The sequence below is a fragment of the Capricornis sumatraensis genome, chromosome 2 (assembly GCF_032405125.1).
Source record: "Capricornis sumatraensis isolate serow.1 chromosome 2, serow.2, whole genome shotgun sequence".
Taxonomy (NCBI): Eukaryota; Metazoa; Chordata; class Mammalia; order Artiodactyla; family Bovidae; genus Capricornis; species Capricornis sumatraensis.
This window is the reverse complement of record NC_091070.1, coordinates 220,442,122-220,564,017: the sequence shown is the minus strand read 5'-3', so window position 1 is coordinate 220,564,017 and position 121,896 is coordinate 220,442,122. Positions and strand designations below refer to the sequence as shown.

Below are 121,896 nucleotides of genomic sequence, written 5' to 3'. Positions count from 1 at the left end.
AGAGAAAAAAAAAATTCTTTTTTCCAGGTGCTAAAAATATTATCAGGAAATACTTTTTAGCAATGTGCTGTTTCAGGTTCCCCTCTGGACTCAAGGGTGCCTTTGTCTTTGCCACAGAAAGTCCACATTTATCAAAACCAAAATCGTTTTATCAAGCAGGCTCATGTTTTGCGACGGGGAAACCTGAGCCTCCCCAATAGGCCTGTGACACTTTAATTTAGGGCCTGAGTGTGTGTGCAGTTTAGATGGGGAGCCCCAAGCTGGACTTGGGACACCCCAGGACCCCGTGCCAGCCAAGGTGGGGCGTGTTCCCCCGCTGGAAGCTGGCCAGGCAGGCCGGTCCCTGCAGGGTGGGGGCAGGGGCTCCAGCAGGGCTGTTAGTGGCAGCAGCTGGCTGGCTGCATCCCCAACTCTCTCTCCTTCTCCCCAGAGCCATGGGGCTTCCACACGGGTGACACCCCAGGGAGACCCTTTCCTGCTCCAAGAATGAGGTCAGCAGGTCACAGAGCCTGGAGGGCAGGTGGGGTCCCACTCCTGGGGAGCCCGCCGGGTGTGGTCACGACACTGAGAGGCTGGCTGGGGCAGCTGGTGCATGGAGCGGAGGGGGGCCTGGGTCCCGGGCCCATGGCCATCTGCACAGGGCACGGTGACCATCAGACTTTCACACAGAAGCTACGCACTCAGCACTGGAGATGTTTAAGAAAACAGTTTACTTCCATTAGAAAAATCCTTTAACCTAAACATACAACTTTATATTGAACAAGTAAAAATAGTGTCTCCTCCACTGGTTGAACTTTCACTGAAATATGACAAATCCTAGAGGGTCCCAGGCATGAAAGGTCTCCCGGGAGCAGCCAGGCAAGGAGGGTCCGGGAATCACCAGGAGAACGTTGGTCCCAGCGCAGGTGGCTAGCAGGTCAGTGCTGGGAGGTCTCTCCGACCCCTCCTGCATCTGGCTCTGTTCCTCTTTCATCTGTGGGCACCCACTGAGCACCTCCTCTGCGCTGGGAGCTTCGGTCCAGACATGCGACCCGGAGAGGCCAGGCCCGCAGAGAGGAGAGCGTCAACGCCAACTCATCTCCGGCTGCGCTTGTCTCCGTGCTCTCCACCCGCCGCCCTCGGGGTCCCTCCTCCACAGGGAGCGGACTGCCGGGTCCCTGGGCCGCCAGGCCGGGGAGGGAGGGAAGAGGTCCTGAGAGTCACACGCTGTCTCACGGCCTTCCCCTCCCATCTGTGCGATGCTCTCCAGTGGTGGCCTGGGGGGCGGTGTCTCTGGGTTGCTCTTTGCTCTCTAACCGGCCGCTGCAGTGGGTGACTGTCTGGCGTCTACCACCACCAACGCCTCCTTTGCCCGGAGCATCAATGCTAATGGGTCACCACACTCTCCACCGCACTCTGGGAGTTGGTGATGGACAGGGAAGCCTGGCGTGCTGCAGTCCATGGGGTTGCAAAGAGTGGGACACGACTGAGTGACTGAACTGAACTGAACACTCTTCCGCTCTGAGCCTGGGTCGAACTTCAGAATCCTTCTCAACACAGCCGCCAGTAATTGGACAGGCTTGACAGGCAGAATGCAGAGTGTTTGGCCACCTCTCTCTAGACACCGCTTTGCACAGCCTACGACATACGGTCACCCCATGACTAAGCTCCATCCAGGAGGGGCTCTGGCAGGACAGCCTGGGGTACAGGCTGGGTCCATGTTGCAGCAGACAGGTGGCTGCTGTCACGCTTGGGCCGCAGCTCACATGACGGGGGTGGGGAGCTCTGCCAGCTTCAGCCCTCTCACCCCCCAGGAGCCCGGTGGGCTGCAGCTGGCACCTGTGCTCGAGGAATGTCCTGGGCTGGCTGGAGCCCACAGATGTTGTCAACACGTCACTGACGAAACCAGAGGCCGTTTGGAGCGGAACCAGATCGCCCTGACCCGTGTTCATGGGAAAAGAGGGAAAAACGCTGACAGGTGAACTGCCCGGCCTGAGATGGCTGCCTTGGTCTCTGTGGCAGCCAGGGCTGGATTCCTGCAGGAATCTCCGAGCGCTTATGGGCTGGATTCCTGCAGCAATTCCCAGCGCTTATGGGCTGAGAAATCGGGTGGTCCTCTAACAGCTCTAACGTCTACACCCCAGGGCCTCTCGCAGCCAGTGAGTCACGGGGACCGGACTCTGAGTCACTTCCAGCCACCTGCCACCGTGACGGCCCCGCAGTTCCTGGAGACGGAGTCGGGCCGCCTCGGGGCGTGGGGAGGTGGCGGCTGGGCCTTGCAGGACATTATGTTTTTGGCTCCAGTTGGTGGAAATGTTCTCCACGTGTTTCCCTGTGTTTACAGAGCTGAGGGCACGGAATGCAGCCCGCAGTGCGGAAGTCGGCCTGCCGGGACCTGGCCCGGTCAGCACGCCCGCCTGGTGCCAGGTCGGACGCGGGCCGCAGGGAGGCCCCGTGCAGCCGGGGGTTGAGGGGCGCCTCACAGAGCAGGGCCCAGAGCTCGGTCCTCGCCTGCCAGAGCCCGGGGTCCTGAGGGCCGGGGCAGCTTGGCGGTCAAGGGTCAGAGGGCGCCGCTGACTCCAGGGCGCCCCTTGAGCTCGAGTCCCTGCTGAGCGGCGGTTCTGCTGCCTGCTGGTCGGGGCTGGGGCGGCCTGGCCACCTGGGCTCGGGAGCCGCCTTCACTTCTTGGCCCGGAAGGCCTGGTGGAGGAAGGCTTGCCGCCACTGCACGTCCTGGTCCAGCGGCTGCCTCCGGCTGGCCACCTGGGGACGGGCAGGAGTTCAGGAGGGCGGGCGGGCCCCATGGCTGAGCACCATGACCGGAAGGACTGGGAGGCCTCAGTCCCCGGCTCCCGAGGGGGGTGTGCCTGCGGAGAAGCTCCAGGCAGACGGGCAGACGCACCAGCAGCAACGGGCTGTTTGGTCCTACCTGTGTGCAAGGTCACCACCACCACGTCCTAGGCACCGAGGCGACCACCCACCCCACTGGTTGGACCCCTTCCGCTCAGCCACGATGAGGACAAAGAGCTCCTTGGCGGGTGAACCGAGCCCATGCGGCCTGGAGGGACACTGCTCAGGGGGAGCCGGCTTCACTACGTGTCCCGGCCTCAGGTTCCTCGTCCAGGAAATGGGGGTTTTGACCAACCGGCTCCCTGGTGTCTGAGCGCTCAGAGCACACGGGGCAGCCCTGACCAGCATGTGTGTGTTTGCGTGCATGTGCACACACAGGCATGAGTGTGCACACATGTGTGTGCGTGTATGCATGTGCACACACGTGCATGCATGTGTGCATGTATGTGCGTGCATGTGAGGGGGCAGAGTGCGTGTGTGCATGTATGTGCATGCATGTGTGTGTGCGTGCATCTGAGGGGGGAGAGTTACATGCTCAAAGCGCTGTTCTGCTTTGTGCCCACCCCGTCACCCCCCACACTGCTGACCTGTCCCCGACTCTGGAGCCACCACGGTGCAGTGTGCCAGGCGCGTCTGGACACTTCACACCCAGCGACCTCTGACTGCGGGACTGTCCCCACCCCTCTTGATGGGGGACAATGGCGGCATGGAGAGGGTGGTGACTTGCCTCTGCCCCTCAGTGACTGTGGGGTGACGGGAGGACACGTAGGGGCCCTGGGGTGGCCTGGAGGAGCTCAGGCTGAGGCCAGGCAGGCACAGGACCCCCTCCCTGTGCACCCCTGCCAGCCCACCTGCCCCTCCCGCACCTTCGCCTGCCGCTGCTGGGCCCTCTCTCGGGACACCGGTGCCTGTGCAGCCTGTGGTCGGGCCCCGTGCAGGCACTCGGTCTCGGCAGCCTGGAGTCGCTGGTGCCGGGCGAGCAGCTCCTGGAGCCGCTGGGTGTGGGCCTGCTCCAGCTCCGCCGTCTGGACCTGGGGGAAACCCCAGGCGCATCACTGCCCACCCCGGGCTGGGCTGCGCAGAGGCCCAGGGTGTCCAGGTGGCCCCCTCCTGGACCGGCAGGTGGGCTCGGGGTTTTGTACACACATTCGACCTCTGGGCCTTGTCTGGGCTGGAATCCTGCCCACAGGCCTCCAAAATGAGCCTTGCGTCTGTTTTAATGGTGTCCTCCTCTCCACTTGGCTGGACTGGGGGTCCCACAGGCATCACGAGCTGAGGCTTGCCCCTCCCCTACTTGCCGATCCCCTGTCTGGTGACAGAGGGGCTGCCCGTGGGGGAATGGCAGGCACCCCCGCACACACGGAGCACCCCCAGCACCTGCAGGCCCACCTGAGCCTGCGCCTCCCACGCCGCCCCTCTTCTGGCCCATGCATTGGCTTACAGGTGCTTGACTGTTCCCCCAGCGCCCGCAGGGCCATGGATCCCTGAGACCTGAGGGGTCTCCCTGGTGGACCCCTCGCTGCCCGCGGCTTTGTCTCTGCACTGTTCTGCACCAGAGAGGTCCAGCCTGTCTGTCCCATGTGTGAGCTCATGCTCATTGGACAGACCCAGCTTCCGGGACCCACACCCACCTAGACCCCCCAGCCCCTGAGCCCTCTGTGCCCACATTCTGCCTGCCTGGGGACTGCCCTGCTTGGGCACAGACCTTCCTGGCCCCATGGCCGCCATGCCCTGCAAAGGGCATGGGAGAGCTGGGGTAGATGCTCGGCCACTGGCCACTGAAGGAACACATGGTCTTTGGGGGAAGGTTTAGGGGCTCCTCTTGCCCCCATGGGGATGGTCCCTTTGGAGGAAGCAGCTGACACACAGGGCGGACCTGGCCTGGCTGTCAGTCACCGGGGCAGGACGGGAACCTGGGCCCCGACCAAGACCCATCTCCACTACGCCAGCTCTGGGCCGGGTGGGGCAGTGGTCAGGGGCCACCTGGCCGGTCCCTGCTTCTGAGCCCCCTAGACCTGCCCCCCTGCCCTCTGGATGGGCCTGGCCTCTGGGGGCCCTGGGACGAGGCAGGCGGGTCTGGAGGGCAGAGGGCCAGGGGCCATACCACAGCAGCAAAGGGTCCTTTCTTCTTCAGGACTGAGGGAAGGCAAGAGCCCCCCTCCACTGCAAAAGGAAGTCCTGTTTCTTTAAAAATCCAGTTACACTCCTGGATGCGCATGTTAAAAAGAGGAGAGAAAAGTGAAATCCAAAATAAATAAACGGCTGCATCCGGGTTTCCCCTCCTGAGACACCAGTAAAGGGTTTATGGGCTTCGGGCCCCTCACAGCTGACCTCCTGGAACTCATTAGCTGCTCCTCCCCTCCCCCTGGGCTCCAGGGCTGCTGCCCGAGGCAGTGCCATCTGGGCCCCCCGGCCCCCCCAGGCCCCCCACCCTGAGTGGCCACGGAGCCCTCGACTTCCCCAGCTCAGCACAGGGTCCTGCTGACCGGGCCCAGCCGGCCAACCCTCCTCTCAGGAGGGCAAGAGGCCTTGTGTGGACAGGCTGGCTGCTGGCTTTCAGTGACCATCCTGATCTGCTGGCCCCTGAGCCTCCGTCCCAACCCCAATTCTGTCCCCAGGGTCCTTGCCTCCCACTGCCACCCCACTGAGCCAGCCACTTCCCTCCGGAATGCCCTCTTGTCCCTGAGCCCACCTCAGCTGGACAGCGTGCCCCAGGTGGTGCCCTGCCGGTGGGGCCTCGCTGTCCTGCCTTGGGGCTTGAGGGTCAGTCTGCTCCGGAGCCCACCCTCCTCGTCATCACCAGCGGTGGCACAGGCAGTCATCAGCCCCTGCGGGGACCCCGCTGCCCCGGTTCTGCTCACGGGCACCCTATCCTGCCCTGCTGTGGCGGTGGCCTCTGCCTCTCCTCTCGACCTGAGCCAGCCCTCCTCATTCCGTGTTCCTATTCACAGGGCCCCCACCCCATCTTTGTCCTTCCAAGTCCGAGAGCCCCGGGCACGGTCAGCTTTTCACTCATCCCAGCAGCCATGACTACGTGCTGATACGGCCAAGCCTGGCCTCTGTGTGCCTGGGTCCTTCTGCCCTTGGCCCAGGATACCCAGACAAGCCCCACCCCACCGTGGAACTAGTCTGTGCAGGACCCCACGGGGCAAGCGACCCCTGACAAGCTCAGGAATCCACCGGCCCCCGCAAAGTCCAGGGGTTAAGCCGTGTAACACTGGACCCTGTGCCCCTGTCTGAGAGGCCCTTGCTGGGCACCATCACCTGGACCTTCATGACGGACAAACCCTCCCTTCTCTGCCCAGGGCCAGCGCAGACCTGGTCCTCTGTGCCCACACTTCCGGGCACCAGGGCGGCAGGACACACCCTCCAGGGGACTCGGGTTCCAGGGGTGGGTGGCCGCGTGCTAGGGCCACACAGCTCCAGGCAGCACTGGCTCACGCCGCAGGAACCACGTGGGATGGGAGGTGATTGCCATGACTGGGAGCTTCCCCGGGGACAGCAAAGGTAGGGCTGGGGTCACACTGCGGAGGGGCAGGTAGGTCCACGGGGGGCCTGCCACCCCTAGGCTGATGCTGAGCTTGGCGGCAGGGGGACAGGCCCAGGTCAGGCGGAGCCCCCACTCGCAGGTTGAGACAGAGAAGCCCCTCCAAGCCCGTGCCTCCCCTGACCCAGCCCCTGCACGCCTCATTCCCTGTCTCCCCACCCCCACCTCTGCAGAGACCACCCCGTCCATCCCGAGTCCCGCGGCCTCGCCCGGTGCACCGCGAGCTCCCCCTGCAGGCGGGCCATCCGGGGAGCAGCGCGGCCGCCCCTCCCGCAGGACGCGCCCCTCCCGCAGGACGCGCCCCTCCCGCAGGACGCGCCCCTCCCGCAGGACGCGCCCCTCCCGCAGGACGCGCCCCTCCCGCAGGACGCGCCTCTCCGCGCAGTGCGGCGCGCGCTCCCTGCTGCCGGGCCCAGCGCCTGGACGGAGCGCGGGCGGCTCGTGGACCAGGCGCTCCGGCCTGAGGCTGGGCTCCTGGCCCGGCTCATGACCCTCCCTGGAGGCGCATGTCCACTGTCCACCCGCTGTCCTCGTCGGGGCACCCGCAGTGGAGCAGCCAACCTCAGGCCCCCGACTCCCCTCCCGCCCCTCCCGCCTGGGTTTCCCCCGCTGGGGGCTGGATGCCTGACGCCAGCCCCTAGCGTCTCCCTGGATGTCCCGTTACACACCGAGGGACTAATTCCGAAGGAAGGCAGGACCGTGCCCCCCGGGGCCCACCCCCTGCCGCAGGGGCTCCCGAGTGCCCTCAGGCTTGCGGCCCTTGCGCTCCAGGCGGGCCAGCAGCTCCAGAGGCCCGCCCCGCCGCCGGGGCCCTGGCTGCGCCCCCAGCTCCCATCCAGGCCCAGCCGCAGCGTCTGGCAGCTCTGGGGGAGGCAGACTCAGGCGGTCCTGGGGGCACAGCCCAGGTATGCTCCAGAGGACGCAGCGCCGGGCGTCTGCCTGGATCACGTGCAGGGCGGGCGTGTAAAGAAGCAAGAACGGTCGAGTACAGTGGGCACCCCTCACAGTTTTAGAAGCAGGGCTTGTTGGCCTGGTGTGGGCAAAGGCACCTCCCCACTGTGGTCAGAGCGGCCTCGGAAGACAAGCCTGTCGTCCCTGCCTCGCTCCTGGCCCTTGGAATAAAGACCCTGATAGTCCTCAGAAGCTCGCATGGCCTGTGGGGCTCGGCCCCATGCCCACCACGTGTGGCCTGCTTCCTCTGGGCTGGCTGCAGTGCTCCCGGGACGCTGGGGCTTCCTCCTCAGCCCGAGCCTGTTGCTGCCCACTGCCTTCCTAGCCTGACAGCCCAGGGCCACGAGCCTGCCGGCCCCCTGCCCCGCTCAGAGCCTCGGTGAGAGGCGAAGGCGCCCTGTGTCTGCGGCTGGAGCCGGCACAGTGGGCCCGGGCCTCTGGGAATGCATGTTGTCCTATTGTGGGCGGCTGAGTGGGAAAGCAGAGGTGAGGGGGCGAGGGAGGCGAACTGGGGTCCCCGAGATTGTCCTCAGGGAGCCCGCGGCGGCTCGGGCTGGGAGAGGGCAGCAAATGGACTTTCGAGCAGAGGGAAGAGGAGACACAGCCCCGGGAGGCTCGGCGAGCTGGCGCAGCTCGGGAGGGACGGGGGGCCCTTGTGCGGGATGCTCCAGAGGCCGGAGAATCAGGCCCCAAAGGACCCTCTGGACGGGACCAGGGTGCTGGTGGTCTCTGTGTGTGAGGCGGCGGGGTTGGGGTGCTGAGGTCTGGGGACAGGAGGCGGGCATCCCTTCCAGAAGCCTGGCTGGGGGAGGGGAGACGGGACAGCAGTGAGGGGAGGGGTGTGGGTTGTGCGGGGCACAGAGCCAGAGAGGGGACCTGAAGGCAGGGACCCCGGTGGCCCATCAGGCTCAGCCCTCGGGCTACAGGCTCAGGCAGCACACGTGTGGCTCACAAGGAGCGGGATGCCTAAGGGGCCGTCACAGCCTTTCCCGGCCAGTTTTCACTGGATGCAGGAGGAGGACGGGCTCAGGGGAGGCAGGGCCGTGACTGGGGTCCTGTCCCAGGCTGGGTGAGGAAGGGGCAGGCAGAGTGACCCTGCATTGGTGTTTGGGGTTCTGACTATTCAGGACTTTAAAGGAAGGAGTGCAACGCTTGCACCTAAAATTGAAGTTTCAGCCTTCTTTGTAATTTTGGAAATGACAGTTTTCTGTTTGTATACATTTTCCAGTGGAAAACCAGAAGTTTCCCTCAAATATGGCTTAACCATTTCACAGGCTTTTAAGGAGGCCCAGGCGCTCCTGTGGAGCATCGCGCTACTCCTGTGCTGATGCGGCTCGTACGGGACTCTGTAACTGGAATGATCGCAGCAGGAACGGCGTGGCCGCCCTTCATGAACATCACCCTGTGCCCCACTGGGTCGGTCTCCTCCTTGGGTGCCTTTGGTTCTGAGCCCTGATCCTGAGACAGGTGGGGGCTGGCCGAGCCAGCGTCACCAGCCCACAGTGCTCAGAGTGGGGTGCAGCTGCAGGTGGCATGCCGCCCAGCCCTCCTGCCCAGGCTTGACGGTCTGCTCCGGCAGCTCCTGGGTTTGAGGAAGGGGCTGGGGCTCCTTGTGTACCCTTGGACCAGCGCTCAGCCTGGGTTTCCCTTCTGTGAACGGGCGTGATGAGATCTCATGGGGTTCCTGTCAGGACCAAGAGAAGGATGGGAGAACTGTGGGGACCCCCCCTCGCATGAGGGCTGCCGGAATGTGGGGGTCACAGAGGCGGAAATGCCTCAGGCACCAGTGCTGCAGGCAGGGGTGCCGCTCATCACCCGGCCTGTTGCACAGGAGCAGAGCCCAGCACGTCCCTCTGAGCTCTTGGACTTAGGGCCTCAACCTTCTCATCCACTGGTGACTTGGACCAGTCTGTTCATTGGTTGGCCAGCGGCCGGTGTGGGTGGGCATGGGCGGCAGGTACCCTCTTGCAGGTGGCCCTTTGCTCCTCTTGCAGGCGGCCCTTTGCGCCTGGTCCTGCCCTCTGGGAGCCCGGAGCCCTCTGGCCAGTCCTGGGACAGAACCGTCACTGGGAAGTGCTCATGTGTAAGGGGCAGAGCCCTTCTGTTTACACAGTGGGCCTCAGCGGCCCCGACAGGAGGCCTGCTCTGTGGTGGGTTCCTGGCAGCTGGAAGCTTCCGGACTCTGCCCTGCTCACCTCTTCGCCCGCCCTCACGCCAACCTCTGCCACTTTCACCGCACAACTGTTACAGTCAGTTTTCTTATTCTCTTTCAAAATCCCTTGGAAAATCTCAAACTCCTCTTCTCTGTAAACTGCTATCGACTTGTCCAGTTTCCCTCCAGATGTACCACAAACAAGTAGAGAAACTGAACCAAGAAACAACAACCAAAATCAACAACCAAGACGGCAGGTGCACGTGCAAAGGGACACCTGCAAGAGGGGCAAAGGGCCGCCTGCAAGAGGGCAGGCGCGCGAGCAAAGGGCCACCTGCAAGCCGGCCGAAAGCTCTGACCGCCCAGAGCCGCTGGCTCCCAGTAAGACAAGTGACAGAAAGAGACACAAGCTTTGATTATCCTTCCATTAATAAATGACCTTTGAATGAAAGAAGACATAAAGACAGAAACTCCTAGAAAACTGGTTAAAAGAAAGGGAGGGGGGAAGAATTCATATTGAAAAGCATGATGAAGGAAAGTGTGCTAATATTGAAAAATTCACTATTGGAAGAATAAGCCTAAACATAAAGACATCACTTATATAATCAGAGAGATCAGAAATGTTACAGCAACAAAAAGGACGTTATTAGGGATAAAAATGGAAACGAATGAACTAGACAAAAAGGAGAAAAGAGATAAAAGTTAATTCTTTGAAAAGGCCAATAAAACAGATGAACTGTTGGCAAGTTAAAGAGAAACAGAAATCTCTTAACATAACTACCAGTCCATCCTAAAGGAGATCGACTCTGAGTGTTCATTGGAAAGACTGATGCTGAAGTTAAAGCTCCAGTGCTCTGGCCACCTGATGCGAAGAGCTGACTCATTGGAAAAGACCCTGATGCTGGGAAAGATTGAAGGTGGGAGGAGAAGGGGGCGACAGAGGATGAGATGGTTGGATGGCATCACCAACGCGACGGACATGGTGTGAGCAAGCTCCAGGAGATGGTGATGGACAGGAGGCCTGCCGCGGTGCAGCCTATGGGTTCGCAAAGAGTCGGACACGACTTAGTGAATGAACAGCGGCAACAACACGTGTAAATAATGGTTAAATATGCGAGTGGCTCCCTGGTGCTGCATTAAAACCATGAGATGAGTGATTTCCAAATGTCAAAAACTGACCCCAGAAGAGATGGAAAACGGAAACAGACCAGTGGGGGAAAAGTTGGGAGAGGGAATTCAGATGGTTATCTGAGAAGACAGGCATGGCAGGGAGCTTGCAGGCGAGCTCAACACGACCTTTCAAGAAAGCTTAGCTCTGAGGCTATTTAGACTCTTGCAGGTGATAGAAAGAGATGGGAAGCTCATCAATTCATTTTATGAAAATAGAATACATGTAACACATTAAAGAACTTGGGGAAGTATGGCACCCTAAAGGAACACAGACATTCCTGATCAAATGCTAGGAATCCACTCCAGCCATAGCGTGGGCCAGCGCCTCCGGCCTGGGAGGCCGAGCCGCTCCCCGCGTTGCTTCTAGAACCTGGATGGAAGCCTGATTCAGGCCCTGGAGGCGAGCTCTCTGTGGAAGAGCGGAGGGTGTGGAGGGCGTGTGGCAAGCTGGTGGACGTGGCATGCCTGGGTGCCAGGAGGCCGCAGTTAGCCCTCTGAGCCATTGAGGCCGTGACCTGGCTCTGGGCCGAGGACAGCCTCGGGCGGCCTCTCCCAGTGGGCGGGTGCCAGGACCCCCACCGTGCCTCCCGCTGGCTGGGCCACCAGCGGCCTACGGGCCCCCTGGGGGCCTGTGTTCGCGCGTGTCCTAACCTCAGGGCTCGGGTCTGCGTTGTTGATCTATTGAATTCCCAGGGTAGCCCTGGAAACGGCAAAGAGCGGGGGGTGGTTTGTTCTCAAACAAGAATCTTACTGTTTGCATAGCACAGCCTACCATTTAATTAGAAAAATATGTTTTTAATTAACTTTCTCTTGACAAACACATTGGCTTATGTGAAACAGGGGAAAAATCCAGTCCGTGAAAGTGAAAGATGTTGTAAACGGCAGGCCTCGCTCTAGCTCATGCTGGCAGCCTGGCCACCTGGCCTGGACGCGCTGTGCGCAGCGGGGTGTGTGGCCGTGAGTACTGAGTGCCCAGGGAAACCCTGCAGCTCAGGTTCCCTGGGAGTTGGGCGCCGGGGGCCTCTGCTGACTTAGGGGCGCCTGAAACCCCTCCCCGGCGCCCACCGAAACGGCCAGTGGGTCACAGAAACTGGGAAACTTTCCTCAGAGCTGGAGACAGGGACTATGAGGGTTCCCGAACGATGGAGAGCAGAGGAAGCCAACTGGCCTAAAAATAGGAGAATTGATAATTGCCAGGATTCTTAGAAAAATTGGACATAATTTGGATAGATTTTAGCACACACGCTCTGCTAAACACTTGGCCAAACAGAAAAATGAATGTGGGCAGAGAGATGTAAACAATACCCCAAAGATGCTGTCAGCACCCGAGGGGGGCCCATGTAGGACCCCCATGTAGGACCCCCCATGTGGAAACCCATGTAGGGACCTCAGAAGTCAGGCTGAAAGAGGTGCAGGGGGTGGGGGTTGGCCTCCAGGGACCAAGGTCATGGGGTTGAGTCACCAGGAAGGGCCCCAGCTGTGCTCAGAGGTCAGGCCTCACTTTTTGTATTCCTGGAACAGAAAAGTTCTGGGGGACTCAGCAACGTCTCTGGTGCCACTCCCCCACATCTCCTCATATCTCCGCACATCTCCACACATGTCCCCACATCTCCCCACGACTCTCTCCCCTCCCCATGGCCCCTATATCTCCCCGCCTCTCCCCATGGCTCCCCACACCTCCTCACAACTCCACACATCTCCCCATATCTCCTCACATCTCCTCATATCTCCACGCATCTCCCCACATCTCCCCACATCTCCCCACATCTCCTCACATTTCGTCACATCTCCACACGTCTCCTCACATCTCGTCACGTCTCCTCATGTCTCCACACGTCTCCTCACGTCTCCACACGTCTCCCCACGTCTCCCCACATCTCCCCACATCTCCCCACATCTCCTCACGTCTCCTCACGTCTCCCCACATCTCCCCACGTCTCCTCACGTCTCCTCACGTCTCCGCACGTCTCCTCACATCTCCCCACATCTCCCCACATCTCCTCACATCTCCTCACATCTCCACACATATCCACACATCTCCCCACATCTCCTCACATCTCCCCGTATCCACATATCTCCCCATATCTGCACACATCTCCTCGCGTCTCCTCACATCTCCCCACATCTCCTCACATCTCCACACATCTCCACACATATCCACACATCTCCCCACATCTCCTCGCGTCTCCTCACATCTCCTCACATCTCCACACGTCTCCTCACGTCTCCACACATCATCTCCTCACATCTCCACACATCTCCCCACATCTCCTCACATCTCCCCGTATCCACACATCTCCCCATATCGGCACACATCTCCCCATGTCTTCTCACATTTCCTCACATCTCCTCACATCTCCTCACATCTCCACACATCTCCTCACATCTCCCCATATCTGCACACATCTCCTCACGTCTCCTCACATCTCCTCACATCTCCTCACGTCTCCTCATGTCTCCACACGTCTCCACACGTCTCCACACGTCTCCACACATCTCACATCTCCCCACATCTCCTCACATCTCCTCACATCTCCCCGTATCCACACATCTCCCCATATCTGCACACATCTCCTCATGTCTCCTCACATCTCCTCACATCTCCACACATCTCCTCACGTCTCCCCACGTCTCCACACATCTCCTCACGTCTCCTCACGTCTCCTCACGTCTCCTCACATCTCCTCACATCTCCCCGTATCCACGCATCTCCCCATATCTGCACACATCTCCTCACGTCTCCTCACATCTCCTCACATCTCCACACATCTCCTCACGTCTCCCCACGTCTCCTCACGTCTCCTCACGTCTCCACATGTCTCCTCACATCTCCCCACATCTCCCCACATCTCCTCACATCTCCTCACATCTCCACACATCTCCTCACATCTCCCCGTATCCACACATCTCCCCATATCTGCACACATCTCCTCAAGTCTCCTCACATCTCCTCACATCTCCACACGTCTCCTCACATCTCCACACGTCTCCTCACGTCTCCCCACATCATCTCCTCACATCTCCACACATCTCCACACATCTCCCCACATCTCCTCACATCTCCTCACGTCTCCCCATGTCTCCACACGTCTCCTCACGTCTCCACACGTCTCCTCACGTCTCCTCAAGTCTCCTCACATCTCCTCACATCTCCCCGTATCCACACATCTCCACACATCTCCTCACATGTCCCCACATCTCCACACATCTCCTCACATCTCCTCACATCTCCTCACATGTCCCCACATCTCCACACATCTCCTCACATCTCCCCACATCTCCTCACATCTCCTCACATCTCCCCGTATCCACACATCTCCCCATATCTGCACACGTCTCCTCACGTCTCCTCACGTCTCCACACGTCTCCACACGTCTCCTCACGTCTCCTCACGTCTCCACACGTCTCCTCACGTCTCCACACGTCTCCTCACGTCTCCTCACGTCTCCACACGTCTCCACACGTCTCCTCACGTCTCCACATGTCTCCACACGTCTCCTCATGTCTCCACACGTCTCCACACATGTCCCCACATCTCCCCACGACTCTCTCCCCTCCCCATGGCCCCTATATCTCCCTGCCTCTCCCCATGGCTCCCCACACCTCCTCACAACTCCACACATCTCCCCATATCTCCTCATATCTCCCCACATCTCCTCACATCTCCACACATCTCCACACATCTCCTCATGTCTCCACACATCTCTGCACATCTCCCCATGACTCTCTCCCTTCCCCATGGGCCCTATATCTTCCTGCCTCTCCCCGTGGCTCCCCCACACCTCCGCATGGCGGTCTCGTGTCTCCCCACGGCCTCCATGGATCCCCTTGGAATCTGGCTCTCTGCCTTTCCTTTGAGCCTGAAATTTCTGGGCAGAGACACTTGAAGTTCCTGATGGGTTCCTCTGTACCCCAGCTTGGAACAAGACCAGACCCCTTTCTTGAAAGAAGGAAAAAGAACTAGCAAGTAGGTTGCTGTCAACTATGGTTCAGGAGAGCAGCCAGTTCCCAGAGTTTGATCTGAGGGTCTTGAATTGAAAAGTGAGAAATGCAAATCTTGTCAGAAAATGGTGACTGACTTTCTCAAGAAGGTGAGTCCAGAGCTGGAGCCAGAGAGTGAACCATCCTCAGTGAAAACATGAGGGCTTGCCCAGGGCTGTGGGGAGGCAGGGAGAGCAGCCAGGGCGGCTGAGCTGTCTCAGACCCTGAGTCCCCAAGCTTGGTGGGAGCCGTGACAGGAAGGTGAAGTTCAAGGTCAGCAAGGAGGGCCGGGCCCAGAATGGAGGGCTGGCTGCAGCGAGGTTTCAGTGGGAACCGCCCAGAGCAGAGCAGGCTCTCTAAGCCCAGAGGCACAGGTGTGCACCCGGGGTCCAGCCAAAGGGTCCCTGAGCTCAGGAGATGCGCACATTCTCTTCACGCTTAACTCTGAACAGCAGGGAAAGTGCTTCAGTTACAGTGCCACCCTGCCCCAGAGGCGACCAGGAAGGGGAGGAGCTGTGATGCCAAGTGCAGACGCTGGAGGGAAGGGGAGCGGGGAAACACACACATACGGCCCCCCAGCAAAAGGACAGAAAGGGGGTGTTACAGCAGTGAGCGTCCTGTCAGCGATGGAAGGAAAGCAGAGTGCAGTCAGCACACAGCTTTAATTTCTTCAAGGGGTGGGAACATGGGAACACCTGACCTGCCTCCCGAGAAACTGCAGGCGGAGAAGCAACAGTCAGAACTGGACATGAACAACAGACGGGTTCCAAATCGGGGAAGAAGCACATCAGGGCTGTACACTGTCACCCTGCTTGTTTAACTTCTATGCAGAGTGCATCATGAGAAACGCTGGGCTGGAAGAAGCACACGCTGGAATCAAGGTTGCCCGGATAAACATCAATCACCTCAGATATGCAGATGACACAACACTTAATGGCAGAAATTGAGGAAGAACTAAAGAGCCTCTTGACGAAAGTGAAAGGGGAGAGTGAAAAACTTGCCTTGAAATTCAATATTCAAAAAACGAAGATTGTGGCATCTGGTCCCATCAGTTCATGGCAAATAGATGGGAAACAATGGAAACAGCGAGAAACTTTATTTTGGGGGGCTCCAAAATCACTGCAGATGGTGACTGCAGCCATGAAATTAAAAGACACTTGTTCCTTGGAAGAAAAGCTATGACCAAGCTAAAGAGCATATTAAAAAGCAGAGACATTACTTTGCCAACAAAGGTCCATCTAGTCAAAGCTATGGTTTTTCCAGTGGTCATGTATGGGTGTGAGAGTTGGACTATAAGGAAAGCTGAGTGCTGAAGAACCGATGCTTTTGAACTGTGGTGTTGGAGAAGACTCTTGAGAGTCCCTTGGACTGCAAGGAGATCAAACCAGTCCATCCTAAAGGAAATCAGTCCTGAGTGTTCATTGGAAGGACTGATGCTGAAGCTGAAACTCCAGTACTTTGGCCACTTCATGCGAAGAGTTGACTCTTTGGAAAAGACCCTGATGCTGGGAGGGATTGGGGGCAGGAGGAGAAGGGGACAACAGAGGATGAGATCGCTGGATGGCATCACAGATTCAACGGACATGAGTCTCAGTGAACTCCGGGAGTTGGTGATGGACAGGGAGGCCTGGCGTGCTGCAGTCCACAGGGTGGCAAAGAGTCAGACACGACTGAGCAACTGAGCTGAACTGAAGGGAGGCTGACGAAGTGATGGCCAAATACACACAGAGTCAAGTGCAGAGTCCAGGGTCGGGGTGGTGGGGTGGGGCGGCACTGCCAGCACTGAGCAGGGTAGATTCAAGGCAAGTAGCGCGGGACAGGGCACAGGAGCTTGCAGGTCACGTTAGACAGAGCGCGTCACAGAAACCAGAAATTAAAGACTGTGAGAAATAAGAGGAGACACCGCCTCCCGGTAACTGTAGTGGGAAAAGTCAACACGTGATTCTTAGCTCTGATAAACTCAGGAGACAGAATGGCGACGCAGTATGTGAAAGGTGCATTTGTGAGGTTAATTTAATAGAGACATTTTGAAAACTGTAACCTGCAAACAGGAAATTGCTTCTAAGTGTGCATGGAGCAGACACACGTGAACATGTATGTGAGACGGAACACAGCCTGGGCCCTTCCCCTGCTCTCTCAGCCCCTCCCCCAGTGCCTGGGCACCTCACGAGCTCCCAGCCAGGACCTGGTCCCACGGCGGGTAAACCTGGCCCCTGACCCCGCACACTCGGAGAGCGCCTAGGCTGGCCCGGTGTCACCCCTCCCTGCCCTGAAAGCACAGATCTGGGCGGGTGTGGTCTGTCCTGCCCCTGCCCCTTGCTCGCTGTGCCGTGGGGGCCAAGTTGCTCCCTGCTCAGGACTCAGTTTCCCCAGTCTGTAAAGTAAGGGCTGGACTACCTCAAAGATGCTCTGCCCGGGTCAACCCTGAGGAGTCAGCTCCTCGGGGCCCAGTGTACCTGGGAGCCATCTGCTTCAGCCAGCTCAGCGGCCTCTGACCACGGGCAGCTGAAACCTCTCCTTCCTCAGCAGCCCTCTTGGCCTCCCCGTCCCCCCACTGCCCTGGGGTGTGGGTGTTCCCCACCGGCAGCCTCCACCTCTCGTGGCCCGCCACATGTGCTGGGCGCCCTGCCTGCAGCCTCGGGAGCGCCTCCTCCTGCAGAGCCCGCGGGGCCTGTGCACTGCTCAGCTTGCCCTCCACCTGGTGCCAGCCTCGGGGGCAGGCGGGACCACTCGCCTGGCTCCCAGGTTCGGGGGGTACCTGCACGGCCCAGGAGACCGAGGCCCCGTGGGTCTAGGTGGCCGACAGCCAGCTGGTGGAGAGGCCTCCGTCTGATCGTCCCCTGCTCTACTTGTCCTGCCTGGAAGCTCAAGGTCTCTAGAGGAGGTGACCCTTTCCCACCCAGCCTTCTCTCCTTCTGGCTTTGCCCCTGGAAGCCTCTCCCTCGGACACTGTGCCAGGCCCTGGTCTGCCTCCTGAGCAGACCCAGTGTGGAGGGGGTACAGAAATGAGGTGGGGTGCCCAGCAGGGCAGCGGCCCTTTCTCTGAGGGGGTGACACAGGGCAGGGACCTAGCGGGGGAAGGGCCACGTGACTGCAGACGAGCTGGGCACTGTGGCGGGGAGGCTCTGGAGGTCTCTGGACTAGACTCTCTTGCGATGCAGAAACACACCTGAGAAAGACCACCGGCTGCCAAGTGCAGAATGCCCTCGGTGGGTGTGTGCTCTGAGGGCTGGCCCCGGGGCCCAAGCCTGGCATTTCCCAGGACGACCCGCGCCATGGTGCCCAGGGCAGGGCAGAGGCTGGAGCTCCCCTTCTCTGCCACGGCCAGCGCCCTCTGCAGCTGCTCCATGCGGCTGAGGGCCCAGGTGGGCTCGCTCTTGGCCTCGCCCCGCCGGGCGCTCAGGACCCCCGTCTGGGAGTGCCAGACGTCCTGGGGAGGGACCGAGGTTGGGGGCAGGCCGTGGGTGGGCGGACAGTCCATGTGCCCCGCTGGTAGCTGGCGGTGGGCAGCTCAGGGCTGCTCGGGGCAGGGCTCACGGGGGTCCTCAGGGCAGCAGGGTGGGGGTTTGGTTCCCAGAGAGCAGGTCACCGGAGCACTCTGGGGTGACCTGGCCAGCCCCTGGGATGGGTCCTCGGAGGATGGGCCCTGCTGCTGGCCGAGCACAGAGGCAGCCAGACAAGGGGGAAGCTGGGCTTCCAGTGGCTTGAGTGTTTAGTGGTGTTTCTCCCACCGGGTCCCACCAGGGTCTCAGCAGAGCCAGGGGGGACAGACCCGAAGCCCGAGTGAGAGGCTCCTCCCTGTCCCCCTCGGCTCCCCGGCGTGTCCTAGCCACTCCCCTTACCCCTCCCGCTGGGGATCCCTCAGCTTCTGCGTCAGGTCCCTCCGGGCGTCCCTCATGGAGGCTCGGGCCCCTCTGCCCTGCGGTCTCCAGGGCCGGGCGAGGGCCACCAGAGCGGCGAGCGGGACCGGCCCTCAGCCTGAGGACAGAGGGGACCGCTGGGCCCTGGTGGGGGTGCGGTGGGGCGCAGTGGGGGGGCTGTGGGGGCACGCTGGGGTGTGCTGGGGGCGTGGTGGGGGCGGACACAGACGCACAGGTGCCCCGCCCCCTCACGCTGCTGGCCCCACTCTCGGGGAGCGAGGCATCGGGGGAGAGCCCCGAGGGGGCTGGGGCGCCCCAGGAGGGTGACGGGGTGGGCGCGGAGGGCACTGACCTCTGGTGGGGGAGGCGGCCGGCTCAGGAGAGGCCGCGGGGCTCCGTCCGTGGAGCCCCATGCCAGGGTGGAGCGTGGACCACAGCTGGCCCCGCTGGCCCTCTGCCTCCCGCCAGGTGCCCTCGGCCCGGGCCAGCTCCTGTTCGAGGCCATGGGCCCAGTGGCAGGCCCCGTCCGGGTGAACCTGGAGGCTGTCGGCCGTGCCGTTGGCCTGCTGCAGCTTCTGGGTGACGCCACGCAGCTCGGCCCAGAGGGCCCACTCGGACCCCCGGCTCTCGCAGAGCTGCCGCTCCAGGTCCTTCTCCCGGGTCTTGGCCCGGGCCTCCACCTCTGCCAGCATCCGCTGCAGCCTCCGGACCTGTGGGACGAGTGTGGAGGCTCCAGACTCTCCAAGACTCCCCAGGCATCTCGGCCTCACCCCCTCCTTGGGGTGTCACAGCTGGGGGACCCTGGACTTGCCTCCCAATGCATGTCTGGCAGCGGGGACCCACCCCTGAGCCCAGGGGCGGGGAGCACCCCAGGACCATCGAGCAGGTCCCGGCAGGCAGCAGAGAGCCTGGCTGGCAGCCACACGACCCTCGCCAGAGAGGGCAATGGCCAAAGGCCGCCCGCTCCGGGGCCTGTGTGGGGCCAGCCCCAGGCCAGTCTGCCACGGCTCACCCGCTGTCGTCCTGAGTCCACAGCCCCCGCCATGGGCTTCCAAAGGGGTAAACGGGACCAGCGGAATGCCGTCCTGTCAGCATACGCAGGCCAGAGGCCAGGCCACACCTCCTCCCGCTCACTTCACTCCCGTCCCCCCAGACCCCTGCCCCCGACCAGGACCTGTGCCCACGGACCTCCTGCTGGGCCACCGTCCTCTCCTTCCTCTTGGTGGTGCAGCCCCAGGGCGGACGGGCCCTCCCTGACCCAACCGCGCCTCTGCAGCATCCGCCCTGTCCCTCCCGATGCGGACACCCTGTCTGCTGCCGCAGACCCTGCCCACAGCCTGAGCTGTGCTCCAGCCCCCAGGGCGCCCCTCTGCAGTCGGGTGAGGGGCCTGAGCAAATGGGGAATAAATGCAGCCGCCCCCACCCCTCGGGAGGTGCCCAGGCCCCCGCGCACGGTCCCGCTCCAGCCAGACGGAATCCCCGGGTGCTGGGCGCCCACCTCCCTCTGCGCGTCCTCGCGGGCGGCCTCCGCCTCAGCCACCAGCGTCTGCAGCGCCAGGGCCTCCTGCCGGCTCGGCTCCTGGGCGCCCCGGGTCTGCAGCCGCACCAGCTCCCGGCTCTTTCTCTGGTTCTCTACCTCCAGTGTCATCACCTGGACGTGGAGGGGCCACTGTGACGGGGCCGCCTGGGGTAGTTGGCGAGCTGTGCTGACCCCCGCCCCTGCTCATATGTTCTGGGGAGAGGCCCCCCCTCTCAGGCAGCGACGGAATGCGGGGGGGGGGGTGGTGAGTCATGCCCCACTCAGCGCTGCGGTCTGTTCTGCGCCCCTGGGAGAGCAGGCCCTAGCAGCTGACCGCTTTAGCCACTCCCCAGCCTCTGCTGGTGCCGCCCGTCTTGGGGCTGGGACCCTGAGGAGCCCAGGGATGTGAATGATGCCTGGTGTACAGGCCACATGAGCAAGGAGTGTGCTTGTGCCTGGCCCTACAGTAGGCGTTTCACCAACCGCCGTGTCTGTAGAAAGCTGGAAAAAGTGTGTGCGCGCGCGTGGCAGGCCTCCCACACGAGGGGGGCTCTAGGACCCCCCTGGGGTGAGCTTGAGACCAAGGTCGTTGTGTCAGTGGCCGCAGCCTCAGAAGCCAAGGGTGGCGAATGAAGTGGTGCCCATCTGTTCACCCTGAGATCGGAGGCGGCATGATGGGAGTAGCCCAGGCCACCTGGGGGTGTGGGCACCGCCTGGCTGAACCCCCACAGCCAGCCTCAGGCACCGGGTGCGGGGAAGGTGTGTTGGGAGAACCCCACTGTCTGTCCCCCTGCCCCGTGTGGCCGGATCTCCTCAGTGTGGTCCTTGCGGAGCAGAGCTGTGCTGACCCCTGGCTGGATTCCTGGCTCCCAGGCTCCATGGGCGTCAGGGAGATTGTTTTAAGCCAGGGAGTTTGGGGCGTGCCCGTGTGTCTTGCTGGCAGGCCCAACCTGGGCCCCGTGGGTGTGAGCAGCGCACTGCAGCTGCGGCTCCCAGCCTGGAGACAGTGCCCTGGGGGCCTGGAGGCGGGGATGGGGCTGCTCCTGGGGCGGGGGCCCAGGGCAGCACCCTCACCTGTCTGCGTAGCTCCTGGAGCTGCTGCTGGGTGTCCACGGCCGCCCGGTCCGCCTCCCGCAGGCCTGCCCGCAGCTCGCCGGCCTGCTTCTGGGCCGCTGCCCAGGCCTCCTCCAGGACCAGGACCTTCTTCTCCCTCTCCTCCGTGGAGCGCTTGAAGCTGAGAGGAGGGGTGCAGGCGGGCTCAGGCTGGGGAGCGCGGGGGCCTCCGGTACCCCCAGGGGACCATCCTGGAGACCAGCAGGCCACCATCTCCCCACCGGTGATCCTAGCCTCCCGAAGCCCAGCCTCCGAGGGCATGTGCTGTCTGGGTCAGACTCTGGGATGGCCAGGGTGCTCGCCATGGCCGTGTCTCAGCCCCCTCCCTGGGTCTCAGACCCCCCTCAGGTCTCAGCTCCCCCCACCCAGGTCTCATCCCCCCAGGTCTCAGCCCCCTTCTCTGATCTCAGTCCCCCTTCCCCAGGTCTCACCCCCGCCCCGGGTCTCAGCCTCCCTCCCCAGGTTACACCTTCTCCTCGGGTCTCACCCCCCCTCTCCAGGTCTCAGCATCCCCTCCCCGGGTCTCAGCACCCCCCTTCCTGGGTCTCAGCTTCCCCCCTCCCCAGGTCTCACCCCCTGCCCCGGCTCTCACCCCCCATCCCCGGGCCTTAGACCCCCTCCCCAGGTTACACCCCCTTCCCGGGTCTCAGCCCTCCTCCCTGGGTCTCAGCCCCCCTCCCCAGGTTACACGCCCTCCCTGGGTCTCAGCCCCCTCCCCGGGTCTCAGCACTCCTCCCTGGGTCTCAGCCCCCCTCCCCAGGTTACACCCCCTCCTCGGGTCTCACCCCCCTCCCCAGGTCTCAGCATCCCCTCCCCGGGTCTCAGCACCCCCCCTTCCCAGGTCTCAGCACCCCCTCCCCAGGTCTCAGCCCTCCTCCCCGGGTCTCAGCCCCCTCCCTGGGTCTCAGCCCCCTCCCCGGATCTCAGCCCCCCTCCCCAGGTTACACCCCCTCCTCGGGTCTCAGCCCTCTTTCCCTGGTCTCAGCCACCCCTCTCCCCAGGTCTCAGCCCCCTCCCCATTGCCCCTCTGAGGCTCCCCGTGAAGGCCGCAGCACTCGAAGGCCGTCCTGCCCCTGGGAGGCCTCCTTCGCTCCCCAGCCCTTGGCCGTCTCCTTCTGGCCGCTCAGGGACTGTCTCGCCTACTGGACGGAACTTCTCGAGGATGCAGACGGGCCCGGGATGTCCCAGCCTCCCCATCCCAGGCCTGCACTGCGGACTGTCTGGGTGGGCAGCTGACACCGCAGGCCTGCCTGGTGGGCCCTCTGCACCATTGTCAGGCCCCGCCCTATAGGATACCCTGTGTCCCACCGCCCTGCCCCTGGGGCCTAACCAGGCTGGGCTGGCGGGAGCTGCTCCTGGGCGCCGCCCTACCTGGCCTTCTCCTGCTCAGCCCGGCGGAGGGCGGCCCGCAGCTCAGTGTTGGAATCCCGCAGCGCGTCCTTCTCGCGGGCTGCGTCGGCCAGCGCCCTGCGAGCGTCCCGAGCCTCCCCTTGCAGGCCCTCCTGGGTCTCCTCGCTGCCTTGCAGCTCCCGGCGCAGCGCGGCCAGCGCCTCGTGGGCCTCGTCCAGCTGTGCCCGCAGCGTCTCGGCCTGAGGGGGAGCGGGTGGCTCTAGGGGCGGTGGAGGGCCATGAGCCGGGCTCTGGCCTCAGCAGTGTCCCTGGCCTCGGGTCCTCCAGCCTTGAAGAAGCAGGAGGCCTGGCTTTGCCTGGCCCACTGAGGCTGCAAGGCAGCTCCTGGGGGCCCATCCCAGACCCCAACAGGGAACACCCCGACCCCTTCTGATCCTGGAGTGCCACTGGGCACCCTCCCCGCACGCCTGGGACGTGGTCACTGGCCAGCAAGGCCTGTGAGGGGCATAGCTCTGCCCACCATCTGCATTGTCCCCACCTGCTGTCCCTCAGGCCCACTCTTGTCCTTCAGTGAGGATGTGGGGTCCTGGCCTGCCCACCTCGGTGTGGACAGACATCTCATGCCCTAGACTCCGGAACCCTGTCCCCTGTCTGTGGCCTCAGCTCCCAGCTGGTGAAGGGAAAGTGGAGAGACAGGGCGTGGAGAGACGGGACCATGGAGAGATGGTGGAGTGGGAGACATGGGGAGTGGAGGGACAGGTCAGTGGAGGGATGGGGCGTAGGGAGGGCCGTCTCCAGGCAGGCTCCCTGACGTTCTCCGGCTGCAGCAGAGCCGCTGGGGCCAGGCTGTCGCTGTCACAGGAGCAGGGGTCGGGGCCCGCCCCAGCATGGAGGGGCAGACTCCAGGGCAGGCTGTGGAGCAAGTGGGGGCCTCAGGCTGCTCTGGGCCTCCATGTGCTGAGCAAGTTGGGAGATGGGGCGGGTGTGTCCTTGTCCCCTGCCAGACCTGTGTTGGCCCCGGAGAAGGGCACTCGCCACACCGGAACTGGGCTCTGTGTCACCCCACAACTGGGGCCTCCTCACCCACAGCTTCCAGGCAGGGCCTGGGGAGTCAGTGGTTTTGTGAGTCTGAGAGCTCAGCTGAACTGCAGGTGGGGGGTCAGTGGTCCAAACTGCCCTGGGACACAGGTTGCCTGCAGACCCTGGGCTCAGCCCCTGCTGGGGGGCTCTGGAGGGGAGTGCAGACCCCAGGAAGGGGCAGACCATCCTGGAAGCAGGGACTATGGGGTGGGGGCTCGCTGAGGCTTGGCCAGGACCTCGGGTCTCCCCTCTGACCAGGGAACCCTGGAGAAGGCATGTCCCCCCATCCCTGCAGGAAGAGATGGAGGAAGCCTCCAGGGGAGCCACACAAACTGAGTGGTGTCCGGTGCTGGCTTGCTAGGAGCGAGCCCCACACTGTGGCTGCTGCAGTGGGGCACTCTCCGGGTCTCTGGCCCGCTGGCTCCCGCGTCCGCCCACGGTTCTTGTTGTTCTGTTTTTGGAAAGGGCCGCTCTCCGCTCCCCTCCCACCCCCCACATGTGGGAGCCACAACCGTGAGCAGTGTTTTCCGCCGAGCTCAGCAGAAATCCACCCTGAAGGTCAAGGACCAGCGAGAGGGCCTATCCATCATAAAAAGCTGTTTTCATTTCCCAGGGCTGAGGAGATGAAAACAAGCAAAACAAACGCGGGGGACCCCCCTCCCCCCGCCTCGTGAGAACAACCATCCCTTTTACAGGAATTTTACAGCCAAATCGCTTAATGTGATTATAATAATTATTTCTTTACTAGAAATTGTATAAACAGCCTCTTTTGAAATCTCCTGCAGGGAGGTGACCCGAGGGCTCTGCATGGAGGCGGGAAAGCAGGGCAGAGGCTGTGCGGGCCCCAGGCCTGCATGTGAGCACATGTGTGTGTGTGCACGTAGCATGTGCAAGCATGTGGCATGTGCATCCACACACATCTATGTGCAGACGTGTGCTCGTGTTCACCCACATGCATGCTCATATTCACCCACATGTGTGATGCATGTGCACGTGAAAGTGCATGGAGTCGTGTGTGCCGCCTATATGTGTTTGCATGTGTGAATGCATGTGTGTGTGCACTCACTGTGTTCCTCTGCATGGGAGTGTGGTCTTTACATGCATGGAGGTGTCTGCACTGCATATGAGCTGGGTGGTGGGTGCATGCACACACACACATGCACACACATGCACACACACAGACACACACACATGCACACACATGCACACACACCCACACATGCACACCCACATGCATGCACACACATGCACACATGCCCACACATGCAACACACCCACACATGCATGCAGACACACGTGTACACGCACACACCCACACATGCACACACATGCATGCACACACGCACCCACCCACACATGCACACACACATGCACACACACATATGCATACACACACATGCACACACACCCACACATGTACACACCCACACATGCATGCACACACAGACACACACACCCACACATGCACACACACACATGCACGCACCCACACCCACACATGCACACACACATGCATGCACACACATCCACACATGCATGCAGACACACGTGTACACACGCACACACGTGTGGACTCAGGCAGTGCTGCCCGAGGCCTGGATGTCCCTCCAGTTAAAAGGCTGTGAAATGTTGTGGTTTCCACGGCGACTCTGGGCCAGCCTGGCGCCTGGGAGGGCTCTCTGGGCTCCCTCTCTCTGCCATTGTTCCCCTTGCCCCCCTTACCTACTTCAGCCTCCCCATCACCCCAGCTGCTTCCTGGGGCCCCTCTCCTTTCTGGGGGCGGCGATCGAGGAACCCAAACTTCCCACGAGGCCGTGCTCGCCCCCTTTACCCCCAGCACGGATGTGCCCAGCCTCCCTGGCTCCTCCCCCTGTTGCCCACTGTGTTAAAGCCTCCCTCTGCTTCCCCGTGTGGTCGCTGACCAGGCCTGACTTCGAAATCTGTTGAAAAGAGACCTTTCTCTTTGGGGCCAAAGTAAACATGCTGTCATGTTAAATCACGCTCTCTTCCTCTGGCGGCCCCGCTCGGGGTGCCGGGGGCGGGCCCAGCCCCTCTCCTCACTCGCTGCGCCCCTGCCAGCCCTGGCACCCGGCCCAGGAGTGCAGGAGGTCGCGGGCCCCGCAGCCCCTCCCCACCCCGTGCCCTCCTGCCCTCCCCCCTCCAGGCGTCCCCGGGCCTGTCAGAGCCCCTTCGTCAACACCTCCCCGATCTGCCTGCTGAGCCCTCTCACCCACCCGCTCGCCTGCCTGGGGCCTCTCCTGGCCAGGCCCCCCAAGGACACCTCACCTGGCTCCTAGAGCCTGTAGCTGGCCTCAGGGGCCTGGTGGGGTGGCGCACGGCTGACCCCAAGCACACCTCTAACCCCGACCCTGGGGCTGTGTCTGGGGTGGCCAGCGCCCCTCGCCCAGGGTCTGTCCACTGCTGTCCTGGTGCCCGTGGGAGCCCCCCGTGCCGCCCCTCACCTCTCTCCCTGTGCTGCTCTGCTGGGCCGCCAGCTCCCGGAGCGTCTTGCGCAGGGCCCTGGACTCCGTCTGGTGGGCAGAGATGGCGTCCTCAAACTGGGCCTGCAGGGCCTTCAGCTCTGCGGCCATGGCACTGACGGTGGCCTGAGGGGCGCAGCAAGCGGCGTGGGTTCAAGGGGCCGCCCCAGGTGGGGGCAGCGGGCAGTCCGCTCGGGCTCCCACACACTGTCCTGGGCCAGCTGGAGGGCTCACTCAGGTGCCGTGAGGCAGGCTTGCCGCTCTGGCTGACCCGGTGCTGGGTCCTGAGGGGTCACAGTGGTGAAGGGCGCGGGGGCACCGGGGGTGGGCAGAGGCCCCATGTGGATCCCACGGAAGAGCTGACCGCTCCGAACTTCCAAGCAGGCTGTGGCATGGGGGACGCCCAGCGTCTACCCGGCTCTCAGTGCATAAGCACCCGCGACACGCCTGGGAAGGGTTGGGGGCTCTGCCTGCAGCCCTTAAGCAGGGTTGTCCTGGTTCAGACCCCATGGCCAGGCCCCGAGCTCGGACACCCTTTGGGAAGGGCCCAGCTTGGCCTGACTTTGCTTTCCTGGGGTCCCAGCCCGAGGTGCTCCCTCTGCTGAGCAAGAGCGCCCCGCTGCTTGAAGCCCCTACTGTCATGCATGGGACGTCGCCTGCTCGCCCTGAGCCCAGGCCCAGTCCAGCCTCCCCCGTCTGGGGCCCTGCTGCCGCCACCACTGGGGCTCGGGGGGTGACCCCTAGGACCCCTGGGTCCGCAGGCCGCTCTGGCAGGGGGCACTCCACCAGGCCGTGCCCCCGCTCTCGGGGAAGGAGCCCTGCCGGTGCCGCCTGCACCCCGGTGGCCCCTCTGCTGCGAGAAGTGCACCTTGGACGGTCAGGGCTGGCTGTGCCCCAGGGTGGCCCCAGGGAGGCTGCAGCGAGCACTCGGCGTTGCCCGGTAGGGAGGGTGACCCCTGCGGTGCTGGGCCGCAGGGCGTGGCCGGGAGCCTCTCCACGAGTGGGACCTGCTCACAGGTCACCAACAACTGGTGTCCCCTGGCTGCCTCTTCCTCCCACCCTTCCCCTCCAGTGGGTTTTAATTTCCAGGCCGAGGTGGCGAAACAACCTTTAATGAGCTCCCAGAAGAGTTGGGTTGGCAGGCACCCCCACCCCAGTCAGCTCGAGGGAAGGCTCCCGGGGGACCCTGCCAGCCGGGGCTTCAGCTCCTGGGTCTTGGGGGTCTTTCCTGGCCCCCTGACCACAGGGTGGGCTGAAGGAGCAGCTGGGCAGAGGTCGGGGAAACAAGCCCCCAACCCCAGGGGGCTTCTACAGCCCCCCCAGCTGTGCCCACGGAAGGGCCATCTGGCCTCGGGGGTGGGACCGAGCAGGGCGGGGGCTCCTGGGAGAGACGCTCTTAGGCAAGACTTTCCCGGGTGCCAGGAGCTGCTCTGCTCAGTGACCCGGGGATCCGGGTCCCACGTCAGGCAGCAGGGGGTGAAGAAACACCCTGGCAGCCAACTCTTGATTGCAACACTCCTCCTCCCAGCCCAGTGCCCCTCTCCCCTCCACCCAGCAGGCCCCCTGCACGCACACCTCCCAGCCTAGCGCCCCTCCCCCGCTCAATACCCCTCCCCCATACAGTGCCCCTCCCCCGCCAAGTGCCACTCCCTGCCCAGTGCCCCCATCCAGTGCCCCTCCCCCACCCAGTGCTCCCTCCCAGTGCCCCTCCCCCATCCAGTGCCGCCCCCCCCCCCCGCTCAGTGCCCCTCCCCCCATTGCCTGGTGGGTTGGAAAAAACTGCATGGCCTCCCCAGGTTCTGTCTTCCGGGCTGCCAGCCCTCGGTCGGGAGGCATGTCGGCTCGGCCTCTTGTGGGCAGGCCCCGAGCACAGCCCTGCTCGTAGGGTTAGCTCTGGGCTTGACCCTGCAGCCCACGGGCCATCCACTCACTCATTTCTGGATTCGCTGAGTCGTTCACCAACAGAGGAGCATCTAACCCTGCGCCCCTGGGGCTGGGGACACACTGGGCACCAGTGGGGAAGGCAGGTGGCCAGGCCGGGAGGACAGAGGCAGGAGGCAGCGGGGACAGGGTGCTGGCCCGGCTGCACCAAGTGAGTGCCTTGAGGGGAGCGTGACCAGCCTTGACCCCTGCAGGGGCTCTGTCCCCCACCCCCGCCCCTCCTTTCTGCTCCCCGCCAGCCCCCCGGTGGTCCTGCCTGACCACACCAGCTGCCCCGAGCCCTTCCCTGGGTCCTGCCACCCTGCTCTGACCCCTCATCCAGAGCAGCCCTGGGGTCTGCAGCACCCACCCTCCATAAATGGGCCCGCGGGCTGGGGGCATAGGGCCCAGGGGCCCACCCCGCTCCCTGGAGTCTTGGTTGCTGTTGCCTGCCCCACCCCCAGACGTGGACTCCTGAGGAGGACTTGGGGCCCCGGGTGGCCAGCTGGATGCCCGCAGTGGCCTCCACGCCCTGTGGGCCTCCGTCTGCTGGCCCAGGTGTGCGGCTGCCTGCTGGTGTCTCCTGGCCCCTTGGATGACCCCTCCCGCCCTGCTCGGAATTCTCTGCTGGGTCTTTTCTGGGCAGTCTCTGCCTCAGGTCCAACGCGGCCTCCCCAGCTGCGCTTCTCCTCTGGGAGGGGACTCTCCAGAGAGTCAGCCGAGGCCTCTGAGCCTCTGGCAGCCGTGCCTCAGCACGCCAGGGGGCTGGCGGCACAGACCTGGGCTTTGTCCCCCCTCTTGCTGGTGTCAGGCCCTCCCCTCTGTGGCTTCTGCAAGGGCGTGGGGCCTGCCCATCCTCCCCCCCGGTCCACCCTGTGCTCCCCACCCCATCCCACTCCGTCGCCTTTTTGTGCCATGGAGACACTGTCCCCCCGAGCAGGGAGCCTGAGTCATCTGGGGGAAACTGAGGTTCAGGTGGCGGGGGTGGGGTGGAGGGGAGAACCCCCGGGACCAGGCAGGGAGCGGGTGCCTCTGGGGTCCGCTGCACCTGCTGGGCCATGTGGGTGGCCAGGCCAGGCGTTCGGCTCTGGCCTGGAGGGGCTCACCTCAGCTTGCTCCTGCTGGCCCTGGGCCTCCCACCGTGCCAGCTGCAGCTCCCCCCGCAGCCGGCTCAGCTCCGCATCTCGTAGAAGCAGGGCCTGTGTGACAGGGGTGGGGCGCTCCTGAGCAGGCTGGGGGCTCTGACGGGGGGCTCAGCGGGGTGCTGAGAGCTATGGTCCCAACACCAGGACAATGGGCTCTAGGAGCAGGGAGCCCCTCGGAGGCAGCTGAGTCCCGAGGGGCGGGTCCCGCCTGTGTTCCCCTCGTTCTCGCCCAGGGTGTCCCCCCTCCACCGGCACCTGCCCGGTACCTGCTCTTCCCCAGCGTAGGTCAGGGGGCTTCATGGACCACCTCCTCCCGGGAGCCCCCCACCCACCCCAAGCACAGAGCCGGAACTACGGGCAGGTCTTCACCTCCCCAGACGCTCTGCGTCGCTGAGGGTGAGGGGTGTGCAAGGGCCCCCCAGGGGTGCCGCGTCGCACCCATTGGCCCCAGGGTGGAAGGGCCCTGCTCTGTCGCCAGGCTGGGGGGGCTTGGCGTGACCTGCAGTCAGTCACAGACATGCTTACCCACACGCCAGACCCATCGGGACCCCTGAGAGTCCTGTCACAGAGCGGTGAGCCACGTGTAGGTGTTTACTTGTCTTCCGGTCACTCAACAGTGTGCGCTTCAGGATGGCACGGGAGGGCAGCCTGAGGTGTGTGTGTGCGAGCGTGGGTGGGATGCCCTGCTCTCGGGGTCTCCAGTGATTATTTTTCTAGCATTACTGATAAGAGCCGCAGAACTCCCACCAAAGGGAGGCCAGCAGAAGGAAGGGAGGGGTCCCTTGCCCCCCGGGGTGTCATCAGCTGTGGAAAAGGTCCATCTGGTGGGAGGGGGTCTGGGGGGAACGGATACATGTATATGTGTGACGGGGCCCCTGTGCTATTCACTGGAACTACAACACCGATAACGGCTGCATCCCAATACTAAGTGCTTTTGGTGTTAAAAAAAAAAGACCACGTGGCTCTGAGCTCAGTGTGGAAGGACCCATCTTGTTGGTGATCCCGCAAAGAGAAAGGCCAGGTGTGCTGCCTGTGCCGCAGAAGTGGGCACAGCGGTGTCGGCGCCCACCTGCTGGTTGGTGCACAGCTGGGGGAGCCTGAAAACCCCTGAGTGTCTCCAGCAAGGGGTGTCCATTTTGGACCCACCCTGAGCTTGTGATTGGGGAGCCACGGAGAGGCTCCTGCCCAGTTCAGGGAGGAGGCTGATCACACCCACGCAAGGCAACCCCAACAGAACCCTGAACTTGTGGGTTTAAACATCCTGATTTGCCAGCAGGTGACCTGCCCTGACTGCGGAGAGATGGCCCTTCCCTGGGTCTCTGCACCAGACTCGTCCTGACCTACGTCCTTTACAGCAAAGCGTAACTGCGAGAGTCGTGCTTCCTGGATTTCTGTGGGCCACTCGGGGGCAGCAGAAGCTGAGGGGTTTGCCCAGAGTCTCACGCCGTCCCTGGATGTTCGTAGGATGCCTCCAGGTCCTCCTTGCCCCCCACCCTTGAAATGCCGCCACCCTGCAAATGCTTGCTTCCTCCCTCCCCGGATGCAGGAGAGCGGAACAGCGGAGGACACGGGCCTTGGTGCCCAGCAGGTGCGTGGAGCCAGTCCGGGCAAGTTATTCACCGTCTGCGAGTCTGCTTCCCACCAGTCGAGGGGACCCTGAAACAGGGTGTCCCTCTCGGTGTTGTGAGGTGCAGCCAGTGATGCAGGAGAGCCTGGCAGCGAACCTCGGGCCCTCCTGCCACCGGAACTCTTCCATTGTGGTCCGTAGTCTCTACCAACATCTGAGAGTCCTGTCACAGTGCGATGAGCCACGTGTAGGTGTTTACTTGTCTATTCCACCCACTCAGCAGTGCGTGCTTCAGGCTGGCCCAGAATACTGGAAGAGCCTGGTCTCAGCGGGTAGCCTTCACATGCCCAGTGTCTGCTTAGAGGCTGGTTGGATGAACACACTGACGGATGACTGGCTGGCTGATCAGACAGATTGAAGGCTAACCATATGCACGGAGGGACAGCGGATGTGGATGGGCAGCTGAGAGTGCGGACAGAGGGAAGCGTCTGCAAGTGGCTGATGGATGAGGGGTCAAGTGAGTGAGTGCCTGGGAGGCTGAATGAGCGGATGGATAGTCCAGACAGCCATGTGTGTGGATAGCTGGATGGGCATTTAAGCAAACTGATGGATAGACTCATGGTCAAGTGTGTGGGTGGACAATGGGGCATGTTAACAGATGGCCAGACATGTGGGTAGGCGGCTGGCTGTGTGAGTAAAGGATGAGCATTCAAGTGGATAGATGGGTGAGGGACAAGTGGATGGGAACAGTGCAACAGTGCGTGCACAAGTGTGCAAATGTTACTGTTGTTCAGTCACTAAGTCTTGTCCGACTCCTTGCGGCCCCATGAACTGTAGCCCGCCAGGCTTCCCTGTCGTTCACTGTCTCCTGGACTTTGCTCAACTCATGTCCATCAGTCAGTAATGCCATCTAACCATCTCATCCTCTGTTGCCCTCTTCTGCCCCTGCCTTCAACCTTTCCCAGCATCAGGGTCTTTTCCAATGAGTTGCCTCTTCGCATCAGGTGGCCAAAATACTGGAACTTCAGCTTCAGCATCAGTCCTTCCAGTGAATATTCAGGGTTGATTTCCTTTAAGATGGACTGGTTGGATCCCCTTGTAGTCCAAGGGATTCTCAAGAGTCTTCTCCAGAACCACAGTTCAAAAGCATCAGTTATTTGGCACTCAGCCTTCCTTATGGCCCAACTCTCACATCCGAGCTTGACCGCTGGAAAAAACATAGCTTTGACTGGGTGGACTTTTGTTGCCAAAGTGATGTCTCTGCTTTTTAATATGCTGTCTAGGTTTGTCATAACTTTTTCCAAGAAGGAAGTGTCTTTGAATTTCATGGCTGCAGTCACATCAGCAGTGACTTTGGAGCCCAAGAAAATAAAGTCTGACACTGTTTCCAGTTTTTCTCCATCTATTTGCCATGAAGTGATGGGACCGGATGCTATGATCTTCGTCTTTTGAATATTGAGCTTTAAGCCAGCTTCTTCATGCTCCTCTTTCACCTGTATCAAGAGGCTCTTTAGTTCCTCTTCGCTTTCTGCCATAAGGGTGGTGTCATCTGCATATCTGAGGTTATTGATATTTCTCCCGGCAATCTTGATTCCAGCTTGTGCTTCATCCATTTCTCATGACGTACTCTGCATATACATTAAATAAGCAGGGTGACAATATACAGCCTTGACGTACCCCTTTCTCAATTTTGACCCAGTCTGTTGTTCCATGTCCGGTTTGAACTGTTGCTTCTTGACCTGCATACAGGTTTCTCAGGAGGCAGGTAAGGTGCTCTGGTATTCCCATCTTTTGAAGAATTTTCCACAGTGGTTGTGATCCATAGTCAAAGGCTTTAGCAAAGTCAATGGAGCAGAAGTAGATGTTTCTCTGGAATTCTGTTGCTTTTTTCTAAGATCCAACGAATGTTGGAAATTTGATCTCTGTTTCCTCTACCTTTTCTAAATCCAGCTTGTACACCTGAAAGTTCTTGGTTCACGTACTATTAAAGCCTGGCTTGAAGGATTTTGAGCATTACCTTGAGACAATGTGAAATGAGTGCAATTGTGAGGTAGTTTGAACATTCCTTGGCAGTGTCCTTCCTTGGGATTGGAATGGAAACTGACCTATCATAATGTGTATAGGTGTATGTGTGTGTATAGCTATGTGTGTGTGTATAGATGTGTGTGTGTGTATAGGTGTGTGCGTGTGTATAGCTGTGTGTGTGTATAGCCGTGTGTGTGGTATAGCTGTGTGTGTGTATAGCTGTGTGTGTGTGTAGATGTGTGTGTATAGCTGTGTGTGTATAGCTGTATGTGTGTGTATAGGTGAGTGTGTATAGATGTATGTGTGTGTATAGCTGTGTGTGTGTATAGCTGTGTGTGTGTATAGCTGTGTGTGTGTATAGCTGTGTGTGTGTGTATAGCTGTGTGTGTGTATAGCTGTGTGTGTGTATAGCTGTGTGTGTGTATAGCTGTGTGTGTGTATAGCTGTCTGTGTGTATAGCTGTGTGTGTATAGCTGTGTGTGTGTATAGCTGTGTGTGTGTATAGATGTGTGTGTATAGATGTGTGTGTATAGCTGTGTGTGTGTATAGCTGTGTGTGTGTATAGCTGTGTGTGTGTATAGCTGTGTGTGTATAGCTGTGTGTGTGTATAGCTGTGTGTGTGTATAGCTGTGTGTGTGTATAGCTGTGTGTGTGTATAGCTGTGTGTGTATAGCTGTGTGTGTGTGTATAGCTGTGTGTGTGTATAGCTGTGTGTGTGTATAGATGTGTGTGTATAGATGTGTGTGTATAGCTGTGTGTGTGTATAGCTGTGTGTGTGTATAGCTGTGTGTGTGTATAGCTGTGTGTGTATAGCTGTGTGTGTGTATAGCTGTGTGTGTGTATAGCTGTGTGTGTGTATAGCTGTGTGTGTATAGCTGTGTGTGTGTGTATAGCTGTGTGTGTGTATAGCTGTGTGTGTGTATAGCTGTGTGTGTGTATAGATGTGTGTGTATAGATGTGTGTGTATAGCTGTGTGTGTGTATAGATGTGTGTGTATAGCTGTGTGTGTGTATAGATGTGTGTGTATAGCTGTGTGTGTGTGTATAGCTGTGTGTGTGTATAGCTGTGTGTGTGTATAGCTGTGTGTGTGTATAGCTGTGTGTGTGTATAGATGTGTGTGTATAGCTGTGTGTGTGTATAGCTGTGTGTGTGTATAGATGTGTGTGTGTATAGCTGTGTGTGTGTATAGATGTGTGTGTGTATAGCTGTGTGTGTGTGTATAGCTGTGTGTGTGTATAGCTGTGTGTGTGTATAGCTGTGTGTGTGTATAGATGTGTGTGTATAGCTGTGTGTGTGTATAGATGTGTGTGTATAGATGTGTGTGTATAGATGTGTGTGTATAGCTGTGTGTGTGTGTATAGCTGTGTGTGTGTATAGCTGTGTGTGTGTATAGCTGTGTGTGTGTATAGCTGTGTGTGTGTATAGATGTGTGTGTATAGCTGTGTGTGTGTATAGATGTGTGTGTATAGCTGTGTGTGTGTATAGCTGTGTGTGTGTATAGCTGTGTGTGTGTATAGCTGTGTGTGTGTGTATAGCTGTGTGTGTGTATAGCTGTGTGTGTGTATAGCTGTGTGTGTATAGCTGTGTGTGTGTATAGCTGTGTGTGTGTATAGCTGTGTGTGTGTGTATAGCTGTGTGTGTGTATAGCTGTGTGTGTGTATAGCTGTGTGTGTATAGCTGTGTGTGTGTATAGCTGTGTGTGTGTATAGATGTGTGTGTATAGCTGTGTGTGTGTATAGCTGTGTGTGTATAGATGTGTGTGTATAGCTGTGTGTGTGTATAGCTGTGTGTGTGTATAGCTGTGTGTGTGTATAGCTGTGTGTGTGTGTATAGCTGTGTGTGTGTATAGCTGTGTGTGTGTATAGCTGTGTGTGTGTATAGATGTGTGTGTATAGATGTGTGTGTATAGCTGTGTGTGTGTATAGATGTGTGTGTATAGCTGTGTGTGTGTATAGCTGTGTGTGTGTGTATAGCTGTGTGTGTGTATAGCTGTGTGTGTGTGTATAGCTGTGTGTGTGTGTATAGCTGTGTGTGTGTATAGCTGTGTGTGTGTATAGCTGTGTGTGTGTATAGCTGTGTGTGTGTATAGATGTGTGTGTATAGCTGTGTGTGTGTATAGCTGTGTGTGTGTATAGCTGTGTGTGTGTGTATAGCTGTGTGTGTGTATAGCTGTGTGTGTGTGTATAGCTGTGTGTGTGTATAGCTGTGTGTGTGTATAGCTGTGTGTGTATAGCTGTGTGTGTGTATAGCTGTGTGTGTGTATAGATGTGTGTGTATAGCTCTGTGTGTGTGTATAGCTGTGTGTGTGTGTATAGCTGTGTGTGTGTATAGCTGTGTGTGTGTATAGCTGTGTGTGTGTATAGATGTGTGTGTATAGCTGTGTGTGTGTATAGCTGTGTGTGTGTATAGCTGTGTGTGTGTGTATAGCTGTGTGTGTGTATAGCTGTGTGTGTGTATAGCTGTGTGTGTGTGTATAGCTGTGTGTGTGTATAGCTGTGTGTGTGTATAGCTGTGTGTGTATAGCTGTGTGTGTGTATAGCTGTGTGTGTGTATAGCTGTGTGTGTGTATAGCTGTGTGTGTATAGCTGTGTGTGTGTATAGCTGTGTGTGTGTATAGCTGTGTGTGTGTGTATAGCTGTGTGTGTGTATAGCTGTGTGTGTGTATAGCTGTGTGTGTGTGTATAGCTGTGTGTGTGTATAGCTGTGTGTGTATAGCTGTGTGTGTGTATAGCTGTGTGTGTGTATAGCTGTGTGTGTGTATAGCTGTGTGTGTATAGCTGTGTGTGTATAGCTGTGTGTGTGTATAGCTGTGTGTGTGTATAGCTGTGTGTGTGTATAGCTGTGTGTGTATAGCTGTGTGTGTGTATAGCTGTGTGTGTGTATAGCTGTGTGTGTGTATAGCTGTGTGTGTGTATAGATGTGTGTGTATAGCTGTGTGTGTGTATAGCTGTGTGTGTGTATAGCTGTGTGTGTGTGTATAGCTGTGTGTGTGTATAGCTGTGTGTGTGTATAGCTGTGTGTGTGTGTATAGCTGTGTGTGTGTATAGCTGTGTGTGTGTATAGCTGTGTGTGTATAGCTGTGTGTGTGTATAGCTGTGTGTGTATAGCTGTGTGTGTGTATAGCTGTGTGTGTATAGATGTGTGTGTATAGCTGTGTGTGTGTATAGCTGTGTGTGTGTATAGCTGTGTGTGTGTATAGCTGTGTGTGTGTATAGCTGTGTGTGTATAGCTGTGTGTGTGTATAGCTGTGTGTGTGTATAGCTGTGTGTGTGTATAGCTGTGTGTGTATAGCTGTGTGTGTGTGTATAGCTGTGTGTGTGTATAGCTGTGTGTGTGTATAGCTGTGTGTGTGTGTATAGCTGTGTGTGTGTATAGCTGTGTGTGTGTATAGCTGTGTGTGTATAGCTGTGTGTGTGTATAGCTGTGTGTGTGTATAGATGTGTGTGTATAGCTGTGTGTGTGTATAGCTGTGTGTGTGTATAGATGTGTGTGTATAGATGTGTGTGTATAGCTGTGTGTGTGTATAGCTGTGTGTGTGTATAGCTGTGTGTGTGTATAGCTGTGTGTGTATAGCTGTGTGTGTGTATAGCTGTGTGTGTGTATAGCTGTGTGTGTGTATAGATGTGTGTGTATAGATGTGTGTGTATAGCTGTGTGTGTGTGTATAGCTGTGTGTGTGTATAGCTGTGTGTGTGTATAGCTGTGTGTGTGTATAGCTGTGTGTGTGTATAGATGTGTGTGTATAGATGTGTGTGTATAGCTGTGTGTGTGTGTATAGCTGTGTGTGTGTATAGCTGTGTGTGTGTATAGCTGTGTGTGTGTATAGCTGTGTGTGTGTATAGCTGTGTGTGTGTATAGATGTGTGTGTGTATAGCTGTGTGTGTGTATAGATGTGTGTGTATAGCTGTGTGTGTGTGTATAGCTGTGTGTGTGTATAGCTGTGTGTGTGTATAGCTGTGTGTGTGTATAGCTGTGTGTGTGTATAGCTGTGTGTGTGTGTATAGCTGTGTGTGTGTATAGATGTGTGTGTATAGCTGTGTGTGTGTATAGCTGTGTGTGTATAGATGTGTCTGTGTATAGATGTGTGTGTGTAGCGGTCTGTGTGTATTTGTCAGTGGGCAGGGGGACTGATGGGCGGATGGGTGAGTGTTTGGGTACACAGACGGGTGGCTGGACAGGTAGACGGATGGACAGATGGGTGGCTGGACAGGTAGACGGATGGACAGATGGTGGCTGGACAGGTAGACGGATGGACAGATGGTGGGTGGAGAGATGGATGCAGGGACTGAATGGAGGGTGATCTGGGAGGGTGGAGGACTGTGGTGGGAGCACCAGGCCGCGAGTGCAGCGGCTCACACAGCCCACTCCCGGGGTCGGAGCAGGCCCAGCGAGTGCCCGGGGCCCCGCCTCGCGGCCCCCGTCACCTGCTGCTTCTCGAGCTGCAGCTGCAGGCGACCCTCGTCTCGCTCACGCCTCAGGCTCTGCACTCGCTCCTTCAGCGCCTCCCTCCTGCTTGCGTTCTTCGCCACCAGCTCCTTCTCCTGCTTCAGCCGGCGTGCTGCTGCTCCCTTTTCCTCCATCAGAGACAGACTCAGGGCCTCCTGGGCCGAAGGAGAGGGCAGGTGTGAAGACGGACGGGTCAGAGCTCGCACGAGCAGCAGGCCTCCGCGCTCCTGAGAGCAGGATCGTGGGCGCCGGGGCGGGACAGCTGCCCGGGGACCGTCCTGGCCAGCTGGCTGCAGGCCCTGTCTCCCGCAGTGACAGGAGCTGTGGAGGGCTCTGGGCCCCCACATCCGCCACCCCACGGCCCAGTCACAGCTCAGAGCTGTGGAGCTCTGGGAGCATTCTTGAGCTCAGGGAGCACCAGGCACCCTGGCAGCAGGGTGTGTGAGGACTTGCCATGCGGGGCCTGCCCGCTGGGACCAGCGGACGGCTCAGAGGGCACGGAGCTCCCTGCGAATATGGGCCTCAGACCGCGGCAGGCCAGCCGACGCCCGGGGGCGCCTCCTCTGTGAGGGACAGAGCATCCAGGCGCGCTGTGAGCGGTCCTTGGCCTGCCTGCCGCCCGCTGGTCTCCTGGCCCACCGCCCCTGTGGACACAGCAGACCCCTGGGCAGTGACTGGGCAGCTGGGGCGGGGGTCCCGGGAAGGCAGACCTTCTCCCTCTGGAGCCGGGCGAGGTCCTCGTGGTGGGCCAGTGCTTGGCTCTCCAGGGCCAGCTGCACGTCCCGCTCCTGCTGAGCCGCCTGCTGCCGGAGCCTTGTCTCCTGGGCCTCCCGGACGCTCTGCAGCTGCTCCAGCTCCACTGCCGAGAGACAGGCCCATCCAGACTCGCGGGGAGGCCCGGCCCCCAACACCCTGCCGCCCGTGGGCCTCTGGCTCTGGGGAGGCTGCAAGCTGGTGGGACAGAGCCCCCTAACCACTCAGTAGGCGTATGTCTTGATGGCAGCCCGCATGGCTGGGTGGGCTGAGCAGAGGCAGGGGCATGGTGTTGGGCAGGGGCTGCCACGTGGACCTGTGGCAGAGCCCATCCTGAGCCTTGGGCCGGCACCAGGCGCCAGTCGCAGACGGCAGTGGCAGGAGCTCTTGGCTGACTTCAGACGTGAGCTCCCTGCTGTGTTCAGGCTCCGTTGGGGAGCAGTGACTGGGAGCCGCCCATCAGGGGACAAGCTCAGGGAAGGAGGGGCAGAGGGAGCCCATCGGAGCAGCACCTTGCAGGGCCTGCTGGGCCAGCCGTGCACTCCGGGCCTCTCCCTCCAGCTGCTCCTGCTGCGCCTGCAGCTGCGACGCCAGCTGTCGGGCCTCAAAGAGGCTGCTCTCCAGGGCGTCCCTCTCGGCCCTGCGGAGAGTCATCATGCCACAGGCGAGTCACCCACACCGGCAGACGACCCTGCTGGACGAGGGGCAGCACAGAGCCCATTTGCTAGGATGGTGTCCTCCAAGGCTGGGCTACCAATCCGAAGGCAAGCAGAGGACAGCTCATTCATTTTAAATCTCTAAGAACAGATTGGCGCCCACACAGAAAACAGGTGGGCTAACAAGTTAAATACGAAACTGAAACAGGTAACAGCTAAGCAACTCTAACTCTGAACTGTAAAAACCATAGACAAAAGTACAGAAGGATATTTTATAATCTTAAGCAAGGCACAAAAATCAGAAGACAAAAATAAGGAGGCCAACAGTTCTGAATACATTTAAAGAGAGGGAGACAGAGTTTTGTGCAGAAAAGATTTCACAAATCAAGTCAAAAGATGGGGGACAGACTCGGAGACGATGTTTGCACTAAATATGCTGTAGTTAATATCCATCGTATATAAAGAGCTCCTACCAATCAATGACAGAAAGTGGTTTATCCTACAGGAAAATGAGAATAATGCCTGTTATTCACAAAGAAAACAAGATGGTGAACAAACATATGAAACTCACTAGTCCTCAAGGGCGTTCAGATTTCACCTGTGCTGTTTCACCCGTCATGCGTCACATTAGCAAAGCTGGAAATAGCGACCATACGGCTTGTTGGCAGCGGTGCAAGGGCCACTTTGGCAGAGGGGGACTAGGAAATTTTAAAGCATAAACCGTGTACATCTTTCTTTGGACTCCCAATTCGAGCTCTAGGGTCAGCGCTTTAGAAATACACGTGAACCGATGGCGCAGCCCAGGACTCTGCCCAAAGCCTCACACAGGGCCTGAATCAGACTCAGCGTCAATGCAAGAATGTTTCAGAAACCCCAGTGCATCTCGTCTGCTGCTAACGACGGTGAGGAAACTCTGCCCGCTCTGAGAAGCAGCCTCCAGCGCAGAACACGTGCAGCACCATCTCCAGTGTGAAGCTGCCTCTGCGCCTGGGCGCAGACACGGCCAGTCAGAAAATGCCTGGGATGAGCATGGCGACTCAGCAGCTCCCGCTTCTGGGGAGGGTGATGGCAGGACCCGCCTCTCCGGCAGCGAGTCCATCAGTCACCAGCCAGACAGTGAGCACGTGTTCGTATTAATGGTTATGTGCCGTGTCCTGCCCTGATGCATGGTGAAAAAAATCCACTGACCAAACAGCGAGGACACACCACAAACACTCAGCACAGACGCCACGTGAAGACGGCCCATGCCCAGCCCCAAACAGGCCGGCGGGTCGGGGAGACCTGCGGGCCGCAGAGGGCCTGGCCTAGTCTGCCCATCCGGCCCCCACAGCTGCCCTCGGGCCCTGCACAGGGCTGCTCTAGCGTTGGGGTGGGGCGTGTCAGCACCTCCCAGGGCGCCCTGATGTCTGCACAGCCCAGGAGCCTCGCTCCTCTGACACCGCCCCCCGGCCCCCACCCTCTAAGCTCCCACGTGGTCTCCACTCCCCACGTCCGTGTGCCTGTGTCCTCTGCCTGGAGGGCTGTCCGCCTCACACCCACTTTCTCTCAAGGGCCCGCCTGATCCCCTCTGGGGTCGTGGCCTGTGTGGGTCAGACACCGAATGGTCACCCAGAGGGAGAGACTCTGAGAACCAGTCCAGTCTCTCCCTCATCTCACCTCCTGGAAGGGAGCTGGCACCACCAGCAAGGGTGTGGGGGTGCAGGTGAGGACCCAGTCCATCTCACTGAAGCCTGAGAACCAAGTGGGGTCCCTGGCGCTGCAGCCTTGTCAGGGTCTGGGACTGGGGGCTGGATGACCTCAAAACCCAGGGTCCTCACTCATTAGGAGAAGCAAGTCACGTCCTGAGCACTTTGTCAGCAGAGGCTCAGACTGGTCCGTGGGAAACGCTGTTTAGTGGGCATGTGATTCTGTCTGGGGTCTGCAGGACCACCACGTGCAGAGACCCGGGCCCAGTGGTCACGGGTGAGTCACAGGAAGATCCTCTGACCAGGGCCTGTGAGCTGGGCAGTAAATGATGGCGGGAGGAAAGAGGCCCCCTACCCCTGCCCTGAGTGCCAGTGGGGCCTGGGAGGGGGCAGGGGCAGAGCCTGGGACCCTCTGCTGCCGCCCACCCACAGAGACCTCGCCAGGCTTCCTGCTGCAGTCTGTGCCCACAGTTGCATTGGGAGGGGAGACTTCCCTTTTTCTTCCATGGCGAAGTTTGAGGACCATGGGCTCTAAGTTTCCTTATAACCTCTAGTTCTGGAATTCTGGGAGGAACTCTTTCTACAAAAATACTTGGATGTTTCTTAGACGGGCACAAGGTGCAGAAAGCCATGAGCCTGTGGATGTCGCCAGAGGTCACAGGCCAGCTCAGTTCACCAGGCAGCAGTCTGCAGGGCACCGCTTCTTGCCTATGAGTGTCCTGGAAGTGGCCCCGACGGTTTCAGGGTTTCCCACCACTCCACTCCCCCCAGCCTCGTGGCTCCCTCGAGCTGCCACCACCCAGGCTCCAGGAATAAGCACAGGGCCCCAGACTGCCCATCTGAGCCCTGTGGCTCTCAGGACCAACTCAAGGACATCAAATGGTTCAAGACGGCTGTGGGCAGCAGCTCTCAGGACTCATGGGGAGAAGGGTGCTCTGTGTCTGCTGGCCATCTTGCCCGCTTTCACCTTGAGCCTTCCCAAGAATGACAGCGGAGAGGCAGGGAGTTGAGGGCACCATGGGAGCGCCTGGATCCATTGCCTGAAGCCATGAATACCTGGTGCTGCTCAGTGAGCAAGACTTTCCCCATCTTCCTGCTGCTCTGAGATGGGTTTCTGCTGGTCTGAGATGGGTTTCTGCGGCCTGCCACCTGGCCAGTGCAGCCCCCTCTCTCGGGAAGGCTGTCCTAGGCACATATACCCCTTTCAGGGGCTCCTTGAGCCCTCAGGCACTGCGTTCGCCCCTCACTTATAGTCTTTCTCCCTTGTACACACACTTGCCTTGCCCCACAGTCACTGAGAGACCGCCCATCCTCACTACGTGGGCTCCTGGAGGTCAAGGCCACATGAACACTTGCTGGTAGGTCCCCAGGTACCTGAGATCGGCTGCCTCCTTGGCCATGAGCTGACCTTGCTTCTCCAGGGCCTCCTGCTTGGCCAGCAGCTGGACTCGCTCTTCAGACAAAGCCTCCTTCTCCTGCAGGGCCCTCTGGAGAGCGGCCATCTGGGCCTCCTGGTCCTGCAGGCTTTGGGCCAGCTGCTTCTCCAGGGCCTGTTTCTTGCATGTGACCTAGAGGAGGAGGAGGGGAAAGTCCAGGAGAGAGAGTGGGAGGGTTACAAGGGGCCTCTCGAGGGAAAAGAAGGACTTCGGAAAAAGTGTTTCCTTCAGAATAGTAACAGAGGAAAGAGGAGGAGGAGCGTGGCCAGGAGACGTAGAGGACCCCCTGCGCATGTGTGTTTTCACAGCAGAGGGGCCTCCAGTCCTGAAACCGTGATGCAGAAACGACTGGCCTGAGCACCGCCAGGGGGGACCCAGCTGTCAATCTAAACAGCAACCTTGGTTGGGCCACACGTTTCCGGGGTCGGGAGACACTCCACAGAAATGCGAAGAAGGTGACAGAAGGCCAGATTGCTGCAGACGAACACCTCCCCCAAGGACATCGCAGAGATCCGGACAGAGCCTATCATAGGAGTCCGAATAGAGCTCAGAGAGCCGCCCAGGCGGCCGAGACCGAAGGAGCCAAAATCCCAGAGGGAAGCGAGGCAGCGGAGTGAGGCCACCACTCGGCATCTCCTCTCCCCTTGGAGCATGTGCTGACTTAAGTCTGGGCTGGGGAGCTGAGAAGCCAGGGAGGGCATCCAGCAGTCCTGTCTTTAGGAGTATAAGAACTCGAGCTGACAGACCTCAGGGCAGAGGGTCCTGACAAGCATCCAAGTTTCCAGTTGTAATCACAGGAGGGCTTCATCCTCGTAGCGGTGGTGAAGCCGAATAGACACCCCCCCCAAACCCGGCTTTCCTGGTGGCTCAGATGGTAAAAGATCTGCCTGCAATGCAGGAGACCTGGGTTCCATCCCCAGGCTGGGAAAGTCCCCTGGAGAAGGGAATGACCACCCACTCCAGTATCCTTGCCTGGAGAGTTCCATGGACAGAGGAGCCTGGCGGGCTACAATCCATGGGGTTGCAAAGAGTCAGACAAGGCCGAGCCACTAACACGTTCACTCTTCTAACTTTCCAGAACAGGAAGATCAGGCTTGAATCATCTCAGTCACGAACTACAGTGATCTACCCTCCCTGCCTGCCAGAACCAAAAGTGAGTCTTCTCTAGAAGAACAGCGTCATCGAGATCCTCAAATTATTCCTACCGTTTTTTATATTTAATACGTGGCTTTTATTCAACACAACCAGGCATGTCAGAGGTATAATCACATGGCCAAAAGCCGCACGTAACATGAAATAGACACACATGCCTCCCTGCCCATCTGGCTGTCCAGATATTGAAGTTATCAAACACGGACTTTAACATAGCTGTGATTAACATGTTCAAGAAGATGGATGGCAAAACGTAGAGTTTCGCAATAGAACTGGATGCTTCACAGAATAAGAACGACATGATCATCTTAACAGACTCAGGGAACACATTTAATGGAATTCAAAACCCATTCATAGTTTTAAAAAAATCTCAGCATGCCAGGAATAAAAGAAAACTTCCTCAATCTGATAAGAGGCATCCATGAAAAACCTATATATTGCATCATACTTAATGGTGAAATTCTCTCCCCACAGGTGAGTTTGCTATTAACAGAAAGATGGCCAGTCTCACTGCTTTTTCTCAACTTTGTTCTGTAGGTTTTTAGCCAGTGAATTAAGAGAAGGGACGAAAGTCACTGAGATCAGATACCCAGTGACTCCACAGTTCGCTCTTAGGTATTTACTCAAGAGAAACGAGATATCCGTATAGATTTGTACACGCATGCCTGTAGCAGTCTCGTCCACCTTGTCTACTGGAAACCTAAAAATCCAGCAGTGGGTAAATGGGTAGAAGATGTAATTTGGCCACACGACGGAATGTTACCATGCTGTCAAAACCAGGACCTGCTGACACACCTAACGGCAGAGAGGACCCTCACAGATGCCACGCTGAGGGCGAGAAGCCGGGCTCCAGAGTGTCTGCAGCCCACGACTCCATACGCAAAGCATCTAGAGCTGGGGAAGCCAGTCCACAGTGGCGAGGTCAGGGCAGAGGACGCCTGGGTGGCCACGCCACCGGGGAGCTTGCTGGGCTGGTGCAGACGCCCTGCATCCTGACCAGGTGGGGGCCACACCAGGCTCACCTGAGCTGCGCACCGGCTTCACTGAAGGTGACGATGCGGCAGCCACACAGGAAAAGGACAGGACAGGGTCTGAGAAACAGGAAGAGGCTAGCCCGAGTCCCGAAGGTGACCGGCCATGAAGTCTGAATGCCACCTGGGACCCAGGACTCTGCAGGGACGGGTCTCCACATGCACCTCCAAGGGAGAAAGCAAACGTGCTGCGGTGTCTTGTGCTACGGAGCGTGACCACCGCTACGGAAGATCCACGCCGGCAGATTTGGGAATGGGTGCACAGATGCGGCTGTGAGCGTGTGACTGGGCAGCCCTGTTGTGTGGATGTGGCCCAGGGAGGAGACAGACAAAACGACGGAGGGACAGGGGAGCCTTTCCCTCGAGCGTGTGAGTGTCGCTGGGCCCGAGGCCTTCGACCCTCTGACCAGGGGGGACCCGGCCCCTGGCTGCTGGGGACAGGCCCGACATAGACGTCCTTTTTGGGTGCTGCTGCCCCATCCCCTACCTCCCACACCGGGAAGGCGGCTTCGAATCAGCCAAGTCGGGCAGCCTGAGGTTAGAAAGCACCGGCGCTGACGTCCGAGGGCCAGTGTGGCTTCTAAGTCCGTGTGTGCCCGTCCACCCCAGAGGCAGGGGCGACCCTGCCAGATGGGGTTGGGGACTGGGAGCCCCATGACCCCCTCACGTGGCCCACCTGCTCCTGCAGCTGGGCCCGTTCTCGCCGGAGTCGGGCTGCCTGACCCTCCAGCCGCTCCAGCCGCTCCTCCAGCCGCCCGCAGGCCCGCTGCAGGCCCCTCCTCTCGGCCCGCAGGAGCTCCACCTGCCGCTCGGCCTGCGCCAGCTGCTCCCGGGTGCCCGCCTGGCCCTGCACCAGCGTCTGCTGCTGCGCCTGCAGCTCGTCCCGCTCCTGCTCCAGCTGCCGGTGGGGGGGGGTGTGGGGAGGGACGGGGGTGGTCCGTGTGCAGACCCAAGCCCCACACACCCTCGCCCCCAAGTCCAGGAGTGGAGACGGTGGGGAGGAGGGTGGGCGAAAGGGGAGCCCTGAGCTCGGGGGGCCGGGGTTGGGCCAGGGCTTACGGCTGCTCTGGGGAAGCGGGACCCGGGGGGGGTCCGTCCCCCTGGGCCCTGGTCTCACCTGCAGGACCAGGTGGTTCAGGGAGCATTTGTCCTGAGCCAGTGTCTCCGTCACAGCAGCCATCTTGGCCAGGGAGTCCCTCTGCTCCACCCCCTCTGCCTTGAGCCGGCTCACGAGCAGTTCCAGGTCAGCTTTGCTGGACTCAGCCTAGGGCGGGGAGGGCAGAGGTCACCCAGCAGGGAAGCTGGGATGGCTTCTAGATAGGGGAGCCGCGGCGGGGTGGGAAGTGAGCTGCCCATCATGGAGGCGTGCAAGCTGGAGCTCAGGGGGGGCCTGGAAGCAGTCCCGCAGTGGCGAGGCCTCAGGGGTAGATGGTGGCCCCTGGATCCAAGGCTGCAGCCGAGGGAGGGGCCCCCAAGAGCAGCTATGGCCAGCACTCAGGGGGACGGGCTGAGGCATACTGGTCGGGGACCAAAGAGGCCACCCTGAGGCTGGGGCCGGGGAGGACGGGGGGAGGCGGGGCAGCAGGGGGACACCACTGAGGCTGGAGCCAGGGGATGGCCTGTGAGCCCAGGCCGGCGAGGAGAGGGGCGGGGCAGGGCGGCCGGGGGCGCACCCGGGCCAGGGCGCCGTGCAGACCCGCCCTCTCGCTCTCCAGGATGTCCCTCTGCAGCCGCGCTGAGTCCAGCGCCTCCTGGGCTGACACCAGCTCTGTCTTGAGCCCCGAGACCGTGCCCTCCAGCTGCTCCAGGCGCCCTTGACTGAGACCGGGAAACAGAGGGCAGAGGGCATGAGGCCACCTCAGGACGAGAGCCGGGCCACCTCATGGGGCCCACAGTCAGGGTGACCGCCTGCAGCTGCCCCCAAGGCCCGGGGCCCTGGAGGAGCACGGGTCCCCTGCAGGCCTGGAGTCACTGCCCGGACCTGGGTGACAGCCTGGGCCAGGAGAGGGCAGCCACGCTGGGGCCCACCCCGGCGGGGCCCAGGGATTGGGTTGGGTTTGCCCGGGGTGGGAGGTCTGGCACTGGCTGGACTTGGGGTGGGTTTGTGAGTGGCGGTGGGAGGTGGTCAGCGTGAGAGGGGCCTGCGGTCTCACTAGCGCCCCCTGATGAGGCTGGTCCCGGGGGTGGGGGAATGCAGGGCCCGGGGGCCGTGGCGCCCACGGGAGGCCCACCTGCTCTCCAGCGCCCTCCGGCCGCGCTCGCCCTGGCGCTCCAGCGCCTCCTTCTGCTCCGCGCACTGCCGGAGGCTCCTCTGCAGCTCTGCGTTCCTGGCCTCCACGCTCCGCTTCTCGGCGTGGGACATGGTTGCCTCCCCCCTTAGCTCCTCAACCACCTCCTCGAGAGCCGCCTTCTCTCTGGAAGGAGGTGAGGCCGAGGCTGGGGGTCCTGGGCACATTCGTGGGGGTGATCAGGGAAAGGGGGCCACAGAGGCCGCTTGGGGCCAGGCTCAGGGACACGTGCGGACCACCCCCAGCTGGTCTGTCCAGGCTCCCAGGTGTGGGCCTTGCGGGAGCCTGTAAACCCTGGACGGCCTGACCCTGGGGCGTCCCTAAACTCAGGCCTCTGCCCCCGTGGGCTAAGCCCAGCCAGTCTGGCGAGACCCCGTGGGAAGGAGGGAACCCCGGCCTGCCAGGGGCCCCCACATCTCCAGGTGCTGCTCACCCACCCTGACAGCCTACCCTGGAGACCCACACCCTCGTCAGAGCTGAGCTCACCGCTGACCCCCACCCAACCCCAAGGTTCCCTCTGCAGGTCACCCGCCAGCCAGGACTGGATCTCAGCTGTTCCCCACCCGGCCAGGCCCCGAAGCACCAAGTCCTGAGGCCCCACTTCCCAAATGCCTCCTGACTCAGCCTCTCATCCCTGTGTTGAGGGGCCGCTGGGCCTGTGCCCCTCAGACCCCAGGACGCTGCGGTCTAGCCACTTGTGGAAAGGCGGTGTCCCGGCGAACAGCCCCCCGTGGCCCCTACCCCAGCGACTGCTGCTCCTCAGCAGGCTGAGGTGGCCCTGCCTGCCTGCCCCACACCCCATCGCCCCTACTGGAAGGCCCTCCTGAGACCTCGCGGGCTCCCCCATTCCTGCCAGGCCGAACCTGTGTGCTCCCGTCTCTGCTCACAGCCTGTGCATGAGAAGGACTGGGTCTAATCTTCCCTTGGACCCCCTGCCCCAGCACTGAGTGCACTGTGGGGCCCTCCAGAGAAAGGGTAGCCCCGAGGGACCTGCAGGCCCAACCCCCGGGTGAGCGAGGGGAAGCATGGGAGGCTGTCAGTCCGCCCCTCATGGCTGCCTCCTGCAGGAAGCATTCCTGGGCTGCCAGCACGCTCCCACCCCACACTCCGGCTCAGGCAGCATGTGGGTCTGGGAAGCCCAGGGCTACAGATGCCAGGGGTTCTCTTCCCGCCCCTCACCACCACCTGCCCCAGGACAGTCAGACGTGCACAGCAGCATCTAGACAGCCTCCTGGCCAAGTGCACCAGGAGATGCCAGACCCATGGAATGCGCCAGGAGGGCCGGCAGGGAACTGGGGGTCTGTGGGCCACCTGTGAGGGATGGCTCAGACCCCTGGAGGACTCTTGGCAATGGAAATGGGGCAGTGGGGCAGAACACAGCCTGGTCCCAGGAAGGGCATCTGGGAGGCGGGCCGAGGGGCAGGGCTTGTGCTCAGCCTGGGCTTTGGGAAGGTGAGTCCTGGGCACAGCCAAGACGGGGCCAGGGCAGGAAGAGGAGTGCTCAGTGCAGGCAGGGCTTCGGGGTGGAGAGGGGAGGGAGGCAGCCTCCAACTGGACATTTTCACTTTTGCTCCTGGAGGGCCTCGTGGAGGAGGTGGCCCTGCCCCCTGCCAGCATCACCTCCCCAGGAACTTCTCCTAGAGGGCCTCATGGAGATGGTGGCCCTGCCCATCAGCCTCACCTCCCCAGGGGCTTGCGCCCTGCCCGCTCGCCTCCCCTCCCCTCCCCAGGAGCTTCTCCTGGAGGGCCTCGAGGAGGAGGTGGCCCTGCCCACCAGCCTCACCTCCCCAGGAGCTTCTCCTGGAGGGCCTCGTGGAGGAGGTGGCCCTGCCCACCAGCCTCACCTCCCCAGGAGCTCGCTGGTCACGCGGCTCCACTGCGCCTCCTGGCTCTGTGCCTCCAGCTTGCCCAGGAGGTCCTGGCGCTCCTCCTGCAGGAGGCTTCTCGAAGCCTGCAGCTCCCGCTGGCTCTCAGACAGCTGCTCCTGGAGCCCTGTGGCCCTCGCCTCGGATGACTCCAGCTGCTGGCGCAGCTCCTGCCCGGGAGTGGGGGTGTGGTGAACCCCTGCGTCCTGGCCAGGCCTCTGAACAGGGAAGCCAGCCGGGGCCCCTACTCCCAGAGAAAGGACGTAGTTCCGACCAGAGCCCCACTGCAGGGCCAGGCGCCTGGGGGTCAGCCTCCTGGGGTCAGCCTCCTGGGGTCAGCCTCCTGGGGTCAGCCTCCTGGGGTTCAGCCTCCTGGGGGTTCAGCCTCCTGGGGTTCAGCCTTCTGGGGTTCAGCCTCCTGGGGTTCAGCCTCCTGGGGGTTCAGCCTCCTGGGGGCCACGGGCAGGCCCGCAGCAGCCCTTCTCAGTCTAGCAGGCTTTGTGCCTACCTGCTCCCGCTGCCGCCACCTCTGAATGGCCGCCCGCACAGCCCACAGTGCTGAGTCCAGGGTGGCCGGGGACTCAGCCCTCAGGAGGGACCCAGTGTGCAGGGGCCTCCTCCGTTGGCCTTGCACCCCCTCGCCTTCAGCACCACTGCTCCTTGCCAGCTCCTCGCTCTCCGCGTCTGCCTGGGCCACCTTCAGGGAGCAGAGAGGATGGAGCTAAGGGCTGAGGTCACACGGGTCCTGCCAGGCCATCTCCAAGGCCAGCCTGAACCGCAGGGGCCCTGCGGCCGGTCGGCTGCCGTGTGGGAAGGACCCAGCTGGGCCTGCACCTGTGTGATGCTGTCCAAGAGGAGCCGCAGGGTCTCAACCTCCGCCCTCGAGTCTCCTGGGGCGGTCGGGCCTCCGCCGGCGTGCTGGGACTCCTGGGGCGATGGGGGGTGGGGGAGGCTGCTCAGCGAGGCCCAGGTCCCCCCCACCAGCCGCCCTCGCCTAGCCGCGCACCAGTCTCTGCACGTCCGTCCTCAGGGAAGAGATGGCTCTCTCCTTGCTCGCGTTTTGCTCGGTGAGCTTCTCCACCAGCAGCGTCTGCTCTGCGAGTCTGGGGACAGCGGGGTGGGGCAGGGCCGTCCGAGCGGAGATCAGAGCCCAGGGCACTGGGCGCCTGGGAGTCCGGCCCTGTTTGCCTCCTCCGTGGTGCTGTCAGCCACCTCTGATCCCCACTGCGGTCAGACGCCCCTCTCCTGCTCTAGAAACTTCAGCGACTCCCATTGTCTCGGGGGTCAGTGTAGACCCTGAGTTCAGCATCGAGCTCCCACCATGACCCGGACTTAGCTTGCCAGCCCCGTGGTGAGGCTTCCTCGGCCCCACCCGCCCTGGTCGTGCCCTGCCCCTCCCTGTGACTGGAGTGCCTCTGACGGTTTATTGTCTTTCCTTCCCAGAAGCCAGCTTCTTCTCTGACCCCGGGCCACGCTTGGGCCTCCCTAGACCCAGAGCCCTGGGCGCCTGCACACCTGGCCTGGAGCGCCGCCTTCTCCGCAGCCCAGTGGCCCTGCAGCTGCAGCATCTCTCGCACCTTGTCCCGAAGCTGCTGCTCCAGGGCAGCTGCTGCGCTGCCGGCCGTCAGCCGCAGGTTGGAGCCGAGGTTCAGGCAGGCCGTGTGCAGGCGCCGGGCCATCCTGGCCACATCCGCCCGCAGGTCAGCGAGGCCCCTGCGAGACCAGGGCGCACCTGGCTGAGCCTCAGGAGTGTCTGTGGGCTCAGCCTGCGGGCTCCATGCCGGCTGGGACAGGCGGGGTCTGGTCTCAGGACAGCGGTCTGCCCACCTCAGTGGAGGACCCACAGGTGGCATCACAGCCGGGCAGGTCTGGGCCGGGGCCAGGAAGCACAGAACGGGCTGTCTGCCTGAAGCGGGACTTGGACCATCTGAGCCTCAAGGGCCCAGGACAGACGGAGTGAGGTGCCTGGCCAGGACCAAGCTCCATGCAAGTCCGCCCGCCGCTGCTGACGGTGGCTCCCTAACCAGTCTGCCCGCTCATGCTGCCAGCCCCCCTGCCTGACCCGCCCTGTGCACTCAGCCACCTCCCCCAGGGCGCCCTCTGTCCCCCTTGGGCCAGCGGGTGGGCACGCACTTCTCGGTGGCTGCACGCAGCTCAGCCAGGTGTCCCCGGAGCGCGGTGACCTGCCTCTGCAGGAGGGTGTCCTGGGGCTGCCCCGAGCGGGTGCGCCCGGCCTGCAGGCAAGAGACGGAGGCCAGGCTGAGGGGTGGGGGGCCCGCGACCCCATTCACACCCACACCGCTCCTCCAGTACCGGCGGGGGGAGCAGACCTCGTCATCAGCCTCTGTGGCCCCTTCTCCTCCCCAACAATCAGACTGCCCCCTACCTGGGACAGTGCTTGGCTCCCCTCCCAGGGGCTGTAGGGATGAGTGCCCCCAGCTCCAGAACCAGCACTCCCTCAGCCTGGTCCCCCTGGGGGCAAGGGCAGCACTCAGCTGGGGTGTGGGCGGTGGGGCTGGGTGTGGGGGTAGAGGGTCGGGTGTGGGCAAGAGCTGAGGCAGCAGGATGCAGCCCCATGTGGTCATCGAGGCCAGCCTTGCAGAGAACTGCGCCGAAGCCCAGACTCAGAGTCCCGGGCTCCGTGCCACCTCCCCAGCCCCGCGCCGGGCCGGGTCCCTAACGCTGAGCTCAGAGGCCGGGCTCTGCGGGCTCCCACAGCCCCTCCACCTGGTGGAGCCCCAGTGCTTTTCGGCGTTGCTTCTGGCTCCAGACCCGCACCCCCACCCGCCCCTTCAGGAGGCCTTTGCTGAGCCCCCTCCCCGACCCCCACTGAGGTCCCCCCACGAGCCCAGAGGCCCCCTGTGGTGCACCGTCTCCTGGAGTGCCCCCCACCCACTGTGGTCATCAAGAGCCCTGGTGACACGGAGGGGTGGACACCCGGCCCCGCCTGCCCGACGCGGACTGAAATACAGGACACGCCAGACTCCACAGCTTCTGGAAGCGAGGCTGGGTGGCCGTGTGGTAAGGGACACGCAGGCCAGGGACGGGTTAAGTTCCTGACTTGAGAGCGACTTGCCAAATAGCAACTTGAACTTGTTTGACGACAGGGGCTCCGAGGACAGAGGGGAAAGCCTGAGTCCACTCAAGGGGGAGTCCACTCACCTATAGGAATGACCCCCCAAGTTGCACCCCAAGTAACGTGTGCTAGAGACAGGCAGACCTGCACACGTGCACACACCACACACCTGCCTGCAGGGGCTGTAAGCAGGTACAGTGGACAGGGAACCAGTGTGCACGCACACACACACACACACACCTGCTTGCAGGGGCTGTAAGCAGGTACAGTGGACAGGGAACCGGTGTGCACGCACACACACACACGCACACACACACAGCTGCCTGCAGGCGCTGTAAGCAGGTACAGTGGACAGGGAACCAGTGTGCACACACACGCACACACACACAGCTGCCTGCAGGCGCTGTAGGGAGGTGCCGTGGATGGTGAACCAGCACACACATGCACGCACACACACATGCACACACCCTGCAGAAGGGGCAGTGTCCCCCTCAATTCACATGTTGAAACCTAATCCCCCACGTGATGGTATCTGGAGGTGGGGCTTTTCAGCTCCACCTCTACGAAGGGTGTTAGTGCCTTTAGGAAAGGGGCCCTACGAGCTCTCCCTCCCTTCTGCCGTTTGAGCGGACAGCCAGAAGGTGTCATCCATGATTCAGACAGCGGTGCTCATCCTCACCAGCCACTGAAAGGGCTGGCACCTTGATCTTGGGCTTCCAGCCTCTAGAGCTGTGGGAAATGTTTGTTTATAAGCCCGGGGCTGGGGTATTTCTGCTCCAGCAGCCTGGAGGGACCAAGACAGGAAGGAAAAACCTTGGCGATTTGGATTTGGAACCATGAGTTAGCCTTGGTGCAGTTTTGAGCCTAGATTCACAAAACCTGGGTGGTTTAAAAAACAGTAAATTAAAGCTGAAATTTACTTCCATGTGGCCCCAAAGATGATCAGAGTCCCTAGAATCTGCCTGAAGCAAATGAAAATCTTTTTTGGAACATACCATGTTCATTCCAGGTTTCAAAGACTTTTCAGAGTTCCAGGGATACTACACGGCTCTTAACTGAAGAAATCAGAAAACCACCAAAGACACAAAGAACCCAGCACAAGGATCAAGAATCAGCTGAGACAATAAACTCAGACCTTGAAGGAGGCCAGCACCGTGATCAAGAACCAGAGAGACAATGAGCTCAGACCTTGAAGGAGGTCAGCTATCGGAACATCAGAAACAGACTGCAAAATAACTGCTTTCTAGAGTGCGCCAACAGACAGAGCAGAGGCTTGAAAACGTGAGATTAAGATGCAGAAAATGGAATAAAAGCAGGAGTTTTAAAGATGAAAAATACAGTATTAGAAGTTAAGCCAAATAGGCAGGTTTAACAGAGATTGGATACCAGGAAAGAAGACTGATGAGCAGCAGGGTGGGCTTGAAAAAATTACCTACGACGTAGACCAGGGCAATAAGTAGGGGAGGCTGAGAGTAGGAGGGAGCCCGGGAAGAGCGAGGTGCATGGGGCAGAGGGGTGGGGCGTGGCGGGCGTGGCGGGGCGGGGGCACTCAAGCAACTATGGAAGACAGAACAGCTGCTTTCCCAGACAAGAAGAGAAGGAGCCCTGATGAGCGGAAGCAGAATAAACAGAAATCTGCTGTCTGAGGTCACAGGAAGTCACAGCAGAGAGCCCCCAGCGCCAGAGCGCAATGCCCGCCAGAGGAGGCAGGGGTCGGCGGCTGTTGGCAGGCTGGAAGCCAGGAGACTGGAGCCAGGGCCTCGCTAAGGTGCGAGAAAAGCCGCTGCCAGCAAGTGGGAGAGGTGTTCAGGGCCAAGGGGGAGTAAAGAGCCTTATCGTTGGCACCAGACTGGACCCAAGGTCCGCCTCCGAGGCGCCTGTTCTGCCATCCAGCTGAGGCCGGGGGTGAGGTGTCTGCCCCGTCTCACCGGCTCTGCGGCAGCCCAGCACCCTGTGAAGACTGATCTGATCGGAAAGGCCATGCCTTCTCCCCACGCCCGTCTGACACCCTCCTGTCCCAGGACAGCTGTCTTGCAGGAAGGGCCGTGTCCACAGAGCTGGGGCAGCCCCTGCTCCCCCAGGTCCATGTGGGTAGAGCCGGGACGGCCCCTCTGCGGTGGGCTTGTCCGAGGGACCCCTGTGCAGGGTCGGCCTGGACCTGGGGACCGCCTCGGCCTCTGCCCCACGGCCAGGGAGAAATCCTGCCCTGGAGGCCGCTGGCAGGTGCTGGGGGGCATCCAGGGCAGATCAGGGAAGGTGTGGCCAGGCACAGGCGTGGCTGACCGTCTCAAGTCCTGCCCGACTTCACGCTGCATGTCCTGCAGCTGGCGACCAGCCCGCATGGTCCACATGGTACCGCCACTGCAGCAAGGCTGAGGCCGCAGCCCTGTGCCCTGACCCCACCCAGGGCTGAGGGTTTCGTAAGAGGCCTCAGGGACCCTGCTGGCCCCGGAGTCCGGCCTGTGGAGACTCCTCCCTCCGGCGAGGACAGGGCTCAGCCCTCACCTGACTTCCCAGTCCGGCCCTGGGCTCCTTCTCTCAAAGCGGGGGGCTTCTCACCTGGTGTTCCCCCATTCCGCAGATGGGTGTTGCCAGGCCAAGTGGGGGTGTGGTGTGGCGGGGGGCTGCTGCCAGCTCACCCCCTCCCGGTCCTTGCTGCCCACCCCACGCCAGGCGGTTGCGGCCAGGCTGAGCGGGGTCGTGGTGTGGCAGGGGGCTGCCACCAGCTCACTCCCTCCCGGTCCTTGCCGTCCACCCCCATGCCAGCCGCGGGCACCGAGCCGGGCATTGCCCTGCCCATGGGCGGGAGCCGGGGAGCACCTCTCTGCGGGTCCAGCGCTGTGCCTCCCGCAGTTCCAGCTTGGCCCGCAGACGGGGCACACTGCCCGTCGTCCTGGCCAGCTCCTCGGCCAGCCTGTCATGGGCCTTCCTCATCTGCTCCAGCTGTTCCCGCAGAAGGGTGTTCACCTGGGAGAGGCCGGTGCTCCTGGACGGGCCGGGATGCGGCAGCATGATTGTAGGCGGGTGGCCTCCCCTTACAGATGTGCTCAGACCCCTAGGCCCCAGACCTCCCGGGCTCAGAGGACCCCAGCTCGATTGTGCGGCCCCACCACTCCTAAGCGGCGCTGACCACCTGCAGTGGTCCCTCGTGGACAGAAAACAGAGGCCTGCCTTGGGTCCCCCTCCAGCACCCTGCCCTGCCCCCAACATACCTGCTGCCCCCTCCTCCCTCCCTGAGCTCCCTGGCTCTGCCCTCACGACTACGGCTGGCCGTTCACGCCAGGGTGTGGAGGTGAACCCCCAGACCACCAAGAGGGCCAGGGCTTGGGAGCCCCAGCTGAGGGAACTGGGGCTGGGAGGGAGGCGTGTCCCTGTCGTGGGGTGGGCTGGGGGAGAGGGGTCAGGTGTGCCCCGGGGAGGGGGCAGCCCCTCCGTGACTGTGGGCCTCTCTCCCCACAAGGCAGGCCTGTGTGTGGCTGCAGTCGGGGACCCCGAACCCTGCAGAGCCTGCACTTCCTGGCCTGGCTGCGAGCCCACGGGGATTCCTCTGTTCTTCTCCGCTCTGGGGGCGTCAGCCTCCTGGAGGTTTATTTTCTGCAGCCCCTGCCCCTACCCCCCGCTTCTCCAAAACTGGTTTTCAAGATGCTTCTCAGCACTGATCCTTTGCCAGAGTCCCTGAGGAGGAACCAAATCTGGGAAGCACATTCACAGACGGCTTGACCTTCCTGGGCCCGGCGACGGAGCCGCCTTGGGGGCCCCGCCTTGCCTGCTCCCCTCGGCAGGGACCCTGGCGAGATGCTCTTCCGTCTGGGGGCATGTCCTGGGGCTTGGGGCTCCCTCTGGAGGGCCGGGGGTGACATACAATTACCCACAGTGAGCAAATGAGCCTGGTCATGACCAAGAGCAGCGTGAAGCCGAAGGGGCCTGGGGGTCAGGGCTGGAGCGGGAAGAAGAGTGGGACTGGGGGGAAGCGAGGGACACCCCAGGACTGGCCAGGCCAACCAAGGCCCGGGGCAGCTCCGGTGACCTGCCCGCAGCACGGGCCAGAACCCTTGCCCCCGCTGGTGTCGGGGGGCTGCGGGCGGCACACCCGGGAGCAGACTGAGGCCCAGGGGTGCGGCCCCTGACCGCCCTGCCCCGCACCCCCTGGCTCTGACTCGGAGTCTCTCTGGAGGAGTCGCCAACAGCCGGGGCACCTGCCCTGCCGGCAGGCTCCCTGCAGCCCTGCTGGCCGCACCCGCCCGGCCTCACCTCTGCTCGGCCGCCTCCAGACGGCCCAGGGCCTCCTCCAGGTCCATGCTGCGCTCCAGCTCCGACCTCCGCAGCTTGGCCATGGTGGTCTCCAGCCGGGCCTGCAGCTGAGAGGGCATTGACCCACCTGGCTGGCTGCTTCCAAGCCCTGTGGGCTGGGTGACTTGGGCACAGCGCCCTCCCCAGGACGGTGGGAGGGCTCCGGGGGTCTCCAGCTGGGCAGGGGACAGGCTGGGGTCAGGGGTGCGGTCAAGCGGGGTGTGGTCAGAGGGGTAAGGCTGGTGGCCGGTCCCACAGCGGCCCTGCGCCTCGTGCCGCGGCCGGCTGAGGAGGCCCGGCGTCAGGCCAGGCAAGGGGAGGTGGAGCCGGTCTGCGGTCCCCCGCGCGGCAGTGAGCCACACAGGGCCCCACCCCGCCCCTTCTGCCTGTGCTTGACCCTCTGTCCGCCGCCAGCCCCTCATCCAGCGGGGGGTGCGGCGAGGCCACCCCACGGTAGGTGAGCCTGCAGCCCCCAGGTGGGTCTGGCGGCAGGGAAGCCCCAGGAACTGGCCCAGACCACCTGCGAGTCTGCAGGGCTGAACTGATGGGAACCTCACTCTGAGGGAAAGGGGCTGCTGGGGGCCGGGGGCGCCACCCAGATCTGCACCCAGAGCACGTTCTGGGGGTCCGAGGAGGGCTGCAGCAGGCCCAGGGGGCTGGCTGGCGGGGGCTGAGACAGGAAGACCAGGAGAACCGAGGACCCACGTGCGGCGGGGCCTGGGGCCCAGGAGGCGGGGAGGGTGGGGCTCCCCTGAGGCCCATGGAGGGGCTGGGGGATCCTCGGAGGAAGGAGGCAGAGGCCCACGAAGCAGTCACGCCCACCCCCACGCCGCCCGCCCGTCTCCTCGGGGCACTCGGAGACCAGGCTCCTCCGTGGTCTGCGCGAGGGGTGCTGGGGGCGGCCTGGAGCTGGGATCTCACTGACTCACTCGGTTGCCTAATCTGGCTGCAGGGCTTCTGCGGCTTCTATTCCCACTGGCCTCTTGTTCCCAACATCTCCCCACCCTGTGCTAGGAAGACGCCCCCACCCCCAGCTCCACGCGGGCCGGGGAGGGGCGGGCGGCGAGCTCACCCAGTGCCCCCGCCCCACTGGTCCTGCCTGAGGAGCCCCCTGGGCGGGTGGCGTGAGGACGGGGGTGGGGGGCGCCTTCGTGGGGCTGGCGGTGAGGACGGGGGTCCGGGGGCCCCTTCATGGGGCTGGGCACGCCGCCGACCCCAGGAAGCCCTCAGGACCCTCGAGGAGGCGTGGCCGGCTGGGGCCATCAGGCTTTCAGCCCCGGTCACTGGTCACGCCAGAGAAAGGGCCGGACCGGGTCATCTCAGCCTGCAGCACAACCCTGCTCGGCTGGGACTGGCAGTGAGCCTATTTCTTCATCTGGGGTCATCCGTCCCGCCGCATACAGCAGGGGCCCATGCAGACACGGGCTGTGTCTGCTCCGAGGCCACAACTTGGGGCGGTGGACATGAGACAGAGGCCCTGCCCGGTGACCTCCATCACCACTCTGCCTCAGTTTCCCCACCCGCACACTGGGAGACCATCCCGGCCACACAGGTTGGGGCCCAACGGCCTGTTGTTGCAGCCGGTCACCCTGGCAGGCCCTGTTGCCGCCGGGGGCACTGAGGGTGTGTCCAGGGCCTGTTTGTCTGCCTCCGTTGTTAGGGGTGAGGCTGGGGTGCAGTCAGCTCCTTCTGGCCTGCTCGCCTCCCCTTGGCAGGTATGTCCACACGCTCATGCTGGGCAGGGCGCCGGCCCCACGGGTTGGGACTGTCCTGGCCGCCCCCCGGGGCTCTGGGCAGGCGGGCACAAGTCATTGCCTAAGCCGGCTTAGGACCCCTGGGCACTATCCTGCCTCACCTGCCCTCTCCAGCCTCAGTTTCTCTCTCTGCGGTGCAGGGTTCGGCCGTGGCTGGCCACTGTCGTCCCCCTGCTGGAGGGCCTGTGGGTCACCCCAGGGTGGGCTGCCAGGCACCCTGAGCACTCACCCGCTCGCTGACTGCGTGATACCTGCCAGCCAGCTCGTCCCGCTTGGTGCCCGCCTGGGCCAGCAGGTCCTCCAGCCGGGACAGCTCATCCTGCGGGAGTGCGTGCTCCTCCGGCCCAGGGCCCGGGGCGGCCCGGGGCTCCCGCAGCCCTGCAGGCGCAGCAGCAGGGTCAGCCTGTGGCCAGGCCAGCCCCCAGTCCAGCAGCCTGTCCACCCGGCCCAGGGGCCCCCAGTGCGGGGGAGCGGCGCCTCCTCTCCTCTGGGTGGGCATGGGCCCACTCACGTCTCTCCCCAGTGCAGCCCAAACCAGCACAGCAGAGGGCCCGTGGGGGCGGCCTGGACACTGGGCACCCCTACCCCCGCCGGGCTTGAGAACCGCTGACTCAGGGCCGCAGGGTCCCGTCCCCTCCTGAATAGGAAGTGCTGCCCTAAGCACGCAGGGACTCTCTCATTCCTTAACACACCCAGCGAGGCCCCTGGCTCCTCTCGGAGGCTGGAGAGGCCCTCACTACCGAAAGGGGTCTCTGGGACCCACGTACGAGGGGTCAGGAGCACGGCCTGGGGCCAGGCCGGTGGCCACGGTGACCGACAGCGAGAGGCCGGCAGTGGGGCCGGTGGGCGGGGCCGGAGCTCAGGCAGGCCGCCGCCCTGCACCTGCGCTTTCCGAGCGCCAGCCTTTAGGATTCTCACTCATCCAGTGAGAAAGGAGACCGGCAGCCGCAAGAGTCACAAACAGAAACGCACGCTGGGTGGGGACGGTCTCCGTGGCTCAGGGGTGAGCACGCTGTGCAGATCAGCTTCTAGCTCCGTGGGTGACCCCGTGGGAGGGTGTGGGTCTCACCCTAGCACAGGGCAGTGACGGGCCCGGAGGGGCCAGCCAGGCCAGGGCACGGGGCGGGGAGGGCCCCCCGGGGCTGGACTCCCACCGCCCTCCCTGCCGCTCCCCTGGGGCGCCCCTCACCTTGGGGAGGCCCCTCAGCCAGGCTGTCAGCCACAATCTCACGGATGCGGGCAGGCACGGGGGTGGGGGAGGCCCGCCAGCGCCCCCCATGTACGGTTAGTGCCCGGTCTTCTCTGTTGGCCGTGGGGCTCAGGACGGTGTCCTCCAGCCTCTGAAAGACACGCGCCGAGAGACCCCTGGGGCCGGCAGGTCCCGGCACCGCTGCCTACCCCCCATGAGTCCACTGGAGTCGGGGCGGGGGCACCACCCCACACTGGGGAGGACCAGGCGAGGCCGAGGTCCCCCGAGGCCACCTGTGAAGGGGGCGGGCATCCTGACCATCCCAGGGCTGCTCCGAGCTCAGGTGAGGAAGGGAGAGCGGTCAGGGAGCTCCTAGCCCAGGCTTTGCGCGCCTCTGTGGGGCTGCCCTGACCTGCAGGAGTGCGTGCTCCTCCGCTCCGGGGCCCGGGGTGGCCGGGGGCTCCCGCAGCCCTGCAGGCGCAGCAGCAGGGTCAGCCTGTGGCCAGGCCAGCCCCCAGTCCGGCAGCCTGTCCACCTGGCTCTGGGTCTCTCCAGGGACGCTGGGAGGCAGAGCCCTTGCCTTTGGCGCCCCTGGAGCAGGCGTTCCCCCAGTTTTCACAGTGGGGGTTGGCAGGGAGGGGCCTGAACCCCACCCAGCGGGCTTAGAGCCCTGTGGACAGAGGGGCTGGCAACTGGTAGCAGGACCAGGTTGCACCCACATGGCTTCCTGGAGGACGAGGCCGGCCGCCCTGTCTGCGGGGAGGGGCCACGGGGGCCCAGGGACGGGCGGGGCAGGACTGAGGCAGGGCAGTGAGCACACAGAGGGCACGGCCCCTGGCCTGGCCCTCCAGAGCAGGTGAGCGGTGGTGGAACCACTCCGAACAGGCCTGGGAGCAGTAGCAGACCCGGGTCCCCTGGGGGCTGGTCCCGGGCTCCCAGGCTCCGGCTGGCACTTGGCCTATGCTCTGTGGGTTCCTGGCTGCAGGAAGGTGTCCCGCCAGGGGGCCTGGGTACTCTCCAGGGCCCAGGGCAGGGCAGGGCCTTTGCGCTGGGGCTGATCTCAGCCCGGACTACGGGGAGGACGTGTGAACGCAGGGGCCGAGGCAGCCAATTCTGAAGCGGCGTGAGCACTCCGGACGTGAGCGGGCGACGAGAGGGATTGCCCGGGGTCGGGACGTGCCCAGCTGCCCACTGGATGTGGCGTTCGCCATGAGGTTCAGGCCGTGAGTTCGGGCTGAGGGAGGAACTGGCGGTGGATGTCTGCTCCGGGGGCTCCAGAGCCACAGACCAGGGTCCCCTCACCACCCCCGAGGGCCCAGCACCCTGTCCTATGGCGTACGGAGACCCTCTCCTGGAACTCCCCCAAGGGTCCCTCCCCCCGTCCAGGGCGTGGTGCGTGACCGCTGCACAGCCTCTACCTGCCTGTCCTCACCCTCTCTGCCTTCCCTGAAGACCCTCGTGAGGCCGAGACCCTCACCTGGCTCTGATCTCGGGCCAGGCTGCAGGGACGGAAGGCTTCCTGGGCTCAGCCCTGCCCTCCCGCCATGCCAGGCACAAGCTCAGCCTGATCCGCGTGCCTGGGACCCAAACCGCGCCTCTTCTGCTCAAATCTGCCTGGACAGAAAGCCTTCACTTCCATGTCAGTTCCAGAGGGGCCGGGAGTCACTCCAGGATCCAAGCTCGTGCATGACCCCTGAGAGATCCTGCCCGGCCCGAAGCAGCTGAGTGAGGCGCAGAGAGTGAGCCAACCCTGCTGCCAGGCCGCGGAGTGAGACCGCGGGAGCGAGGACCGCGGAGTGAGACCGCGGGGTGAGGACCAGGGAGCGAGGAGCCTGCAGTGAGGATCCGGGAGCGAGGACCCGGGAGCTAGGACCCCGGAGTGAGGACCCGGGAGCGAGGACCCTGGAGTGAGACCCCAGAGTGAGACCCCGGGAGTGAGGACCCCGGAGTGAGGATCCTGGATGAGGATCCTGGAGTGAGGATCTGAGAGTGACGACCCCGGAGTCAGGAGCCTGGAGTGAGGACCCCGGAGTGAGGACTCGAGTGAGGACTCTGGAGTGAGGAGTCCGCCCTGCTGTGGGCAGCTGCCTCTCCTGGGAGGCCTTGGGAGGAACCTTCACTGCACCTCCCTGCAGACCCCTCAGCATGACCGGTGGGTCGTGAGCAGCCTCCCTGAGCTGAGAGAGGGGAGGAGATGCGGGTCGCCCCTTCCGGGCCCAGCCGGGGAGGGGGCGCCAACACCACCAAGGCCTGCCCGGTCCTCCAGGCAGGCGAGGCTGCAGGCAGGCGCCGAGCCGCGGTCCTCCCTGAGGGGTCATGTCCAGGAAGCCTCCTCGTAGGCCAGGAAGGCCCCGGCCCGAGGCCCCCCTCCCCGCGCCCTCCCTGCGCTAACGGGAAAAAGCCGCGGCACAGGCTTGACTCATTCCTAACAGTTACAGAGGGTCACTTATTAGCCGGGGCGTCCCCGGAGGAGCTGGGGGCGTAATGGGTTCCAGCTGCGGCCGGGTGCCTGCGATGGGCCGAGGCCCAGCTGGAGCCGCTGCGGGGGTGCGCGGAGGGCCTCGGGCCGCCCCCCTCCACCCGGCCCTCCCCTCTCCCACTCCTCCTTCCACCGCCCCTCCCCCCTACCCTGCAGAAACCTCTGGGGCGGCGGGGAGGGGCCCGGAGTGGGAGGGGCATCCATCCAGGGCGTGCCCCTGGGCCTGCGCTTGGCTTGGACCCCACGGTCAGCCGCCTCTTTGCCCTCGGGAGACCCCCGCGACTCCGCCTACAGTTCTGTGGGCCGGGGGCCACCTCCGGGTTTTGGTCTGTCCCCGGGGTAGGCTGTCCTCCTGTGACCTGGAGTGCACTGGGAAAGCTCCAGAAGGCCCCTGGCAGCAATCTCAGTGGTCAGAGGGGACAGCAGGGCTGGGCCTCAGCTTCCCAGAAGACCCCAGACCCGCCGTGGAGCTTGCCCGTGTCCCCAGGGCCTTCTCCCCGTCAGCTCAGCCTGCCTCTGAGGACCCCGGGAGGTCGTAGCCCCCGTGTGACGCCACCAGCGGGAGGCCCAGTGGGCCGGCCACCTCTTGATTCATCACTGCCGCCCTCCACGTGCGGCTGTATGGTTGGGGAGGGCCTCCACCCCGAGGAACGTGGGCTTCCCGGCCGCCCACCCGAGGTCAGGGGGGCTCCCCTCTAGAGATGGGCGGAGGTCTCTGCTGTGCCGCGGCCAGCTCACTGCCCAGCCCAGATCTGTCACCTGCCGTCGTGAGCCTTGTGTTCTCAGCTTTGAAAATGGGGGGGGGGTCCCAGGGACCCGGGGGCTGCGGCTCCGTGGAGGGTGGGGGTTGCTTCCCTGGGACCCCATTTTCACAGACTTGAGGGGGCTCGGAGGCCGATCCGCTAAGAACAGAGGGGAGGTCAGGCAGAGCAGGCTCACTGTCCCCCTTGCTGGGCCCAGCCTCGGGCCCTGAGGGGCCCCTCTGAATCGGAGGGCTGCACAGGTCCACAGAGATGGGGGGCACTTGCAAAAGGAGCGAGCCCCGCGGCTTCCGGGGGCGGTGAGGCTGCCGCACACCCAGAACCAGGCTAGGGAGACCACTGGGTGGGCCAAGGTGGGTCCAGAGGGGCCCAGTGGTGAGGCAGGGAGGGCGGCCAGAAGCCCCGTCCTGTCACCCTGCGAGAGTGGGAGACGGGCGGGGACCTCGGCTCAGCCTGGACACGGGGGCAGCCTCGGGGGCAGGTGCCGGGTGAATGAGGGTGTCCGACGGTGGCTGCCCGGCCTGCCGGCGGGGTTAGCAGCGGCGGAGCTGCAACAGTGCCACCGTGTGGCCGCGAGGGGCGCTGCAGAAACTTTGGCTGCCCCAGCTCTGGGGAGGAGGCTGGGACCCCCACCCCCCAGAGCAGCGGGAACAGAGGGGCTCCCTTGTCTGTGGACAAAAGGGTGAAGCGAGAAGCGCGGCGCCCCTCGAGGGTTCTCAGCACATTTATATGTGTTGTCTCCACCTGAAAGGGCAGCTCAGGGTCGCACATCTACAGTGGCAGTGGCGGCGTCAGGACCTGCCCTGGACCCCCCGGCACCTGCCCAGTGGCCAGGAGACAGGACTCCGCAGGCGCGCTGGCCTGGGGTCTCCCCGCCTTGATCGCAGGGGAACAGGGACAGCCTGGGGCCACCCCAGCCTGCTCTCCTTCTCCGCCTCTGCCCCTCCCTCCTCTTCTGCCCCGGGCACTCCCACGGGGCCCGCTGCACCCCAGGGCTGGGCACAACCTGAAGAACACACCCGAGGATGGGGCGTCCAGTCAGATCCAGCCCCAGACGTCGGCTTGCCCTCCTTCTGTGGCTTGGCCTGCAGCACAGAGGGCCCTGGGCCCGGGTGGCTGCCTGCCAGGCTCCATTTCCTTAGGAGAAAGAGCCTCTCTGTGTCCGGGATAACACCTGGCCCCGCCGTGCCGCGTCTTAGGACCGCCTGGTTCTGGTCTCTGGGGCCCTTGGGCACCACCCCAGGAGCCGAGTCAGTAGTGTGGTCCTCAAGTAGTAACAGTGGGGCAGTCCTTGCCAGGCCTGAAACCAGGCATGGAGAAGGTGGGGGACAGCAGCTCGTTCACCTCTGCACTCGCACCCCGAGCCCCCAGCCCCATCAGTGCTTGGCGCATAAGCAGGCTCGTCGGACACGGCTCAGCACCAGAATGACTGAAAGCCAAGTCCACAGTCTGAATCACTAACTGAAAAATGACTCGGATCAAGGACACTGGGGAGGGCCCGCATCCGGTCGATCTTGTTTGCTCCCATGTTCCTGATGCCCACACAGGCTTCCTGGAGGTGGTGGCATTTGAGTTGGACCTTGAAGGGTGAGTAAGAGTCCACCAGCCAGAAGGGACACTGATCAGGTGTCCGGGAAGAGGCAGAGGCAGCGACATGGGCATCCAGTCTGTGTCTGTGCGGGGCAGGGGTGGAGGATTCGGGGATACAGGAGAGGTGGCTGGTGGCTCGAACTTCCGCTGAGGACCGTGGGGCCCCATCCTCATTTCTGAGCCAGGAAGGGGGACGTGGCCTGTCTGATGAGTGCAGGGACCCTGGCTGCCGTCCACACAAGGCTTGGCCTCACCCTGGCACTCTCAGATCCTCCCGGCTCTTGTCCCACGCATGGGCCCTCTCTTACCCAGACTCTGGGAAGCCCCCAGACCACCCGTCTCAGCCTCATACAGATGGGGACCCTGAGGGAGAGACAGCGGCAGAGCACAGACCCCATCACTGCCCACCCCGGCCCCCTGCTGGCACCGCCTCCTGTCCCCTGGTGCTTTCCCTTCCTCCCCTCCCTCTCAGCACCCCCCAACTTTGGAATCTTAAACCAAAAATGAGACGGAGGGCGCGGGGTGCAGGAGGGGCCGGGAGCCACACTCGCTTTGCAGCACCTACAACAGCCATCAGGCTGTGATGCGCCTGCTGAAGACGGGAGGGCCTCGGGGCGCTGGGCTAGACAGACCGGCACTCTGGAGGTGGGCAGTGGGGCGACCCACACGGGGCCGGGGCCTCTGCGTCTTCGAGGTCAGCGACAGAGCGCTTTGAAGATGCCTTGGGCTGGAATGACCCTCTGAACAGAGTCGGGTTCTCAGCTACCATCATTTTAAAAACAGTACGCAACCCAACAGGTCAGATACCCAGGAGCAATTGTAGTAGTAAAGCGTGCCAGGCCTCTCCATTGAGAACTACATTGAGTAAAATTGGCAAAAACAGAAATGGAAGAATGGATTCTGTCTGTGAATTGGAAGACTCGAGCCCCCTCAAATTGATCTATAGATTCACTGAGATCCGAGTCCAAACTCCAGCAACGTTTTTAGCTTGTAGAAATTAGCAAACTGATTTGAAAATGCATGTGGAAAAGTGTGAAAGTGTTAGTCACTCAGTTGTGCCCGACTCTTCACTATCCCGTGGACTGTAGCCCTCCAGGCTCCTCTGCCCTTGGGATTTCTCAGGCCAGAATACTGGAGTGAGTAGCCAGTATTGGAGAAATTAACGGATTGATTTGAAAATTCTTATGGAAGAGGCAAGATTACGGAGGGAGTCGGGAAGAAGAACAAAGCTTGTGCTCCCAGATGTGGGGCCGTGGCACGGATGCACAGCGACGAGGGTAGGGTGGCGCTGGTGTGAGGACCCCCTGACCGGTGGGAGAGTGTGAATGCAAACTAGCACAGACGCACATGAACAGCCGTGTGCACACGCTGGTGGTGATGGGTGACACGCAGGGCCTTGGAAGATGACGTGAGTTTCGAAGTGGAGCCAGGTTGCCTGGCTATTCACATAGAAGGGAATGCATGGTGGGCCCCACCTCACGCCACACAGAGGTGGGTTCCAGACAGATTGAGGGTCTAACCATGAATGTAACACAATGAAACTTTTAAGAGAAAGCGTGAAAGAATGCGACCTTGGAGTAGGCCCAGTGTGTTTCTTCAATAGGTCATGCGCAGCACTGACCTAAGGGGAAAATGGCAGGCGGTGCCTGTTGACGCTAAGAACTGCTGCTCAGAAGCACCGTCAGGAGGGCCAAAGGCGCCCAGGAGACGTTTGCAGCACACGCATTCAATAAAGGGCCGCCCCTAGGTTACGCAGTCAGACCCAGATCAGTGATAAGAAGTGAAGGCGCCCCAGGGCACAGCTGGGCACAATGTAGAGCAGGCACCTCACAGAGGGCGATGTCCATGGGGCCAGGAAGCCAGGAAATGCGCTCAGTTCCACTAGTCGCTGGGTAAGTGGCGACCAGAGCCGTAACGCGACACCCCTGTGCGCACGTGTGTGCTGAGCCGCTCAGTCATGTCCGACTCGTTGTGACCCCATGGACTGCAGCCCGCCAGGCTCCTCTGCCCTTGGGATTCTCCAGGCAAGGATACTGGAGTGGGTCGCCGTGCCCTCCTCCAGGGGATCTTCCTGACCCAGGGAGCGAACCCAGGTCTCCCGCGGCTCCTGCACTGCAGGCGGATTCTTTACCCTTGAGCCACCGGCGAAGCCCTGTGATATCGCTGTGTGTTCACCGTAATGGCTGAATAGGAAAACGATAGGAAATGCCAAGTGCTGGGGAGGATGTTAAGCTGTGCACTCAGGATGCCTGTATCTTTTTGTGTGTGTGCAGCACTCCAACCAGAGCTAAAGAGAATATCCAGTGAGTTTTCATCTCAGAGGCCGGTGTCCAGAATACGGGCCCCTGCTCTCACCGCTACTTTGCAGACAATGACTTTCCCAACCGGCCACCTGTCCACCACGCCCACCCACCCGCTCAGCTGCCTACCACCATTTGCTGACCGTACCCACACGACTATCCCTTTATTCCTTCGTCCGCTAATCCTGAGCTCAGCAGACTCCATCTGCAGGCCAGACTCAGGCCTGCCACTTGTTCATAAGTAAAGCTTTCTGGGAAAATCACCCCACCTCTTTGCACACACGCTGTCTGTGGCTGTCTTCATGCTCCAACGTCAGAGGTGAGCTGTTGCCACAGAAACCTCATGATTTCCAAAGCCTAGCTCCCCTTGGCTGCTCCTGCGCCTTCGCAGCCTGGCAGTCTCAGTTGCTGCCCCTGACCTTGGGTGTGAGGTAGCGCCTCTCGGCCACGCTTCCTGTGCTTCCAATATGCTAGAGAGCGGGGTGTGGCGGGGGGGAGGGAATTGCTTTGTAAAATGCTCCTGTGCGGAGTGGAGGATGCCTCCGTGATGTGGGGTCCAGCCCCATGGCCGTCACCTGCCAGCCTTGGTTCCCCCTTCCCTCAAGGAAATTCCTACCTCACTAGTGGTGAGTTGGGGGGCATGGGGTCCAGGTGATGAGAACTATATGGCTACAGGACTGGAAAAGGTCCGTTTTCATTCCAATCCCAAAGAAAGGCAATGCCAAAGAATGTTCAAACTACTGCACAATTGCACTCATTTCACACACTAGCAAAGTAATGCTCAAAATCTGTCAAGCTTGGCTTCAACAGATATTCAAGCTGGATTTAGAAAAGGCAGACGAACCAAAGATCAAATTGCTAACATCCATTGGGTCATAGAAAAAGCAAGGGAATTCCAGAAAAACATCTACTGCTTCACTGACTATGCTAAAGCCTTTGATTGTGCGGATCATGACAAACTGTGGAAAACTCTTGGAGAGATGGGAATGTCAGGCCCACCTGACCTGCCTCCTGAGGAACCTGTATGCAGGTCAAGAAGCACCAGTTAGAACCGAACATGGAACAACAGACTGGTTCCAGATCGGGCAAGGAGTCCGTCAGGGCTGTGTATTGTCACCCTGCTTATGTAACTTCTATGCAGAGTACATCATGAGAAACGCTGGGCTGGAAGAAACACAAGCTGGAATCAAGATTGCCGGGAGAGATATCAGCAACCTTAGATATGCAGATGATACCACTCTAACGGCAGAAAGTGAAGAGGAACTAAAGAGCTTCTTGATGAGGGTGAAAGAGGACAGTGAAAAAGTTGGCTTAAAACTCAATATTCAAAAAACCAAGATCATGGCATCTGGGCCCATCACTTCATGGCAAATAGAAGGGGAAACAGTGGAAATAGTGGCAGACTTTATATTCTTGGGCTCCAAAATCACTGCAGACGGTGACTGAAGCCATGGAATTAAAGATGCTTGGTCCTTGGAAGAAAAGCTATGCCAAACCTAGACAGCATATTAAAAAGCAGAGACATCACTTTCCCGATAAAGATCAATCTAGTCAAAGCTATGGTTTTTCCAGTAGTCATGCATGTATGTGAGAGTTGGACCATAAAGAAGGCTGAGTGCTGAAGAGTTGATTCTTTTGAACTGTGGTGTTAGAGAAGACTCCTGAGAGTCCCTTGGACAGCAAGGAAATCAAAACAGTCCATCCTAAGAGAAATTAGTCCTGAATATTCATTGGAAGCACTGATGATGAAGCTGAAGCTCCAGTACTTTGGCCACCTGTTACAAAGAGCCAACTCTTTGGAGAAGACTTGGTGCTGGGAAAGGTTGGAGGCGGGAGGAGAAGGGGACAACAGAGGATGAGAGGGTTGGATGGCATCACCGACTCAGTAAACAAGAATCTGAGCAAGCTCCAGGAGTTGGTGAAGGACAAGGAAGCCTGGGGTGCTGCAGTCCATGGGACCACAGAGAGCTGGACGTGACTTAATGGCTGAACAATAGTAACTAAGTAGGTAAACCAAGCGCAAAGCAACAGATATTGCCTGAGTCCTCCCAGTGAGGCCCTAGAGTCGTGACATCTGCAGTGACAGCAAGCAGGATGGGCCCCGGCTCTGGGGGCGGGTGCGGAGTCAGTGTTAACAGGGGCAGAGTTCAGTCTGGGAGGATGAGGGGCTTCTGGAGACGGTGGCGGTGAAGCTCGCTCAGTGTGCGTGGACTTAATGCCATTGAATTGCGCACTTTAAGGTGGTGAAAGTGGCCAACTTTATGGATATATAATTTACCACAATTTTTTTTTTTTTCTGGAGAAGGCAATGGCAACCCACTCCAGTATTCCTGCCTGGAAAATCCCACGGACAGAGGAGCCTGGTGGGCTACAATCCACGGGGTCCCAAAGATTTGGACATGACTGAGCATGCACGCACACATATATATAATTTAGTACAACTTTTTAAGTAAAAATTTTTTAAAAAAACAAGACTAAATCAATGAGCTAAACACATGTCTCAAAAACTGAGAACAACAATCCAAAGAACTGAAAAGCAAAGGAAGAATAAATACATAAATCAGTGAAACAGAAGACAGACACCATAAGGAGGCCCCCCAGCCACCAGTATCGGCAGTGAAAGCAGTGTCGATAGGGGGTGACTCACGCATCCGAGCCTGCCAGGGACTCGCTTGAACTTCACCCCAACGTCCTGGGTCCCCAGGGACTCCTGGGTCTCAAAGCCCCCAGTACTGAGGGGTGGGAGATTGCCCTGCCTCAGACTCTCAGGCTTCAGAACGACAGCGAGAGGATGTTAGGAGCAACTTCGGGCAGCAAATTTGAAAACTGACATATAATGGACAAGTTCTTAGAAAAACACCACGACTCAAAATGTAACACAAAAAGAAAGAATCTGAACCTTCCTGAAACTTCTGACGGAACTGGGTCTAGAATCACAGCTCTTCCTGCCCAGGGCTCCTCTGCCCGTCGGCCGGCTTTGTCCACCTGCTCTGGTCCAGACCCTCAGAGAGTCCAGCTCTGAGTGTGGGTGAGTGGCTGGAAGGGGCTCAGGGAGAAGCTGGGGTGGGCAGCGGCTCTGGTGGCAGCGAGCGGGGTGTCCGGGGCTCCGGGGGCAGAGGGGCACCTTCAGGCCTCATCCCATGTGAGCCCCGTCCCGAAGTGGCGCCTCGCCCGGGCCCCGCAGTTTCTGTCTGCAGCCGGAGGGCTGGAGGAGCCATCTCTTCTGCCACCTGTCTGGATGGCCTATCTGGGCACCTTTGGCGCCCGCCTGTCTGCTCGCCCAGGAGTAATTGCCTTGAGATCTCAATCACCGCCATGCAGATGACAGGTGCTGGTGGGTGGGCTGTGCACACCTGCGACGGCTCCCCACGGCGTTCAGATGACAGCGTCCCGTGGGCAACGGGAGCTGGGGCAGCCTCGTGCACCACACACCGCTGCTCACTGCTGGACGTGGGCACCATCCTGTGTTTCTCCCTCAAACCAGCCTGTAGCCACAGCGACTTCAACTCTCAAGTTCTGCTTTCCTGGACTCCCAAGGGGTGATAGGTTCCCCCTCCCAGTGAGGTGCTGCCTGCCTGGGGAATGGGGTGTGAGCCGCCCTCCCTCCCCCAGCCCCGCCCCTGCCTGGCCACCAGTGCTCAGCACGACGAGCGCTGGCCTCCCGGGAGCCGGGCAGACGGTCCCACCCAGGGCCGCCGTGTTTGCCTTGTGTGCCACCTGATCCAAACATCCTGCCGTTGCCCCTGCCCATCCCGGGTTGCACACATGACCCCACCGTGCGGTCTAATCACCGGCACAGCTCTGGGCAGTGACTTTCCTGGGGACCCATCTGCTTGCCTGGGGCCGTGCCACCCCCTACAGCATAGTTCTGAGCTTCTAGTCACTGGGTTAATAAACGGCTGAGTCAGCTGGTTCCCAGGGGTTCACTGGGATCCCCGGGGGTGAGGCAGGGTGGGGACGGGCTGGCTGTGGCGGCTGGAGCCAGGTGACGGCGGGGGTCGGGGTGCAGGGCTCTTAAGGGGCTGCGATGGCAGGGCTGGGCACCGGGCTGCAAGTCTGGAGTGAAGGGGGGACGTCGGGGGTGATGCCCAGATGCTGTGGTTTTTGTCACCCAGGTGGGGGCCATAAAGGAAGACAGAACCAGGACTTCTGGGCTTCACGGAACAGACCCTGGGGCGGACCACACCCACAGCTGGGCCCACAGCTCTCCAGGAAGGCCCGCTGACTCCCACACTTTGCCACCAAGGCAGCAGTGAGCCAGACTGTTGGGGTGGGAGGTTCCTCCATCTCCCCCACCCTCAGTGTGCAGGCAGCAGGCCCAGGGCACAGAGAGGAGGGCTGGCTGCCCGAGTTCACACAGCACAGATCGGGGGGCTGGGCCTAGGCTCAGGTCCCCAGCCTCCAGTTCAGACTCTCCCCAGACTCTGTCCTATTGGAGTCTGCATGTGTGTGCACCTGTATGTGTGGTTGTGTGTGCACCTGTGTGTGCTCGTGTGTGTGTGCACCTGTGTGTGTGCTCGTGTATGTATGTACCTGTGTGTGTGCTCATGTGTCTGTGTGTGCACCTGTGTGTGTGCTCGTGTGTGTGCACCTGTGTGTGCGCTCGTGTGTGTGTATGCACCTGTGTGTGTGCTCGTGTGTCTGTGTGTGCACCTGTGTGTGTGCTCGTGTGTATGTGTGTGCACCTGTGTGTGGTTGTGTGTGTGCACCTGTGTGTGTGCTTGTGTGTGTGCACCTATGTGTATGCTCGTGTGTGTGTGTGTGCATGTGTGCATGTGTGTGTGTATGTGTGCGCGCACTCAGTCTATGACCACGCTGTCCACTCTATGTCCACGTGAGCACGTGGAAAGTACCCCTTGCAGCCAGGGAGGTGTGGTCCTTCTGTGCAGGGTCCCTTCCCTCCCAAGGGGCCTTCAGCCCCTGTGCCCAGGAGGGTGCTGGAGGGCGGCCACAGCACTGACCTTGATCACCGCGTCCAGCCCCAGCCGGGACTGCTTGGTGGAGTCCCCGTTGCCTGGTTCACTGGAGGCAGAATTCATCATGGGCTGGTGCACAGGACCCAAGAGAAAGCAGGGGCTCTGCGGCCCGAGACTCTCCTCTCAGGACCCTGGCCAGGCTGGGACCTGTGTTTGAGCACCAGCCCTACACACCGGCAGCACCTGGCTCCTCTGTCCTGGACGCCCAGGTGCCCCTCTGAGTTGGCAGGACAGTGTGGCTGACTGAACCCATAGGCGTTGCTGCAGCAACCACGACGCGGAGGGCTTGGTTTCCCTGGAAACAGGAGGGCGGCTCTGTTGCCATGGGGACCAAGGGACGCTGTTGTCCGGAAGCCGATTCCCCGGAGACCTGGAGACGCCCTGGGTGACGCTGTCTACCTGAGTGACCACATGGGGGAGGGGATGGTCTCTCCTCCAGACCCCCACCCATGCAGGGAAGGGCCCTAGCCCTCCTCTGGGCAGTTGCCTGGAAGGAGTTGTGTGCTTGGGGGCCACACAGCAGGTGGGGGAGGCGTGCAGACCCCCGGTCCCTCCTGACTGAGGATCATAAACCATGACATTTTCCAAGCCTTTGCAAAGGGACTCGAGTTCAGTGGCGCGATGCCTGTAACGGGTGGGCAGACTGAGTCTGGACGGGGAGCGGGGAGCCCTGGGTGAGCCTTCTGGAGGCTGGTCCCCTGGAGCCCGGCAGGGGGACCTGCCCCGGGGTCACGCGTGTCCCACTTGCCACGGGCAGGCCACCGCTCCCTCCCCCGCACTTCCCGGGGCCACACGAGCATGGGCAGAAGCTGACCTGTCAGGAGTGGTGATCGGTGAGGCCAGGCGTGGGGGGCTCAGGCAGGGGGAGGACGGGGGCTGCAGAGGTGGGTGTGACTGTCTGTGCAGACTACTCGGACGAGTCCAGACCAGACTTCACAGTCAGAAATGAACCCAGCTGGTGAGCCTGGGGGGCTGGGGTGGTTAATGCCCATGCCCCGCCCTGCCCGACACCCACCCTGGCCTGTTCTGCCCCCTTGAAGCCTCGTGGCAGAGCAGAGCACCCAGGGGTCTGTGGTCCTTGCCCCCCTCAGCGTCCTCTCCTCGGAGACGCCTCTCTGGCCCCAGTGGCCATCCCCTCAGGGCTCACATGGGCCTGGTGGGCACCACCCAGGGCTTCCCTGCCCATCGTCCATGCTGTGGCTTCTACCTGGGGCCACTAGGCCAGCAGGGCCCTCGGGCGGGGCTTAGCCCAGGGCCTGGGTGCGGCCCCCAGGGAACACTCTGGACCGAGTGGAGGGTGTTGTGGAGGTGCTCAGCACATGGGCCCTGTTGAGGGGAGCATGGGGTCGGGGAGGACTGGGGCTGTCCTGACTCCCACCCGCGGACCGTGCGCCTTCCCCCGGGCACTTGGAGGGAGTCCCCGGGCACTGAGGGCTGCGCGGTGGCCTTGGCCACCTCCCCCGGCCCAGCCGTGCCCCGGCCCTGTGCACTGCTCCCCCCCGGAAGCAGGGGCCTCGCTGCGTCCTCCTCGGCCTGCACTGCGTCTACGGCGACAGGTCACCCGCAGACTCCCCGGGGACAGTGAAGAGCCCAGGCCACGCTGGGCCCACGAGTGGACGGGGACCACAGGGTGAGGGGCGGGGAAGCAGAGGCCGAGCTGGCTGGCCTTTCCTGGCCCCGGGGGCCCCAGCATTTGCCACCCTTGACCTAGACCCGCTCCAAGAGGACGGGACCTCAAACTCTCAGCGAAGCACTGACTTCCCCATGCTCAGGCCACTCCAGCCCCTGAACGGCCACGGACATGACGCATGGCCCTGACGTGTCCTCTGAAGGCGAGTCACAGGCAGCCCTGGGGAGGGCAGGCGTCCCTGTCCCACCCTCGCGGCCTCCAGGCTGGCCCCGCTGTGATCGGCCGGGATCTGACTGGCGGGGCTCCTCCGTGACCCCGGGCCCCCGGCCTCCTCATGCCCCTGGCAGGAGAGTGCGGGACGGCCGGGGACTGCTCACGACAGGAGTAGCTCCCCTGGCGGCTGGGACTCCGCCGACCCAGGTCTGCGGCCTCTGGGGCTGTGTCCCCTGCAGGTGCTGGACGGAAGCTGGCCTGAGAACCCTGCTGTGGCACCAAAATACAGCCCAGTCCTGGACGCTGGGGCACAGGCTCGAGCACTGGCTGGAACCGCTGACCCTCCCGCTGCCCGGCGACCCCAGCCACTCTGAGTTGGTGCCTCCAGCCAGCCCAGCCCTCCGTCCATGCTTAAGGCTGTGTGTGACTCTCTGCGGGATCGGGGTGCTGGTGGGAGGCTCATGCTCAGGGGCATTGCTTGCCAGCCTCTCAGGGTCCCCCCGAGCAGGCCCCAGGCCTGTGCGCTGTGGGAGATGGGCCTCAAACCCTCCAGTCTCTGTGCAGCGTGGGGGCCTCCCATGACATCCAGGCCACTGCCCAGAGACCACGGGGCACCACCAGCCCTGGTTTTCCAGGGGGCGTCCAGCCAGGGGGAGGCCCCAGGAGCAGAGCCCAGCTGTCCACTCAGAGGGCTGCCCGAGGGTGCTGCTGTGGGCGCGCTTGGGGGCTGGTCTTGGGGAAGGGGAGTAGGAGTGACTTGTGGGCCCGCCTTCTGACAGCCATGCTCGTGAGCAGCTCAAGGACACAGTCAGCTTTCTGCTACCTTTTCGTCACAACAAAAACAACCCATTCCTGCCTGCAGACCTGGAGGCAAATGCCTCCCTAGCCCCCGCCGCCCGGCACCTTCAGGAGAGAGCTGCTCGACTCTTGGGTCGGGCTGTGCAGTTGACGCCGCGTCCTAGGGGAGGGCTTGGAGGAGGAAATGGCCACCTGCTCCAGCACTCTTGCCTGGAGAATCCCACGGGTGGAGAAGCCTGGCGGGCCACGGTCCACGCGGTCGCAAAGAGTTGGGTGCGAGTGAGCGACTGACACGCAGGGGAGGGCTGTGGGCTGCGGGCTGGCCCTGGGCTGACTGACCGGTCTGGACGGGAGCTGGGCCACCCTGGGCTACCCCGATGGTGGTCTTCCGCTCCCTGGGCCTGAGAGGGCATCTGCCGTGGGCCCTGGCTCACCTGCTCCTCCCCGCACCGTGACGGGCCCTCGGAGCCCCTCCTCTCCCCGCAGGCCTTGTCCAGCCCCATCCATCTGTGCCTGCTCGGCTCCCTTCCTGCCTGGGACACCTTCATGGGTCAGCTGTCCACTGCCGCTTGGTGGGGCGGGGGTTACCTTCCTGGGGACCGTTGCTGGTCGCCCGCACGCCTGCTGCCTCTTAAGGGGTCCCAGTGTCCACAGGCACCTGGACAGCTCGCCCCCTCAGGGCTCTGCAGTCCCTGCTGGATGGACGGACAGAGCCTCACACCCCAGCCCCACCCCCGCACCCACTCGCACGGGCCTCTTGAGGCTGCTTGAGGACATGACGGCCTCCCTGGCTTCTCCGTGAACCTCCGGGTCAATTGGCCCGCCACCCCCTTGCACATCCAGTCCTGCGTGTTCCCTCTTGCTCACACCAGAGCCGGGTAGCCTGGGAGGAGAGGCTTCAGCCAGGCGGCTGGCTGGCTCCTGGGGGCCGTTGGCCTCCCCTCCACCCGCCGTGCCCCTCCCGGCTGCCCGCAGAGCCTCCGAGGCTGAGAGGTGGTCAGGGGGACAGTGCCCGGCCTGCGGGCACCAGGGGCAGTGGTAGATCCTGCCACAGTGTTGGGGGTGCATCCAGGAAGACAGGCTCAGCTGCACCCCTGCACGTGTCTACCGTCCAGTCAGGCGGTGGCTGGTGATACGGGCTGTGGCACAAATGGGCTAGCGCCGTGGGCAGGCAGAGGAGGCAGGCCGCACTGGGTGAGGCCTGGGGCCAGAGCCCGGGTCTGACCCTGGCCAGTCGGAGGGTGTCCAGGGTGACTGCTAGCGGTGTCCTTCGGGGGGCCTGGCCTCCCTTCTCTGCAAGCCCCTGGCCACCTGGACTGTCCGTCACTTGTGCTGAGCCCGTGTGGGGGCCGCCGTTCAGGAGCCTGTTCGGGTGGACCTCCTAGGGTCTGAGGCCTGCCAGGTGGGCGCCTGCTCCCCTCTGTCTCTCTCATCTCTCCCTGCAGGGAGCTCACGTCCAGCTTCCCGGGACGTCCGCCCCACATGCCCACAATCCCTCTTGTTGCCCAAGTGCCTGCTGCATGAGCGCCTCTGGCCGCTTGCAGCCACCCTGGGTGGGGGAGCACACTGAGGATGCCTGGCAGGGGTGTTGTCAGGGACTGTCAGGGGACCAGCCTGCCTGATCCGCTCTAGGGGACACAGGAGTGGTTAGGGGTCAGGTAAGCAGGGGCTGAGGCTCGGCCAGAGATGAAGGAGAAGGTTCCTGGGAGTGTGGACACAGGGATGACACCAGAGAGGCTCCCAGTCAGGTTTGTCTCCTGGAAGGCCAGCCCTGACAGCTCAGGGCCAGGGACCAGAGGCCTGGGGAGAGGTGGGCTGGGGTGGACAGTCTGCAGGGCGTGGGGGGACAGATCCAGGACTCGCTGGGCAGAAGCGGGGCTCCCCTGAGACCGGAGCGGGGCGGGGAGAACCCTCTGCAGTTGGCGATGCATGCTGAGTTTGTTGGGTCCGAGGGGTCTGCCAGACCCTGGGGCACATGGGCCTGGTTGTGGGGTGCCGGGAGCAGGGGCGCCAGGAAAGGGCAAGGATGGGCACGGGGAGGGTGAGAAGTGTGCACGGCCAGCCTCCAGCCCTTCAGGGTCGCAGACCAGGAGCAGCGCTCCAGGGACGGCAGGGGCTGGTGCCCCGGGCGGGGAGGGCCCCTGCCCCAGGGTCCTCAGAGCGCAGAGCCCAAGGCAGCCCGTTGGGCATGGCATGGGCCTTCCCCGCGGCTCAAAGCTCTTGGCACTTTGGGTAGACAGGTGTCGCCAGGTCTCCTGGGCGGATTCAGGAGAGCTGTGAGATTCGTGGGAGGGTGACGCTGGAGCAACGTGAGAATCCTTGAGTCACAGACAGTGGCTCCAGACGCAGGCAGGGCCCCGTGCCAAGGGTCAGGTCAGGGCGGAAGGGCCCCAGCGCCTCTCCCTGCAGGTCAGCATTCTCCTGGCAGGTGGCGCGGGAAGCAGGCGGGATGAGCAGGGCACCAGGAGGGCTGCTAACAGCGTGGGCTTGAACCCCCAGAGCTGCCCTGGGGAGGGGCAGGCATCCACTGGGCTAACTGGGCTAACCCTGAGGGCAGGGCCAGCCAGGGCCGAGGACGTGAATCTATTTTCTCTTGACTCTCACGAGCTGCCTTGTGAGGTGGTGGGCTCCTCGTCCTGGGAGGTGTGGAAGCGGAGACACCCCCACGGGGGCTGCAGCTTCTTAGCGGGGTCTCCAAGCACCAGGAACAGAGTGCTTGATGCCAGTCCTGCCCACAGCGTTGAAATGGGCACAGCTCCCTGGGTGTCTTGGGCGGGGGCGGGGGCAGGGGCTCCCCTGGAGTGCTGCAGGGACAGCGTCTCCAGACGCCTGGCCAGGGGAGGGCCCCATACTCACTGTCTGCAGACCGTGCAGTGGCTGAACGCAGATGCACGGCCAGCTGGGCGGGGCCCGGGGTCGGCAGGGCAGTTCCCGAGGCTGGTTGGGATTTGTGAAGTGGCAGGCAGGGCTGGACCGTGCTGGAGGGGGCGGCAGGGCGAGGCTTCCCAGGCTGGCCAGGCAGGCCCAGGGAGGCACCCTCTGGAACCGGGCTCGGTCCAGCACCAGGCCCCGGGGGTGAAGACTCCTCTCAGGCCGAAGGGCAGGTGGGTGGGAGGTGGGCCCCTCAGGGGTCCGAGGGCCTGGGGCTGGGCGCCGGGGCTGGACACATGCCCTGCAGGGGGAGGAGGCAGCGGGTTTGGGCTCCCTGCTTTACGCGGGCACAGGCGCCTGAGGGGGGTGGTGTCCGGGTTACCATGGAAACACAGCCTCGCGGCCTGGCCCTCAGAGAGAGACTGCTGGGAGGTGGCAGCTGCAGTGGACAGCTTCCACTGAGGGGTCTGGCGCGGCCATCGGCCTGCTCACCTCTCAGCCGAGCAGCGGGGATGGCCCACGTCCCACTCGGATGGCCCATGTCCCACCTGCGGCTACTGTGACGGGCATAAGGGTGGAAAAGGGGCACCCAGGACAGGACAGCATGGGGTGGGGGGGGCCAGGCCCAGAGGGGCAAAGTCCCGAGCCTGGACGCCCTTGGGCCTGGGCCGTGGAGCCGCGGTGGCGGGAGGGAAGCCAGGCCCCGCCCGCCCGCGACGTTCCTAATCGCTGATGCCTGACTCACCCTCACTTCAAAGCCGGGGCCCCACTCAGCTATTTAGCCACTGCACCCCGCCCGCCCGCCCGCCAGTCGCTGGTGGGAGCCAGCCCGCTTGCTGCCGGCGCCTTGCCCGTTCGCGTGGCTGCGCCCGTAGCTATGGCCGTGCAGGTGCCCCTGTGGCACCACTACCTGCAGGCCCTGCGCTCGCGGGCGGCGTCCCGGGCGCAGGAACACCAGCGCGCCGAGGACGTGGTGCTCACCCTGCTGGAGCGCGTGCACGCCCTGGACCCCCGCTTCCTCGTGGACTACTCCCGGGACCTGGAGGCCTTCCAGTTTGCCCTGCGCTCCTCGGAGGGCCCGCTGGATGTGGAGGTGCCCCTGTGGGTGGACGCCGAGGCCCTGGTGATTGAGGAGGTGGGGGCCGCCGAAGCAGGGGGCGGCCTGGGGTGCTGCCGCCTGGGCCTCCCCCAGGAAGCAGCTGGCCTGGAGTGCTGGAAGGCGGGAGATGTCTTCGAGGCCTCCCTGGAGGGCAGCGCCAGGAGCTGTGGCCACATCGTGCCCAGCAAGGTCCTGCGGGTCCTCAAGGACCTGCTGGTGGCTGCCGTCGTGTACTGCAAGCACCACCACCTCATCGCGCCAGGTGCGGGCGATTGCGCTCCACGCGCGTGCGAGGACGTGTGACTGTTCAGGGTGTGTGTGTAACGTGGGACTGTGGGGTCTGAGGGCACATGTGCGCACATGTGTGGGTGTGTGTGTGAGGGATGGCAGGCCCGCGAATGCATGTGTAAGCACACGTGTGTAAGAGTGGGATGACAGGGTGGTGAGTGCATGTGTGTGTGTAAGTGTGGGACAGCAAGATTGTGAGTGCGTGTGTGAACACGTGTGTGCACGCATGTGTGAACACGTGTGCAAGTGTGGGATAGCAGGATGGTGAGTGCATGTGTGAACACGTGTGTGTGTAAGTGTGAAACTGTAGGATCGTGAGTGCATGTGTATGTGTGTGTAAGTGTGCACAAATGTGGGTGTGTAAGTGCATGCATGTGTGATCCTGTGTGTCTGTAAGTGTGGGACTGTGGGATCATAAGTGCATGTGTGCACACATGTGAGGGGGGGGTGTGTGCTGGTGTGCACAGCCCTGTTTCTATGTATGCTAGTGTCCTGGTCCTGGGCATGTTCTGTGGAGAGAAACTTTCCGCTGAGCCGGCTCTGGCCTCAGCATCTCCCTGGTTGCCCCGGTGATGTGATCTGATGGGTGGGGGCCACGGGCAGCACTCCTGACAAGCCCAGAAGTTGTGGGCCTCCTTCCAGCAGGGGCTGCCTGGACCTCAAGGGCGCCGGAAGGACAGATCCTCATGGCGTGGGCCCAGGGTGGTGCAGTGCCTCCTCCAGGGGGCAGGGCCGCGGGGCAGGGCCTGGGACCGGGGCAAGGTGCGCGGCTCTCCCGGGAGGGGCAGGCACGGGGTGCCTGTGGCTGTCGCCTGGAGTCCTCTTGGCCCCACATCAGCGAGTGGAACGGCAGCCACCTGAGGGGTGCTGACCTGTCCCGGGCCGCCCAGCGTACGGAGCTCAGGTCTGACTGCACGTCCAGGCTCAGGTCCTGTGGGTTGCGGGAGAGCCAGGCATCTGTCTGCAAGCCGACATGAGGACTCCGAGCCCACAGGGGGAGGCTGCCCACCTGGCCCTCACAGGCCTGCTGCAGGCTGATGGCAGATGCGCCCCGCTAGGTGGCCGCAGCCTGTCACGGGCGCTCCTGAGCTCAGCCCTGCCCGCATCTTGTCCGGTCCCCTCTGAGCTTCACAGTGACCGCCGGCAGCTGGGCAGGGCTCGTCCCTTCTTCCTCCATTCCACGGGGCCCTGCCACTTGCAGGGCTCTCTCTGCCCAGTGGCCAGGCCCCTCCTCCCCACCCATGCTTCCTGCTGCAGGAAATTCCAGGCGTTGCTTCTGACACTTGCCTTAAAAGGGAAGCGGCAGCCCAGGTGCGGGGGTTCAGGCCGCCCCAACCCTGGGAACCGGTGGGACCAGGCAGGCCGAGGCGGGGAGTGCCAGGGACGGTGGGTGCGGCTGGCTGCCTTCCAAGCCACCTTTCTGTGAACAAAGGCAGATAAGGAAGCGAAACCACCCAGGTGTCTGCATGACAGGGGCCTCCAACCACACTGAATGGGAGGGGCTGGAGGTCCCTGAGCCCTTTCCCTGCTCAGCTGGTGGGGAGACGGGCCCTGCAGGGGACGGAGTGGCCCCAGTGGTAGGGCCGGGACCTGCTCTGGGCAGGGTCACAGAAGGTGGCCCAAGAGCTGCCCTGCGGAGATTGTGGGGGAGGGGTCTTTGTACGGGGGTAGGGGGCACGCTGGCTCTTCCCTGAACCCCAGGGCCATGGGAGGCCCAAGGCAGGCAGTGCAGACCGGGCTCTCCAGCAGCGAGACAGCCCTCCAGAGCATGTGCTGGGGACTCCCTTTGGGACCTGATGACCCGCCCTCCGGGCCCCAGCTGGCCAGCCCCTGGCTCTGGCCTGGCACCCTCTCTGGGCAGCACTGGGAGGGCAGGGAAGACCCCTCCTCACCCAGGCTGCACACAGAGCCCCTCCCGCTGCCCTGAGAGCGCCTGCTCTCTCCAGGGTGTGTGTGTGTCTGGGGGAAGGGACATGGAGCATCCCCTCCTGGAGGTCTGGGGCGCTGTCCAGGGCTAGGCGGGGCCCCTTGAGGTCTGGGGAGGAGGCAGGGAGTGGGAAGCAGGCTGGCTAGGATGTGTAGCAGGAGCCAGGCTCCGGTGCCCGGCCTGCGTGTCTGGTGGGGTCCAGGGCCTCCTCCTGGACGAGGCTGTGCCCAGCCAGCTCCTCACCACCCAGGCTGCAGGGCCACTGGGCGCTCACCTGGGCCTGGCCCTTCCTGGAGGGGTGTCACAGGTGGAGCCTGGAGGGGGCTCTTGGGCCACATAGGGGCACAGGGGTGGAAAGTGGGGAGCAGGTGGGTCTGATCAGGGGACACCCAGCTACAGCCAGGCCCCCTCGGGCTCTGGAGCTGGAATGCCACAGAGGCTGCCCCCACCCTCTGGAGGACCCGCAGGGGCTACAGGCTGCGGGGAGGGAAGTACCCGACCTCCAGCAGCCCAGAGTGTCCCAGCAGAGGGGCTGCTGTGACCCACCGGCCCGGGGTTAGGGGCCCACGGGTCCAGGAAAAGGGTGCTGAGGCAACCAGGGACTGAGGGGGCACTGGGTGTCCCAGGGCGTGGGGCACAGCCCTAAAATCAGCCTCTTCGAGCCAAGGGTTAGGAACCTCCTCCAGACCCCAGGGACCTGGCAGCCCAAACAACAGAAGCGCATTTCCTCCGTGCCCTGGAGGCTGAGGTCCCAGGTCCCAGGTCACGGTGCCCACGGCCTGGTCTCCCTGGGTGCGTCCCTGAACTAGAGATCCGCCCCCCCCCCTCCACCCCGGGTGCTCCTGTGGGCTTTCCCCTGAGCAGGCCCCGACGTCTGTTCCGTGAGCAGGTCTCACTGGCTCAGGACCCCCCTCACGGCCTCAGTGTACCTTGTTAGAGGCACCTCCCGAGGCGTGGAGGTTGGGGTTCGGAGGCCGGCCTGGGAGAGGGGCTGGCTTAGCGGGTGGCCCATTGCAGGCTCCCTGAGCGTGGACAGCCTGAGGGAGGAGCAGCTCGGCCTGTCCCTGCGGGTGTCCAGCGGCTGGAGGACGCTCCACTTCAACGTGGTGCCCGTGGTGCGGAGGAGGCTCAGGGTGCCCGCCCTGGAAGGGGCCCGGCTGGTGCCAGGGTTCCCTGAGGGCGCCCTGCGAGGGATCGTCCGCCAGGAGGCAGCCCTGGTGCCGGCCAGCGCTGAGCTCTGGAGGTAGGATGCACTCCGGGTGTGCGGGGCCCCAGGGAGCCGGCGGGACGGGTGGCCCATCACCCCTCTGCTCCCCACTGCGGGCAGGCGGGCCTGCAGAGTCCCCTGCCCACCTCTGCCCCAGGCTCCTGAACAGCGCTGCTGTTTCTGGGGTCTCAGGGATCCCACCAGACTGCTTGCCCCCTGCTGCCAGCTCCTCGCCTCCCGGCGCTGGGGGATGGGGAGGCGCCCTCTGTCCCCCCGGGGAGAGGGTGCTGTCAGGCACCCGAGGGGGGACTCGGAACTCTGGGGGGCTGTCCTGGGTGGCCTCCTCTGTCACCCCACCCGGCGCCTTCCCTTCTGGTGGACAGTGGTGAGGGTCGGGGGACTGACCTGGGGGCACAGGGCAGCGGGGAGGCCCCTTGGGGAGGGCGGTCAGTGTCCGAGGAGAGAGGCATGGACCCTGGACTCTGCCCTTCCCAGACGCGCATCCCCCACTGTGAGGGAGGGGGCAGCCCCCACCCTGCCCTGGAGCCCCCACAGCCCCGCCTCGGGTCCCAGGTCCCCCCCAGGAGCCTGTGCCTAGGAAGGGCGGCCCGTCCTGCAGGGGAGGGGAGCCCTCCTCAGTGTCTGTGCGGGGAGGTGGGGGCACGGGGCTGTGGCTGAGCTCCCCTCAAACCCAGGGCTGGGGCCTGGGTGCCATCCTGACCCGACCTGGCCTGGAGTGGAGACGCCACCCTGCCTGGCCGGGGGGCTTCACCCGGCCCCTGCCCGCCTGCTTCACCCCTGGTGGGTCATGGTGGCATCTTCCTGCCCACACAAAGAGGGCCGGACGTGCCTGGGGGCGCCCAGCCGCCCCCCACGTCCTGGGCCTGAGCTTCTACCTGGAAATGGGACATTCCGCCTCTGAGGGCCCATCAGGGGTGGTTCCTGAATAGTGCGAGCGCCAGGCCAGCCCCCGTGTGGCCCGGCCATCCCGTGGGGCTCAGAAGGCCTCAGAGGCGGGGGACCGTCCTTTCTGAGCAGGCGCCTGGACAGCTGGGCGGCGCCGGTGCTGACTGCCCATGGTGTGTCTATCGGGCTCCAGGGTCTCCACTGATTACCTGCTCACCAGGCTGCTGGGGGCGCTGGGCTCCCTTCGGGGCCACCGCCTGGACAGCCTCTCCATCCTCGACCGGGTCAACCACGAGAGCTGGCGGGACGGCGGCCGGAGCCCCGGCCTGACCTTCAGCCACTTGAAGGTTTGTGGTCCCACGCGGCCTCTCTCGGGCCGTGTGCAGGGGGAGCAGCTGGGCTGAGGCCTGGGGGGTGTGCGGCAGGGCACCAAGCGACAGGAAGGGCCCCTGGGCTGGGGGCTCGGGTTGGGGAGCAGGAGGTGCTGGGGGGCAGATAAGTCTATTCTGGTGGTTTTCAGATGCATTCAGGCATCCTGGACTCACAGATGAGGGCAGGGGCTGCGGGGCATCAGTAGGAGTTCGTGCAGGACGGGGCACATGGGAAAGGCCCAGAGGATGGTGGGAGTTTCAGAAGCCCCTGAACTTGACCCCAGGGAGAAGAGGGGCGTCAGGATGGGGGCCTCTGGGACGCCCGGGGAGGCGCAGAGGCTGGGGCAGGCGCGGGCGGGCGGGGCCTCCCCGGGGTGGGCTGACCCGATGCCCCGCAGACGGTGCTGCTGTGGGCCGCCGCGCTCTTCCCTGCGCCCGAGGACTGGGCGGAGCTTCAGGGCGCCGTGTACCGCCCCCTGGTGGTGCTGCTCTGCTGCCTGGCCACCAAGAACCTGCCGCACTTCCTCCACCCCGAGTGGAACCTGCTGCAGGACGCGGGCCTGGACCTGGGCGCCCTCTACCAGCGTGTTGAGCGCTTCGCCAGCCAGCCCGAGGCCTCCCTGCGCATCCACGCCACCCACCTGGGCCGCAGCCCCCCACCACGTGTGGGCAGCGGGCTCCGGGCGCTCCTGCAGCTGCCTGCTGGTGAGCCCGCCTACTGGGCAACTGCCTACTTCGACGTCCTGCTGGACAAGGTGGGCGCAGAGGCTGGAGGGCCCGGAAGGTGTGGGTTCACGGTGGGTGGGGAGGGAGCCCTGCTGTGCAACCCCTGGTCAGGAGCCGAGGAAGGTGGGGCAGGTCAGTCCTCGCTGGGGCAGTGCAGTGGGAGCGTCAAGCCGTGAACGCCCCCAGCCGCCAGGGACCTCAAGGGCCAAGGGCCCATCTCTGGGAACAGGCCGTCTGAGCCTGCCCCTGGTGCCCCCTGAACCATCTGCAAACCCACACTGGACAAATGCTCAGAGCCCCGCCTGCCCCCCGGGCTCCATTCCTCGTGATGAAGTGCGGCTGCCCCAGGCCTCCTGGGGACAGCTTCCTGCTGCTTCCCTGGACTCGGGGCTCCCTCGGCCATGCCCACATCCGGGTGTGTCTGCCAGCTGCCCCACCTTGAGCCCCCAGGCTCCACCGGCTCTGCCAGGTCTCCCCTGCCCCCCACAGAGCCCCTCCAGCTCCTGTCCAGTTCTCACCCCACCTTGAGAGCCCACACGGGCTCCTTCCAGGGTGTGTGGGGATGGGGGGCCGGCAGTACACCCGGGGGGGGGGACTTCCCTGTGTCAGACCCATCCAGGGAAGAGCCTGGGAGAGAGGACCCCAGGGGTGTCCACCCTCAGGGAGGGTTGCACAAGTGAAGACCCAGAGGGAGAGACCCAGGGAGCGCCCTACGGGCCCCGATGGCCCGTGACCCCGCTGTCCCGCCCTGCCTGCAGTTCCAGGCCTTCAACATCCGGGACGAGCAGCGGGTCTCGGCCATGCAGAGCGTCTTCCTGAAGACCAAGGCCCTGGGTGCTGAGGATCGCTGAGCTGGGCACCTGGCTCACTGCCCTCTGCCAGCGGCACCGCCCACGGAGGCTCTGGGAACGTTTGGAGGAGGGAATGGGCTTCGCCTGGAGTGGATTTGGGGGTGGAGGGCCTTGTCCCCAGGGCCCACCTGCGCCTGTCCAGGGGCAGTCCCGTGGGCATCTGAATGTGCTGGACAGTGGGTCTTGGAGGTCCCAGGGTGAAGGTGCTGTGCGCTCTGTGTGCTGAGCCCTCCATGTGATGTCGTCAAGGCCGAAAGCTGAGAGCCCTCGGGGGACCAGGAGCTCATCCGCACCTGCTGCTCCAGGTGGCGGGGCCTCTGAATCTGCCTGGAATCTGCTAGAGCACTGCTTGTGTCTGGGGGGCCGGGACCGCCTGCTTTCTGGACACCTGAAGTGGACAAGCTTGTGTGCAGACACCCTTCCCTGTCCCTGTGAACGACCCCTGCCCATCCCCAGTCCTCACCTGCTCGTTCATGAGGGAGCCACCCGCAGCCCCGGCCAGCGGCACCGTGGCAGAGGCACCCCTGCCGTGTGCGGGGGCTGCTCCCGGCAGGTGGCGCCCCCGTCCCTGCCCGTCTCGGCCCTCCGCTGTTTCCACCTCCCTTCTCCCATCAGCGCACTGCCGGCGGCCTGTGGCCCCTCCCCCCGCAGGGCTGCCCACCCTCTGGGCGCCCGGCCAGCAGGCATTCTGCAGTCTTCACTCTGCCTCCGAGGGACGTGGCTCCTAAGTTCTGAGCCACAGCCCACGCCCCAGGTCCTGAGAAGGTGGCTGCAAACCCATCAGTCTGTGCAGCAGGCACCTCCCTGGACCTCCTCCGGAAAGTGGTCACACGCACGCTGCGGAGGGGACACTTGGGCCTCTCTGAAGGCTGTGGGACCCGGGGCCTGAGCTGGCACTAATGGGAAGGGACACGGAATGCCCCCAGGCCCACCCTGTGCCCTGCCGTGAGGCGGGCAGCTGCAGAAGGGGTTAGCTTGGTCCAACCTGATTTGCGAGGGGTGCAGTGTCCAGGCCCACCCTGTGTCCTTTCTCTGATGTTGGGGTGGACACAGGGGGCTGTACTTAGCAGGGGTAAGAGCTACAGCGGCAGGAAAGACCAAGGGGAAGACGTTATCACCACCGACTGCCACAGCCAAGGGTCCGGCAGAATGTCCCGAAGGCCAGTGTCAGGACTCAGTGCCGCCGTCAGAGACCCTGGCTCACAGGATGACCTCAGCACAGAGGTCAAAATGAGGCTCTGAGAATGGGGGCCCCACACACCTGCGGGGCAGGGGGCATTTGGGAAACCTCTGCACCTTCCTCTCACTTTTGCTGTGAACCTAAAACTGCTCTAGAAAGGGGTCTAAAGATAAATTAGAAAATAAAAATCTCTGTTGGATCATGAATGGCAGGGGATCACATAAACAGAGCCAGGCCACACGCAGCAACCCAGGCGCTGCGCTGTGGCTCCCTTCAGCGGGGCAGACGGCACGGCCTCGGGGTCGCGGTGCCTGCTGAGCGGGGACTGCCCCCTTTTCAACCCCATGAGAGCGGGAGCTCACAGCAGCTTGCGGTCATGGGAGGCACCAGTGTCGCGTGGCATTGCCCCAGACCAGCGCTCACCCCGCTGCTTGTGTCCCAGCATAAGCCTGATGGAGCTTCATTGTCCGGACCACCTGTAGAAAGCCACGCGGGCTCACTGTGCGTCGACGTCCCGCGAATGCCCCTGGGGGCGTGGGCTGACAGTTCTGCGCATGCCTGCTAGTCGGGTTCTCTCCAAAGGGCGGAGAAGTGACACTGAGCAAAATGCAGGCAAGGCCTCTACACTGAACACTGAGCATAATGTTTAGAGACCTACACTAACCTTCGTGAATGGGAATCTGAAGTTTCTTAATGGTTTCCATTCATCTTGGTACACTTTTTGTTGTTCAGTTGCGCAGTCCTGTCTGACTCTTTGTGACCCCATGGACTGCAGCACGCCAGGCCTCCTGTCCATCACCAACTCCCAGAGTCCACCCAAACTCATGTCCATCGAGTCAGTGATGCCATCCAACCATCTCATCCTCTGTCGTCCCCTTCTCCTCCTGCCCTCAATCTTTCCCTGCATCAGGGTCTTTTCCAATGAGTCAGCTCTTCACATCAGGTGGCCAAAGCATTGGAGCTTCAGCTTCAATAGATACATAGATACACTGCAATTCTTACCAAAATTCCAATAAGCTATTCTGAGGAAACAGACAAGCTGACTAAACTGCATATGATTGCAAGACTTCCGATGAAGCTGACGTACTGAGGACAGTGCAGTGTGGACACAGGAGAGATAAGCTCATTAATGCACGGGCACAGAGGCAGGCCTTCACCTCTGGCCAGTTGCCAAAGGGGCCACGGCAACCAGACAGGAAGGAAACTCTGTTCAACAAACATTGGAAGGACTGGGTGTCCTCCGGATAAAAGTGAACCTCGACCCCTTCCCCAATGCATGCACAGGATCACAGAGGGGTCACAACCTCAGCAGAGAGCTGACACCACAGGGCTTCGGAAGAAAGCCTGGGACGAGGTCGTCAGGACCTCCAAGCGGACAGGACTTTCCCGGGGAGGAGCCGAGCAGCACAGACTGTGAGGAACCCGGGAAGAAAGAGGGCTTCAGCTCCGGGGTTTCAGGGCCCCTGCCTCTGAGCCCCTGTGCTGACCGCAGCCGCCCTGTGGCAGGGTCTAGATCAGCCCGTTGGCGCCAGCTCCCCTGGTAGCTGAGAGCGCCGCAGGCTGCAGGCCTTGGGTCAGCTCGGGGCCCTACCCAGGGCCTACAGCTGTGCCCAGCCCCCCCCTGGTGAGCCACAGGGGCAGAGCCAAGCCCACACCAGCCCTCTCCAAGCCTCAGGGCTGCCGGGGTAGGGGGGGCGAGTGCCCATCTCGACAAGAGCGGGACCCTGGAGCCTGCCTCCTGCAGGCTCTTAGGCCCAGTGAGGACCGGCACACATGGACGTGGCCGTGACCACAGGCAGCACACTCTGCTGTGGCCTGGCCGGACCCTTCTCAGGAAGGAGAGAGGAGGGAGCCGGACCCAGGCAGACTCCCAGGGAGGGGCCGGGGCTAGGGGCAGGGGGTCGGGGCGCCAGGCAGGGGCTAGGGGCAGGGGGTCGGGGCGCCAGGCAGGGGGGTTGCAGTCCTGGGGCCCCCTCTGTTGCACACGTGAGCGCAGAGCGGCCCGGGTCTGGGCCCTCCCAGGCTCTCAGGGCCTGCGGGGTGCCGCATGTGTGCCTGGGGCTCCTCAGGGCCTGAGTCCTGCTGTGTGCTCCTGAGCTCTTGGTGCCCTAGCCATAACCCTGTGGCCGCAGGGCCTCTGTGGAGGTGGGGGGAGAGGAGGTGTTTGCAGGTTCAATATCTAGACTCAGACTGTGCAGTGACAGGAACCCCAGGCAGCTGACTGACTCACAAAACCCATCCTCCAGCCCGGATCCTTCCGGCAAGGTTCTGCTCCCTGAATCCAAACCCCCAGCTCAGGTGCAGTCAGGGAGCAGGGATCCACACAGTGACGAATGATGAAGCCACTGCTTTATTGAACCTCCGTAGGAGGCCAGGGACCTATGGGGGCGACAGCTTAAGGGGAGGGGCTGCGGGGCCACGCGGCCACACCAGGAGGCTCCACCGGGAAGGGACGGGCCGCCTGGGCGGGGCAGCCGCTGTCCGCTGCCCGCTGCAGAGTCTATTCAACCAGGGGCCACCCGCCTGCTCCCACAGTGGACGAGGGACAGACAGCCCGCTCACAGCTTGCTGCGGGGGCAGCGCTGCAGGGCCTCCCTCAGGGCCCGGGTCACTCGGTCCACGTTCTCCCGTGTGGCGTTGCCACCCAGCAGGCCGATCCGCAGCACCTGGGGGCAGGGCGGGGGGAGGAGGTCACCTCGGGTGGGGGCCTGGCTGCCACGACTGAGGCTGGCGCAGAGCCGGCTGGCATCCCCCAGTGCGGGAGGAGGGGCAGAGGGTGCCCTCGTCTGAGGTCACTCCCGGCTTCAGAGAAAGGTGTCCCCTTCCTGCTGCCCTGGCCCTCCGTTGGCCACTGGCCTAGGCCTGGGCCTGGAGCACTCACGGCCGCAGGGCCCTTACCTTCCCCGCCGAGGGCCCAAGGCCGCCCGCAATCTCGATGTGGTGGTGGTCCATGATGTACTTGACGATGTCCCTCCAGTCATAGCCCATGGGGACCACCACACTGGTGATGGTGGGCAGCCGGAGTGCCTGCAGGATGCATGGGGCTCGGGCCCCTCATAACAGATGGCAGGCAGCCCCCCTGGCCGGCCTCCAGAGGGGCGGCGGGGAGGGTCGAGCATGGAGGCGGGAGAAAGGGCCCAGACAGCAGGGTTCCCACCCTCCCAGCAGCCACGTCCTCGGACTGGTGCTCAGGGCGGGGCTTCCAGCCTCCAGGGACCACCCTCCCAACCCCGCCCTGTGTCTGCTGTCTGGCAGGTCACACGCTGAACCTCAGGGTGCCTGTCTCATCCAGCACACCCCACCCCAACCCCTTCCAGGCTGGTGTCTGGCCTGGGCTCTGTGAGCCAAGGGGCATCTTCCAGCTCACAGATCACCCACGACTCCAGGCAGGAGGCTTTGTGGGGGGAGTAGGGGCACCCACATAAGTGTCCTGAGATCCAGAGGCCAGAAAACTGTGACCGTGACCGTGACCGTGACTGCCCCCACCCCAGACCCACATATTCAGACGGGGGCTGGAGAGGTGCTCTCCCTCTCCCCACCCCCTCCTGCTGCCCCTGCCCCCGCCCCCTGCCCTCTGACCCCTGCCCTCCGACCCCCTGTTCCCACCCTTGCCCTCTGCCGTCACTCCCTTCCCTTGCCCACTGCCCCTGCCACCTGCCCCTTGCCCTCTGCCCCCGCCCCCCACCCCCTGCCCTCTGACCCCCTGCCCCTGCCCCCTGCCCCGCCCTCCTCACCTGGTCCTTCACGAACAGCTGCAGGCCCAGCCCCTGCAGGCACGTGTGCAGGTACTCAGAGGCCTCGCGGTGCTGCTGCCAGCTGTTCTCCAGGCCCTGGAGGGACGGGTTGCAGGCTGAGGGGCGAGTGGGTTCCCTCCTTGGGGGCCAGAGTGGGAGAAGCTGGCTGGCATTCACAGCAGGGGTGCTCTGGCCTGGGGAGGGTCTCCCCTCCTGTCCTGGACACTGAGCCCCTTGGGAGCCCCCTTGAGCCGCAGGTTTAGGACCCTGACTCTGCCCAAGGGCTGGGCCTCGGCCTTTTGGGGGGAGTGGAAATGGTCTGGAGGCGGAATAGCCTGGGCCCCAGCCGGCGGTTGGGTCCTCCAGGCCCCTGAGAGGGGCGCGCACCTAGCCAGAGGCGGGGGGCTGGCCAGGTGTGGAAAGTGCCCTCCCAGCCCCTGACCCCACAGGCCCTGTTCCGGGGGCCCAGCCTCCCCTGCTTCCAGAGCTCACAGCTGGGGCCCCGCTCTGGAGACCACCCCCCAAGTGTGCAGCCCCAGCCTCTCTGGTGGCACAAGCCAGCCCGAGGCTGGGACAGCCCTGCCCGCCCGGCCCAGGGTGGTGATGAGGTGAGTGGACACAGGGCAGATGTGGTCAGCACAGCATGCAGCCTCACTGAGGCTGGCGGAGGCCCAGGCCTCTCCCTGGCCCCTGGGCTGGCCCCGGGCTGGCCCCTGGGGGCTGTCCCGGTGCGTTTCTGGGCCTCTTGGGTCCCGAGAGTGCGGACACTGCCCCGGTCATGGGCGCCGCCCTGGTGGCGTCACAGCCGCTGACCCGTGCGGCTCCTGCCCTCCTTGGGAGCGGCGGGCACAGCGGGGCTCCTGGAGGGGGTCTCACTCCCCAGCCCTCCCTCGGGCCCGCCCTCTCTCCTTCCCACCTGGCCTCTTGGTTCACAGGCTGCCTCCCCTCTGGGCCCTTGTGTGCGCTTTATTGGGAGCCAGAGGGCAGAACGTGGTCACACCCGTCCCATCACTGTCTGCCCCCAGCCCCGCCCAGAGCCTTCCTGCCCCGGCCTAGTCTCCTCCAGCAAGGGGTCCCAGCCTGAGGGAACCCTGGGGAGGGGCTCTGGGGGCTCCCCAGCCTCACCCTGCGGGACCCAGCTCCAGGCTCCCTGACTGCCCGCCCCCACCCCACCCAGTACCTGCTCCGCCAGGTGGGCCAGGCTCTCCCTCAGGCTGTACAGGCTGATGATGGGGGTGGTGTGGTGGTACCTGGAGCATAGAGGGGGCCCGGGTCAGTGGGCACGGTCGGGCAGTGCCTTGATCTCCCCCAGCCATGGCTGATCGGGGTGGGGGCGGGGCTCTGGGGAGGGGCACCAGCTGGGTCACGGGGGCAGGTGGACGGCAGTGGAGGCCGGGCACTGGGTCCCGCCTGGAGCCCGGGCACTGGGTCCCCCCTGGAGCCCAGTGCCTTGCTGTGACCGCTGGGCAGGGCACAGTTTCTGGGGTCCCTGTCCCCGAGGGTCACGTAAGGGGCTCAGGTTAAGATAAAGTCCTCTCAGAGAGAAGCCTGGGGAGCCCTCCTTTTGAGAAGTGGGTGAAGCGGATGCCCAGGACTGGGAAGCTGTCAGGCCAGGTGTGAAGTGTCTGCAGGAGTGTGAGGACTTCCTGGAGGAGAGGGCCTCATGGAGGGGGGCGGGGACCACGCCTGGGGCCTCGAGGACTGGGGGGACCCCTGAGGGCATTTCAGGCCTGGCACTGGAGAGCCCGTGGCTCCAGCCGGGGTGCAGGGGAATGAAGGCGGGGGCTCCCCCTCCCTGTCAGCCCCTGTTCCCCCCCGGCTTCCCCCACTCACGTCCTGGGCCTGTCATCACAGCCCCAGAAGTTGGCCAGCCACTGGATGTCCAGGTAGAAAGAGACGGGCTTGGTCTTACGAGCATAGATCTTGTTTCTGTGGAGCAAGAACCAGCAACAGTGCCCCTTGTTTCTCAGAAGTGAGCCGGGTTGAGGGTGTTCAGGCCCCCGAGGGTCCAGCCCGTGCCTCTGCCTCGGGGCTGTGAGCCTGTCCCTCGGGACCTGGGCTGGCGCCGCCCACCCGTCTCCTCCTACGGAGTCACCCTGCTCTATGCTCAGGTCAGAGAGACGGATGGGAAGGTCTGCTGCACGGTGAGTTCAAACACAGGAAGACTGCGGAGGGAACCCAGTTTGAGGGAAGCATCAGGGACACTTGTTTGGGAAACTGGGGAAATCTGAGGGCTGCCCTAGCCATGCTGTCTCCAGACTGCCGTTCTAGCCTACAGGCCCAGGACTCGGGCGGCCACACTCCAAGCTCCGGGCAGTCCGCCCGTTGCGGGCTCGCCCCGCAGGCCCAGTCCGCAAGAGCTCCTTCATCGATGTCTATCCTTCGCTGCTACTGCTCCTCCTGAATGCAAGGGTCTTCACGCAAGGATTGATGCTTTCCAGCTGTGGTGCTGGAGAAGACTCTGAGAGTCCCTTGGACTGCAGGGAGATCAAACCAGTCCATCCTAAAGGAAATCAGTCCTTAATATTCATTGGAAGGAATGATGCTGAAGCTCCATTACTTTGGCCACTTGACGGGAAGAGCTGACTCATTGGAAAAGACCCTGATGCTGGGAAAGATGGAAGGCAAAAGGAGAAGGGGACGACAGAGCATGAGACAGCTGGATGGCATCACCAACTCGATGGACATGGGTTTGGGTGGACTCCGGGAGTTGGTGATGGACAGGGAGGCCTGGCGTGCTGCGGTTCATGGGGTTGCAAAGAGTCGGACAAATCTGAGCAACTGAACAGCACCAATACATGAGTCAGACTCCCCTGTCTGTCTCAAGCCTGAAGTAAGGGAGACACGCTCTCAGCAGCCAAGGGCCTCTGTTCAGTGCTGAATGGGCTTTCTGCCCAGTTGTCTGGCCTGTCCCTATGCTAAACGGATGCCAAATGCATAAGACACACAGGTGTACTGGCCCTGAGGTTTTCTCTGTTTGTTCAATACATTCTACAGCGTTTATTGCTCAGTTATCTGTCTGTCCATTTATGTGTTTCAGAAATCTGAACATAGGGTCACCACATGCTCTGTGTTTAATGGTGAAATTTGAATCTAAATCATTTAAAAGTATACCCACAAATAATGGCAGAGGGGAGACTGAGGCTAGAGGCCTGGGAAAGAGCCTCATCTTTCCTGGGGGCAAGTGAAGCTGGGGTTCACTGGAGGGGCCTGGGGACAGCCTGGGAAGAGCCCAGTGCCCCGGGTGGGGAGACCCCGGGCTCCCCAGCAGGCCTCTCCTCCCACTGGGCCTGTCCTCTCCCTCCTTGCCACCCCCCGGGGCAGCAGTCTGACCTTCGATGCCAGTCTGGTCCTGGGTGGGGCGGGCGGGGCTCACTTACTTGGCCTTGTCGCTGAAGGAGATGAGTGAGGTGCCCGGGGGCGCGTTCAGGACCTTCTGGGAGCCCGAGTAGAGGACGTCAATGCCTGCGGGAGAGGGGCATGCTCAGGGGCCGTTCGGGGGGGCAGTCGTGGGGGCGGTTGTGGGGGCCGCCTGGCCCAGCAGATGTTGGGGGAACCTGGGACCCACCATCCAAGCGTGCTGTAGGACCAGACCCCTCTCCTGCAGGCCCAACACCGTTCCAGGCAGGCTGAGCTAACCGGAGGACCCCGCAAGTGTCTGCTCGGCGTGGCAGACCCACGCGGCTGGGGTCAAAGTACAGGCAGAGAGGGTGCGGGTGGCCCAGCGGGGAGGAAAGGTGATGCTCTCACACCTTGAGGTGCCCGCCCACAGGGCGCCCCCACCGCCAGGGCAGTTTACGATACGGGCAGCAGCAGGGGAGGGTGCTGGGCAAGCAGCCGGGGGAAGACGGAGGGCCAGGGCTGGGACCCGAGCCCCGCCCGCCGCCACATCCCAGAGGCTGGGGCCAATGGGAAACCGAGGCCGGGCTGGACGGGGCCCCAGGTCCCTGCCCTGGTTGGCACTGCCCGCGCCTGCCCCGTCAGGGCTCTGGTTGGCACTGCCCGCGCCTGCCCCGTCAGGGCTCTGGTTGGCACTGCCCGTGCCTGCCCTGTCAGGGCTCTGGTTGGCACTGCCCGCGCCTGCCCCGTCAGGGCTCTGATCCTCTCCCGCTGCGTGCCCTGCAGCGCCCCTTCCTCCCTCCCTCTCTCCCTGGCTTGTCCCGGCCCGACGGCCCAGCGGGGACACGGGCTGTGGTCAGTGTGGAGAGCGTCCAGCCCTGGGAGGAGCTGGTGCGTGCCTGGGGGCCTGTGGAGACCCGGCCCCGTGTGGGGCTGACGGACGTGCAGGCCCCGGCACAGGGCACGGGACACCAGCGAGGACTTCTGACCCTCAGGACCCACCGACAGGCTGGGGTGGGGGCACACACTCACCCTGCCGGTCCATGTAGATGGGGGCCCCACCCAGGGATGCCACTGAGTCCACCAGGAGCAGGCACTGGTGCCTGGGGGAGGGCAGTAGAGAGAAGCAGGGGCCTCAGACTCGGCAACCAGCCCTGAGCTGGGACCACGGTCAGCCCCCAGCAGAGCGGATGTCACACTGGGGGCTCAGGATGGCCAGGGCCCCCGGGCGCTAGACCCCGGCTTCCCATACAAGTACTTGACAGGGCCAGCCGGGCAGTCTGTGTCCTGCGGGTCAGCTGGGTACCCTGAGCTCGCAGACCCCAGGGCTGTGTGGGGTCCAGGGAGCTGAGCAGCAGAAGGCTGGCCCTCCGTCTCTCCGGCAGCCCACGGGGCAGACGTTCAGCGCGTGCAGAGGACAGAGTCCAGGAGCAGCCTGAGCTGAGCCTCTGACCCTCCTCCACCCCGCACTTTCCTAGGAGAAGGGCCCAAAGACCGTTCCCTGTGGGCCTCTGGGAATTGTAGCCCAGGTGACACTGGTGAGCGTGGCCCCCTGGACAGGACTCCAGGGGGCAGGTGGTCCTGGTTGGGGCTGTGCCCAGTGGCCCCGTGGCCCCCTTGGGGGACAGCAGGTCTGCCAGGATGATCCAGCCTGGAGGTGGAGTTTCTCTTCTTTCCCCCTGTGGTCAACTGTCCAGAGCAGGGCTCCTGGTCCTGGAAAGGGACCCCGTAGAGGGGTGGGGGCCCTGAGGAAGCCAGTGGAGGGCGGGGGCTTCTCTGGGGCTCTGGGGTCAGGGCAAGGTGGGCAGGCCCTGGGCCCAAGGCTGCAGGGTTGGCATTGAGCCATAACCAGCAGGGAGGGAGGTGGCACTCTGGGGACACCTGATCCTGCTCTCAGATGGGAGGGTACACATAGCCTTTGCCCAGGGCCAGGAGGACCCCAAGAAAACCTGAACCCCACTCCACATGAGAGAGGCGGGGATGAGCCCAGCGGGAAAGGGAGCTGGAACTGCGCTCTTACTTCCTGTGGGGAGGGGCCTGCCAGCACCCCAGCACACCCCACCCTATCCCCAGGCTGGCTCTGAGCTGGGCGTGGCTCTGCCCCCAGCACTGACACTGAGGGCCAGGCTAACCTGAGGGACAGGCTCACTTGAGGGACAGGCTCACCTGAGGGGCAGGCTCACCTGAGGACCAGGTTCACCTGAGGGGCAGGCTCACCTGAGGTGTCAGGCTCACCTGAGGGCCAGGTTCACCTGAGATGCCAGGCTCAACTGAAGGACAGGCTCACCTGAGGGACAGACTCACTTGAGGTGCCAGGATCACCTGAGGGCCAGGTTGACCTGAGGGGACAGGCTCACCTGAAGGGTCAGGCTCACCTGAGGGCCAGGCTCACCTGAGGGGACAGGCTCACCTGAGGGGTCAGGCTCACCTAGGGCCACGCTCAACTGAGGGCCAGGCTCCCCTGAGGGGCAAGCTCCCCTGAGGGCCAGGCTCCGCTGAGGGCCAGGCTCACCTGAGGCCCACGCTCACCTGAGGGGCAGGGTCCCCTGAGGGGCAGGCTCCCCTGAGGAACAGGCTCACCTAAGGAGCCAACCTCACTGGAAGGACAGGCTCACCCGAGGAGCCAGCCTCACCTGAGGGGCAACCTTACCTGACGGCCAGGTTCACCTGAGTGATAAGGCTCACCTGAGGGCCAGGCTCACCTGAGGGGTCTGGCTTACCTGAGGGCCAGTCTCAACTGAGTGCCAGGTTCACTTGAGGGGACAGGCTCACCTGAGGAGTCAGGCTTACCTAGGGGCCAGCCTCACCTCAAGGCCAGGCTCACCTGAGGGCAGGGTTCACCTGAGGGGTCAGGCTCACTTGAAGGCCAGGCTCACCTGAGGGCCAGGCTCACCTGAGGGGCTGGCTCAACTAAGAGGCCAACCTCACCTGTGGGGCTGGCTCACCTAAGAGGCCAACCTCACCTGAGGGACAGGCTCACCTGAGGGTCAGGCTCACCTGAGGGCCAGGCTCGCCTGATGGGACAGGCTCACTTGAGGAGTCAGGCTTACCTGAGGGCCAGGCTCACCTGAGGGACAGGCTCACCTGAGGGGTCAGGCTCACCTGAGGGACAGGCTCACCTGAGGGGCAGGCTCATCTGAGGGGCCAGCCGCACCTAAGGGCCAGCCTCATCTGAGGGCCAGGCTCACTTGAGGGCCAGGATCGCCTGAGGGAACAGGCACACCTGAGGGGTCAGTCTCATCTGAGGACGAGGCTCAGCAGAGGGCCAGGCTCACCTGAGGGGACAGCCTCACCTCAGGGCCTGGCTCATCTGACAGGCAGGCTCACCTGAGGGCCAGGCTCACCTGAGGGACCCACCTCAGCTGAGGGACAGGCTCATCTGAGGGCCAGGCTAACCTGAGGGGCCAACCTAGAATGAGGGACAGGCTCACCTGTGGAGCTAGTCTCACCTGAGGAGCCAATCGCACCTGAGGGGCAGGCTCACCTGAGGGGACAGGCTCACCTGAGGGGTTGGGCACAGTGAGGGGTCCAGCTCACCTGAGGGCCAGGCTCACCTGAGGGGACAGGCACACCTGAGGGCCAGGCTCACCAGAGGGGACAGGCTCACCTGAGGAGTTAGGCTTACCTGAGAGGACAGGCTCACCTGAGGGCCAGGCTCATCTGAGGGCCAGACTCACCACAGGGCCAGGATCAAATGAGGGCTAGGCTCACCAGAGGGCAGGGCTCACCTGAGGGGTCAAGCTCACTTGAAGGCCAGGCTGACCTGAGCGCCAGGCTCACCTGAGGTGCTGGCTCACCTGAGAGGCCAACCTCACCTGAGGGACAGGCTCTCTTGAGGTTCAGGCTCACCTGAGGGCCCAACTTCACCTGAGGGACAGGCTTATCTGAGGAGCCAGCCTCACCAGAGTGGCCAAAATCACCTGAGGGCCAGGCTCACCTGAGGGCCAGGCTCACCTGAGGGCCAGGCTATCTTGAGGGGCCAACTCAAATGAGGGACAGGTTCACCTGATGAGCCAGCCTCACCTGAGGGGCCAACCTTAACTGAGGGCGAGGCTTATCTGAGGGACAGGCTCACCTGAGAGTTCAACCTCATCTGAGGGCCCGGGTCACCTGAGGGGTCAGGCTCACCTGAGTGTCCAGGCTTACCTGAGGGGACAGGCTCTCCTGAGGAGTCAGGCTCCCCTGAGGAGTCAGTCTCACCTGCGAGCCAGGCTCACCTGAGGGGCCAGGCTCACTTGAGGGCCAGGCTCACCTGAGGGCCTGGGTCACCTAAGGGGCAGGCTCACCTGAGGGGCAGGCTCACCTGAGGGACCAACCTCACCTGAGGGACAGGCTCATCTGAGGGCCAGGCTAACCTGAGGGGCCAACCTCACATGAGCGACAGGCTCACCTGAGGGCACAGGCCCACCTGAGCGAACAGTCTCACCTGAGGGGTCAGGCTCACCTGAGGGCCAGGCTCTCCTCAGTGCCAGGCTCAAATGAGGGTCAGGCTCACCTGAGGGCCAGGCTAACCTGTGGAGTCAGGCTCAACTGAGGGGCAGGCTCAAAAGAGGGCCAGGGTAACCTGTGGGGTCAGGATCACCTGAGGGTCAGGCTACCTGAGGGAACAGGCACACCTGAGGGCCAGGCTCACCTGAGGGGACAGGCTCACCAGAGGAGTTAGGCTTACCTGTGGGGACAGGCCCACATGAGGGCCAGGCTCACCTGAGGGCCAGGCTGACCTCAGGGCCAGGATCAAATGAGGGGACAGGCTCACCTGAGGGGACAGTCTCAGCTGAGGAGTCAGGCTCACCTGAGGTGTCAGACTCACCTGTGGGCCAGGCTCACCTGAGGGGCAGGCTCACCTGAGGGGTCAACCTCACCTGAGGACCTGGGTCACCTGAAGAGTCAGGCTCACCTGCGACCTGGCTCACCTGAGGGGCCAGCCTTACCTGAGGGCCAGGCTCACCTGAGGGCCAGGCTACCTGAGGGCAGGGCTCACCTGAGGGGCCAGGCTTACCTGTGGAGTCAGGCTTACCTCAAGGCCAGGCTTACCTCAGGGCCAGGCTCACCTGAAGGGTCAGGCTCATCTGAGCATCAGGCTCACCTGAGGGGTCAGGCTCATCTGAAAACCAGGCTCAGGTGAAGGGCAGGCTCACCTGAGGGGATAAGCTCACTTGAGGAGTCAGGCTTACCTGAGGGCCAGGCTCACCTGAGAGGTCAGGCTCTCCTGAGGGTCAGGCTCACCTGAAGGCCAGGCTCACCTGAGGGCCAGGCTGACCTGAGAGGTCAGGCTCTCCTGAGAGGTCAGGCTCTCCTGCAGGGTCAGGCTCACCTGAAGGCCAGGCTCACCTGAGGGCCAGGCTCACCTGTGGGGTCAGGCTCTCCTGAGGGGTCAGGCTCACCTGAGGGCCAGGCCAACCTGAAGGGCGAATCTAACCTGAGGGCCCAGGTCACCTGAGGGATCAGGCTCACCTGAGGGCCAAGCTCACTTGAGAGGACAGGCTCACCTGAGGAGTCAGGCTCACCTGAGGGGACAGGCTCACCTGAGGGGACAGGCTCAGCTGAGGAGTCAGGCTCACCTGAGGGGACAGGCTCAGCTGTGGGCCAGGCTCATCTGAGGGGCCAGCCTCACCTGAGGGCCTGGCTCACCTGAGGGCCAGGCTCACCTGAGGGACAGGTTCACCTGAGGGGCAGGCTTACCTGAGGGGCCAACCTCACCTGAGGGACAGGCTCACCTGAGGGGACAGGCTAGCCTGAGGTGTAAGGCTCACCTGAGGTCCAGGCTCACCTGATGGCCAGGCTCACCTGAGGGTCAGGCTCCCTGGAGGGCCAGGCTAACCTGAAGGGCAGGCTCACCTGAGTGATAGGCTCAACTGAGGTGTCAGGCTCACCTGAGGGCCAGGCTCAGCTGAGGGGTCAGGCTCACCTGAGGGGCCAACCTCACCTGAGGGCCAGGCTCACCTGAGGGACAGGTTCACCTGAGGGGCAGGCTCACCTGAGGGCCAGTTCATCTGGGAGAGAGGCTCACTTGAGCAGCCATCCTCACCTGAGGGACCAGGTTCACCTGACTGGTCAGACTCAAATGAAGGCCAGGCTCACCTGAGGGGTCAAGCTCATCTGAGCACCAAGCTCACCAGAGGGGACAGGCTCACCTGAGGGGTCAGGCTCACCTAAGGGCCATGCTCACCTGAGGGGACAGGCTCACCTGAGGAGTCAGGCTTACCTGAGTGCCAGGCTGAACTGAGAGGCAGGCTCACCTGAGGGGCAAGGTCACCTGAGGGCAAGGCTCACCTGAGGGGCTAACATCACCTGAGGGACAGGCTCACCTGAGGGCCAGGCTTACCTGACGAGCCAACCTCACCTGAGGGACAGACTCAACTGAGGAGGCAGCCTCAGCTGAATGGCCAATCTCACCTGAGAGACAGGCTCACCTGAGGAGCAACCCTCACCTGAGGGGCCAATCTCACCTGAGAGACAGGCTCACCTGAGGAGCAACCCTCACCTGAGGGGCCAACCTCACCTGAGGGCCAGACTCACCTTAGGGCCTGGCTCACCTGAGGTTTCAGGCTCATCTGAGGGGCAGGCTCACCTGAGGGGCAAACCTCACCTGAGAGACAGGCTCCCCTGAGGAACAAGCCTCACCTGAGGGGCCAACCTCATCTGAGGGCCAGGTTCACCTGAGGGTCAGGCTCACCTGAGGGTCAGGCTCACCTGAGGGCCAGTCTCACCTGAGGAGTCAGGCTCACCTGAGGGGCCAGGCTCACCTGAGGATTCAGGCTCACCTGAGAGAACAGACTGACCTGAGGAGTCAGGCTCAACTGAGGGGCCAGCCTCACCTGTTGCCCAGGCTCACCTGAGGGGCCAACCTGACCTGAGGGCCAGGCTCACCTGAGGGGCCAACCTCACCTGAGGGACAAGTTCACCTGAGGTCCAGGCTCACCTGAGCCAATCTCACTGGAGGAACAGGTTCACTTGAGGGGTCAGGCTCACCTGAGGGCCAGGTTCAACTGAGGTGACAGGCTCACCTGAGAATTTAGGCTTTCATGAGGGCCAGGCTCACCTGAGTTTACAGGCTCACCTGAGGAGTCAGTCTTACCTGAGAGCCAGGCTCACCTGAGTGCCAGTTTCACCTAAGGGAACAGGCTCACATGAGGGGTTAGGCTCACATGAGGGACCAGGCTCATCTGAGGGTTCAGGCTCACCTGAGGAGTCAGGCTTACCTGAGGGCCAGGCTCACCTGAGGGCGAGGCTCACCTGAGGGGTCAGGCTCGCCTGAGGGGTCAGGCTCATCTGAAGAGCGAACATCACCTGAGGGCCGGGTTCACCTGAGGGGCCAAGCTCACCTGAGGAGCAAACATCACCTGAGGGCCCGGTTCACCTGAGGGATTAGGCTCACCTGAGTTCCAGGCTCACTTGAGAGGACAGGCTCACCTGAGGACCAGCCTTACCTGAGGAGTCAAGCTTAGCTGAGGGCCAGGCTCACCTGAGGGTGAGGCTCACCTGAGGGCCAGGCTCTCCTGAGGGGTCAGGCTCATCTGAAGAGCAAACATCACCTGAGGGCCCGGTTCACCTGAGGGCCAGGCTCACCTGAGGGTGAGGCTCACCTGAGGGGTCAGGCTCTCCTGAGGGGTCAGGCTCATCTGAAGAGCGAACATCACCTGAGGGCCCGGTTCACCTGAGGGATTAGGCTCACCTGAGTTCCAGGCTCACTTGAGAGGACAGGCTCACCTGAGGACCAGCCTTACCTGAGGGGCCAACCTCACCTGAGGGCCAGGCTCACCTGAGGGTCAGGCTCACCTGAGGGGACAGGCTCACCAGAGGTATAAGGTTCACCTGGGGGTCAGGCTCACCAGAGGGCTAGGCTCACCTGAGAGTCAGGCTACCCAGAAGGCCAGGCTCTCCTGAGGTGCCAACTAACCTGAGGGCCTGGCTCACCTGAGGGGCCAGCCTCACCTGAGGGATAGGCTTACCTGTGGGGCCGGCTTTTCTGAGGGGCCAGGATCACCTGAGGGCCAGGCTCACCTGAGGGCCAGGCTCACCTGAGGGGCCAGCCTCACCTGAGGGCCAGGCTCACCTGAGGGTTCAGGCTCACTTGAGTTGCAGGCTCAACTGAGGCTCAGGCTCACCTGAAGGGTCAGGCTCACCTGGGTCCAGGCTCACCTGAGGGGCCTTCTTCACCTTAGGGACAGGCTTATCAGAGGGCCAGGCTTACCTGAGGGGCTAACCTCATCTGAGTGACAGGCTCACCTGAGGGCCAGGCTCACCTGAAGGGCCAACATTATGAGGTACAGGCTCACCATAGGAGCCAGCCTCATCTGAGGGGCCAACCTCACCTGAGGGCCAGAGTCACCTGAGCGGTCAGGATCACCTGAGTGCCAGGCTCACCTGAGGGCCCAGGCTCACCTGAGGGGACTTGCTCACCTGAGGAGTAAGGCTTACCTGAGGGGCCAGGCATACGTGCGGGGTCAGGCTCACCTGAGGGGCAGGCTCACCTGAGGGGCCAACCTTACCTGAGAAACAGGCTACCTGAGGGCCAGGCTCACCTGAGGGCCAGCCTCACCTGAAGGTTCAGGCTCACCTGAGTTGCAGGGTCACCTGAGGGGCAGGCTCACCTGAGGGGCCAACCTTACCTGAGGAACAGGCTACCTGAGGGTCAGGCTCACCTGTGGGGCCAACCTCACCTGAGGGCCGGGCTCACCTAAGGAGACAGGCTCACCTGAGTAGTCAGGCTTACCTCAGGGCCAGGCTCACCTGATGGCCAGGCTCACCTGAGGGGACAGGCTCACCTGAGGAGTTAGTCTTACCTCAGGGCCAGGCTCACCTGAGGGCCAGGCTCACCTGAGGGGACAGGCTCACCTGAGGAGTTAGTCTTACCTCAGGGCCAGGCTCACCTGAGGGCCAGGCTCACCTGAGAAGCTAGCCTCACCTGAGGGGACAGGCTCACCTGAGGGCCAGGCTCACCTGATGGTACAGGCTCACCTGAGAAGTCAGGTTTATCTGAGGGCCAGGCTCACCTGATGGTACAGGCTCACCTGAGAAGTCAGGCTTATCTGAGAGCCAGTCTCACCTGAGGGCCAGGCTCACCTGATGGCCAGGCTTACCTGAGGGGACAGGCTCACCTGAGGAGTTAGGCTTACCTCAGGGCCAGGCTCACCTGAGGGCCAGGATCAGCTATGGGGTCAGGCTACCTGAGGGCCAGGCTCACCTGTGGGGTCAGGCTCACCTGATGGGCCAGGCTCACCTGAGAGGCTAGCCTCACCTGAGGGCCAGGCTCACCTGGTGGTACAGGCTCACCTGAGAAGTCAGACTTACCTGAGAGCCAGTCTCACCTGAGGGCCAGGCTCACCTGATGGGCCAGGCTCACCTGAGGGGCCAGGCTCACCTGAGGGATCAGCCTCACCTGAGGGCCAGGCTCACCTGATGGGCCAGGCTCACCTGAGGGGCCAGCCTCCCCTGAGGGCCAGGCTCACCTGAGTGTACAGGCTCACTTGAGGAGTCAGGCTTACCTGAGGGCCAGGCTTACCTGAGGGCTAGGCTCATATGAGTGGCAGGCTAACCTGAGGTGTCAGGCTCACCTGACGGACAGGCTCACCTGGGGAGCAAGCCTCACCTGAGGGGCCAACCTCACCAGAGGGACAGGGTCACCTGAGGGGTCAGGCTCTACTGAGGGACAGGCTTACCTGAGGGGACAGGCTCACTTGAGGGACAGGCTCATCTGAGGGCCAACCTCACCTGAGGGACAGGCTCGCCTGAGGGCCAGGCTCACCTGAGGGCCTGGCTCACCTGAGGGTACAGGCTCACCTGAGAAGTCAGGCTTACCTGAGGGCCAGGCTCATCTGAGAGCCAGGCTCACCTGATGGGCCAAGCTCACCTGAGGGGCCAGCCTCACCTGAGGGCCAGGCTCACCTGTGGTCCAGGCTCACCTGAAGGCACAGGCTCACCTGAGGGCCAGGCTCACCTGAGGACCAGGCTCACCTGAGGCGCCAACCTCACCTGAGGGACAGGCTCACCTGAGGAGTAAGCCTCACCTGAGGGGCCAACCTTAACAGAGGGACAGGGTCACCTGAGGGGCAGGCTCACCTGAGGGGTCAGGCTCACCTGAGGGCCAGGCTCACCTGAGGCATCAGGCTCACCTGAGGGGCAAGCCTCACCTGAGGAATAGGCTTTCCTGTGGGGCCAGCTCACCTGAGGGCCAGGCTCACCTGAGGAGCTAGCTTCACCTGAGTGCCAGGCTCACCTGAGGGGTCAGGCTCACCTGAGGACCAGGCTCACCTGAGGGGCCTGCTTCACCTGAGGGCCAGGCTCTCCTTAAGTGTCAGGCTCACCTGAGGGGTCAGGCTCACCTGAGGCATCAGGCTCACCTGAGGGGCAAGCCTCACCTGAGGAATAGGCTTTCCTGTGGGGCCAGCTCACCTGAGGGCCAGGCTCACCTGAGGAGCTAGCTTCACCTGAGTGCCAGGCTCACCTGAGGGGTCAGGCTCACCTGAGGACCAGGCTCACCTGAGGGGCCTGCTTCACCTGAGGGCCAGGCTCTCCTTAAGTGTCAGGCTCACCTGAGGGGTCAGCCTCACCTGAGGGGCAGGCTCACCTGAGAGGCAGGCTCACCTGAGGGGTCAGGCTCACCTAAGGGGACAGGCTCACCTGAGGGACAGGCTCATCAGAGGGCCAGGCTCACCTGAGGGGCCCACCTCACCTGAGGGACAGGCTCACCTGAGGAGCCAGCCTCACCTGAGGGGCCAACCTCACCTGAGGGACAGGCTCACCTGAGAGATAGGCTCACTTGAGGGCCACACTCACCTGAGGGCCAGGCTCACCTGTGGGCCAGGCTCACCAGAGGACCAGGCTCACCTTAGGAACAGGCTCACCTGTGGTCCAGGCTCACCTGTGGGTATGGGATTACCTGTGACAGAGCTCCCCATAGCCATCGAGGGGCTGCAGTACACCGGTGGACGACTCTCCATGGGCCAGGAACAGGAGCACTGGCTTGTGCTGGGCCAGGGCCTGAGGTCGGAAGTGACAGCCTGAGGCAGAGCCAGCAGGGCAGGGGCCTCCCCCGGTCTGAAGCCCTCACATCAAGACTGTCCTTTCAGGGCAGGACGAGGCCTGCCCCAGACACTGCCGCCCCACAGACGGCCCCATAGATGGCCAGATCTGGGCAGCGGGTCCAGACACTCCTCCAGCCCCACCTGTGCTGGCAAGGCTGGGCATCTCGGGTCTGGGAGGAGGGCTTGTTCCAAGACGACGTGGACTTTCCTCCTAAGGAGCCAGAGCCTCAGCCCCCAACCGCATCCTCCTGGGGCCAGTGTGAGGTCGGCCCAGTTCTGGGCTGGTTGGGCTGATCCTGCCCGACAGCGGGGGCTAGCACCCCGAGATTCAGGCATGGCCTGCTCCCCGCTCTCACTCCTGCCCCTGCACCCTGCCACGGCCTGGGTCCTGACCTAGCTTCCTTGGGGAGCAGAACCCTCCCGGTCAAACTCCCACCTGCCCCAGGTGTGGGAAATCTTTCAGGGCTGGGAAGCTGGCCTCAGAAGCCCCGGGGACCCGCCATGGCCCCCTCCCCACCCTGAGCCGGCCCAGCTGACTGGCCCCTCCCTGGGCCATTGCGTCCCCCGTACCTCCTCCACCTCCTGTAGAGTGAAGTGGCCTCCAGGCGCCTTGACCATCGGGCACACGCGGGCTCCTGGGGGCAATGTGAGTGGTGAGCGCCCCCGCACACAGGTGGGGACCAGCACTGGGGATATGGTGTGCTGAGCAGGTGGGCCCTGTGGGGGCCATCCACACCAGCCCAGCCGCTGCCCAGGGAGGAGCTTGGGGTGTGTTCAGTGAATCCAGGCGCTGCGGCACGTGGGTGGGAGCAGGTCCCTCAGCTCTCGGCCCCCTGCTCTGGCCTCCTTCCCTGAGCCCAGCCAAGCGGGGGCATCCCTGTCCCTTGCAGCCCTCCCCACAGACAAAGTGCGGATCTGTGCAGGGCTGAGCTTCAGAGGGTGACATCAGAGGGTGACTTTGGAGTGTGACATCAGAGGTGACTTCAGAGCACGACATCAGAGGGTGACATCAGAGGTGACTTTAGAGGATGACATCAGAGGTGACTTCAGAGCATGACATCAGAGGGTGACTTCAGGGTGTGACATCAGAGGGTGACTTCAGAGGGTCCACAGCGTTCGATGAAGGACTGAATGGATGAGGGAGGCCTGAGCAGGCTTTGCCCTCTTTGTGGCCTGGGGGGTCCAAGAAGGCAGGCCCTTGTCCTGCTCCCCATGCACAGCAGACCCCCAGTCTCATATGCAGGAGGCAGGGAGGCCCAAGACCACCCCAGAGCCCCAGCCCGGGGATGTGGGGTGAGGTGGGGAGCCCCAGGCCAGGTGGGTGCCTTGCCCAACCCGGGGTCCCTTCTTAAAGCCAGTGTGTAGACCGGAGGGGCCCTGGCGAGGGTTCAAGACTCTCTCGGGCTGTCAGGGGTTGTCCATTGACCTGGACCAAATGCAGCCGCGTGTGGAGCTGACCAGCCAGGAGGTTCACGACGTTTCCAAACCACGGTCAATCATTAAACCCAAAGCACACTCGGGCTCCGACTTTTGTCTGCCTCTCAAGAAAATATTACTCCAGACTGCAAACTCTGTCCCTACCTCAGCATTTTGCAGCTCCAGAAGCTGCTTCTGAGATTTTACAGGAGATGCAGCTTCTGGAACTTTGTCCTGTGACAGAGGTGGGGCTGGCCCCTAAAGACCTCAGAGAGCTGGGGGGTGGTCCCCTGGGTTTGAGCTAAGATCAGAGGACACCCTGCAGTGCCGACCCCTCCGTGGGCTCCGGAAACTGCTGACCCCAAGTTCCAAGACAGCATGGGGTGGGGCCCTGGAGCATCCTGGGAGGAGGCAGCAGGCCGGCAGGAGGTGGAGGCATGAAGCGTGGGGAGGGGGTAGCTTCCACCTGGGGAGGGCCTGAGGTTGGTAGCCGGACCTGGGTGCTTCCAGGCTTCACGCTGGGGCGGGAGGCCTTGGGGAAGGATGCAATGAGGGGGCACACCCCCCCGCCCCATCTCTTACCGATGCGCTCCGCAATGTCCTGGGCCCGCTGCCCCCAGATGCCGCTGACCCCGACCAGGAAGGAGTCACCTGGCTCCAGCAGGTTGAACAGGGCAGCCTCCAGGGCGCAGTGCCCGGAGCCGCTGATGGCCAGGCTGAGGGGGTTCCTGGTCTGGAACACGTACTGGATGCCTTGCTTGATCTCATCCATGATCTGGAGGTGGTGGACACATGGCTCACAGCCTCCCCGCTCCCATGCCCGGGAGGAGGCCGCCCAGGGACCGGGGCCGGGTCCCCAGTGACTGGCTGCCCCGGGACAGGGGCCGAGACCCCGGTGACTGACCTGGTACACCTCCTGATGCATGTGTCCAAGCACCGGCAGCCCCCCGGCCGCCATGACGCGGGGGGTCAGGTTGGAGGGGCCGGGCCCCAGCAGAAGCCGGCTGGGGATGAACAGCGGTTTGCTCAGGGCCGCTGGGGGGGCCACCAGCAGCGAGCGGGAGGCCATAGTCCTCACCCAGCCTGCTGTCCTGTGTCCCAGGACCGCCCTGGCTTCGGTCAGTGCCCAGAGCATTTCCCAGCAGCCCCTGTGCTGGATGACCAGGCACCGCAGGGCACCAGAGTGTCCAGGAGGCGAGCCTGGTGGGGGGGTTTCCGCTCCACCCCCTGCCTTTGCTGTTGTCGTTGTTACCTGACCGTTATCAATGTCTGTCTTGCATGTAAAGGCCTGGCAGCAGGGGTGTCTGGGGAGGAGCTGGCAAAGTCCAGTCAGCGAGAACAGGACAGAGCTGAGCGAGCTGGCCTCTGCCCTCCAGCCCTCCCCCGCTCTGTCCCCAGGGACTCCCAGCCCCGTGAGGCTGGCTGGCGCAGAGCGCCCCCATGTTTCACGAATAGGACCAGAGACCCAGCATTTCCGATTTGGTGGGCCTACTGGTTGTGTTAAAAGTTCTCAGCCCCGCTGTGGTGGTGAGGAAGCTGTCCCGGGGTGTGGGCCTGTGCCAGTGACGCTTGAGTGACAGAAGGAGCCGTGGGCCAGATTCAGCCCAGGGCCAGAGCTTGCTGACTCTCGCTCAGCTCTTGGAAAAACCCACTTCAGAAATACAGATGTCCTTTTGTGTCGTTTCTTTTTGATTCCGCATATAAGGGATGCCGTACAACATTTCTCCTTCTGTCTCACGCCGCTCAGTACAGCAGTCTCCAGGTCCACCCACGGGGCTGCACACGGCACTCTTGCGCTCTTTTCAACGGCTGCGTGATACCCACTGTGTGACCACCGTGTCTTCTGTGCCCACTCACCCGTTGGTGGGCGTTTAGGTTGCTTCTGTGTCCTGACTTCTGAGGACAAACTGCGATGAACATCGGGTGCGCGTATCCTTTCAGACCACGCTTTCCTCCGGGTGTAAGCCCAGGAGTGGAATTGCCGGTCCCATCGTAGCTCTATTTCTAGATTTTTAAGGCACCTCCATACTGTTTTCCATAGGGGTGTACCAATTAACATTCTGACCACAGACAGACTCACAGACTTAGAGAACAAAGTCATGGTTTCCAGGAAGGAAGGATGGGGGAAGGGGTAGTTAGGGAGTTTGGGATTTACCTGTGTGTGCCTTCTTAGTCACTTAGTCGTGTCCAACTATTTGAGACCCCAGGGACTGTAGCCCGCCATGCTCCTCTTTCCATGGGATTCTCTGGGCAAGAATACGGGAGCAGGTGGTCATTCTCTTCTCCAGGGGATCTTCCATCGAATCCAGGTCTCCTACATTGCAGGCAGATTCTTTACCATCTGAGCCACCAGAGAAGCCTGGGATTTACACGCACACACTGCTGTAACCAACTAGGACCTCCGGTACAGCACAGGGAACTCTGCTCAATGTTCCGAGGCAGCCTGGATGGGAGGGAAGTTGGGGAGAATGGGTACGTGTATACGTGTGGCTGAGTCCTTCGCTGGCCACCTGAAACTGTCACAACACTGTTAATGGGCTAAACTCCAAGATAAATAAAAAGCTTTCTGAAAAGCAGCTAAGAAGGAAGTGTGTGTGCTCCACGTGCACACGCGGGCACGTGTCCTTCCCGACCCTTTGGAATAAGCATTTCCTCTGCAGGGTCCTGTTGTGCAGTCTCCATGCACATAACCAAGGGGTGCTTGCTGGGGGTCTCCTCAGCTCCTGAGTTGGCAGGCGAGCAGAATAAGTGCAACCACGAGCGCTGCCGCAGGGGCCAGGCCCAGGTGAGGGCCGCCTGCCCAGCAGAGCCGCTGCTGGGCCATCGGAGGAGCCCTGCACTGCGGGTGCCCAGGCCACGGAGGCACCGACCAGGTGTCCTGAGAGTAGACCCTGCTCCATCCAGACCGCGGGGGCCCGGGTTGGAGCTCGCTGGGGGCTTCCTCTTCTGGGTTCCAGGATCTGACGCCGGGGCCACAGCAACCAGGGAAGCAGTGCAGCTTCCGCACTGGACACGGAGGCAGCCACGCTCCCCAGGGCCTGCGCGCGACCTTACTCCACAGGGCCTCGCCTCCCAGCTCTGCGGAACCCCTGCATTCAGCACTTCTGAATATTTGTCTGGTGCCCTGGGGCAGAGGGACTCCACGAGCTTTAACCAGGCTGGACAGTCAAAGCCTGAGCCCCTGGGGGACTTCATACCCCTGCTGGGTGTGGGTACTCTATCACTCTGATGGATGGACAGACCCAGGGGACAGGCCCTGAGTGGTGGACAGACAGCAACTCGGGGCAGCTTCAAGGAAGGGGCCGGGCACCGCTGCTTAGCCTGGTCCTGTCCTGCACAGGGGAGTCCAGTGGGCACCCCCTCCCTCTCCCGCTCACTCTCCTGATGCCTTACCCCCTTGCTTACCAGCCCTCGCTCTGGACCAGGACCCAGTCTGGTTGCTCCAACCAAGGCGGCATCACAGAAAGAGAAGCAGGAGGCCCTGCTGGTGCCAGCGGTGGGTGAGGGTGTGAGCAGAGGGCCCGGGCAGCCTCCTGGGAGCCGAGAGGAGAAGCCAAACAGGGCCAAGAGCCCGGAGGAGGGGACACCCCCCAGGGGCTTCCGGAGGAGGTCGTGGGGGCTTCCTGGCTGGGTCTTGGCAGAGGGAGAGGCGGGCCCACCCCAGGGCCTGCCAGGAGGAGCGGAGCTCGGGGCCTGGGCACAGAGGCACAGGCCCCGTGGGAGCCGGCAGTCTCAGGGACAGCTGTGCCATGGCGTCTGGGACCTGGTGCCAGCCTGGGCCTCCGAGGTCTCAGCTGGTCAGCCCTGCCCAGCCTGGTGCTGACCTGACCTGCCACAGGGGAGGAGGCTTCTGCCTTAGGGGGTCCCAGGTCACAGCTTGTCCACCCTGGGGGTCTCCGGCCTGTGGGACCAGGGTGCTTACGCCCTGGCATACTTGCCTGCAGCCCCTCAGGGCTCTGGACTCCCACTTGGCCACCGTCTGCCCACCGGGATCCAATCACTGGGCCTCCCCCATGGCTGCCACCTGAACATGCCGCCCTCAATCCAGTCTAACAGGGCCATCTGTGCCTTTGCATGTACCGTCCCCTCCCTGGGGGCCTGTCCTGTGTTCACATGTGCTCTCCCCTCCCTGGGGACCTGTCCTGTGTTTGCATGTACTTGCCGGGGTCCAGCCCCGGTGGATCCAGGGTAATTCGAAGGGGAGACAGAGTAGGCGTCCTAGGAAAAAACTTATTTAATTACAGATATATAGAGAGAATAGAAACGGATAGTGTAGTAGGAAAATTAGTGGAGAAAAGGAGGCTGAACAACTTGGTTTATGTGGAATACCAATCACCACCTATGTAGGCCACAAGCGTCTTTCCGTTTTCCCAAAGGAGAGGAGGCACTGAGGCCTCCCCGGTCTGATCTTAGAAGCCCAGGCAGAATTAGCAGGTGTGGTGAGTACCCACGTACCAGATGGGAATTCAGCCAGAAGGGGAGAGAAAGACACAGGGGAATCAGTCTTTCCAGAAACTGATCCAATTTCTTTATTTTTCAGGTTTGCTTATATACTTTTTGTTATACATAGGGATGAATACAGAGTCACGCGGGGGTCAGCAGACCTGACCCTTGTCACAATCAGGTGCTTCATATAAAATTATACAAAGGTCTTAGGGGTTTTACATCATCTTCTGGCCATGAGGCCTGCTGACATTTTATGGCCCTTTCTGATAACGGTCAGTCAACCAGAAAACTTATTTTTTTCCAGGGGTGATTTTTTTCTTAAACCAAGCACCACCTTCCAAATAAAGTTGCATTCCTATAGGGTGAGGGTGTAGTGGGTTACAATCAAGAAAGGAATTTACTTAGCCTAAGGTTTAACATGATTAATCTTAAAGGTTAATACTTATTTTTCCTATATGTTAGTTATATTCATTATAAGGGCAGGGAATATGGAGATTTCACAGCAAATATTGGCTCAACTAATGAAAACCCTTCACCAATGCTTCCCTTAAGATTTATTTAGTCTTAAGATAGTGATAAAGTTACATTTTTGCATAGCAAGGACACGGTGATTTATAACAAAGTACAGTGATCTATAACAGAAGAGAAAATTCATTAACTCAAAAAGTCTAGTATTGCTAACATCAAAAACTACTATATTTTCTTTTCTATATTCCAAATACATTGACTGATATATTCTCAGGTGCCTAAGGATATGGAGGCCTGGCAGCAATCATTGACTCAACAACGAGAAAAGCCCTATGCTAATTAGGACTTTCAAAATACTCCAAACTCTCCGTGCTGTTTATGGTTGAGAGGTAGTAAACAATCATGTGTTTGGCAGGAGTATGGATAATCCTGTCACACAAGCTAGTTTGCCAGCAGAGAGGTTTGACCTGAGACACCCTTGTCACACCTAGGGCAGGGAATTAGCACATTTATTGGCACAATAAATGAAAAACTCTTCACCAATATAATTCCTAATCAACCCACTATACTATACTAATAATTTTCTGACTTTTCAAAAGAGTCTGTATATAGAAAGTTTAAAGCATCTCGTGCCTCTCACGGTTGGGAGGCTGTAAACAATCACAGTGGCCAGACAAACCCGCTCAGGCAGGCTAGAGAACCTTCAGAGGAGTTTGTAGGTTGAAACACTCTTGTCACACCCAGGAATTTTTATTAACTGGAGCTGCAAGTTAACTCCTTCTCTGAGAGAAATGGTGATGGGGGAGTTTAGTTCAGTTCAGTTCAGTCGCTCAGTCGTGTCCGACTCTTTGCAACCCCATGAATCACAGCATGCCAGGCCTCCCTGTCCATCACCATCTCCCGGAGCTCACTCAGACTCACGTCCATGGAGTCCGTGATGCCATCCAGCCATCTCATCCTCGGTCGTCCCCTTCTCCTCCTGCCCCCAGTCCCTCCCAGCATCAGAGTCTTTTCCAATGAGTCAACTCTTCGCATGAGGTGGCCAAAGTACTGGAGCTTCAGCTTTCGCATCATTCCTTCCAAAGAATTCCCAGGGTTGATCTCCTTCAGAATGGACTGGTTGGATCTCCTTGCAGTCCAAGGGACCCTCAGTCTTCTCCAACACCATAGTTCAAAAGCATCAATTCTTCGGTGCTCAGCCTTCTTCACAGTCCAACTCTCACATCCATACATGACCACAGGAAAAACCATAGCCTTGACTAGACGGACCTTAGTCAGCAAAGTAATGTCTCTGCTTTTGAATATGCTATCTAGGTTGGTCACAACTTTTCTTCCAAGGAGTCAGCGTCTTTTAATTTCATGGCTGCAGTCACCATCTGCAGTGATTTTGGAGCCCAAAAAAAATAAAGTCGGACACTGTTTCTACTGTTTCCTCATCTATTTCCCATGAAGTGATGGGACCGGATGCCATGATCTTCATTTTCTGAATGTTGAGCTTTAAGCCAACTTTTTCACTCTCCTCTTTCACTTTCATCAAGAGGGTTTTTAGCTCCTCTTCACTTTCTGCCATAAGGGTGGTGTCATCTGCATATCTGAGGTTATTGATATTTCTCCTGGCAATCTTGATTCCAGCCTGTGTTTCTTCCAGTCCAGCGTTTCTCATGATGTACTCTACATAGAAGTTAAATAAGCAGGGTGACAATATACAGCCTTGACGTACTCCTTTTCCTATTTGGAACCAGTCTGTTGGTCCATGTCCAGTTCTAACTGTTGCTTCCTCTGACCTGCATATAGGTTTCTCAAGAGGCAGGTCAGGTGGTCTGGTATTCCCATCTCTTTCAGAATTTTCCACAGTTTATTGTGATCCACACAGTCAAAGGCTCTGGCATAGTCAATAAAGCAGAAATAGATATTTTTTCTGGAACTCTCTTGCTTTTTCCATGATCCAGCAGATGTTGGCAATTTGATCTCTAGTTCCTCTGCCTTTTCTAAAACCAGCCTGAACATCAGGGAGTTCATGGTTCACGTATTGCTGAAGCCTGGCTTGGAGAATTTTGAGCATTACTTTACTAGCATGTGAGATGAGTGCAATTGTGCGGTAGTTTGGGGGAGAGCCCCCTGTAAAGTCAGAGGTATAGGTGAGAGCATAAAACAGACTCTGGTTTTGGGGGTAGATGCTCGGGAACAGGGGCTTTCCTGAGGCTCGATCCTGCCTTTGCGTATGCCGAGCCTCCTTCCTCATGACCTTTGCCAAGGGCGGAGTTCCTCACCCTGGCTCCCGACATGTACTCCCCTCCCTGGGGGCCTGTCCCTGTGCTCAGCGCTCCTGCTTTTCTCTCCAAGCTGTGGCCAAGCCTCCCGCCCAGGGAGTCTGGAGTTCCTCAGAGGCCTGTCACCTGTCACAGGCCACGTGGGTCACCCTGTCTGTGTACGGCCTCAGGTGGGACCCCTCCACGCAGTGCTGCGGGTTCCCCTGTGGCACGTGGAAGCCTGGCCTGGAGTCCTGGCTGGCGGGTTGGTGGCATGGTGCAACCTGGCCAGGTCACCCCCTGCGTGGCAGAGGTGGGTCTCTGCCAGGAGCAGGCCACTTGGAGCCTGTCCCGGGGAGCGGCCCTGTGGAGATGCCGTGTCCGCAGCTGTTTCTTTAGTCGTGCCCTGGGAGGCGCCACAAGGCCTGGGCTCTGGACACCATCTGTCACCTGTCCCTGCCCCTCTCCTCGTCCAGCTGTGCAGCTTTCTTGTGGTCAGGGCACCATGGGCGAGGATGCCAGGCCTCGAAGGGCCAGGAGCCCAGCGGAGGGCAGCCTTGGAGAGTGGGGCTGAGGGGCTCCGGGTGCTCCATGCCCACCGTGATGAAGGTGGCCAGGACCCCTGGGACCCCTGGTCTCGCCTGTCCTCCCTGCTCTCTGGGCGCCGGTAGGCAGCACGACAGCAGCCCCGGCCACAGGATGACGGGGACACGTCAGTCACAGTAGCAGGTGGGCTCGCAGAAAAGCCCTGCGTCCCGGGGGCTCCCAGGGTGCCCGCTCTGTGGGGGCGAGTCTCGGCGCCTCAGAGGGGCTCAGCCCTTCCCCTCTGGGTCCCTGGCACGCTGTGTCATTCGTAAGGTGACAGTGGTGATGGGCAGAGAGGACGTGGGCTGGGGCTCCTGCGCCGGGAGCCTCCACCTGCCCCGTGAGGCGGGGGCTTGGCCAGGCTGCATCCTGAGTGCCCGCTGCCTCCCAGTCTGCACCCCGGGGGCACAGCTGGGTGCTCACCGGCTGAGTTTACCAGGAAGTAAAGAGATACTTTGAGTAGCTCTCGTCATTCCGTGTTTGGGGCTATTTCCCGCTAACATTTGGACTGAAAATGCTGCTTTTGAAGGTGGGTGTATGAATTCCATGGACAGAGGAGGCTGGCGGGCTATAGTCCTCAGCGTTGCAGAGTCGGACATGACTGGAGCACCTTAGCGTGCACACGTATATGGACGGCTGAGAACGGATGCATGTGTACGGATGGCCGAGTCTCTGTGCTGTCCATCTGAAACTATCACAGCATTGTTAATCAGCTATACTCCAATACAAAATAAAAAGTTTTTTTAAAAGCGTTGCTTTAAACACAGCAGAACCTTGATCCAGGATCTCCCAGGCGCCCCACCTTCTCACACCCCAGAACCCAGGAAGAGGCTCTTTGTGCGCTGCCCCTGCAGACCTTGGGAGACGACACTTGCTGGCCTCACAGTGTCAGACAAGTGGACCCAGGCTTTGTGGTGAGCCGGAGGGTAAATGCAGCACCAGCTCTAACTTCAGTTTAAAGTTCAGCATGAGAGGAGGATGTCAAAACCCAGGACTCAAGGTTTCCTGGAGAAGTGTGGCGAGTCCCCCGCTGACTGGACGTGCACGCCTGGCGCTTCCTTTCTTGAGTCACCATGGCGCTGGCAACAAGCCCTCTCTGACTGTTTCCCTTTTAACTGGAAGGTTCATTTTAGATGTGAGGGAAGGGGAAAGGGCTTCCCAGGTGGTGCTAGTGGTAAAGAATCCACCTGCCTAACGCGGGAAATGTGAGAGACAAGGGTTTGATCCCTGGGTTGGGAAGATCCCCTGGAGAGGGGCATGGCAACCCACTCCAGTATTCTTGCCTGGAGAATCCCGTGGACAGAGGAGCCTGGCGGGCTACAGTCAATGGGGTTGCAAAGAGTCGGAGATAACTGAGCGACTCAGCACACACACACAAGGTGAAAGGTCGCCCTGCCCCTCGTGCCAGGGAGTCCAGGGGCTCACGTGTCGTCAGGGACTGCACAGCCTGTTCAGCGGGTCCTCTGGGGGCCGTGATCGCAGGTCCCCGGTGGGGAGGGAGCTGCCCCAGGGCTGGTTTCCCCTGGCCCAGGCCTGCCGCCCCCTGGCCGTGGGCCCTGTGCCCTTCTGTGATCCTCCAGGCTGTGCACGGGCTGAGGGCACCTGCCCACCGAGGCTCGAGATGTGGAGGGGCGTCCAGGACCCCAGGCTCTCCTGTCCAGGCTCCAATCTCGCCGAACACTGCCCACACCCCTGCCCACCCCCTACGAAGCTGAGGAGGCGGGTGCTTGGAGATACCTCAGAGGGCAGCCTCCCCCGGAGTCTGGGGATGACCCTGCCCTCCAGAAGGCCTCAGAGGACAGACTCTCTGGGACCTCGGGGGATGGGCACGGGTGCCCACCCCTGGCAGCAGGCCTGCAGCTGGTTGACACGAGCTTTCCTCAGTGCTGAGGGAGGGGTAGCACCCAGCACTATCCTCCTGGAGTCCAGTCTGGGTTCCCAGAAGAGACAAAACCCCTAATCCCATCCTCGGGAACCTGGGGACCCTGGGGATCCCACACGGGGACTGTGAGCAGACTGAGAGGGCCCTGGAGAGGAGAGGCCTGGCCTCCTTGGGGCTTGGGGCAGGGCGCATAGAGTCGCCTCCTCTGGGTGCCCTGAGCAGCTGCTGACCCTGCTTGGACCACGAATCAAGGATGCACTGGCATCAGGGGCCACGGTGAGCAGGGAGACCAGAGCTGCCCAGCACACAGGTGCCAAGTACCCCAAGGCCTCTGGGCCGAGTGAATCTCAGGGAGTCTTGAGGTCCCCACCAAGCCCCGGACCAGGAGAGCCTCATGCTCCTCGCTGAGGCAACCATGGGATCCAACTGGGAAGGCTGTCCGCGAGGACCTGCTGTTAAGGGCAGGACCACACGTGGCTCTGGGGGCTGATCCCACCCCCCCCACCATGCCTCCTCGGCAGCTGGCATCTGCAGTCCTGGGAACTCCACCCTGGTGCCAGGAAACAGGCCCGGCCCACGCAGCTCTGTGCTCTCAGACACTCTGGTTGGGTGGCGCTCCTCCCCCAGAGACGTGTTTGGGTCCTAACCCCGATGTCTGTGCCTCCAGCCTCCAACAGGTCACTGCAGAGGTGCCAGGTAAGACAGGGCGGCACTGAGATGGGCCCCCTCCAGGGACGGGTGTCCTTACAAGGAGGGAGGTTCGGACACTCAGAGCTGGGGCCGTGTGACGACGGAGGCAGAGGCGCAATGAGGTGGCTGCAAGCTAGAGGGGTGGGGAGGCCTCAGAGGAGCGCGGCCTCGCACAGGATGCTCCAGGTTGTGGGGTCTGCCCCAGACGCTGGGGCGTCAGGAGCCCCCCCGCCCGGGCCTGGGGATTGGTTTCGGGATTTGCCGTCAACAGCTGCAGGGGCCACTTGCCAGGGCACCGCCGGCCGCGAAGCTCAGAGCCGGGCATCCCAGCTCCCCGCCACGGGCCGTCAGTGCAGCCACACCCCGGTCACCCCTGGCCCTGGGCACAGCCCCTCGGAGGCTCACCGCCTCTCCTTCACGAACCCTCACCCAGCTGTACCGCCTCGCACCCCTGGCTTAGCACACACAGAAGTGGAGGCTGTTCTCTGGCGCCGGTGGGGTCTTAGCAGGCTGGCGAGACCCTCCCGTCAGGCCGCCAGTCTGAGCCAGCCCTGATCACACCCCAGCTCTTACAGAAAGAGGTTGAGAAATGGCCCATGTGCCCTGGGACTCATGCCCACAGCTCCCCGCAAATCTGACCTCACCGAGAGCTCCCTAAAGTCAGTTATTTCTGGGGCCAGTTAACGTTGTGAGGGCAGCAGGGAGACCTCCGCAAACTCCTGTCCTCCCAGGATCTAGCCTCATCAGTCACCTAACCTCCCCGACCTGGACTGTCTCTGTGGCAGGGCGTCCGAGCGCCTACGTCTTGGGGGTTAGTGAGGCTCAAAAGACGTCATACGTGGAAGTCACTTTACCAACTGTTGCCGCGAGTCAGCTTAGCCTGATGCGATGGAGAGCCTGGGGGACTTGTGCTCAGGAATTTTCCCGAGAAGGTGACTCCGCGCCCACCTGGCACGCTTCTGTTTTAAGATCACTCATATTTTCGGCGGTGCTGGGTCTCCTTGCTTTGCGGAGGCGCCCCCTAGCTGCGGAGAGCGGGCCTGCGCTCCAGCCGCAGGGTTCAGGCTTCGCACGGGGAAGGCGTCTCTTGCTGTTGAGCACGGGCTCTAGGCACGCAGGCTCAGTGGTGGCAGCCCGTGGGTCCCACAGCATGGGGGATCTTCCCCGACCAGGGATCGAAACCGTGTCCCTGCATTGGTAGGCAGATTCTTTAACACTGAGCCAGCAAGCAAGCCCCCAGTTACCTTTTAAACTGAATTTTAAAACACAAAAGCATTATGTGCTCACTGTAAATAATTTTTTTAAACGGTAAAATAAATTTAAAGCAAATGAAGCTTCCCTTTAAATGAAGGGAAGCCTGGCGTGCTGCAGTCCATGGGGTCGCTGAGTCAGACACAATGGAGGAGCGACTTAACTGAACTGAAAGCAAATGAAATGCCCTGGAAACGCTCCATTGACACTAGACCACTTTTATCCTCTCATGTTCATCTTGCCAGGCTTTTTTCTACATCACTGAGGTCATTTACTATACGTGGATATGTGAGTGGAGTTAACACGGACAGCTCGTGGGTCCCTGATGGAAGAGTACAGAGCAGGCCAAAACCGCCGCTGCCTCACTCCCGAAACCGTCTGGACGTTCAGAGTGTGTCAGTCTCTCTGGTCCCAAGTTTTTTCTTAATGAACAGGAGAAGAAACTTTCTCAAGTCATTTCATAGACATTGAAGGGGCAGAGAGTGGGTCCTCTAAATGAGTGTGTGCCCAGTGAGCAGGTGTGTGTGATTCGGCAGCTAGAATCATTTACGCGGTGTTTCTAGCGTGAAGTCTTTTCGCTTCTCTCCTTAACGGGAGCTGTTTTCCACCTGCTGTGCAGTAAAAGGTTAACAGGCCTGCCTGCATACCCCTCCACCACCGGGAGAACCGCTAGCCTGCTCCCGAGGGCCACCTGTGAAGCTGGCCCGGGGCTGGAGTTCCCGAGGGTCCCCAGTGCCCTCAGGGAGGAGAGGGCCTTGCCGGCCTAAATGTCTTTTCCGAGTGAGGCTCCTGCCAGCCAAGCACCTCTTCCTCTGGGGGTCTGGAACCTTCCCCAGGCACAGGTGCCCTTGAACCACCCCCCAGTAAAAACCCTGGGTGCTGCGTGTCTGCTGGGCTCCCAGGAGACAGCACTGCTGGCTGGTGGCGGGGATGGGGTGTGTGGGTGTGGGGCGGGGCTCTGGAAGCTCACGCCTGGTCCCGGGCCTGTCCCCGCCTGCCTCTTCCTCTCACTGATGCTGCTTTGCATCCTTTCTCTGTCCTGAATCTCTGCTGAGTCCTGGGGGTCCCCTGAGTCAATGTGGGGGTGGTCTCGGGGGCCCTGACAGAGTCATGTTGGTTTCCTTAAGCTCAGGGAGTTGAGTGTTTATCGCTGACAACTCTGCGATTAGGTCCCCGTTTCTGTCCTCTGTTTGGCAAGCTTCAGCCTCAGTTCTTTCCCGTCCTGGGAGAGGCCCTCACTTCGTGTTTCTGTGTGTTCACCTGAGAGTCTTCTCTGTGTCAGCTGTGTGAGAATAAACAGCTGTGAATGTGGTGGTGAGGAAAGCCCCGGGCTCACGACTGCCGCATGCTGGCCCAGGGCAGGGACAGGCTTGGCGATGGGCTGCCCAGGGGGTGGCAGGAAGCAGGTCCAAGGTGCAGACTCAGGGGCGGGCAGCTCTCTGAACCTGACAGAGAGAAAAGTTAACCAGGGCGTGAAGATGGAGGCGGAGAGGGCTGCCCCAGGAGCTGGCACTGGCAGCAAAGGAGGGCACCTTGGCGGTTTATCCTGAAAGCCTGGACCCTCAGAAGTCACCGTCAGCTCTGGCTCTGTGGCGAAGAAGGTGCTCCGAGAGCCAGCCAGGGGAGAGGTTCTCCCCTGTGACCTGTGTGTAGAGGGCAGCGGGTCCCCGTGTGAGCGAGCTTCAGACCCCCAGACTGTCTGTGGCCGGACACCTGCATTTCTGGCTGGAGACACTCTGTGGTGAGCCCAAGGGGGCCAGGAGTCCCAGAGGACCCGCAGGACAGGGAGGCTCAGAGCCGGTGGGCCGGGGTCAGAGGTCACCTGGCTGCGAAAGCCAGTCCTTGGGCCCACCCTGCGAGCCTCCAGCCTGGGGCTGGGACAGAGGAGGTGAGGTGGCAGGACTGGCCCCGCAGGGAACAGCGACACCAGGGCCGGGGGGAGGGGACCGCAGGAGGGTCTAAAGAGGACAGGCCCCTTGCCCAAATCCCGCCCGGGGACGGGTCTGCTGGCGAGGGGGTGAGCCCTGCAGAGGGGCTGGACACCTGCCCTCCTGCACAGCTGCGTTTGTGTGGTCTGCGGGCAGTGCACAGGCTGCAATGGAGACTCGTGTGGGACGTTCACAAATTTAAAATATCTCCAACCTGAGTCACAGCGGAAACCCGCCAAACTGACACCGAAATTGGGCTCTGGAACCTGGATCCCACGAGAGCCCCGGACACACTGCCGTCCACAACTTCTCAGCCTCATTTCTCTGATCTGGCCCCCCCGCCCCCACATTCTTTCATCTAGTTTTCCCTGTTTCAAAGCAAATCCCAGACCTTATGTGATTTTCCCCAAATCTTCCAATGTGCACTTAAAAAATGGACATTTTCCTACCGAGCTCGATGCCATGATTATATTTAATGTCACCTGCCTGGAGACAAATTTAACCTACTGTCCAAAAGACGACTTTTCAAAGGCGGTTTGTCTGAGCTGGGATTGAGACTGGGTCCCGGCGTCTCATGCTGCTGGTTCACGTCTGTTTTGATGGGTGAGCGTCTCTCAAGCCTCGGTGGAAAAGGCCTCAGTGGGAAGCTTGTCGACAAGCGGATCCTGACTCGGGGGGCCCGGGTGGGGCCCGAGACTCTGCATGTATGAGAACTCCCTGTGTGGGAAAGAGTTCTGCACCTCCAGGCCTTGGCTGGTTGCCCCCTGCCCCCTGGTGAGAGCTGGCCGGCCTCCTCTGCCTGAATCTCTCACTCACAGGCACCTCAGACCCCCAGGGCACAGACTTCTTGCCCCAGGAGCCTCTGGGCAGAGCAGAGGGACCAAGGGGGCTGAGCAGGAGGGTCACCTTTCCCCAGGGTCTGAGGTTTGACCCCATGAGGTGTGGAGTCACCTGGTTTCCTGGTGGGGAAGGTGAGACTGCCCTGTGCTCCAGGTCAGGAGTGGTGCCTTCCTTGGGTTCCTTCCCCGGGACCCCAGCTCAGACCTTTGTCCAGTCTTGGGGAAACACTGGGGTCCAGCTCCCAACCTGGACGCCCCCTTCCTCTGCCCAGCCCTGGGGCTTCTGGGAAGGTCAGCAATGCCCTTTGTGTTACCCGGCCCCAGACCGGGACGGAGGGAGGAGGGAAGACTGGGGTACCGGCTTTCTGCTGACCTCCCCCTGTGCGCCTGCCTACCAGGAAGTGGGAGCGGGGTGGCCAAGCTCCCGGGACTCCCGCCCTGGCCCGAGAGGCTGCAGATCAGGCTGGGAGAGGGGTTAGGCGGGACTGGGACCCCGAGAGGCTGCCCACACTCACAGTCCCTCCAGGAGCACAGTTTGGGGGTCCTGGGGTAATGGGGCCCCTTCTCTGCCAGGTCCATCCAAGAAGGGTTGAAACCTGAAGCCCAGGCATGGGGGGTGGGCTCTGGGGTGAGCTCTGGGGTTGCCTGTCCTCACTTTTCAGCACTTCACTCAGCCGAGCCTGGCACCCCTTGAGGAAAGTAGGCTCTGTATGAATTAGGATCCTGAGGTTCAGAGCAGGGACCTGACTCCCCAGGGCAGTTCCATTACAGTGGGAAGTGCGCAGGGACCGGGAGGCAGCCGGGCCGGGCTGGCGGAGAAGCGTCCTCCCAGACGCTGGCCAGGTGGGCCTGCAGAAGAGGCAAAAGCTGGGGCATTCTAGGGGGAGCTTGCCATCAGGGCCACGGCCTGGATCTCCCCTGGAGGTGGGCAGGCCCTCTGGCACCCCCAGCTCTGCCAAGGCCCTGGTCCTCGTGTAGCGGGTGTGCTGGGCCCAGCTGGGGCAGCTCCCCCGCCGGCAGGCGGGACTGGTACAGGCGGCTCACGTGGACGGCTGCCCTGGGGCGCTCTGCTGGCCTCCCTCTCATTTCTAGGTGCGCTCTGCTTCTTCTCTCCCTGCCCCACGCCCAGAATGTGGCTCAGACCATGAGGCCGCTGGCATCTCGCTCCTGCCGCCCTGTCCCGGGAAGCACGCTGTCCTCCAGGGCTGCCAGGCTGCCTCCACTCACTGCTGCCCGAAACCCCTGCACAGGGCCCCCTCCAGGTCACCCACTTCCCCAGAGAGTGCCTCTCAGGTGAGGGGCGACTGGGAGCCCACAGCCCTCCACGAGCAGGCTCAGGGTGGAGGGACCCCAGCCGCAGGCCGCTCCTGGTGGGCGCTCAGCAAGCATCAGCCTCGCGGGGTGCGGGCTGGCCTCTGGCTCCCTCCCTTCTGCTCCTGAAAAACAGATGAGCAAGGGACTGATCCCCAAACTCCTTCCTCCAAGGTCAGCCTCTCCCCTGCCAAGATCTAAGAAAAGATCTCATTTCAGCCACTTTGCTGCCAATTTTGTTTCTGCGATGTCATCTTCTGACCTCCGGGCGGCGGGCGGGCGGAAACTCTCTGTGAGCCGCCTTCTCCAGCTGAAGCCCCTCTGCTGGAGACACCCATGCCCCATCGACCATCCACAGGGTTGTCTGCACCGAAGGGGTCCCGGATGATTGATGGATTCTCTAGAAAAATAACAAGCACATCTTCATACAGAGAGAAACACAAAGGGGAAAAAACAGACAGGAAGGTACCGAGACCCAAAAGCGCGGAGATGAAGAACCTCTGAGTGCAGAAAGTCTGGGAGCTTAACTGAAGGGGCCGGTAGAAGCGCCTGATTAGAGCAGGGCTCCCGGGAGCCCGTGGAGCGCCGACGGGCCACTGGACGCCACTGGCAGAAGGTCGTCTGCACAAGCTCGGGGACGTGCTGGCGGTGACCGCTGCGGCCGCGGAGCCGACAGAGGAAGTGCTGTAGGATGGTATAGACCGTACTTCAGCGGGACAGAAGCCGCTGCGGACGCAGCCGCCCGAAGCAGGGCTCTCAGCCTGGCCGCGCCTGGGAGTCAGCTGGGCGACCTGTCAGCTGGCCTGGGGCGGACGCCTTCACAGCCACCCTGATTCAGTCGGCTCTGCTCCGAGTCTCGGGCCAGCTCCTGGGGGCTCTAAACGCAGGCATGGGTGAGGTCCACGATTACAGAGCATTGCAACAAAGTGTCAGACGTCACCGGAGCCACACCCTGTGGGTCACACCAGCCGGGGCTCAGTGAGAACTCACTGCGGCTGGCTTGAGCAGAAAGGGGTGTATCGTGGGGTGCTGGTCACCATTCCTGACCATCAGGACCTTCTCAAATTTCCAGGAATGACCCAAAGCCATGTTGCTGACCTGGGCCACCAGGAAAGGGTACCATCCATGTCATTCTCTGCTTTCAAAGCCCTCGGGAGCTCACAGGGTTGGCAGAACTTATATCACAGCAAGGGTTACACTGCTGGGCTCCCTGGATGCCTCAAACGGTAAAGAATCTGCCTGCAACGCAGGAGATGAGGGTTCGATCCCTGAGCCAGGAAGATCCCCTGGAGAAGAAAATGGCAACCCATTCCTGTATTCTTGCCTGGAAAATTCCATGAACAGAGGGGTCTGGTGGGCTACAGTCCTTGGGGTCGCAGAGTCGGACACGATTTAGCGACTGAACAGCAACATTATGGATACAGATACACAATCTTTTGCGTGTGTTATAAGCATTTTCTCCTGGTTGAATCTTTTTTTTTTTTTTAATTTAACTCTGACCATGGCTAATTTTGTGACCTTCAAGCTCTAGATTTTGAGCTGGCCCATCTGTCAGGTCTGCCTTCTATGGTCTGTGGACTCCTTATGTTCTGGGAAGGTCTTCCATGGCCCACGGAAATGAAAAATAGCATTTGTATTTTTCTGTGGGACAAAAATAACCAGAAGTTGTCGTTCTTATTTTAGGTTTTGAGTCCATCTGGGATTTTGTGTGTATGTAAAGGGAGGAAGACACCCTATTTTTTTCTCCCCCAAATAGATCCTTTTACTCAACAAACATGGTTCAGAAAATAGACTGACTTTTCCCTACTTGTTTGAAGTGTGACCTTATCACAAACTAAATCCATTTATATCTGTTTTGGTTCATTTATCTGTTTGCCAGTTGTTTGATTTATCTTTTGCCAGTATTGAATTATTATCATTATTATAGCTTTGAAGTTGAGTTCCCATAAGGTAGATCAATTTCCCGTAGCATTTCTTCTTTTGCTCCTTTCAATTTTTTCTTGCTATTCACTCTTATTGACTTTGCCTAGATTAACTTGAGGATGAATTTACCTTCCTAAAATGCTCATATGATTTTTATAAAAATTACATTAAATTTACAATACTCAGTCTTTCCTTTCGGGAAAGTATTCTTTCTTTCAATTACTTATATAAATTCAACATCTTCAATAACCTTTTTTTTTTTAGTAAAGAACTTGTCCATTTATTTTATTCTTAGGAACTGATAAGCTTTTGTTGCTGTTGTGACT

General features: G+C 61.7%; 3 protein-coding genes across 5 annotated transcripts; 1 reads left to right on the top strand and 2 right to left on the bottom strand.

Moving 5' to 3' along the window:
- Positions 1-2,105: 2,105 nt before the first annotated feature.
- On the bottom strand, positions 2,106-76,468 carry CROCC2 (ciliary rootlet coiled-coil, rootletin family member 2). Its single transcript, XM_068962064.1, is given in 48 exon segments — positions 2,106-2,325; positions 2,662-2,741; positions 3,680-3,859; positions 6,541-6,867; positions 7,093-7,405; positions 17,087-17,328; positions 17,361-17,368; positions 17,937-18,140; positions 18,239-18,249; positions 18,473-18,602; positions 18,843-19,200; positions 19,989-20,141; positions 21,084-21,243; positions 22,494-22,711; positions 26,015-26,158; positions 29,059-29,151; positions 37,113-37,289; positions 37,845-37,993; positions 38,400-38,527; positions 41,603-41,796; positions 44,515-44,745; positions 44,965-45,111; positions 45,521-45,665; positions 46,079-46,261; positions 47,980-48,189; positions 48,191-48,216; positions 48,509-48,697; positions 48,835-48,927; positions 49,007-49,103; positions 49,516-49,713; positions 50,134-50,234; positions 53,897-54,062; positions 55,328-55,434; positions 57,350-57,498; positions 58,310-58,460; positions 58,722-58,780; positions 61,728-61,854; positions 68,087-68,171; positions 68,695-68,924; positions 70,401-70,461; positions 71,794-71,959; positions 73,491-73,686; positions 73,801-74,042; positions 74,511-74,684; positions 75,420-75,562; positions 75,661-75,885; positions 76,093-76,228; positions 76,420-76,468. Coding segments are annotated over 48 exon segments (7,575 nt in total).
- A 336-nt stretch (positions 76,469-76,804) lies between these two features.
- Positions 76,805-83,302, top strand: MAB21L4 (mab-21 like 4). The gene is made up of 5 exons (XM_068962050.1): positions 76,805-77,288; positions 80,259-80,484; positions 81,548-81,701; positions 82,124-82,480; positions 83,210-83,302. Exons 1-5 carry the CDS (start codon positions 76,805-76,807, stop codon positions 83,300-83,302), a joined length of 1,314 nt encoding a protein of 437 aa, XP_068818151.1.
- A 3,519-nt stretch (positions 83,303-86,821) lies between these two features.
- AGXT (alanine--glyoxylate aminotransferase) lies at positions 86,822-105,700 on the bottom strand. Of its 3 annotated transcripts, none has more exons than XM_068963815.1 (12): positions 104,903-105,700; positions 104,581-104,773; positions 103,153-103,217; positions 102,438-102,538; positions 92,588-92,658; positions 91,785-91,874; positions 91,597-91,681; positions 90,050-90,145; positions 89,397-89,466; positions 88,217-88,312; positions 87,381-87,509; positions 86,822-87,148 (listed from the first exon to the last, which is right to left on the bottom strand). In XM_068963815.1, exons 1-12 carry the CDS (start codon positions 105,131-105,133, stop codon positions 87,041-87,043), a joined length of 1,335 nt encoding a protein of 444 aa, XP_068819916.1. In that variant the 5' UTR covers positions 105,134-105,700; the 3' UTR covers positions 86,822-87,040. The 3 variants fall into 3 exon arrangements, with proteins under 3 accessions (XP_068819916.1, XP_068819917.1, XP_068819919.1); XM_068963816.1 differs by having other exon boundaries at positions 91,785-91,850; positions 104,903-105,699; XM_068963818.1 differs by lacking the exon at positions 91,785-91,874 and having other exon boundaries at positions 104,903-105,692.
- Between the last annotated feature and the right edge of the window lie 16,196 nt (positions 105,701-121,896).

Excerpts from the sequence above, each read along its gene's own strand:
- MAB21L4 (XM_068962050.1), top strand. The coding sequence starts at position 76,805 with ATGGCCGTGCAGGTGCCCCTGTGGCACCACTACCTGCAGGCCCTGCGC. Across the intron at positions 80,485-81,547 it reads GCCAGCGCTGAGCTCTGGAG|GGTCTCCACTGATTACCTGC; the intron begins GTAGGATGCACT and ends ATCGGGCTCCAG. Across the intron at positions 81,702-82,123 it reads TGACCTTCAGCCACTTGAAG|ACGGTGCTGCTGTGGGCCGC; the intron begins GTTTGTGGTCCC and ends GATGCCCCGCAG.
- AGXT (XM_068963815.1), bottom strand. The coding sequence starts at position 105,133 with ATGCTCTGGGCACTGACCGAAGCCAGGGCGGTCCTGGGACACAGGACA. Across the intron at positions 92,659-102,437 it reads TATGGGGAGCTCTGTCACAG|GCACCAGTGCCTGCTCCTGG; the intron begins GTAATCCCATAC and ends GCCCTCCCCCAG. Across the intron at positions 91,875-92,587 it reads CATCTACATGGACCGGCAGG|ACACTTGCGGGGTCCTCCGG; the intron begins GTGAGTGTGTGC and ends CACGCCGAGCAG.